Raw genomic sequence first — 144179 nt, 5'->3', positions numbered from 1 at the left:
GACCTGCTACTAAACAAAAGAGTGGCGTAACTTCAGACTGAACCACGGGTCAAACACAGAGCACACTAGGGCTGAACAATATATGGTTTGAGCATGGATATCGCAGTGTGTGCATCCGCAATAGTCACATCACAGGATTAGATGATTTCATTCATTCATTTTCTTTTCGGCTTAGTCCCTTTATTAATCAGGGGTCGCCACAGTGGAATGAACCGCCAACTTATCTAGCATATGTTTTCACAGCGAATGCCCTTCCAGCTGCAACCCAGCACACACTCATTCACACACACACCCATACACTATGGTCAGTTTAGGTCATCAATTCGCGCATGTGTTTGGACTTTGGGGGAAACCCACACCAACACGGGGGAGAACATGCAAACTCCACACAGAAATGCCAACTGATCCAGCCGGGACTCAAACCAGCAGCCTCCTTGCTGTGAGGGGACAGTGCCAACCACTAAGCCACCGTGACGCCCCTAATATAGCTTGATAGATGATTTTAAAAGCGTGTTCTTGTGTGTGTTGCAGGTGTTTGAGCAGTGCAGTTGTATAGGAGTGGGGAATCAGACAGCCACCGCAGGCCAATGCAACAACAGAGAAAGCTGCCATCGCATTTTCCCGTACTTCCTGGCTCTGTCCGTCATCACTTCCTTCATTATATCACTAGGAGGAACGCCAGGATACATGCTGCTCATCAGGTCAGTGTCTGATAGGGCTGCACAATATATGGTTTCAGCATCGATATGGCAATGTGCACATCCAGCAATAGTGCAATGAGGATTATAGTTTACCAGGAGAAACAGAGCTTATTGCACAGCTTAATGATCATGGAGTAAAGGTTTAGAATTTGAATATGTGTTTAATGCCCAAATGATTGAAGCACAAGATATTTGCAAACCACAAAACATTCCTTATTTCACTCTTATTTTTGCTTTCTTTGTATCTGCTTGTAATTTATTACATTTTATTCATGATTCACTTCCCTACAGAATCATCCCAATCACTCTGCATTAATGAGTTCTTTCCAAATAGCGTCTGGTGAAATTGTGTATATATACAGTGCTCAGCATATATAAGTGCACCCCTCACAAGTCTCTCTTTTAAACTCGTATTGTTTATAGGAAGCTCTACGATATTATAGTTGTGCATATACATTACATTAGTCAGTACTGAAGCCAAAACTGGAGCTTATCTAACAATATAACGTTTTAAAAACTAGCACAGCCACATTTATATGTTATAGAAAAATATTAAATACATTTAAAAAAGAGGAAAATCAAGAGAAGCAAAACATGGAAAACTTTAGTTGATATTGTGTAGATTTTAAGATACTTTTGCAATATTTTGCTAGAATTTAATTGTTGTATCTTTCAATTTATAAAGATGTTCTGTGACTAAAACAGTATTTTAATAAATATATCTGTTTAATGAATCTGCTTTGTTTAAATGCACCAACATACACTGCCTATATTCACTGAGAAATGCAGAAGTCAATAACGCCAAGCACTGTATATCACAATAATTATATAAAAAAAATCGCAAGGTCCCATTTTTCCAATAATCCAATGCATATTACACTCAATGCATAATCCATACACTCAATTATAAGTTTATAAGTAGATTTTTTAGCTGAGACTGGGTTTTTCTGATTCATTTAATCCTTTGCAATGTCTACAAGCACTTTGAGAGTCAACAAAGGCATTTACAGATGTAAATAAACAGACATTTTTAAAATCACAGTATTAGATGTCTTAGTTATTGTAGTTCTAGTCGTGTTTTTAGTGTCTTAAAGCAATTGTTGACCTGAAAATCAAAATATGCAGGTAATTTACTCATGCTCAGGTGTCACTTTTGTGAATTAAAACACATTCAGGACACACAAAATTAATACTCTGATTTCGAATGATACATATGAAGTGAAATGATCAGTCCAGCTAGAAAATAACGATTGTTTATAGTGCTGGGCACAGATTAAACACAATGGCATCCAAAATAAAAGTTTGTGTTGGCGTAATATATGCGTGTACTGTGTATATTCATTGTGTATATATAAATACACACGTGCATGCATATATTTGAGAAAAACTTTATATTTTGGTAAGAATTATATATACAGTAATTATCTATGCAACAAAATATTAAGTTTTAATATTAAATAATAAATTTTGTGTAGTTTTGTTCCTATCTATGTGTTTGTGCATCACTTATACATAAGAAATACATATAATACACAAAGCATTGTTTACTAATTCATTCATTTTCCGGCATATTTATCAGGTGTCGCCACAGCTGAATGAACCACCAACTATTCTGGCACATGTTTTACACAGCGGATGCCCTTCCAGCTGCAACCCAGAACTGACAAACATCCAGACACACTCATTCACACAGACACTAGAGCTAATTTAGTTCATCCAATTCCCCTATAGCGCATTTGTTTGGACTGTGGGGGAAACCGGAGCACCCGGAGGAATAATATACACACATATATTATATATAATACACACATATATATTATAGTATGCAGTTAATCATGCATATATATTATCCATAATATAAATATGCTTGAACAGTGTTTATTACAGACTGATCATTTGGCATCATTAGACATAAGTGTATCATCAGGAGTCACAGGTGTTAGTTTTGTGTATTGTTTAATGTATGCTTTGAATGCTGAAAACCTGTAACCATTGACTTCTATAGTATTTTGTTTCTATGGTATATGTTACTACTGTTACTATACTTTTTGCTACTATGGCAGTCAATAGTTACAGGCTTTCAGCATTTGTCTAAACATCTCCTTTGGTGTTCAACAGAAGAAAGAAACTCATAAACATTTATTCCCACCTGAGGACTTTTATTTTGTTTTTGGTGTGAGCTGTCCATTTAAACATTATCCTGGTCTAATAAGTGTGTCCATTTGCTGAATGATTATTAATATACTGTATTTCCGCCATATAAACACTGCAGATTGTGGTCCAGTCATGAGTTGGACCGTGCTGAGGCAGATGTAAAGCGGGTGTGATGTGATTTTCTCCCTGTTACTCTTTGTCTTACAGTCATCAGAGTCAGTGGCTTGAATGTGAAATGAGTTGAGACAGGTTTCCGCTCAGTGCTGTAATAAATAAAGCGCTTTAGCAGTGCTCCTCAAAGCTCAGTCAGCTGACGCCGCTGGAATGCTCAGCTCCTCCGGCTAAATTAGGTTAGCAGAAACACAGCAAAGAACAAATCCTGTCCAGTCTGAAAACACCGGGTTACTGTGGGTAAAACACTCTCAGTAATGCTGGACTGATCTGATGGAAACTCCTGCTGGTGTTAGTGGTGGTTAGGTTAGGTGAATCCTCAGTGCATTCACAATCTGTATACAATTTATTTACAATAAAAAAATTAGCCATTGCATTGCTGTCTTCATATATGGAAAATAAATAAATATATATCTTCTTTCACTAGCTGATGTTGTCGTGCTCTTCTCCACAGATGCATCAAACCTCAGCTGAAGTCTCTAGCGTTGGGTTTTCACACTCTGACCACACGTACTCTGGGTGAGAGACGCTGCTCAAACACACCGACTGTCATTTATCATCAAGACACACTGGGTTACGGTGGGCTTTTGTTTGTTTGTTGGTCTTCCACAGCAGGGATTCCAGCTCCGATATATTTCGGGGCCATCATCGACACCACCTGTCTGAAATGGGGACACAAGAAGTGTGGTGGAAGAGGAGCCTGTCGAATCTACAACACCGCGGCCTACAGGTGTATATTCTACCCATTTATACATGCACACACATAAGGTTGTATTAATTAATGCATTTACTAAAGTGAACAAACAATCATCAAGACATTTATTACAGTATTTGCTTATGCACTTTAAAAATGCAGGGTTATTCCAACACAATTCTTAATTGGGTTAATTTCTTTTTATTAAATGAACATGACTAAATTTAACCCAGTGTTTGGGTTAGTCCATATTTTATCCAAATTTGGGTTTAAATAAGCCAGCATTTCTTAGTGTGTGTGTGTGTTCATGTTAGTTAATAAATATATATGTTCATTATGCATTTACTCAAATGAACAAGCATAAATTTTGATTTGATTAATGCATTAAAATGTTGAACGTTGATCATTAATAAATGCTTTAGAGGGACTCCTTATTAGTTCATGATAGTAAATACACTTAACTTATGAAAGCTTATTGTAAAGTGTGACACTGAAGGCATTATTCAAATACATTTCTACATTTGGAATCAAACATTTGCCGTGAAGATGAATGTGTATTAACAAGTATACGCAATTGTAGTGTGTAAGTATACTAAATAAATATAATCACATATGAATAAGCAGATTTATGAGTTTATACTTCAGTTTTTTTATTGTGCATCTCTAGTGTCTTGCACCCACTACACCAGAGATGCCCAAATTAGGGCTCGGGGGCCAAAGCTGGCCCATGCTAACGTTTGATTTGGCCAACATCCAATCTGAGAAGACAAAGAGAAGGATGGGGATGGTTTCGAGATTGTCAATGCAAATTTAATGTAACCCTTTGTTTGTTTGTTTTATTGGTAAAAGCTAACTGAAATGAAATGTTTCAATAAAATTGTGCACATTTTCACTAAATCTGATCAATTTACACCCTGTCACCTGACAACACAGAGACTTTGGTGAGCAAATCAGGTCAAAGGCAGATTCTGCTTGTCTTTAGTATTGAGCTCCAGTGTGTTTTAAATGTTATTGCTTATGTTTTTAATTATAACACGTTATAATTTAAAGAGTTATACTGCATTAGTTAATGCAATTTAAAGAAATGTTTTCTGTTTATTTTGAAATATTCTGAAATAAATGACTCATGGCAACTTTAATGTAATATAGTTTGGTATATTTACCTTCGGCCTATAGCTCTCAATGATATTTGGTTTTTGGCCCTTCATACGAAAAAGTTTGGCACCCCTTCACTAGACAATAAACAATATATTGAAAAATCATTGCGATATATAGTTATTATCAGCTTATGAAATGACTTGTACCATGATGAGATTTTTGTCATATAAACTATTAATTGATTGAAATTACACAATATATTCTGCACCTCTATAAAGGGTCAAAAACCAAACTTGATTGAGAGTGGTGGGCCGAAGGAAAATATACAGCACCATTAAAGCTGAAAGGGTAAATTCCTAATGTATTAATGTTTACAAATAAATAGAAAAAACACTTTAATTGTATTAAAAATTATACTTTATTACATTTTATAATGGACGTCTTACAATAAAAACATTAACAAGCACATTTATCACACAATAATGTTCAATCCTGAATGTACGAGTCAAGCTGCACCGCCTTGTGTATTGTCCTCTATCTTCAATTGACAGTATTTACATTTTTTAACATCTGGTTCATGCACAACATTTAATTGAAACATTTCATTTCAGTTGGCTTTTTTGTAGCTCAACAGTTAAATAAACAAACAAAAGGTAATTATAAATTATAAATGACAATCTCCCCCACCTTCCCATCATACTAAATCTCTTCTGTTTAGATGGTGAGGCCAAATCAAAGGTTACCATGAGCCAACTTCGGTGTGCAGGCCCTAGTTTAGGCATCTCTGCACTAGACACAATATGATACACGATTTATCAAAACATTATCCTGATAAAGGAAACTAGGCTGTTCGAGGAAATTCTGACATGGAAATAAGTTGCCAGATGAGGCATAGTTGGTGCGAGGGATCGTACTCAATATTTGGACTCCACGAGCCACTTAATCTAATGACTACTTGACACTTTTACTAAAACGTTGGTAAGTTGTTGAAAACGCCTCTAGGCTGCGAACTTCGGGGGTGCCAAAGCTCTTTGTGGGTCACTCCCGGACCCCCCGTCTGATCCCCCTGATTGCCTATTCTTCACCTTCCTCTTCCTCATTCCGCCTTTAATGACCCTAAACACCTATTTTTCATCATCGTGCACAAAGTGACCATCGTGCCCCGGGATGCGCCTGGACATGCCCGCCAGGTCACAGGAAGTGTTTCCAAGATGCCATAGAAAGGCCGGAGGAGTGTTCTCGGTCCCCACAGAGTAGCGAAACCTCAAGTCAGGGCTCGAACGGTCCCTTAGGGGCCAAACGGCTGGAAGTCCCACGGCCTCCTGACCCCTCTACTCCCCCTAATGAACCCCAAAATCATTCCTACTGGGAATGGTGACCCTTTACAGGCATGTCCACGGACAGCCTACCTCGGCCTGTTCAAATAAGCTACAGGTGGGATGTTTTTTCTTAATCCATCTGCTAGAGCTGGAAAACCTCAAAAAAGGTGCCGAAAAACCTATTGAGGTGGATATGCAAGCCCCTTCTGGGCCATTTCCAGGTGTCAAAACGTTGAAATTCCACTGCATACGAACAGCCTATTTCATACATTGGGATAGATTGTCTTTGGGATGTCCAAATCTCAGCTTCTGGACACAGTAGAGAGCCCAAATCTGCGTTTCTGTGCTAGTCTGGACATGCTCTGTCTAGGGTGCGAATTTGAAGAAGATTGGAAAAACTTGAAAATTTGACCAAAAAAAACCCCAAGGGGTACCCCTTATAGATTTTTTGGGTCAAATTTTCGACTTTCTACAATCTTCTTCAAATTCACAGCATGGACAGGGCATGCCCAGACTAGAACAGGAACGCAGGTTTCAGCTTGCTAGGCCTTGTAGAAGCTGAGATATGGACATCCCACCGGCTATCTAGCAATCTATTCCATTCATTAAAATAGGTGGTTGCTGGACAGTGGAGTTTTGAGGTGTTAACACCAGGGGGCAACTCAGGGGGAGGTGGGGATCTACATCCAATGGTTTGTTTGGGGATCTGTTGAGGTTTGACCACTTGGGTGGAAGAATTAAGTAAAACATCCTACATGTAACTTATTTGACTGGGCCCAGATAGGCTGTTCGTGGACAGTGCTTTTTTAGGAGACAGAAGCCATTTGGTGAGCCCTGACATGCAAAACACTGTTGGGTGGGGCCTCCTGACCCCTCTGCTCCTTCTTATGAACCCCCAAAATCGTTCCTGCTGTGAATGGTGATCTTTTCCAGGGGTCTCCACAGCCAGCCTACCTAGGCCTGTTCAAATAAGCTACAGGTGGTATGCTTTTTCTTGATCCATCTGCTAGAGCCACAAAACCTCAAAAAAGTGCCAAAGAAACCTATTGAGGTGGATATGCAAGCCCCTCTGGGCCATTTCCAGGTGTCGAAACGTTGAAATTCCATTGCCTACGAACAGCCTATTTCATACATTGGGATAGATTGTCTGTGGGATGTCCATATCTCAGCTTCTGAACACAGTAGAGAGCCCAAACCTGCGTTTCTGTGCTCGTCTGGACACGCTCTGTCTAGGGTGCGAATTTGAAGAAGATTGGAAAAACTTGAAAATTTGACCCAAAAAAACTCCAAGGGGTACCCCTTATAGATTTTTTGGGTCAAATTTTTGACTTTCTCCAATCTTCTTCAAATTCACAGCATGGACAGGGCATGCCCAGACTAGAACAGGAACGCAGGTTTCAGCTTGCTAGGCCTTGTAGAAGCTGAGATCTGGACATCCCACCGGCAATCTAGCAATCTATTCCATTCATTAAAATAGGTGGTTGCTGGACAGTGGAGTTTTGAGGTTTTACCAGCAGGGGGCAACCCAGGGGAAGGTGGGAACCCACCTCCAAAGGTTTGTTTGGGGATCTGTTGAGGTTTGACCACTTGGGTGGAAGAATTAAGTAAAACTTCCCATCTGTAACTTATTTGACTGGGCCCAGGTAGGCTCTCTGTGGACAGTGCCTTTTTAGGCCACAGAAGTTGTTTGGTGAGATCTGATGGGGAAAAAATGCTGGGCAAGGATTCCTGATCCCTCTGCTCCCCTTTATGTACTCCAAAATTGTTCCTGCTGTGAATGGTGATCATTTACAGGAGTGTCCACAGCCAGCCTACCTAGGCCTGTTCAAATAAGCTACAGGTGGGATGTTTTTTCCTGATCCATCTGCTAGAGTTGGAAAACCTCAAAAAAGTGCCGAAAAACCTATTGAGGTGGATATGCAAGCCCCTCTGGGCCATTTCCAGGTGTCAAAACGTTGAAATTCCATTGCCCATGAACAGCCTATTTCATACATTGGGATAGATTGTCTTTGGGATGTCCAGATCTCAGCTTCTGGACACAGTAGAGAGCCCAAACCTGCATTTCTGTGCTCGTCTGGACACGCTCTGTCTAGGGTGCGAATTTGAAGAAGATTGGAAAAACTTGAAAATTTGACCAAAAAAAACCCCAAGGGGTACCCCTTATAGATTTTTTGGGTCAAATTTTCGACTTTCTCCAATCTTCTTCAAATTCACAGCATGGACAGGGCATGCCCAGACTAGAACAGGAACGCAGGTTTCAGCTTGCTAGGCCTTGCAGAAGCTGAGATCTGGACATCCCACCGGCTATCTAGCAATCTATTCCATTCATTAAAATAGGTGGTTGCTGGACAGTGGAGTTTTGAGGTTTTACCAGCAGGGGGCAACCCAGGGGGAGGTGGGGACCCACTTCCAAAGGTTTGTTTGGGGATCTGTTGAGGTTTGACCACTTGGCTGGAAGAATTAAGTAAAACATCCTACATGTAACTTATTTGACTGGGCCCAGGTAGGCTGTTCGTGGACAGTGCTTTTTTAGGCCACAGAATTCTTTTGGTGAGGGTTCTAATGAACCCCAAAATTGTTCCTACTGGGAATGGTGATCCTTTACAGGGGTGTCCGCGGACAGCCTACCTAACCCCTTCCGAGGACGCACTGAGGCGCTGTTTTTTTCACATGTCAATGTTTATGAATAGATTACACCAAAAAGGACAAGAGTAATCTTGAAAAACTCTACATCAGTTTAAAGCTACATCCCCTAAGCATCTGTTGCAGCTAGTTGTTTTTCAATGGAAAGCTTATAAAGAATGTATTTGCAAAATTTGTGTAAGTTTAGAGAAAACGCTTATTAGATATGGCGTGCATATCATGTAATAACAACACACACGCATTCATTGCTGTTCAACACAGTTTATTTTGAAAGTTAATATGTCCCATCAAACACATTTCCTCCACCAACACAATAGTGTTGTATTATGGATGGTTATTCATTTGTTTATGTCACCGTTTCTGCCGGAGACCTATTTTTTACACCATTTTACCATGGTACTTACATGCGAAAACAGAGTCTTCGGAGAAAAAGACCAGTCGATGTCATAGCTTACAGTGTTACAGATAAAATGAGACCACAAACTAAATTAAAAAGTCCAAGTTATAGTTACTAAAACCTAAACAAAGCTGAGTGTTTTGACCGTCTGCATATCTCTGTCATTGCTATCGATCAGGCACTTCCTTTGTCCCCGAAGTTTGACTAACAGAGAATTTAGCCAATGGCTGCGTGATTTTCATCTTACTGCACACTTTTTGCTGTTACTGGCTGTTACTGGCTCCTAAAACTGTCAATCATCACTCAATGCACCTGCCCCTTGCATTGAGTGCAGGCAGAGCGGCTCGTTTGCAAAAAGTAAACAAAGGAGAATATTTCTGAGGAGAGCTAATACTTACATGACATGGATGAAGCCTTACTTTCAGTTTTTCTAACGGTGAGTAACTTATTGTAGTCATTGCTTGTTGTTTACGTCTCAGGTCTTCTGTGTTTAGCCTGCTTGTGCCTAAAAGTGTAAACTTCTAACCACTAGCCATAATCTTTCAGTAATGTTTGTCATCATCATGCAGTATGTTTGCCATTTATCTGAATGGCTGCTGTTACATCTGTAAGCTAAGCTATGTGTATAAATTAGCATATGTATAAATGGGCATCAGAGTAATTCATGTTTGCTACTTAAGGGGGGGAAACACAATCGTTTACAATAGAATCCTAATTCTGTTTTTCTGTCATGTAGATGAACCTCTGCGCTGGAGTGAAGAATCCTCTGCCAGTGACTGAGAGCAGAACAACAACTCGTACAAGACTTTCTTGTTGCATATGTACTAGACTTATTTTATACAATGTATTACTTGTGCTCAAATAAATCATTCATGCTGTACGTTTCTGCTTATTATTTTACAATTAAAAAATAGTGGAGTGTAAATCCGTCAGTGTGTGTGTGTGTGTGTGTGTGTGGTCATCAGACTGCTTCTCCACAAACAAGGAGAGAGAAAAAAATCACAAGACATTGTCTTAGAAAAAATAATTCCAGAAATTTTATTCTGCATGATATTGGCATCAAATTCAACACATATAATCAGAAGATGTGGGCTTTTGACCTATTACATTTCTGTGTTGATCCAGGACTGATTTCACATATTTATGAAATAATAAAATGTTTAGTCCGGTGCACTTTTTTAATTAATTACTTAAGCAGCCATAACATTTTATTTTCATTTAGAGCATTATAAACACTGGATGATGGATAATAAAGCCCAGAGTGTCTTCTTTCCAATGATACATAAACTGTGAATGTAGACCAAATCATTCAGCAACTGTAAATGTTTTAGCTTTGGGAAGATCATTTTTGAGAAAGTGCCTCTGACGGGGAGGGAGAGAAGGACATCGACATAGCCTCAGAAAACTTTACAGAAATCACATTTTGCATGCTATCGTCATCAAATTTAAAATATAAACTCATGGAATACTTGGCTTTCAAGTCATATTTTGTCTGGGATATTACATTAATGTTTTCCTGTGTTTCTACATAAAAAACACAATTAAACACAATACTTTTTTTTCCTCATGACTTCATAATGTATAACTTTTTCTATTTTTCAACATGCAACTTCTCCTTTGACCACAGTAACGCTCAAAGTGTCTTCTTCTAATGATACATAATTTGTGTTTGTAGCTTACTGGAGTCAATAACTGTTACTATTTAAATTTAGGTAGGTGTAAATCCCCAAAATTGAGTGCTGGCTAACAGGTTTAAATAAGCTACAGGTGGGATGTTTTTCTTGATCCATGTGCTAAAGCCACAAAACCTCAAAAAAGTGCCAAAGAAACCTATTGAGGTGGATATGCAAGCCCCCCTGGGCCATTTCCAGGTGTCGAAACAATAAAATTCCACTGTCCACGAACAGCCTATTTCATACATTGGGATAGATTGTCTGTGGGATGTCCATATCTCAGCTTCTGGACACAGTAGAGAGCCCAAACCTGCATTTCTGTGCTCGTCTGGACACGCTCTGTCTAGGGTGCAAATTTGAAGAAGATTGGAAAAACTTGAAAATTTGACCCAAAAAAACTCCAAGGGGTACCCCTTATAGATTTTTTGGGTCAAATTTTCGACTTTCTCCAATCTTCTTCAAATTCACAGCATGGACAGGGCATGCCCAGACTAGAACAGAAACGCAGGTTTCAGCTTGCTAGGCCTTGTAGAAGCTGAGATCTGGACATCCCACCGGCAATCTAGCAATCTATTCCATTCATTAAAATAGGTGGTTGCTGGACAGTGGAGTTTTGAGGTTTTACCAGCAGGGGGCAACCCAAGGGAAGGTGGGAACCCACCTCCAAAGGTTTGTTTGGGGATCTGTTGAGGTTTGACCACTTGGGTGGAAGAATTAAGTAAAACTTCCCACTTGTCACTTATTTGACTGGGCCCAGGTAGGCTCTCTGTGGACAGTGCTTTTTTAGGCCACAGAAGTTGTTTGGTGAGATCTAATGGAGGAAAAAATGCTGGGCAAGGATTCCTGACCCCTCTGCTCCCCTTTATGTACTCCAAAATTGTTCCTGCTGTGAATGGTGATCATTTACAGGAGTGTCCACGGACAGCCTACCAAGGCCTGTTCAAATAAGCTGCAGGTGGGATGTTTTTTCCTGATCCATCTGCTAGAGTTGGAAAACCTCAAAAAAGTGCCGAAAAACCTATTGAGGTGGATATGCAAGCCCCTCTGGGCCATTTCCAGGTGTCAAAACGTTGAAATTCCACTGCATACGAACAGCCTATTTCATACATTGGGATAGATTGTCTTTGGGATGTCCATATCTTAGCTTCAGGACACAGTAGAGAGCCCAAACCTGCGTTTCTGTGCTCGTCTGGACACGCTCTGTCTAGGGTGCGAATTTGAAGAAGATTGGAAAAACTTGAAAATTTGACCCAAAAAAACTCCAAGGGGTACCCCTTATAGATTTTTTGGGTCAAATTTTTGACTTTCTCCAATCTTCTTCAAATTCACAGCATGGACAGGGCATGCCCAGACTAGAACAGGAACGCAGGTTTCAGCTTGCTAGGCCTTGTAGAAGCTGAGATCTGGACATCCCACCGGCAATCTAGCAATCTATTCCATTCATTAAAATAGGTGGTTGCTGGACAGTGGAATTTCGAGGTGTTAACACCAGGGGGCAACTCAGAGGGAGGTGGGCATCTACATCCAATGGTTTGTTTGGGGATCTGTTGAGGTTTGACCACTTGGGTGGAAGAATTAAGTAAAACTTCCCATGTGTAACTTATTTGACTGGGCCCAGGTAGGCTCTCTGTGGACAGTGATTTTTTAGGCCACAGAAGCCATTTGGTGAGCCCTGACATGCAAAACACTGTTGGGTGGGGCCTCCTGACCCCTCTGCTCCTTCTAATGAACCCCCAAAATCGTTCCTGCTGTGAACAGTGACCTTTTCCAGGGGTCTCCACAGCCAGCCTACCTCGGCCTGTTCAAATAAGCTGCAGGTGGGATGCTTTTTCTTGATCCATCTGCTAGAGCCACAAAACCTCAAAAAAGTGCCAAAGAAACCTATTGAGGTGGATATGCAAGCCCCCTGGGCCATTTCCAGGTGTCGAAACGTTGAAATTCCATTGCCCACGAACAGCCTATTTCATACAATCGTATAGATTGTACGTACGATGTCCATATCTCAGCTTCTGGGCACAGTAGAGAGCCCAAACCTGCGTTTCTGTGCTAGTCTGGACACGCTCTGTCTAGGGTGCGAATTTGAAGAAGATTGGAAAAACTTGAAAATTTGACCCAAAAAAACCCCAAGGGGTACTATAGATTTTTTGGGTCAAATTTTCGACTTTCTCCAATCTTCTTCAAATTCACAGCATGGACAGGGCATGCCCAGACTAGAACAGAAACGCAGGTTTCAGCTTGCTAGGCCTTGTAGAAGCTGAGATCTGGACATCCCACCTGCAATCTAGCAATCTATTCCATTCATTAAAATAGGTGGTTGCTGGACAGTGGAATTTTGAGGTTTTACCAGCAGGGGGCAACCCAGGGGGAGGTGGGGATCTACATCCACAGGTTTGTTTGGGGATCTGTTGAGGTTTGACCACTTGGGTGGAAGAATTAAGTAAAACATCCCACTTTTAACTTATTTGACTTTGCCCGGGTAGGCTCTCTGTGGACAGTGCTTTTTTAGGCCGCAGAAGTCTTTTCCCGCGTTCTAACGAGGACAAAACTACTGGACAGATAAGCCCCAGGTGGCAGGGTAAAATATCATGTTCAGAAATATGAATGTCAGTGCTTAAGTTAACAAAAAAGGCTGCATACCACTATTGATGCATTTTAACCAAAATCCAACATGATCAGAAGTGGAACAATTGGCTAAATAGCAAAGTTGTGGCCTCTTGGGACCTCACTGACGACTATCGCATCTTCGGAAAATGCACATGCCACTTGTAGCTTATTCAGTGGACCTTTAATAGGCTGTCTGCAGATGGGTTGTCCACAGGCAGCTTTAGTTACAGGTGGGATGTCCACAGACAGCTTAATAAGTTACAGGTGGGAACTAGGGGGAGCCAGGGGGACAGTGTTGCCTCAGAGCGGGTCAGGGGGTCCTCCCCCTGGGGCCTGCGCGATCGTCGGGGCCGGGAAAAATCATCTAGGGGGCCCCTATTAAGCGCCCCGTGGGACCCAGTCCTCGGGCAGCGCCCTTAGGCAGATAACTGTAAATAGGGCTGTGCAGTGCACTATGACAAAAATCTCATATCATGATACAAGTTGTATTTGTGGTCATTTGTCTGTCTTGTGTTTCTCCTCAGGATAGCGTATCTGGGCCTGACGTTGGGTTTGCGCACCGTTTCCTTCTTCCTGTGTATCCTGGGGTTGTTGGTTTTGCGACGGCACGTTCAGAAGCAGGAGCGCAGCACAATGGTGAACGGAGGATCAGCGGCAGCCGGAGAACTGCAGGCGCTCAGAAAAGAAGAAAACAACAGCTGTAACTCAGAGCAGTGTCCACAAAACACAGATTATGACCCGGAGCGGGAGACGCGACTGTGACACTCGCATTGAGAGAAAAAAAAAACGGCCGCGACGCCTGATTTTATGAGTTCCACTTTCTATCGAACCCATGTAAATGATGTGAAATACTGAAAAAAATCTGTTGTTTTGATATAGTAGAACTATTTCTTGAATGTACATGATGTTTGGGTTAAAAAAAGATGAAGAATGTCTTAAAAACTACCTAATCTGTTTGAAGATGCTTTAATAAGTGTCTTAACGTCAAGACAAACATTGGATTTCCGCTCATTCAAGCCATCGTCGTGCACAGGCCCGTACCGATAACAAGATTATTATATCTTGCATCTCTTGAATCGCGAAATTGCGTATTTATAACAAGGTTGAATTAAAAAAATTCAAGTTATAGATTCGCAGTTGATATCACAGACTTTTCAGATGAATATATTTGAGCGATTCTGCAAGAATTACTGCATATTAACTCGCAATTGTTAGCAATGCTAGACTCGAAATTGCATTTGTCCGAAATATTTGCATTTCTGAGGAAAGAAAAGTGTGAATTAGTGGTGTTTACACAACACAGTTCTCAACTAAAAATGTAACATTTCAGCGTGCTCATTTACATGCCAATGGTATTGTTAAGCGGCGGTCACACTGCACTTTTCGCTCCATAGACTTCCATTCATATGCAAGCGAATGCAACAGAGCTCTTACGACAAGCTTCGCAGTTTGCTGCAATGGAAAGTTCAAGCTTAGTAAACTCTGACCTCCATAATCGCAGCAAAAGACTGCATTAGACCAATTAAAGATTAAAACATGACCTCTCTGTATAGAACGGTGAAATATGGACTAATGTTCGCTTGTTTTAATGTCTAATGATCTTGTTCAATCCAGTCCCTTTTTGCAGCACCGTACGACAGAATTTTGCATGCTCAAACTCTAATGTGACAGCAGCTTTAGGGGTTAAAATGTTTAGACTTTTAAAAGTTGGTTTTAAACATCGCCATCTACTGGCCTGATGTGCACAATACAACACCATGTCCACTTATGTGTGTGAACAGGGATCGTTTTGGCTATTGCTGTCTGTTCACAAACCTTTTTCAATATAGTGTGGCTCTCAATTCTGTACTTTAAAGCCAACAATGCTTTAAAGAAAACTTAAAAAGAAAGCCTAGACCAACAGTTTAAATTATTACAAAAGAATTATTCACCCTCCTGTGAAATGAATTATTTTTCACATATTTCCCAAGTGATTTTTAACAAAGCAAGGACATTTTCACAGTATTTCCAATTTTTTTTTTCTTCTGGAGTCTAAAAGTCTTCATTTTTTTACATTTGGTTGGAATATAAGAAAGTAAATATTTTTTTAATATCAATATAAATAGCCCCTTTAAGACACTTAAAGACAATTTAAGGCTGTGGTTACACTGGACTTTTCGCCCCATAGACATCTATTCATACTCAAGCAAACACAACAGACCGGAAACGCAAGCTCGTGCAACAAGTTTCACATGTTGCTGCATTGCAAAATTTAAGCTTGGTGAACTCTGACCTGTGAAATATAGTGTGGCTCTCAATTCTGTACTTTAAAGGCAACATTAAAAAGGATTCACCCTCCTGTAAAATTGTAATTACGTTTCACATATTTCCCAAGTGATTTTTAAGAGCAAGAACATTTTCATAGTATTTCTAATACTATTTTTTCTTCTGAAGGTTAAACGTCTTAATTTTGGTTGGATGAAATGTAAGTAGAGTACTTCAAGGTCAATATAAAAAGCCCCTTTAAGACACCTAAAGACACTTTAAGACTTTTAATTGGCTACAGAAGAAAGCACTGTTATCCACTGACTTGCCTAATTAACCTAACCTGCCTAATTAACCTAATTAAGCCTTTAAATTGCACTTTAAGCTAAATACTAGTATCTTTCTAAATAATATGCAGTGTCATCACGGCAATGACAAAGGAAATTAGTTAGAAAAACTATTAGTTTAAAAATATGTTGAAAAACATTCTGCTAAACTATAACGTGATGCAGAGTACAGCATTTCTAATCATGTTCACACTATTATTTTCCATTGTTAGTACACTGTTGTTGTGTAAACACACCCTCAGATTGCTAAGAAAACCATCAGAATTGCGAGATATAAGCTAGAAGTCACAGAACATTGAATATCCGCTCATTATAAGCCATAATGGAGCACAGGCCCACAGGAATAAGCATATAATGCCTGGCGGGCTCATCTTCTCTTCTGCCATAAACACACAGACTGATGCCTGAAGCAGTTGACCACGACACTGTGTGCTAAATGTAGGTAGCATTAGCCTATAGACGGACTATCATTTGTTTTTAGCGTATCGTCAGGAAAGGAAGCGCATCAGAGATGCTCACCGCTGTGCTTTTCCAGCAGTTTCTCCATTAAAGAAACAGGAGGAAAGCGTGCAAACAGGTGTGTATGTCGGAAATCATCTTCAAGATCGATGTTGTGCAATGTCACTGTGAGAAATGTCGTGCGTGTGTGTGTGTTGTTTTACGTGTGAACGGGTGCATTCCTGTGCCAAAAAAAAGAAAGAAACAAAAGAAAAATGTTTTACAAAAAATGTGTGAGAAAGGAAACATGGTCTATTCTCAGGTTCAATCAATTGTTCCTCAAATTTGCAAATAATTATTCTTTTATACACCTGTATAAATGTTTCCTTTTCGTCCTTGGATTAATTTGTTCATTTACCAGTAACAACAACAACAACCACCAAGGAAAGGGTTTTTATTTGTGACGAGTGGCATTTATGACTTGCTTTTATGTTAGGCAGTACATCAGTTAATTTGCTATGTTTTTGTATACTTTAAAAAGTGAATATCCTGATGTGTAAAAAGAAAACTAATGCATTTATTTGAAAGATTAGATGCATTCTTTTAAAAATAAAATCATTTGCTACAAAAGAAAACCGTACTATTTTACGAAGGATCTACTAGCCTTTTCACTTTAATGGTGAAAATACAATCACAGCAAAATGTAAACAACTCACTGAGGCACTTGCGCAGATCCTTTCTGCATCTATTATTTTTATAACTACAATATGATTGTTAAAATATAAGCTATTTTTGACCACATTTGACAGGTAGATGTCGATACAATAAAGGCATAACATTCCCTCTTTTAAGACATTTCATATCATTTCCCAGCATACAATCAGTAAAGCACATGTCTGATCTTTGCATAGCACATGTCTATGGATAATTCAGATCTTCTGCTAATGTTTCTGTCTTTTCTCTCCTCAGTTTTTCCACTACTGTATCTGATTTGTTTGGAAACTTGTTTCTGCCACGGAATAAACAATAAAGAAGGTAATCATTTCATAATTTTAACTTTTTCCTCAAATTTGGGAGCATCTCCTACAAAACTCAGTAACAATTTTATATCCCGGAGTTCTGAGAAAAGGTCAGAATTGTAAACTCGGATAATGCATGAAATGTTTCGACATTGTGATACAAACTCAATTTGCAAGAAATAAAGTTGATAACATCAATTACTAGATATCAAAACAATAGTCCAAATTGCAAAACATTAAACTTAAATGTGTAATATAATTATTAATATGAAGTTTACACATGAAGACTTGGAACTGCAAGATAATAAATTCATATGTAGCAATGCAAGACATTAAATTCAAACAGCAATCAATTAGATTACAATTAAATTAGAACAGCAAGATACTACATTCATAATTATAATTGCGAGACATTAAATTAATAATTACAACTGCGAGATATTAAATTCAGAATTACAATTGCGAGATATTAAATTCAGAATTAGAATTGCGAGATATTAAATTCAGAATTAGAACTGCGAGATATTAAATTCAGAATTAGAACTGCGAGATGTTAAATTCAGAATTACAACTGCGAGATATTAAATTCAGAATTACAATTGCGAGATATTAAATTCAGAATTACAATTGCGAGATATTAAATTCAGAATTACAATTGCGAGATATTAAATTCAGAATTAGAACTGCGAGATATTAAATTCAGAATTAGAACTGCGAGATATTAAATTCAGAATTAGAATTGCGAGATATTAAATTCAGAATTAGAATTGCGAGATATTAAATTCAGAATTAGAACTGCGAGATATTAAATTCAGAATTAGAACTGCGAGATATTAAATTCAGAATTAGAATTGCGAGATATTAAATTCAGAATTACAACTGCGAGATGTTAAATTCAGAATTACAACTGCGAGATATTAAATTCAGAATTAGAACTGCGAGATATTAAATTCAGAATTAGAACTGCGAGATATTAAATTCAGAATTAGAATTGCGAGATGTTAAATTCAGAATTACAACTGCGAGATGTTAAATTCAGAATTACAATTGCGAGATATTAAATTCAGAATTACAACTGCGAGATGTTAAATTCAGAATTACAACTGCGAGATGTTAAATTTTAGAATTACAATTGCGAGATATTAAATTCAGAATTACAATTGCGAGATATTAAATTCCGAATTACAATTGCGAGATATTAAATTCAGAATTACAATTGCGAGATATTAAATTCCGAATTACAATTGCGAGATATTAAATTCAGAATTACAATTGCGAGATGTTAAATTCAGAATTACAACTGCGAGATGTTAAATTTTAGAATTACAATTGCGAGATATTAAATTCAGAATTACAACTGCGAGATATTAAATTCAGAATTAGAACTGCGAGATATTAAATTCAGAATTAGAACTGCGAGATATTAAATTCAGAATTAGAATTGCGAGATGTTAAATTCAGAATTACAACTGCGAGATGTTAAATTCAGAATTACAACTGCGAGATGTTAAATTTTAGAATTACAATTGCGAGATATTAAATTCAGAATTACAATTGCGAGATATTAAATTCCGAATTACAATTGCGAGATATTAAATTCAGAATTACAATTGCGAGATATTAAATTCCGAATTACAATTGCGAGATATTAAATTCAGAATTACAATTGCGAGATGTTAAATTCAGAATTATAATTGCGAGATATTAAATTCAGAATTAGAATTGCGAGATATTAAAATTCCTAATCAGAAATGCGAGATTAAATTCAGAATCAGAATTGCGAGATATTAAATTCAGAATTAGAATTGCGAGATATTAAATTCAGAATTACAACTGCAAGATATTAAATTCAGAATTAGAACTGCGAGATATTAAAATTCCGAATCAGAAATGCGAGATTAAATTCAGAATCAGAATTGCGAGATATTAAAATCAGAATTAGAGTAGCAAAACAATAATTCATAATTAGAATTGCGAGACATTAAATGCATAATTGCTAGTGTAACTATATCCACTAAACTCATAACTGCAATATAAACTGTTATTATTCATTCAAAATCGTGAATTTAACACTAAAGTTGAGAAATGTTGAAATATATTCTCATGAAAAACAGAAATTGACATTAAACTGTGATAAATTTGTAATTGACAGATATAAACAAAGGATATAAGATTTTCAAAATAATCATCAAAATTGCAAAATAGACTTTGATAAAGGGATAGAAACTGCAAGTTTGCATCTTTCACTTTGCATTTTTGCAGCTTGTATTACTGTAAATGCTTTCAAGTTGCAAACAACTATAAATGTATCTTATAAACTGTTTATTGCACTTTTGAGTTTGTATCTCGCCAATCTGAGTTATAAAAAAGTTGCAAGTTTATATTGAGTTTATAAGTTCACGATTGTGAGAAACAGAAATGATTTATACATATATTTGTTTTCACATAGCAAGAAAAGATCACAACTACCCTTTATTTTATTCCATGGCAGTAACAGGTTCTGACTTATTCATAATAATAAATAACAACAATATTAATAAATGAAAGTAAGAATAGGATTTAGCAGACAGATATTTGTCTCACAGCACATGATGACTTTCACAGTCTTTTAATCTACCTTGAAGTTTAATCATAAATGAATATAGTAGCACATAACTACTAAAAGTGCACATGAGTAAATAAGATTTACAATTTTGGTTTTGTTTCTGAGACCACAATAGGTGAACGATAAAAAATATATATCCAGGCCTCTTTTAATTACTGAACAAATCTCAACAAAACATGTCCAGGTCAGATTTAAACCCCCAAAAATAAATCAAAATTGCATGAAGATGGAAGCTCTTTTTAATTAAATGCATTGGTTTATGTCAATTATTCTGCATAGTCATTAAATAATTCAATACTAATATTTACAGCATGTATTTATATTTTGTTTGCATTACAGTAACAATCGTTTGCCATTAGAACTGGAGGGAAAACGTTATGTGGCCTGTTTCTGCCAAGGAATAAACAACTAAATAAAGCAAATCGAGATTAATTATGTGCTAATAATTCTGACCGGAGAGAAATAAGCAAAGAATTAAAAATCAAAGTAAATTAAAGTAACCAAAATTGTGATTTAATATAATATAAACTTTGAATTATAATAAGTGTCAGAACTGCATGTTTGTATCTTTCAGTTCTGCTTTTCTGCCGTTTGTATGGTGTAATTGTAAATGACTTTTAAGTAATTTAATAGTAGTTACTTTATATAATAATAATAATAATGGTCATTTAGTCCTTTAATTTATGCAATTTTAAGTTTGCATCTCTCAGTTCAGAATGTATAAAAGCATGTCATGATAAACTGAACATTTATATCTCACATTTAATGTATTTCTGCAATCGTATTCAGCATTTATATCCCACATTTCGAACATTTTCCACCACAGAAATGTCTTATATTCATCACACTTGTATCATCCTGTGGCAGAAACAAGCTTCCATTTTTAAAAATGTGCTTAATCTTGATTAGACATATTAAAATAACAGTAAAACTCCTAAATAATAGTATAAATGCTCAAAAAAATATATAATTATTAATTGCTGTGGAATATGGCCCAGACATGTTTTGTTTTAATTTAGATTATTGTATCTGTATTGTTGTGTCCTCTTAAGCAGCATCAGCAGCACAAAGAAATCTACCTCAAATGAGCTGAACCGCATTTGTCTAACAGTATTTGATCTCAGGTGTAAATGTATTTCTACCTCTCCAGAAAGAAGACGCTACTCGCTAACCGCTCTCTGTCATGTGTTCACTTGCTGTTCATCTGTACACGCTTTTATTCTTCAGAATTAAAGCTGATCAAATGACCACCGTAGCCTGTAATGTATGTCAACTCAGATATGCCTCCATTGTTTTAAGCATAATTATATTGTAGGCTTTTTTTTACCTTTATTAGATAGGAGACAGGAATGCATGGGAGCAGATAGACATTTGCAAAATTGCTTGAGCCGGGACGGGATCTCAGTGCTAAATGTTAACACATTTAACCACTAGGCTATTAGTTGAACTACAAACCTGCTTTCAAACGCAATCCATAATGTAGTGAGGAAGAAAATTGAGCAGAAAAAAGAAGGAAAACAACAAGGTTTATCAGTGCAGCATGCAACAAACACAAATCAAAATTGGCTTTTTTTTCCTTGTAAACACATTGGTAAGACATAAATGTGCAAAATGTGTTCCTTTAGCTTAGCATTAGCAATAAAACCCATGAAGGAAAACTCCATTTGTTTGTAATAAGGCTCATTTTACAGCTCCACTACTGTTAAACTGTTCCATTCAGCCGATCTCTGGGTTTGCACTTTTAGCGTAGCTTAGCATACATCATTGAATCGGATTGGACCATTAGCATCTCAAACAATTTTGATTGTTTGCCTAGTTAAAGCTTGACTCTTCTGTAGTCTTGCGTACTTAGGCTGGAAAAAACAGACCAAGATGGAAAATGAAAGTTGCTATTTAATATGGGCTGATATGTATACTCTCATTCTGGCGTAATAATCAAGGCACTTTACTGCAGTGCCATGGCTGTAGCAGCTATTACACAGATAATACACAGTGCCTGTAAATCAGCCAACTTCTGTCTATACAACCAACATGACCACCGGCTTGCACAGGGAGCATGCTGGGAACTATTTTCAGGCACTGTGTAATATCAATGCACTACTACAGCCATGGCACTGCAGTGAAGTACCTTGATTACTACGCCAGAATGAGAGAATAGTTCCTAGAAATATAATAGCAACTTTCCATTTTCTGTCAGTCTAAGTACATGGTCTAACTACAGATGAGTCAAGCTTTAAATAGGGAAATTATCAAAATGTGTCGGTCATTTTTGGGTGAGATGCTAATGGTCTAATCCGATTCAATGATGTATGCTAAGCTAAGCTAAAAGTAGTTCCTAGCTATATTAGCCTAGAAAATAACTTTACATTTTCCATCAGTCTTAGTGCATACTGTAAATACAGAAGTCAAACTTTAAATAGAAAAATAAACTAAATTCTTTGGCAATATTTAAGCAAGATGCTAATGGTCTAATCCGATTCAATGATGTATGCTAAGCTAAAAGTAGTTCCCCGCTAAATCAGCCTAGAAAATAACTTTACGTTTTGCTTTAGTCTTAGTATACAATGTAACCATAGAAGAGTCGTGCTTTAAATAGGAAAATTATCAAAATTTGTTGGTCATTTTTGAGTGTGATGGTCTAATCCGATTTAATGATGTATGCTAAGCTAAACTAAAAGTAGTTCCCAGCTATTTCAGCCTAAAAAATAACAACTTTACATTGTTACCAAAGAAGTCAAGCTTTAAATAGAAAAAATAACTGAGCTCTTTGGCAATTTTTAAGCGAGATGCTAATGGTCTAATCCGATTCAATGATATATGCTAAGCTAAAAGTACTTCCCAGCTATATCAGCCTGAAAAATAACAACTTCTATCAGTCATAGTGCACCATGTAAAAACAGAGGAGTCAAGCTTTAAATTGAAAAATTTTGTTGGTCATTTTTGATCGAGATGCTAATGGTCTAGTCCGATTCAATGATGTATGCTAAGCTAAGTTTTTACTAGCTATATCAGCCTAAAAAATAACTTTACATTTTCCACCAGTCTTGGTACACAATGTAAATAAAAGAGAGTCAAGCTTTAAACAGAAAAATTATCTAAATTATTGGGCTTTTACTTGAGCGAGACGCTAATGGTCTAATCCAATTCAATCATTTATGCTAAGCTAAGCTAAAAGTGCCCCTGCGAATCCCAGAGATCAGCTGAATAGATTACAAAAAAATAGTAAAATTCACCTGATTAACTCTAGAAGAGCTGTAAAATGAGCCTAATTACACAAAAAGGTGAAGAGTTTCTTTAAAATAACAACTCTATACCCATTACTGTCCATATTAGGGGAAACATTACTATTAAAAAAGACTTAAATAAGGTATACAGTTGTCATTTTAACAGGTTCGCTCCAGTGACGAGCTAAATGACGAAGTTTTGCACATTTTATTAAACAACGATGCTAGAAAACTGTGAAACCGCTCTGATCATGTGACCTGACAGGAAGTCATCATCAGGAGTGTCAGGTGAGTGTGTTGAGGATGAACTGAGCGTAATGATGATTATCGTGCAGATTTACATTGTGTGGTGTGTCCGTTCCTCTAGTTTTCTTTTTTATCTCCGCTGTCCATCTGATTCTGGAAATTAGAAGAAAACAGTAAGCAAGGGTCTTCTATTGTTCTTGGTCACGTCATATTCTTTGATATTTGTCACTAATGGGGTATATGCACACAGACTTTTAGTTTTCAGCCAGCCAGCCCCGGGGCTTACGGTGAACTGTCTTTCCATTATAACATTGACAAGTTTCAGGTCTGATTTCTTAATAATTAATCAGTGATCTTCACTGTAAGGTTCACTCATACACATATTTACTTCTATAATTCCATGTCTTTTCCATGATTTTTCCAAGACTTTCAAGTTTATTTTCACGACCTAAGGTTTTAGGCAATGTTTACTCATACATGGTGAAAGAAAAGTGATGCATGTTCAAATTTATTGCAGCATATCGTAAAACACGCAGCAATCTATTTAGCTTCAATTTATATTTAAATCGATGTAAAATTGATTTAAATAATGCTTTCACTTTTCCAAAACTTTGTGGGTTTTTCCTAAACTTTTCCAGGCCTGGAAAATGCCATGTCCAACTTCCATGACTTTTCCAGGTTTTCCATGACCGTATTAACCTTGCTGTCAGATATATGATCATGATATATGTTATAAAGTGGGTCTCAGACCGGACAAGAAGCACTGCTTCTTTGGTAATTATTATTGGTGAAAATGTGTAGCTTAAATTGAAAAATGTGATTTAAATTAATATTCTTCTGATTTATATATTGTTGATCTTTACTTTTTCCTGTTTTATTATAATATGTTGATGGTATCCTGTGAAACATGGAAGCATTTGTACATCATTTTGTTGTCTAAAACATTACAGATTTAAAATATACGACAACTTTGCAGTGCTATTTTAATATCATTGAGATAGTTTCTGTTAACATTTTTATTATTTTTTTGTCTTGTTTGTTTTCCTCCAAGTTTTAAGTTTTATTATTGTTACTTTAATTGCCATTTTTATAACTCTGTTGTGTTTTATTGTTTAAAATTTACTATATTCTGTAGTTACTACATTTATTTGAATTTGACATTTATTTTTGATACAAAATTATATTTTATTTAGAAAACATGTTGCATTTTTTAATTATTTTTATTATTCTTTAATTATTTTTAAGTACCTTTTCCTTTCTTTTTTGTCGTTTTGATGTTTTTATAAGACGTCTTACTAGAATTACTCTTATTATTGAATGTTTTTGTTGTCTCTGTATCTAAAGGTACTAAATGTATTTGTTTTGGCACATTTTATCTATTCGTGTCATCATTTATTATTTGTATCTAAAATTAATAAATCACTACTTTGTAAATTTCCTGTTATTTCAAGTTATTGTTATCTAATTTTACAACATGTTTAATTGTTTTTTGTTTGGATTAGTGTTATATTAATCCTTAATGTTTATTATTTTGAACCTAAAATTACCAAATATTTGTATTTATTTATTTATTTTTTAAATAATAAAAAAAATCATGCATTCATTTTTGTGTAATTTTGATATTGTTTTATTAGATGTTTTACTAAGAACATCACTCTAATCTCCAGGTGTTTTTGTTCCTACCTAAAAGTACAACATTTGTTGATTTTTATTAGTTTGTTTTTTAATCTAAAATTACAAATTGGGTTGTTTTTACTTGCATTTAAATCATTACTTATTATTGTTCTTTAACTTTCAAATCTATGTTAAGCTGCTTTAACACAATTTACATTGTAAAACAGCTATAGAAATACACATTAATTAAATTGAATTGTTTTAAGAGTTCACACTTCGATATTGCTTTATAATAATAGCAGGATTGGCATGCTTTCCCAGGAGAGAACCCTGAGCTCGGAGATAATTTAGCTCAGGGCTCCCGCCTGGTGAATGAGCATGTAAGATGGTCCAAGATCAGGTAGTTCTAGACAGCTTCTCCTAGTAAAGGAGGAAAGGGGGAGATGGTGTGGACGGGGGAAAAACACAAAGGTAGTAATGCTAGACAAGCTATTTATAGTGAGTTTGGAATAATCTGATTGGCTTACTAATGATTACAGATGAGAGACCAGCCGCGATCCATCATATCATGTGCTCCTATCAAATTAGTTTGTGAGACTTCAGCAGCACTGTCTACATGCATAGCAACTTTGGTAATAAGTACTCCATTCTCTGTTCATTTCTTATTTAAATGTCTTCTTATTTCTAACTTATTTAATCTAGCTTGTTGTTATTTATATGACAGAACTGAATTACTGTTCAATAATGTTAATTTGATGTGAAGTACTGTAAAAGGTGTGTGTTGTTAGTGTTTGACCTGCAGCTGCTGGTGCTCCTGAAGCAGCCGCTCGTACTCTTTGGTCAGTCCGTCACTTTGTTTCTTCATGGTGTCTAAATCAGACTTTGACTTTTTCAGAGCTGCAGGAAAGCAGTTTAAAATGAACATATCTTTAAAATAAAATGACAAAACATACTATTAAATAATATGGAAATGGAAAATAAACACAGATTTTCAGGCCTCCTGAAAAAAAAAATTGCATTAAGAAAACACTTTATTGAAGCTCTTTATTAAGGAATTGTGAGCTGTGATTGACTTAGACTGTTTCAGAGCTGCAGGAAAGCAGTGCGTTGGTTATAGATGTGTTAACTGCTGTAGGGGAGTGTGTGTGTGTGTGTGTGTGTGTGTGTGTAAGTTTTTGTGTATTTGAGTGTGCATGCAAGAGTTTGTATGTGAAAGTATGTGTATGTGTGTATATATGTATGTGTGAGTGAGTTTGTGTGTCTGTATTTTTGTGTTTGTGCCTGCCTTTGTATGTTTGCATGTGTTTGTGTGTGTGAATTTGTGAATATTTGTGAGCTTGTGTGAGTGCATGTGTATGTTTGTGTGTGTGTGTCACCATCTGCGCTGGTCTTCAGCTCCTCCTTCAGTCTCTGCAGCTCCTCCTTCAGCCGTTTGCTCTCCTCTGGATCTGCTTTTTGTCCTCCTTCTTTGGCATCTGCAAGAGCCTGAATATGATGATGATGATGATGAAGGTGAAGGTTAGTCTTTGTGTTACTGAACATGATTATTCAGACACACGTTTGTTTTATCTATCCTCATGCATGCTTATCTGAAGCAGATATAAAATGCTGATTCAACTCCAAGAAAAGAAATTTAAATGTTTTTTTTCATGTAAATGAAATTATTTATTGATAATTACTGAGCTGTGATTAAAACCAAAAAATTTGTAACTTTTAAACCTGTTTTTGTTTCAGAGAGTTTTAAACCAGTGTTTTTTCATAGCATTTAATTTCAGCTTAAAATTAAAACTGCAAAAAATATAAAACCTATAAAAGTTACTCTGTCACAATGAAATTAAACACAGTGAGTGACTAATAAAAGGCAGATGTTCAGGTCATATTTTACCCCAAAATGTTTTCAAAAAAAATCATGCAAATTTCATTTAAATTCAGTTCTTTATTTTATATTAGACAGCTTTAAATAAATATATTATTTAAATATTCAAAAAAATCATGCCAAATATCATGCAAATAGAGTTCTTTATTTTATTTTAGATAGTTTTAAATATTTTTTATATTAATTTAGTTTAACCAAGAGCTACAAAATTAGATTTAAAATAAATAAAAATCAAACTATATTTAACTAAATAAATTAATAAATGCAAAACATAGTATTAATAAATAGATCCCAAAACATACTATTACATTAAAAGTGTAATCAGATGATAAGGACATTTTTACCCCAAAATAATCAAAAATAGTTTTTGTGCATTAATAATTTTCATGCAAATTCTTCATTGATAATCACTGACCTGTGACTGACCTTAATTAAAACTGAAATCAAAACATTACAATCATTTTTGTTACTTAGGACACTTAAACTTATTTTATTTCAGATACTTGTAAAAGGAATGTTTTTCATACTTATTTAGTTTAACTTATAATTAAAATATTCTTTAAAAAAATGATATTTTTATGCAAAAACATTCTATAAATTAATTATATATTGTGTTATTGTAAAATAATAATCAAATCAAATTTAAACTATTGTTAAAAGCTAGGTTTCTCAGTGTCTTGAAAATAAATTTGAACACAGAGAGAAGCTGCAAGTAAAATGCAAACGGTCAGGTCATAATTTAGGTCAATAATTTATTTTTGTATTTTAACAAATTCATTACTAAAATATCTTCATCCTTATTTATTTATTTATGGTAGTAACTTCTATACAGTTATATTTATTCATATAAACAACTCTTGCATGAAAAACAACTTTTATTCCCATGCAAACAAAAAAAAAGTAAAATATTGATTAAAAACATTTAGACTAAAATTTGCATTGGTATATGTCCACCCCGAGATTTATTTTATTTTATTTTTTTAACCTGTTTGAGGATCTGGTTGTCCTCCATGTACTTCTTGGCAGCTTTATTGGTAGTTTCGACCTGGTTCTGTAGATCTACGCAAGAATCTGCAGCTGTGGCCAGCTGACTGATCAGAGTGACCACCCTCCTCATCACCCTGAAACACAAACACAGCTCAAAACCTCAGCAGCATGTCTACTAACTCCAGTAGTGAGATCTTCACATTTACTTGTTGCCATTAATTGTGGAATTATGTAGTATTATATACTACCACAATATATTGACTTTATCACAGTAAATAGTATCATCACAGTTTATGGTATCAAAGTATGTAGATTTTAATTGCATTTTATACATTCATTCATTTTCTTTTCGACTTAGTCCCTTTATTAATCTGGGGTCGCCACAGCAGAATGAACCGCCAATTCATCCAGCATCTGTTTTTACGCAGCGGATGCCCTTCCAGCTGCAACCCATCACTGTAAAACATCCATACACGCTCATTCACACACACATTTATACACTACGGTCAATTTTAGCATATCCAATTCACCTGTACCACTTTGGACTTGTGGGGGAAGCCAGAACTAATTGCATTTTAAATCATTTAAAAAAGTCTCTTGCATAAAAGCAACCTTTCCGCCCCATGCATGCTGCATTTCTAATACAACAATCTGAATATTCTTAAAAAGCATGCTAAAAGTTTAAATAATAAATAACTAATCACTGTATTTTGAAGTGCACATGATATAAACACTGTCCATGTTCTTTATCATGATATACTGAATCTCTTCATGTCAAATATCAACATACAGCCAGAGGAAGAGCGAGAAGCCGGAGATGTAGAGGTTCCTCTGAGCCCGGAAGAGCTTCATGTGCATGTGGTCGAACATGTTGGGGTGCAGCTTGGCATCTTTGGACTGATCCGAGTTCGAGTATTTTCTGACCTCACGGAGAGCATCTGCACACATCAGATCAGCTCAGAACATCACAACACTCAAACAGGACAATCTTCAGGTAAAACCATGGTTATTATTCTATCTTATGTCAAAGTACTTGTATAGCCTGTCTAAAGTTTACATGTGTTAATTTAATTAAAGTCAATGTAATGACAAGTACAAAAGCATCTATTAATTCTTATTAACATGTATAGTATATGTATACTGTAACAAATATCTGTTAATTAACAGTGTCCGTATTTTGTGATTCACAAATGCTTTGTTTATGGTTGTGAATTGCATTAAGGGATGTTGACTTTCGACTTTTGATGATGAAAATTCAACTTAACAGTTTAACAAAGTGACTTTTAGTGACATTTAAGAGGTTTAAAATAATATTAATGTATAAGAAAATAATAAAATCTAGAGAAATAAGTCAGAAATAACAGAACATGCACTAGCAGCTTAGTACAAGGTTTTTATAGCATAATATACAACACCAACCCAGACAATACATCACTGCAGACTATTGATATTGTTCATAAAAGTCACTTTTCAAAGTTAAAAGTTGTTGACAGATCAAGCTTAATAATTAAGAAAAGCATAAATAAATTGCAAAAAATAAAAAACATGAATCAAAATACAGAAATCTGCAAATTTATGGATATGTAATCAAATCAACGCTCTGGTATGTTAGTTATGTGTAGGTTTAAAATAGCTCCTTCATCCAGTGTTGTATTTAAATGTATGTTTATGTTCATTTATGTAGCACCGCAGTCCTGCGAGACATGACATTTTGTTCCACTTTGTCCACACTTAGTGTAATGACAATAAAGCTCAACTTAACCTGATTATAGTTGAGCAATTTTAGAATTATGTAACATAGGGCTGCACTATATATCATTTCAGAATGGATATCGCAATATGCGCATCTGCAATAGTTACATCACAGGATCTGCAATGTTGAACTTGTAAGACTTGAGATGCCACAAATATTTTGATGTTTTTGACAATTCAAACATGAGCTGAAAACACAGAGACAATCGGCTCCACAACACACCAGGTGGGAATGCGGAAAAACCAGCTCCCCTCCTTTCCTCCATTTTTGTTTGAAGCATCTCCCAAAACACCCTTTGGTCACTTCATCTATCATGTTTAATATCATTTGAAATGTCTCAGTGCAACTGGAACAATGGTCTCATTCCCTCAGAAACAGACATAATCAAAACAATAAATATATAACTAATATATATATATATATATATATATATATATATATATATATATATATATATATATATATAAGGTTACCCAAGGGGATAAACATTCATCTTTAAACTTATAATACTATTTGGATGGTATAGTGATTACTCAAAGTTATTAATAGTTTAAGTTTGACTGGTCTCCTTAATTCTATAGTAATGATCATAAGAGAATGTTCAATCATAATCTAAAGTAATATTAAAAGAAACAAAATAATCTTATCAATGTTTTATAATTGGAGTCAGATAAAACGAGGATAAATATATTAACATTCTAAACCACCTCATACTAAAGTTGGACTCAGATATGAGTTAAGTTTAAAGTAAATCAACATTGTGCACTGGAAAGAGCGAACATGCTGTGAACCTTCGTCCACCAGTAGACACCGTCATTGGACTAACTGGCTGGACCTTACAAACTGGTGCTATAAATGACTAGGAGCTATATTTGAAAATGCTTATGATTGGTCATTGCAATATTTAAACAAAGTTACCAAAACCTTTATTATTTATGTGGGTTTTTAAGGCCTGCAACTGTGAGCATTTTTTAAAGCCAGTTTAAAGTATCCAGGCATAAGAAGGACATTTCTAACTTTAAGAAAGATTAATTATATTTCTGTAAATATACGATGAAAACTATACAGTGTTATTTTACCTGTGATTATTAAATTTGTTTATCTGAATATTGCTAATCATAAAGCACTGTGCATTCTATTTGTACAGTCTCATCAGCAACCTTTGAATGCATCCTTCTGAGAATGCAGCCTCTGAAATGAGACACAGCTCATATATTTATTAGTTTCCATTTAAGCAATTTACTGAATGAACTGAGAGTGCACTAAGATGTTGTTCATAAATATTTTTAATTTGAAAGCAGAAAAATACCCACCAAGAAAGAGAACGATGAGGATTATTATCATGGCGAGGAAGCCCTTGTTCCAGAACTGGGAAAGCCGGCTCCAGATGCTCCACTTGAAAATCTTCTGCCATCTGCAAACATGGAAGTTAGTAAGAGCAAATGCACAACAGAGAAAATACATTTCAAAGTGCATTACAGCAACCACATCCCACCTTTTAGCAGAAATGAACGGCAGACAAAAGAAGATAAGAACGGCAATCTCTACATACAGGAAAGTTGCAACCGCCGTCCACTGCAGCGTCATTTTATTTCAGCTGTACGACAAAAGAAGAAACAGTATATGTAAGTATATGTGCTAACATTTTCACAGACATGCTTCTGAAAACAAGCTTCTGTTTGATACTAGCAGTTATGGGTTGCACGGTTTACCGGATCTATGGTAGTATCACGATACTATGGCTCTAAAATACTGCCGGTGTCACTGTAGTTTGTAAACGGTAGTCTCATCATTATTGGTTTATCTACAATAGATAATGTTGCATGTGAAAAGGTCACTAAAATGCTCACACGTTTGTGCAACAATTACCCATTTTAATAGTGGAGCCCGTTAAGGTTGCAAAACGGTGTATAATTTGCACCTTTTATGGTAGCCTTCTGCATGTTTTCTAATGCGTCAGTTAATCTGTTCATTTCTGTTCCCGTTAATATGATTTATTAGTGACAGAGACCATCACTTAAATAGAAAAAATGAACAAATTAACAATTCTAACTTCTACTGTAGATTGATTTTGCTGAACTGGAAATGAAAAGATCCTCCCCGTTGCTCCTCATTAATAAAAAAAAATTAATATCTTGCCTGCAGAGTGAGAAGCTTATTTTCTCTTAAAAATAACATAAATAATACAAAAATAATATAACAAAAATAATATTGTCTATGTAATATGGAATCCATTTATTGAGTACTTTAAAAAGAGAGCAGTGATTGAACCCTAGTAGAAACGCCTCAAATCCCCTCCTTATTTAGTTGTTTTTCTCCCCTCTTTCTCTGTATATGTATATGATTTATAGACATATATTATGTATAATTTGTACTGATGTAAAAAAAATTAATAAAGAGAATATTATATATATATATATATATATATATATATATATATATATATATATATATATATATATATATATATATATATATATATACTGTTTCTTTAATAGAAAATATTATTGTCTATTAAACAATTTTATCAATAATTTTAATGTTTAAGTAATATTTTTTATTAAATTGTCTGATTTTTAATAGAATGCATACATTTTCACAGTATTTACTATTATATTTTTCAATTAGGCGAAGCAGTGGCGCAGTAGGTAGTGCTGTCGCCTCACAGCTAGAAGGTCGCTGGGTCGCTGGTTCGAGCCTTGGCTCAGTTGCCGTTTTTGTGTGGAGTTTGCATGTTCTCCCTGCGTTCGCGTGGGTTTCCCCCACAGTCCAAAGACATGTGGTACAGGTGAATTGGGTAGGCTAAATTGTCCGTAGTGTGTGTGTGTGTGTGTGTGAGTGAATATGTGTGTGGAATGTTTCCCAGAGATGGGTTGCGGCTGTTAGGGCATCTGCTGCGTAAAAAAACTTGCTGGATAAGTTGGCGGTTCATTCCGCTGTGGCGACCCTGGATTAATAAAAGGACTAAGCCGACAAGAAATTGAATTAATTATTTAGTTATAAATGTCACAAATAATTAATTAGGAAAAAATTGCAACACATTAAACCTAATTTTACTAACTTACTGTATTTTTGAGCACTAAAAAAGCTTTTTCCATTTAAAAAAATTTTATTATTATCATCATCATTATCGCTGCATCTGTTATTTTATGCACAGACAAACATTGAGGTAAAGTTTGATTTATATGGATTTATACTCATTCTTTCAGACTTTCTCCTTAATAATAAATTTTCAGAAAAGCAATCTTTGCTATTTCTAAATAGCAAAATTATATTAGCAGCCAATGACTATCAAAGTAAATCATTGCTCAGTATAAATAGTGGTGTTTTGAAGTCACCCTCACATCTGATTTCAGACTGAATATTCAAAGTATCATGGTAAACAGTATAGGGAGCATGTCACAAATTGCCATTAAATGAATATGCAAACATAAAACCAACTTTAACGTGCCACAATCAGATAAACTCCTTCAAGACCATTCTAGGATGATTACATCATCCCAAATAAAGCTATTTAAGCCATCTGGAAAAAAAACTATATATATATTTTTTAATGTATGACATGCATATATTTAATAACAAACAATAACAAACCCTACATATGTTACAATTTATTTACACGACTGTGCCAGTGTGTCAACAAATAAAAGCTAAAGCACAATTCTTACTTATCAAGGCTGTTATTAATCTCTTCCGAAATCTACTTATGGCATTATGCTGTGGTCAAAGGTCATTAATTTCACCTGTTATACACTTTGACTGTATTCAATACCAGGAAGAACGTAATGTTTACAAACTATCGTTTTAACATGCACAAACAAAGCATACAACCGCATTTTAGGCGTAAAATGATTAACAGTCGATGTGCAGAAGTGATATAATCAAGTTTAAGCAGTTAGAAGTGTGCAGCTGTTATGAATATTAATATCTATGAATATAACAGCATCTGCTCGAACAGGAAACAAACAAACGGCATGCCAATACAAACACGCGAATAAAAGGAAGACGCAACAACACAGACAGACAGAAAAGCGACACTTTTGCGTCTCACTTACATTTAAACAAAATCTCCTGACAAATTTCAGACGAAAGACACAATTCTGGAAAACTACACTAAAGTCTGACAAACGCGCAACTGCCGTCCCGTCTCACTCCAGTGACGTCACTTACACGCGCGCTCTGCATCACCATGCACGCGCTCCCCAGAAAAGCTTAATAATAATAGTAATAATAATGATTTAATAATAAATAATATTAATAATTATAAAAAATATATACATAAATATTTTGCTTTCTCACGTTAAAATGCTATGATTGTATTTATTTTATTGTTAATTTTAATAAAACAGACGAAACCAGACAAAGTCAATAGTTTCAAGCAGAAGTCCAATAATATTTTGTATAATTTATTTTGTAAATAATTGTGTATGTGTTTATTTTATATTTAAGTTACTATATGCTATTTTACTTGTTTTTGTTGTTGTGCACTGCATCACCATGTGCGCACTCTCGTGACAAAAGCTAAATAATAATAATAATCAATAATTATAAAATATATACATATATCTTTTGTTTTTTCACAAGAGAACATAAAAATGCTATGGTTATATTTAATTTAGCCTATTACTAATTACTATTACATAAAGGGGCAAATTAATAGTTTCAAGCAGCAGCCCAATGATATTTTGTTTAATTTACATGCATTTTTTATGAATGATTATATGTATTTATTTTATATTGAAGTAACTATTTTTTTAATTTGTTATTTATATTGTTGTGTCTATACACTTGCATACATTTTGTTTAAAGCTTTTGCAAAAATGCATGTAAAAACACTCGAGAATACAGTATTTAAATGATTTTGCTGTGCTTAAATGTGCCAGAATATGTTCAATTTAAACACCATATGTTTAATATTTTTATTAAGTTTAAAATGTTATTTATAATGCATTCTAATGTATGTTTTTTGTCATTATATGTGTATATATTTTCCTGTAATCGCCTATTTTGCGTGTAATTCTTTGCCATAATAATTACAATGACTGAAATTATCGTGAAATGGTTTTGCTGTAATTCATAAATATCACCTCTGGAGGGCGAAACACTTCACAAAATCACCACCTTTGCTCTTGTATTGACTTTTTTGGCAAATAAATAATTTAGTTTGTTGTTTTTGCTCTGGTTTTGTTTTATTTTGCATGGCTGTTCATGTTTTTCAAAAGTATGCTTGCCTTGTAATTGTTTTTGTTCATTTATTTGACCGTTTTTTTGTTACAATCGAGAACTAATTCAACATTAACCTGTTAATAATTTGCAATTTGAGATAGTTTTTTTATGGTAAAGGTATATAAGTTTACATATAAACTACACAGATATAGTTTTAACATTTCAAAACCGAAGTTTTTGTTCTTTAAGCGCAATTTTAGACTTGAATAAATAAATAAATAAATAATACTAGTTTAATCAAATGATTATGCATTCACTGTTATTTTTGTTTAGCTGTGAAACATTACATGCTGTCATTGGGTCCTTTCTATACTAAGGGTGAAAATAAACATTATCAACACAACAATACATTAATTTGGGCTCTGAAATGTTTCAAATTCAAGCGTTAAAGGCTTCTTCTATTATTGAAAAATAATGAAAACATTTATTTATGTCCTGGCTGATTATTAATATTGTGGTTAAATACATTTTTTATCGCTATTATTATAATTTTCCCCTGCAAGAGGACAGCGTCTTCCTAAGCGGTAAGTCGTGGGTTCGAACCCCACAAACACCCGTCATTAGCTAGAGTGTATCGTGTCTGACTGAGTTATGCACAGCGTGACATCCAGATACTACTGAAAATCTACATTACAATAAACTAAATATTCATATTCAAGTGTTAACAGAAATTAAGAGCAGAAAAACGTCTCAAAATCTCAACAAATAAAACATCTATTAATATAAGTACCAATTACATTTATTAAATCATATATTAAATAATTGTGTATATCGAGCCCCCTGATAAATAAATGGACTAAGCCGGAAAAAAATGAAGGAATTAATGTATATGGAAGGGGAGGCGTCTTTCTATTCAGTGAATCATGGGTTCGAATCCCACAAACGTACACCCGTCACTAGCTTCATTGAGTGATCATGTCTGACTAGATACTACTAAAAATCTACATTACAATAAACTACATATTCATATTCAAGTGTTAACAGAAATTATGAGCAGAAAAACGTCTCAAAATCTCAACAAATAAAACATCTAATAATATAAGTACAAATTACATTTATTAAATAATATATTAAATAATTGTATATATCGAGCCCCCAGATGAATAAATGGACTAAGCCGAAAAAAATGAAGGAATTAATGAATAAATGTATATGGAAGGGGAGGCGTCTTTTTCAGTGAATCATGGGTTCGAATCCCATAAACGTGCACCCATCACTAGCTTCATTGAGTGATCGTGTCTGACTGAGTTATGCAATCACAGCTTGGCATCCAGATTCTACTGAAAATCTACATGACAATAAACTACATATTCATATTCAGGTGTTAACAGAAATTAAGAGCAGAAAAACATCTCAAAATCTCAACAAATAAAACATCTCTTAATATAAGTACCAATTACATTTATTAAATCATACATTAAATAATTGTATATATCGAGCCCCCTGATGAATAAATGGACTAAGCCGGAAAAAATGAAGGAATTAATGAATGAATGTATATGGAAGGGGAGGCGCCTTTCTATTCAGTGAATCATGGGTTCGAATCCCACAAACATACACCCGTCACTAGCTTCATTGAGTGATCGTGTCTGACTGAGTTATGCAATCACAGCTTGACATCCAGATTCTACTGAAAATCTACATTACAATAAACTACATATTCATATTCAAGTGTTGACAGAAATTAGGAGCAGAAAAACGTCTCAAAATCTCAACAAAGAAAAACATCTACAAATATAAGTACCAATAACATGTTTTAAATAATATATTAAATAATTGTATATGTCGAGACTCGAGCCCCTTGATGAATAAAGTGACTAAGCCGAAAAGAAAATGAAGGAATTAATGAATGAATGTATATGGAAGGGGAGGCGTCTTCCTATTCAGTGAATCAGGGGTTCGAATCCCACAAACGCAATCAAGACCAAAATCTACATTACAATGAACATTATATTCAACTGTCAACGGAAAATATAAGCAGAAAAACATCTCAAAATCTCAACAATAACAAACTAATCTCAAAATAATAGTAGTAAAAAATCTGTGATTAATTCGGGTCTAAAACATAAGTGTTCGTGCATAAATTAAATGATTTGAAAACGAGTAACATAAAAAACGTGCTTGTAAATTAAACATAAGTTTATATATAAATTTAATTAAAATGAATTAGATGTTTAATGTGTTTTTGACTGAAAAGGAACTAATTTAAAGAATTTGAGAGTAAAGACGGAAGACATATAACACCAGCAGAGGGCAGTGCAACACAATAAATGGCCGAAAAGGAAGGAGAAGAAGATCTCAAACATCTTTTTGCGAACATTTAAAATACTTCTAGCACGCGGATAGCTTTAAAATCGCTTATAGTGTATTGAGAACCAAACAAAAGAACCAAACAAGAACACCAGCTCCTCATCTCAGGTAAGTATTGCTAAAGCTAATGAAAAAGCACAAAGGGTTTTCTGATAGCTGTTAAATCTATATTATTTTTGCAAGTGTTTTCATCGTTAGAACTAAGAATTTAGATTATTTCCCTTTACTAAAACAGCAGTATGGAGATATTGAAAGTATATATGTCATAATATTCAGAAGATTGTGTAAGAAAAGCATAAGAATGGGGATGATTTTAAAGGAAATTAAGGTATTTCTACAATTACGGGCTTGCAAACTTTGGAAACTTTTTTTTAAAATGGAATTTATTATATACTACACTAAAAATTCCTAGGATCTACTAAATGTAAGTGGTTTTAAACTATTAATTTTGGCTGAATGTAAACAAACATATTAAGTTGAACATTACTAAATTAATAGATTAATTACATTTAACACATGGATTGTTTGCAACCCTTTTGAAGGCTTTTTCTTAAGTGTACATTTAACAAGAAAAGCATAAGAGTGTGGATTTTAAAGGAAATTGAGATTTCTACAAGTAGAGACTTGCAAACATTTTTGAGCAGAATTGGGGAAAGATATACATTCAACATTTCAAAATCTGCTTTTTAAGGTGTTTCACATGGGTTTTTAAACCACAAGTTGCTCATGAAGCCAACAGAAACCATTGTTCAGAGGTTATTTATATCAGAATACATTAATTCAGAAATATTTTCAGAATATAAACTGGTCTGAAGTGCTGTACAATGTACAACACGTTTATTTAAGATCTACAAAAGCCAAAGAGTATACAATGATAGGAAAGTCTAGATGTATGATTATTGGGTAAAAATAGCATCATGGTACAGGTAAAAGAAGGTATCCCAAATATCTGTGTGCCCAAATGGACAATATGGCACAACAGATTGGGAGGTATAACTTGGTGCTCGACCAAAAAATGCCTTAAACTAAACAAAATCTAAAAAACAAAAACAAAAAAAACCTTAAAAAAAATCAACCTAAAACTTAAATGGATCCAGAGAGTGTTTGCAGCAGTTTTCTGAACTGCTTGCAATGAAGACGGAAGAAGAGCAATACTCCAATCAAGATGGAAGAAGACCTCCATATCCATAAATCTAAAAAAAAAAAAAAAAACTCTTAAAAACAGCGCTGCAAAAACTAAACAAGAGTTACAAAAAAAAAGGTTTTGATTGCTGGATTTAACAGAGCTTCTAAATCACAAAAAGCACAACCTAATCATTTAATCTTGAATTAAATGTTTCAAAGATGCTGTATTCAAAAAAATCCAGGGTAAACATATAAAGGGAAACCCTCCCAATATGGATCCCTGGGGCACTCCGCACAAGACGGGTGCAATTTTTTGAATTTTTTTTTTTTTCTTTCCTTAAAAAGTCCTGTCCTCAACATGCTTTAATGCAATGCCTTAACATTCTAATACTGATGAAGAAGAATGCAATGGTCCAACAATGCCAATACAAAGATCTCATATTTGACTCTCAATACAGCCGACTTAGTCGTATGTAATGATCTAAAACCAGATTGAAACTCATTTAAAACACTAAAGAAAGGGGTAAAAGGAACCTGTTCTTCTAAAAGAAAATGACTGATGGTTATTGCTGGGTCAAGTTGCTTGTTTGTTTGTTTTGTTTGTTTGTTTGTTTGTTTTCAGTAGAGGTTGCACATCCCAACATCCTTTAGTATTAAAGGACAATAAAAAAACTAAGTAAATAAAAATGTTCAATGCTTTTGAATTCCAGGCATGCACTTTAGAGGAAAAGCACTAGAAGTGATTGTACACATTGGTATGTAAATCTAAATATTTTACTGCTATGTTTGTGTAAATATAATGATGCTGCAATCGATTTAAAGTCATTTTAGTGAAAATGTAATGTGGACTTCTCAGTTTAATGTACATCCATGACATTTGATGTATTGTCTCTCTGTATTATTTATAAATGGTTGATGTGAATTAATTGTAGTAAATGAATAAGGTTTGCATGTGTTTTTATAGTAGTTTGTCATGCTAAATAAGATGGAAGCAATGTGTATTTATGCATGCATGAATGTATTTGTCTTAAGTATGTACTAAAAGTGTATGTATGTATTTCAAGTGCTGTGTGTTCACTGATTATGTTTGTCTTAAGTTCAGATTGAGAGTCGGTAAGATGTTTGTATTTCAGTGACTTTTCTGAAGGATTCTGCTGTAAAATATGCACAAGCGTTCAACTGGGAGCCAAACTTTGGAAGATCAACTCGACTTTTACTCGTAAACCACTTTTTTTTCCTCAAGCGCTTTAACTTTTTTTTCCTCGTTAAAAGGAACTGTTTTTCTTCAGCGTTTCAGAGAATCAGTCAAGAACTTTTTTTTAATCAATTAGCTGACTTTTCATCATATTTGCGTTCATTTACATGGGTGGATGATGTTTATACTGTCCTAATGTGAGATTATGTTGTGTTTAATGCATAAAGTTTTTCATATTTCACTGTGTAAATGCCACCGTGTCTGATGCTTTGTGATTGTAATGATTAAATGCATTTGTTTTGAGAGTTTACATCTGAATTGTTTGCATTGCTTCATCTGTTGCATTGTCTTCATGATGACCAGATTGTTATGCAGCTAATAAACTATGATTTTCTGTTGCATCTGATTGGATGATTATAAATGAGTCTTTCAGAATCTGCACCTGTTTTACTAATTGCTTTAACAAGTTAACGACGTCAAATTGCACGCCATGTGCATGCTGGCTTTGTTGGTCAAATAAAACTTTTAACTTACAATGAATTGTTTCTGTCGTTTTTAGTTGTTACATACACTATTACACTGAATAAATGTGTTTACGAACACATGTCATGCGCTGATTTAAACAAGTAAATGCTCCATATGGTTTTAAAATATAAATATATTTATTGAACTCACCCAATCATAATTTTTAAAAGAAAGAAAAAGAGAGAGAAGCGATGGCTTAATTGCTGTGCATTTCTAGGTGGAGGATCTGGATTTAAATTCCTTGCCAAATTTGCCTTCCTTAATTCATTGGTGGAAAGAGAAATAAAAACCCAAATAACAAGACAGCAAACTCCGTCTCCAGTGGTTCAGTGGTCAGTGAGCAAACCTTTCGTGTGGAAGATCCGGGTTTGAGGCTCTCCTAAAATTTAGTGGCATGTACATCGATAAAAGCAGAAAAGCCCACGAAATAAAAGTTTATATATCAAACTCAATGGCTCAGCGGTCGGTACATTCGGCTTTTGTACCGAAGGTCCAGGCTGAGAAAAATCTAAGTTCTAGGCTCACCTTCATCTGTTTTCCTTTGTTTGTACATCAATAAAAAGCACAAAACCCACACATCATGCTCAGTGGCTCAGCGGACTGTACGTTTGACTTTTGTGCGAAGGTCTAGATTCGAGAAAAATTTGGGTTCTAGGCTCGCCTGCGTCAGTTTTCATTACTTTCACCATCAATAAAAAGCACAAAAACCCACAAAAAATTGAGTATACTGCAGACTCAATGGTTTAGCGGTCTGTGAGTTCGCCTTTTGTACAGGAGATCCAGCTTCGAGAAAAATCTGGGTTCTAGGCTCAGCTTGATCTGTTTTCGTTTGTGTGACCATCGATAAAAAGCACAAAAACCCTAATAAAATTCCCCAGAGCGCAGACTCAATAGCTCAGCGGTCTGTGTGTTCGCCTTTTGTACAGAAGATCCAGGTTCAAGGAAGACATGGGTTCTAGGCTCACCTTTGCTAGTATTGCTTGATTTGACTATTAATAAAAAGCACAAAAGCCCAGAAAAACAGCTGTACATCTCAGACTCAATGGCTTAGCGGTCTGTGAGTTCGCCTTTTGTATAGAAGATCCAGATTCGAGAAAGATGTGGGTTCAAGGCCCGCCAATACTGAACGCTAAACTGTACTGTTTTTTCGTTAGAAATAAAGAGTCAAATATACCTAAAGACAAAACTCAGTGTAGAGACCATCTGGCTCAGTGGTCAGAACAGCAAGCTGTGAACTAGAAGTCCTGGGTTTGATTCCCTCATTAGATGTAATTTAAGCAATTCTTCTGGCTTCAACTGCAAGAATAAAAATAAAACAACCAAAAATCCCTTGTAAGTTTGAGTTGAGCAGTGGCTCAGGGCTCTGTGGACACCGGGCAATGATCGGGAAGTTGCTGGTTTGAATCAAGCTTTTGCTGAATATTCAGCACTTCTTCTGGCTTTGCGGCAAGAAAATAGATAAAGAGAGCAAAAATCATTACTTACTATTAGGGGAGCAGTGGCTCAGTGGTCTGTGCACATCAAGCCATAGTCATGAAATCGTAGAATCAAGGCAGTCCTGATTTTGAGCAATTTTAATGGCTTTACCTGCAAGAAAAAAAGATTTAAAAAAAACAAAAATCACCTACTTGTATGAGCAGAGCAGTGGATCAGTGGTCAGTGCATGTTGTGCCATAATTGGGAAGTTGCAGGTTTGAGGCCCTCTTTAGCTGATTTTCAGCAATTCAACAGGTTTAACCTGCAGGAAAAAAAATTAAAAAATAAAATAAAATCACTACTAAGTGTAAGTGGAGTACTGGCCTGGTGGTCAGTGCATGTTCTGCCATGATTGGTAAGTTGCAGGTTCGAGGCCCTCTTTAACTGATTTTGAGCAGTTCTTCAGGCTTAACCCTCAAGAAAAAATATAAAAGAACCAAAAATCACTACTAAGAATGAGCAGAGTACTGGCCTGGTGGTCGGTGCATGTTGGGCCATGATGATGTAGTTGCAGGTTCGAGGCTCCCTTTAGCTGATTTTGAGCGGTTCAGAATGCAAGAAAAAATATAAAAGAACCAAAAATCACTGCTTAATACGAGAGGAGTACTGGCCTGGTGGTCAGTGCATGTAGGGCCATAATGATGTAGTTGAAGGATCGAGGCCCCCTTTAGTTGATTTTGAGCTGTTCAACAGGTTTAAAATGCAAGAAAAAATATAAAAGAACCAAAAATCACTACTAAATAGGAGAGGAGCACTGGCCTGGTGGTCAGTGCGTGTTAGGCCATGATTGGAAAATGGCAGGTTCGAGGCCCTCTTTAGCTGAATTTGTGCAGTTCTACTGGCCTACCTGCAAGAAAAAAGATTTAAAAAAAAACAAAAATCATTAATAAATGTGAGCGAAGCAGTGGCTTGGTGGTCAGTGGACGTCAGGCCTTGATTAGGATATTGCAGGTTCGAGGCCCCCTTTAGCTGAATGTGAGCAATTGTTCAGGCTTTACCTGCATGAAAAAAGATTACAAATAACTATAACCATTATAACCTATGAGTGGAGCAGTGGGACAGTGGTATGTGCATGTTAGGTCATCATTGGGAAGTTGCAGGTGCGAGGCCCTCTTTAGCCGAATTTGTGCAGTTCTACAGGCTTTACCCAAAGAAAACAGATAAAAGAATCAAAAATCATTACTAAATATGAGTGGAGTACTGGCCTGGTGGTCAGTGCATGTGTACCCATGACTGTGAAGTGGCAGGTTCAAGCCCCTCTTTAGTCGAATAAGATCAGTTCTTCTGGCTTCACCTGCAAGAAAAAAGATAAAATAACCGGAAATCAATAGCATATATGAGTGGAGCAGTGGCTAGGTGGTCAGTGCATGGCATTCCATGAGTGGGATGCTGCAGGTTCAAGCCACTCTTTTGGCGAATTCGAGCAGCTCAACCGGCTTTACCTGCAGGAAAAAAGATAAAATAACCAGAAAGACTATAGTTCATATGAGTGGGAAAGTGGCTCAGTGGTCTGTTCATCACAGGCAATGATTGGGAAGTTCATGGTTCGAGACCCACTTTAGCTGAATCAGAGCAGTTCTTCTGGCTTCACCTATAAGAAAAAAGATAAAAAAAACCAAAAAGCTTTACTAAGTATGAGTGGAGCAGTGGTCCAGCGGTTAGTGTGTGGCATACCGTCATTGGGAAGTTGCAGGTTCGAGCCCCTCATTAGCTGATTTTGATCAGTTCAACCAGCTTTACCTGCAAGAAAAAAGATAAAATAACCGGAAATCACTACTAAGTATGAGTAGAGCTGTGGCTCAGTGGGCAGTACGAATCAGTCCATGAGTGGGAAGTGGCAGGCTCGAGGCCCACTTTAGTCGAATTTGAGTAGTTAACTGGATTTACCTGCAAGAAAAAAATATAAAATATTCAAAAACCCTTACTAAGTATGAGCGGAGCACTGGCCTGGTGGTCAGTGCATGTGTACCCATGACTGTGAAGTGGCAGGTTCAAGCCCCTCTTTAGTCGAATTTGAGCTCTTCAACTGGCTTAACCTGCAGGAAAAAAGATAAATTAACCGGAAAGACTATAATAAGTAAGAAAGTGCCGGTAGCACAGTGGTAGTGCACCAGCTCCCTGAACGGGACATCGTGGGCTCAATCCCCACCCCGGCACTGAAAGCATGGTTGCGTGACGGTCAGGTCGCCGTGGGCTGTGACAGGCTCTGCCTCGGCAAGCGGATCAGAACATGGCGACAGAGACATGAAGGCAGGACACGAAGGGGCGGAGTAAAGATCCAGAACGCTCCCCCTGGGGACTTTCGTGACAATAATCAGCAGCGGTTATGCAGAAGGAGACAAAATTTTGCAAAATTACTTATAAAATTTTCCAGAACAAGTACCCATGGGAGGGGCCTATTCAAATCAACCAATCAGAGAAGAGTATAAGTAAGAGAAGGAGTGGCTAAGTCAAAAGAGCCTATTACAAGGCACTATTTAACTACCTGAGCCAACCAGCTAAAGAGGAGGAGGGACTAATTTTATGAAATATTTTAGAACTGGACCAGAATGGCAGGCTGGAGGGAAAAAAAAACAAATCCTGCTAAAAATCTGTAAAAAAAATTTTTTTTGGCCAGGATATACCAGGCTGGCAAAAAAAGAAAAACCTAGAAAAAAAAAAATCCAGCTAAAATAAAAAAATAAAAATAAAAAAAAAATTTAAAAAAATTTAAAAAAATTCTAGGCATCCCCCTAAAAAAAAAAAAAAGAAAAAAATTTGCCCTAAAAAAAAAAAATAAAAAAAATAAAAATAAAATAAAAAAATCTAGCCCAGCCAGTTCAGCCCCCATCAGTGGTCCAGCAGGATCCCATTCCACGCTTTTCAGCCTCAAACGTAGCTTCAGCTCAGGACCTTCAGGATGCTTTGATTCAGATGGACACTGCTGAAATAAGCTTTAACAGATTAGGTTGTTTGGTTTTAGATCAGCATTTATGACACACTAATCATCTTATTTGATGACAAAGTAAAATTAATTCATCCACAAACATTGTAAATGTGTGGAGAACCAAAACCCATAATCAAAAATACTTTAAAAGAGAAGAGTAATACTTCAAAATCATGAAGAGTACAAAAAGATCACATTTAACCTTTTATTTTGCACAAACAAAATACACACTTGGCACATTTATACTACACAAACTATTTCAACCACTCCAGGAGCCCTCAAACACTACATATTTTGCATGTCTTAATTACAACTGAAGCTCATAACCTCATTTACAGGCTATAAGACCTTGACACATGCAAAATGTGAAGTGCTAGTAAAGGCTCTGTGAAGATGGTTGAAAAGCACAGATTAACCAAAGAATCAGTCCAAGCTGATTCTGTCATCAGATGGATACAAGAGCAACAGAAAACACCTGCTGAGGATTAAAGAACAAAGGTGAATAAAGGGCAACTGTTGAAGGACTCCACACCATTGCGTTAATCTGGTTTCTCCCAGAGCTCCGATCCAGAGACCTAAAAAAAAAGAAACATAACTGTGGTTAAAATGTCATTGCTATAGTTAACATACAAGAAAATGCACTTAAATAATCTCAAATAACACGTCAGTAACATTAAACATTATGAAGTACACTACATGTTAAACAAGTTAAGTGATGCCAAACAGCTAAGACTTGGTATAGTAATGGTTAGTTATGACTGCATTTGAACAGGTTAAAACTAATAACATATAAAAACCCTGATATTTAAGAGTACTGGTGATAGTTTGTAAGGTTTTTCATGGTGTTGTACTACTAAAAACCATGAAAATCACCAACTTATCTTCGTGGATAATGAAAAAAAAGCACTACAAAACTATTAACTTGTTTGTTTTAATCTTACACTTAAAATATACTTAAAATACGACAGCATCTTACCTCTTGTCCACGTATACACGGACGCCGCTTGCATGCGTGTGGTATTTAAGCCCTGCAGGTGAGCCATCAATCAGATCGTCAGCCAATAGCATCGCAGCTCGCAAATTAGTCCCGCCCACTCAGTCTCGGAAGTTTCCACTGGCGTGCACGTGCTTGTCGCGTTGTTGACGGAACATATTGGTCCACAACCATAAACATTAACCTGCATTTTCAATCATATGAGTGCTTTTTTTCGCTATTATTATACACTAAATATGCCTCAAATAAATGTTCATTTATGCACATATGATTTAATGAGAAAATAACCTATTTGTTTAATGATTTAATGTTAAATTTAATAGGGATAAAACTATTTGTGAATGAAAAACGTTTATTAATATTCATACAAATGTATTAATTTATATTTGCAGCTGCAAGAAAGTCGTGAGCTGCAATTATTTACTCATAACTCTGCCTTGTTTTCAATAATGCAAATTTATTCTGCATCAGCTGAATATAAGCTGTGTAAAAACACACACCATTGCATGTTAAACATTAAATTTTAGCAGTACATAATCAAATCTGTTTATTATATTATTGTGCATACAGTATATATAAAAAAATACAGAATAGTAATATTATTTGATGTAAAAAATATAGTACTATTAAATCAAACTAAGGTAAAACTAAAGTTTCTTCTATAAGAATTAAAATTACAACATAAACCACAAATCATTTAGAATAATCATTACGCACAGAACATTTTATGCAATTCAGACAACTAAAAAATTCAGAAATGCATAATATAAATGTCTATTTCTATTAAAATATTACTATTTCATAATGTCACATATTATTTAGTCAGAATTTCACCTCTGTATCTTGGACTTTACAGTTTAAAAAGTCCAAATAATGACATGTCAACAGATAGAAATATTAAACAATCCTTCAGCATCTCATTAAATAGTAACCTTTAGATGAACCAAAACATTTAAAGAATGATCCCTTTTCTGTTTAATTTAATAGATTTCATTGTAATAATGCTATTTTAATACTGTATAATAATATAAATGTAATATATTTTTCTCTTGGATGTGTATATTTTACAATATTGACCATATTTATTCAGTATAGGATGAAAAAAATCAACATTTAAAACTACAATCCCTTCGAAATGTTTAATTCGGATTCACTTCTGAATGAATTACAGCACATCCTCGCCCTAATACCAACAAATCACTTCAAAAACACATTAGGATGTTTGTCATGTGTGCCTTTATTATATAAAACAGTACATTGCTTAAAAGCATCTACATGGAGCCATATGTGTTGTGTAGGAAGTCGATGACGGCAGACGTGCTGGATAAGTTATTAAACACCCTCCTCTCAGGCTGGGATGTGATTCGCTCCAGCATGTGAATCAGGTGATGGTGGAAACAGGTAAACGGAGTGCCGTGTTCAGCAGCGATGTCCACCCAATCCCACACACACTGCAGCGGCGTCTCCTCGAAGCCAGAAAACATGGCCGGATTGGACAGCAGACCCCGAGCGGACATCACTCCTGCGGGAGCTCACAAATATCACACACAAATACGCCACAAAAGCAGATAAAACTATAATCAATACTATGCAAAAGTCTTAGGATATTTGTATTTTCGCACGAAGAAGGTTTACTATTACTAGAAGGTTGGCTATTTCTATATTTTTATAAAGCATGGCAGTTTAAAATATCATTATTTGTGTCATTAATTGTAATCATACAGTGAGATTATTGACTGACAACAGCTAGTGCTACACACACACACAAATCTGATCTGATCGTCATCCAGTCTGTCTGGAATGACATGAAAACCTGAGACAAACTAAATCCATTTGGCAACATCTCTGAGTTGCTTCAAAAAAATAACCTGCAAACTGTATAAAGTTTATGTACAAATGCTGTAAAATGAAGATGCTTTAAAAAATAATGCATGAATACATTTTATTTATCAAATAACGTATATTACCCACATCAAATTAACATTTGGTATGAGCACACCTCGCTTTTAAAACACTTGCCCATAGTTTTTCATGTAGGTTTGCTGGTGGGATTTAGTTGGTCTTAGTTTGTCCCGTTTCTTTATGTCATACCAGATATAATCAGAAGATCTAGCATCTCTGATTTCATTACTCTTATTAATAAAACAAAAATACCCCAAAATAATCCTTAGATGCAGTACTTTTTTAATGCAATTCTGAGAAAAAATGACAGAATTGCATAATATTAATCATAAATGCAACAGTCATTTAGTCAGATTTAGCAATTCTGACATTTTTCATAATTGTAATTTACCTGTAATTTAATGATTAATTTCATTTACAAGTTTAAAGGTTCTAGCAATTCTGATGTGATCTCCCATATTTGGTCTGTAATTCAGTTTTATCCATATTCTGACTGAAAATGCACAATGGTTGCATCTAGATGCATCTGTCTGTTTCTGCATGCATCTAATAATAATAATTACATTTATAATGCATTAAAATCCCTATTAAAGTAAAAAAGGTATTCAATGCAGTAAGGAATTGCATAAAAAAGTACTGTGCCTACTGTAATTAATGATTATTTTGGGGGATTTGTGCTTTGTAAAGTCAGCATTGACAGAACCTATGAACTTGCAAAATAAATAAATAAAATTGCAGAATAAAAATGTTTTAATATTTTCACTATTATTATACACAATAATCATATTTTTATTGCAATTATGATTAAGATTTTGCAATTCTGACTTTATAAAGCACAAATCCCCCAACATAATCCTTATTCACAGTAAACACAGTACTTTTTTAATCCAATTCCGAGTATAAAAAGCCAGAATTGCTAAATATTCATCATAACTGCAATAAAAAATCCTGCAAATCCGACATGCATTTGAATTTAATTTAATAATACGTCCAAATCATCCCAAAATAATCCTTAAGTACAGTATGTAAAGGTCAGTATTTTATATGCAATTGTAAATAAACATCAGAATTGCTAACTATTAATCGTAACTGAATAAAGTACGCAATAAAGTAATTAATCCTATCTAGCAAATCTGACATGCACTTAAATTGAATTTAAGTCTAAATGCATTCCAAAATAATCTTTAAATGCAGTATTTTTATGCTATTCTAAATATTACAATGAATTTTGCTGAATTGCAAGCGATTAATCATAACTGCAATACAGTAAATAATCATATCTACAAATTTGACTAGCATTATATTTAAATTTCATTGAATAAAGTCCAAGTATAATCCCCTTAAAATAATCCTCAAGTCCAGTAATGAAGTTAAATGTAGTGTTTTAACATTCTGCACACAAATGAAATAACGAGAAGCAGAAGATCTGATACGCACCGTCCACTCCAGTGAGTTCACAGACAGCCTCTACGTCCTGCATGCTCTTGATGTCTCCATTAGCGATGACTGGGATGGAAAGACTGTCTTTGATGGTTTTAATGGTGTCGTAGTGAACAGGCTGGTGTCTCTCAATGGCTGTGCGTCCATGAACAGTGATATAAGACACTCCTGCGGCCTCCACCTTCTGACAGAGATCCACCGTCTGACGAACGTCTTTGTGGATTCTGAAACAAAACAACAGGAAACATGGAGGCAAATTTACTCATATAGTGCTTTCCGCAATGCACAGTTTCAGAGAAGACCATAATGGTTCATTCCAAAAGAGATACACTAGAAGATATACATAAAGAGATATACTGGAGGAGATACCTTTGGAAGAGAAACATTTAAAGGAGATACAGTGTTATTTGTCTTTCTTATGAGCGTATTTTAATATCAAGAAATTATATTACCTTATTTTAATGGACACAGCATAGTTGGGATTGTCTATTTGGTTTCTGACGTGTCGAACCATGTCTTTCACAAGCTCAGGTTTGTTTATCAGACATGCACCGTAGCCTTCAGACATTGCCCACCTGCAAAAAGCCAAGTCATCTTTACATCTATTTACAATGTGTGTCAAAACAGCCTTACATAAATAAAGAAAATAGAATAAAACATCTCATACTCTCATCTCAGTTCAGTACAGTTAATCTGCATTCAACTGAGATTGATAAAAGCACAGCTGGTGCATCTAAATCCATGTATAAGATAATGTATGTACATATTTTGCATGTATTTATGTATGTATTATTATTATTATTATTATCATAAATGTTTCATTGATAATGTGCTTTTCTTAAAATCCAAGTGCTACAATGTATACAAACAAAATGAGCATGCAACCAAAGCCAAAATGACAAACTTCCATTATAAATTATAACTAAAACTATTATAAACTGTTACTAATCCATATCTGAATTGTATTTTCAATGTGATTTTGGTTATGTTTGATTTGGTTATGTACTGTAAATGTTAGCATTACCTTTGTGGACAGCCACAATTTAAATCTACCCCATCTGAAAAAGGAGAAACCACACATGCGGCATCTGCCAGCGTCTGTGCATCCTTCGCAGCAAACTGAACAATCAAAGGTCGGTCGTCTGAAGACAAAACAAATGTTAAAATAAATTTAAGGGAAATGGTCAAATGTTGTTTTATGTTAATAAAATGTTTGGAAATGCTCCTGTCTGACGTGACCTTTTCTGAATACTTTTGGTTAATTTTTAAAGGGGTAAACATTACATTTACATTAATACATTAAATGACATTAACACAAATCTATTAATGTTTTATAACATTACAAATATATAAATCTAAACATATAAACATACATATATATGTATGTTTAAAAACATATGAAGAGTTTAGATGCAAAAACTTTCCCTCTAAAATGAGCATTTTTATCAGGCTCATGTGTGTATGTTCAGTAACATCACTTTTATGCCAAAGAATAAGTTATTTTCCTGCTCTTTAAAGTTAAATATGTCAACATAAACAAAGAAGGCTGAGAAAAATTTTCATTTTTGATGTAAATTTCAGACGGCACTTTGAGGTTTTTGCTTCTGAACTCTTCATATGTACACATACATACATATACATAAATGCATCATATATACTACATAAACATACACATTAAATAATTTCCCCCCTTTATTTAAACAAAACAATAATAGTCATTATAAATATTAATTTAGCTATGCTAACATGTTTTAATAAAGAGGGGTGAAATAAAAGTGTGCTGTTTCATGTTTGCATAAATAAATATGTTATGCTAATGGCACATTTCTTTAATATTTTGACATTTCATGTTTTCACAAGTTATTGGAAACATAAACAAACACACTTGTCACTCAATATGTGTTGTATTCATAGGAAATCACTCCAATTTAATGTAAAATTCAACATGAACTCACTCTTATTGGTGGTGAATTCACTGTCTCTAGCTTTTGCAGATCGCATGAAATCAGCTGCAATGATCATTGGTGTGAAGCAAACATCACAGTCATATTTCCTCACCAAAGTCCTAAAAGCCAACCTGACAGAAAGAAAATAAAGTATTAAATCATATAATAGCCAAGCAGAACACCGGTCTATGTCACAGGAATCAATAAAATAGATTTTTCTTACTTTGAATAGCGGACCATTGGTGCACAGACTCTGACTGGCTTTTCCCTGCTAAACAAATCCATAACATTCCCTCTGTCCATCATTTGGTGTTTATTGTGGATTAAAATCCGCTACTCACATCCATACATTCACTGACAGGTCGGATTACTCAATGTTAGAGTCCTTATTAAAATGTACTGCATTTCCATTATAAGCAGGATACGCGTATTCACTTTAAAATCGCTTTCTGTGTTGTAAACATTGGACTCAAACGCGCGTGTTTACACCCGGCTTCACATGCGTAGTAGTTTCTCACTTCCGCGTTCGGTGGGCGTGTCTAACCTTTGACTGTTTGTTTTTTCGCAAGGAAACTAAATATATTTACTCAAAATAAAAGCATGATGAGTTTATATAACTACTAAAAATTAGAATTAAAATAAAATATAATATTTTTTACGAAATTATAACGCTAGTTGAGCTGTATAGCTGATTAATATTCATAACAATTGACCAATCGCTGCTGCTCTCCATTCATGCGGAGACGCTGGAATTACACGTCATCGATGAAGTGGCAGTGATGGAGGCTAATACGGAATCAACAGCGAACTCCCTGCTGAAAGATGGTAATATATTGATTTTATCACACTCTGTTTGATTTAATTTTTTGGTTTACATCTTTATATACCACCGTGTTTTAATATAGGCGGATTGATCACGTCGATCGACACTTATAGCTGCAGAAAATAGCCCATCTGTCAAGTCCAGCTAATGCGATCTGCTGCTATGTGGATTTAAACCCCCCATCTTTTCCTTTCCAGAGTGTTATTCTGATTTCCTCCAGGAGGATTTCGATGTGAAAACGTACACAGCTCAAGCCATTCATCATGCTGTGATTGCTGAGCAGCTGGCGAGGCTGGCAGAGGGCATCAGTCAGCTGGACAAAGAGCTGCACTGCCAGGTTAGAAACATGCAGATCAGCTGTCTGGATCATAGATGTTCATCAGACAAATACATTCATAGTTCATGGATGTGTCGCTAAATAAACACCAGACTAGTGTTAGTTAAGATACATTAAAACAACAACTGTAAAAACAAACAAACAAACACACAGCAAGGGGCGTTTCAGACCTGTCTGGTATACATATGTATACAGTGTATGTATATAGTTTCAGTCATGTGTGTATATATACAGTGCTCAGCATTAACCTCCTAGGGCTTTAGTGGGCAGCACATTTTAGCTCTTAAGTGGCTGTTTAAAATACTTTAAATGTTTTATATTTTGTTACAGACATACAGTGTCATCCTGCAACTGTTTTGCAGCAAATGAAATTGCCCAAACACTATTCACTGTCCAAAATTGAAAAAAAAAAAAAAATAAATAAATAAAAAATGTTGTTTTTACTCTCTGATAGTCGAAACATGTTCAAAATTTTTTAATGTTATTTATGCATTATTAAACGGTCAGGAAAAAGTGTTTTATGTCAATTCGGACCACAAGTCCACATATATGGACATATTGTTTTTTAAAAGTACATCATATCAAAAGATGATACCTAGGTAATTATTTAATTAGGTTCCAATAAGCCCAGATAGCAAAGAGAAATTTAAAAATGCATGTAAAAAAACACATTGGCCCTTAAGAGGTTAAAAAATATGAATATTTTAAAATGATAATCAGTGAAAATCCAATTATTTTTGCAGAATTTAAACAAAACGGTTTTATTAAACAATATTCATTTAATTATATCCATTAAAAAAGTAAATATTTGTATGAATAGAAAGAAAATACATTTAAATTCAAACTGAATATTAAAAAAAAGTATAAACTACAAAATTTCATTTTTTTTACGTTGTTCTTTATTTTTCCCGTTTATTAACATTTTATTTAATGTTTTTTTTCCAACATATTAATTTGAGTGGACTTATTTTTGGACTGTGATCTTAATTTCTTTGTTAGATTAGTTTTTAGCTTTGTCTTTGGTACTGACTAATCTCAATGTATATGCAGAAATACATTATTGCATTATTATAATAAGAAAATATTAATTTAAAAACAGAGTGCTGTACTCATTTATCCTGAGCACTGAATACTATAATCAACATGTAGACCACAATTTATCAAGAGTGGGTATTGTTGAATAGTTTTAGGACAACTTTTATGAAAGGTGACCATCCACTTCAAATATTGACTATAGTATAGTTATTATTTTGCCTGCTGCCATGTTCTGTTTTTATCAGTGTTTTGTTTTTGATCACAGGTAGTGGCCAGACATGAGGATCTACTGGCTCAGGCTACAGGGATCGAGTCTCTAGAAGGTAATGTTTTACTTCCTCATTGATATTTATTTATTTACATATTTAACATTATTATTCTTATACCTTAAAACTAAACCCTAAACCTTATTTTTTTTAATTTCTAAGATAAGGTTATATTTATTTATTTATTTTATTTAAAAGTTACTAAAAGTATAAAAATAAAGTGTTTATTTTAATATCATCATCATTTTAATATGATGCTGTATGCATTTATTAGTACAAAAATAATTTTATTGTCAGATTTATTTATTTTTTAATGTTTTTTTTTTTGGTATGTCTTTTTAACAATAAAAAAACAGTATTAACGGTTATATAATTTGTTATATATTATATAAAATAATAACAAGCCTTACCTTACTACAGTATATAACCAGAACATACTTTATAGACCACACCCTCCAGGATTACAGTGGTTCTTGAGATCAACACACACACACACACACACACACACACACACACACACACACACAAACACACATTATATATATATATATATATAAATGTAAAAGTACATGCAGTTTGTCTTCAGTCCACCAGATGGAACCATCGTAACATCTCAAACTCAGAAGTGTGAACTGTATATTTTCTCTCTCTGAGAATCATGATTGTCTTTGCATCTACGCAGGTGTATTACAAATGATGCAGACCAGAATCTCAGCTCTCCAGAGCGCTGTGGACAGGTGAATGATTCTAGTATAAGCATTAATATTATCCATTGTTGCATAACATTATAAATAACATTATGCATCTGCAGTTTATGCACATTCAAAGTACATTTTTATATTACATACAGAAGAAAATGCCTTAATTTATTTATTCAATTTTCCTTGAAGCAAAAAACAAATTACTTTTTTTATTACTTTAAACCAAATATAAGTTATTATTATAGTTTAGTCTAAAGTACAACTTTACTTGCATGTAGATTTTAAGTTGAACCAAAGTAATCAGTTTAATTCCTGGTCTATAATGGCAATATTTGGCTTCTAAATAAATTTATTTTTGTTCTTAGGCAGAATTTTAATAAATATTAAATTACATTTTACAGTTTCATCCAAGTCAAAATTATAATTTAAGGGGAAATTAATACATTTAGCTGTAACAAATTACTATATATTTTAAGACTATACTTATTTTATAAGACTATACTTTGTTGTACGAGTAAAAAATAGTTCTTCCATAATAAAATAATTATTATTATAAATATTAATTTAGGAAATATAAAAAATTATTAGTATCTATGTAGTAAACAATATTTTTACTTTGAGTGACTGCATTTTTTTTCTTGACCACAACAGATATTTTTGATTTAGATTCAATCATGTTTTAAAGTCTGAACAAAAAGTATTTTATTATAGTAAAAAAAAATATTTATTTGGAAAAATTTAATTAATTTATTAATATTTAAAAATATATATTTCAAGTTAGTTCAAAGTATCATTGTCATACATTCAACTGAATTTAATTTCTCTTTCTTTTCTCAGGATAAGGACCAAAATTGTTGACCCTTACAATAAGATAGTAGCACGGACAGCTCAGCTCGCCCGCTTACAGGTGTTTGTGTTTTATTATTCTCGCATTTGCTTCTGTCTTCTCATATCTCTTTTATCCCGAGGGACTGGCTTTCTGCTGAAATATTATTATTTCTTTATTGTCCTGCTTTACAAACACTGTGCTTTTGCTCAGAGGCTTGATTTCCATGTTTATTGGTTCAGTGTCTGAGATGCAGCCCTGCCTTCAGTCAAGACAGATTCTGAAATACAGCCGAGCTGAACAAATATATATATATATATATATATATATATATATATATATATATATATATATATATATATATATATATATATAAATTAATATATACATATTATTATATATAAATTAATATATATATTGGGTGGCACGGTGGTTAGCACTGTCACCTTATAGCAAAAAGGTCACTGGTTCAGGGCCAGTTGGCATTTCTGTGTGGAGTTTGCGTGTTATCCAGGTGTTGGTGTGGGTTTCCTCCGGGTGCTCCGGTTTCCCCCACAGTCCAAACACATGCGCTATAGGTGAATTAGATGAACTAAATTGACTATAATGTATGAGTGTTTGAAAATGAGGTTGTATGGGTGTTTCTCAGTACTGGGTTGCAGCTGGAAGGGCATCCGCTGCGTAAAACATATGCTGGAATAAGTTGTCTATTCAGTTTTTTTAAGCTTGCATATCTGAACGTGATGCACTAAACAAACAAAATTAACCAGTAAGAATGACTAATGATGAAGGGGGTGGAGCATGAGAGCCACACCTACTTATGCAAATGAATTAATGAGAGTAAATAGTTTTTCTAGGAAAGTTTCTTCCTTGTAAACTTTATCATACCAGTTATTTCATTTTACATGACGTATATAGCACACAGCAGAATGAACGTCCAACTTATCCAGCATATGTTTCACAAATTGGATGCCCTTCCAGCTGCAACCCAACACTAGGAAACACCCATACACTCTCACATTCACACGCATACACTCAACCAATTTAGCTCATTCAATTCCCCTATAGCGCATGTGTTTGGACTGTGGGGGCAACCAGAGCACTCAGAGGAAACCTACTCCAACATGAGGAGAACATGCAAACTCCACACAGAAATGCCAACTGACCCAGCAGGGGCTCGAACCAGTGATCTTCTTGCTGTGAGGCCACAGTGCTACCCACTGAGCCACCATGCCGCACATGACTATCATTATTTCTTTTACTTTTGCAAAACTAATTTATTTTCTCACAGTGAAATGAAACGACGTCACACTGAAGCCTGATGAAAGTGCTTATATAATTGACTCCCTGTGAAGGCACGTCAGTGTGGGTTTATTGTTCTCACTCAATATCTTTCCACTATAAATACAATATGGATCTAGCTCTTTTGGCAACTTGCCTTACTGACTGTAGTATTATTGTATTTCACAGATGGGGTGGGACTTTGCTCATGTTGTCTTTTTCTGTCTGGGTCTGTCCTGTCCTTGCCTTTAGCCACAATTTATTTTTATTCCTCGTAAGAATAAGAGCAGACCTGACGACGGGGACACAGCTGACGTTTGCTCCTGTTTTCCTTTTGGTAATTTTTCTGTCACAATATCTGACGCTCTGTCACCCCGGGACAAAGCTATCAGTTTCAGACACACACAAAATCAGATGCACGTACCTTTGGGACAGTTCGGCTGCACCTATTTACTGAAAAACTCCAAAAAGGCTGACCTCTCCGAGTCCTTGGTCCTGCTGCTGTTTGTCTGCCCACAGGCGTGATCTCATACTACACTCAACGCGTGGCTTAGTTGTGTGTTATTACCACAGATACATTGACTTATAAGAGTTGCTTAAATCATTCTTCTTTAATATAATGGATGCTTTTTTTTACATTTGGGGTTTTCTCAGTAGCAGAAGTCGTCACAGTTGGGTAAACTTAGAGCACAGTGAATGGGAGAGTACAACAAATAATGCTTTTACAATCCTATTTGTTGTAATAATAAAAGAAAAACTTCATGATGGTGTTATCAAGACTTTCAGAAATAGTGTGAGACTGATAACGGCAGCCAGAAGAGAGAATTATGCCAGATTTACTGTCCTGCACCCACACACACTGCATCAGAAACACCTCGAATAAGCGGTCATTAGTTTTGGTGCAAAGATGATCTAATACATGCATAAATGCACACAAATGTTCACAAGTTTAAAAACAATTGAAATATTAAAAACCTTTAAAGATTTAAGATGCTGATCCACATCTGCTTGCTTTTAGGGAGTGAACTGAATGTTTATTCATGCCAGTTTATAATATTTGTTAAAGGATAATTTTTAAAGCATTTTAAGCCTAATAGTTTTATTAACTAATTTATTTTGTCTTGATAACAGATATTCACTAGATATTTTTCCAAGATACTAGTACTTACCCTAAAGTGACATTTAAAGTCTTAAGTATGTTAATTAGGCAAGGTATTGGATAATAATGTTTTGTTTTTAATAGCCAATCTGATAAAGAGGGGCTAATAATGTTTTCCCTTAATATTTTCCTTCTTTTTTTATTTTAAAAAAATTCAACTGCTTTTTAAAAATTATATATATATATATATATATATATATATATATATATATATATATATATATATATATATATATATATTAAACTTCAAAATATATAAACCTTCACCGACATTTCAAGTCATTAGTTCCAGCCCTGCTTCAACATACCCGTCTGTAGGTATCAAACAAGCCTAAAGCACTAAATTAGTTTGATTAGGTGTAATGCCTTTAATTAGGGTTGAAACTAAACTGCGCAGAGCTATGGCCCTTCAAGAACTGAGTTTGATGCCTGTGCCCTACATTGTATCCATTTATGTGCAAAAGATTTGTTTATCATAGTAAACATTAGTATAATCACTGACTTTTATATATTATTCAATAATTAATGTTCAGAATAAGTCTATTTTTTAACATATATATTACTGTTATACAGGATCACGTAACTATTACATTTAAAAAAATAAGTCACTTTTTAATACAAAAGTTATTATACTGTCACTTCTGAAAATGTATTAAATATAGTTCCATTTTGGATGAAATATACGCCAATATTCTTCTCATCTTTGACCATTTAATATAATGATTTTACACTAACATTATTATAGTCAGAGTTTTTAGTCGCTAATACCAAGTTTTACAGTTTTATTGTGGACACAGTCTATGTAAACTATGGTTACCACCACAGTGCATGTCGGATAGAGTATTTCACTTTATTATGATGTGGTGTCTATTATCATCACCTTATTATTAATAGTTCTTTATGGACCTGTAGTAACCAGCATCAGAATAAGCCTAATAAATATTTAACATAAATATTTATGTTAAACATGACAATTTAACATTATTTATTCCATTTAATTTAAAAAAAGGTGATTTTATCAAAACAAAAGTTATTATTCTGTCTCTTGTGAAAATTTATCTAATTTCTTTTAATTTTGAATTTAGGACACCAATATATTTCCCATGTTTGACCATTATCATAGTTTTTGGTCGCTAATACCACATATTATTGTGTGCACAGTCTATGTAAACTGTAATGCATGTTAGATCGAGTATTTCACTTTATCATAACGTGGCCTCTATTATCATTACCTTATCATTAACATTTCCTTATGGGCCTGTAGTAACCAGCACAAGTCATTTACGTTATTTGATGAACACAGGAATGAAGGCTAATGTTTATTCTGTCTGACAGGTGGCGTGTGACCTGTTGAGAAGGATTATTCGCATCCTATACCTGAGCAAAAGACTGCAGGGGCAGCTGCAAGGGGGCAGCAGGGAAATCACTAAAGCTGCCCAGAGCCTCAATGAACTGGGTGAGTGACCCATCATGATGTGCATCTACACAACCCTTATGTCCTCCAAAACATTCGCTCATAATGGAGTGGTCTAGATGAGTACTTCTGTTGTCTTTATTACAACATTAGTACTTTATTCTTGACATAAGACCTGCTTAAACTGTTTGTTCTTGGCTATGTTGTCCTCTCCTGCTGCCATCATTTTAGTGGGGTTATTTTCCGCTTGTTTCGTACTAGTGTTTAGCCTAAAGTGTCATTTAAAAGCTTCATTAGGGTAATTAGGTAAGTGTTTGTATGATGGTTTGATCTGTAGACAATCAAAAAAATATTGCTTAAGGGGGCTAATAATATTGACCTTAATTTTAATAGTGAACTGCTTTTATTTTAGTCGAAATAAAACAAATAAGTTATATAAAAATATTAATAAAAAATTGCTTTTATTTTGCATTTTCACGTACAATTTAGACATGTGCTTTTGTCATAATTTATTACCTTTCTGTTCTTTATATCATAAATATTGTACAAATATTATACTTTGTTTGCAAAGGCAACATTATTATTTTTATATGGTATTGCACGTGCTTTCAGGTGTAACATTAGCAGCATTTGCCAATGAGCAATAAGAAGCTATGCAAACAGCTGTCAATATTGCTGATAGTGTTATCACAATACTAGATGATTTTAAAAACGTCTATTTCCTGCTAACATATCAGCACGTTCTTACACATCTCTGATTTGCCATTGTGTTCACATGCTCAACAGAAATGACTGCCATTGGTTGTGGAGGTCATTTTTAAATAAATAAAAACATTTTTAAAACTATAGTACAGATTGTTATTAAATTCCAGTATCGTAACCACACTAATTGCTGAATAATAATCTGAAATTTGACAATTGCATGTTGATTTTTCGGTTACACTTTATTTTGATGGTCCATTTGATTATTAGTAGACTTTCTGGTTAATATCTGTTAATACTGCTCCTTTAACAGATAAATTAACTGACTATAAAGGCTCGCACACACCAGGACGCTTTTTGTTTGCGTTTATCGTCAGCGTTTTTCTAAATGTTTTTCTAGATTAAAACCCAAGCTTTTTTACTGGCAAAAAGCAGAAAAATATGCAAAATTACTCCTTCACATTAGATAGCGCTACACAACTTTACGCTTCTGACCCGCTTGTAAAACAACCCTTTTTGTTAAAGTTACTGGCGATTCGAGCAAGCATAGTGGGTTCAAGTAACAGCTCCAGCTCTACCGATGAAGAAATGATTATTGTTCACCAGTGCAATAACCACTCCACGTTTATATCGCCTCTGGGCATCTCTTTAATAACAGTTTTGTGCTTGAGTGCCTCCAAGTGGTGTTTACTGTTACTTCAGCAGCTTCATGCATATGAACAAAAGTGCTAATCTCATTGCCGTTAAAAAACGAGCATGAGGCGGTTCTTTAAAAATGACGCTTTCACGCCTGGCATTTTGTGTGTTGGTGTGCACATTTGCACCAATGTGATCATGCACACCAACGTGCAAAATTTAGACTTCATTTAGTCATGAGGCGTGAAACGTAGACAGAAAATGCGAGCAAAAAGCATCCCAGTGTGCACAGGCTTTAAGAAAGTGTACAAGTACATCCCAACTTACACTAATCTAATGAGAATTAGTCGGCATGTAGATGCAATGTCACTTAAATTCAACAAACCAACCATCAAAATAAAGTGACAGATTTTTCTGTATAATAAATGCTGCTCCAGCTGAACACAATGCTTTACTGTCAAATGCGCATGACTATCGCATACAATTTATCATGCAGAATTAGCTGAAAGCGATAAAATGAGCAATGAGCTGCAAATAATTCCAGAAGAACCTTTGCAACTTATTATCCACATGTTTTAAAGTCTTGTCAGTTTAAACTCTTGATATTTGGTTTTCTGAGAGCAGAGACATGAATAGAGTAACTTTCACGTGTCAAATGAAACCAGGTTATGTCAAAAACATCTAAGGAGACGTTTTCAACGCTAAATAACTCTTTAAAAATGTTTTGCTGAGTGTGCAAACGCAGGTGCGAGGACTGTCTGGAACTGGTTCTGGGATTGTCTGACCCACTTTGGAGATATTTTAGGTTGCACTTCATCAAAACCGTCTTAATAATCAGCTGACCTGAATAGCATTTACAAGTCACTTTAGTGCCAGTAGTGACCAGAGTGCATTATAATAATCTCACGAAGCTTTAAAGTTGACATGAAATGAAAATTGACCCCATTTACTTTCTTAATGTCGTCTTGTCACCCCTCAACCTCTGTTCTGTCATTTGAATCCAATAATGAATCAGTTCCTCTTGCTTTCCATTTTAAATCCTGTTTCCATTTTGTTCCATGTGGCATTTCTAGTAAAACAGGATTTTCTTTCTCCCCGAATACTGTTTCATGTTGACTTTTAAGATTGTTCAGCTGATCTTCTCTGTAATTTCAGAGCGCTCTCATAGCGTTACCTGGAATTCATGTAATTGTGGACTATATCTGAAGTGTAAAACTTGTTTAAGCTCCTGTGTTTAATGGCTGTAATATATTTATAATGACTCCTATGCTATTGACCTTCTGTTTGTACATTTGCCTAGATGTCATATGGACAGATAACGTACGATGCAAATTCAGTGTGTTCTTATTGCAAGTTTGATATGGTACAGTAAACACGTCTTCATTATTGAGTCCCAGACCCTGTGGAAACGTTTCCAGGGAAGATCAGCAGGTACTTTTTTTTCCCGAATTATATTTGCATTTTTGTTTTCAAGTAAAGCTAAATCAATGTAGAGAAACAGTAGTTTTCCATTGTGCATTCAGAACGCATGCAAATTTTTAGCATTTCATGCTGTGGACAGAAACGCAAAGTATTTCCATCTCTCTTTTTTCTCTCTCTCTTACACACATTAGTGTTTCCAAAACAGTGAACAGCTCATCTAGACTGCATTTTAAGTCATAGTACGTTCACTTCTGATGTGAAAGTATCCAAATTTAGAGTAATTTCTGCATGCATTTTCACAGAAATCACAGAATGTAAGCTCTGTGAAGAAATTAGCTACCATTTGATGAACAAATGTGTTTCAGCTCTTTTGTGTGCATTACATGAGGTGCTTTTTTGCCAGTTAAATATCTCAGCCAATGTTGGCAGTGTACCTTTTGGAAGAATGGTAGTCTTATATTGTATGTGACACAATATGTTTCAGTAATGTTTTCTCTATTCATTGAATTATTTATCATGTCACAGTGTGGGTCATATTTGGATTCGTCTCACCCAGCTAATGGATTACAGAGACATCTTTGCATTAGCATCACCATCCAAGATGAGACAATTAGACTGCCCTAACAGTACCTGTCCTTTTTTTTTCACCGGGATGCTCGGCTTTTATGCCATCCCTCCTCCCCCTCAAGGTATAACATGAACAGCCAGAGTCTGATTTTATATCATTATCTGTATGTGCAGCTCTCTGGCATCCAGCATAAGAAGCCGTCTAACAAATCTCCCATTAGGCAGCTTGTTTAAAAACATACTGTCTTACACGATAGAAAAGCTTTTTGCCTGTAGGTTTTGACAATGTTTTATGGCACATGTTAGATCACAGTCTCTCTTTTTTTCCCCCTCAAATACAGCAGGATGCAGCCCTGAAACCGCAGAAGCAATTAAACTGCTTGCTTTTTTTGAAGTCTGTCGCTGTCTGGTGTCTTTTAAATGCTGTTACAAGATACCCAATGAGATGCAGTTGGACAGTGATTGGGTCGAGCTTGAGAGTTCGTAAAACTGCTGATGGCATCATGTTATTGGATTGTAAACAAGACAATCAGTAAATTATAATGGAGCCTTGAAGGTTTAATTGACAAATCGCTTTCCTGTTTACCATGTGGCACAACTGGTGGAGATGTTAGCTGAGACATCAATGTGTATCAGTGTAGGGATGGGCAGATTAAACACTACCATGCACAAATAAATATACAGTTGAAGATGAAGTAATCAGGCCCTCATGCAAAATTTTAATTATTTAAAAAATACTTCCATGATGGCTCAGTGGTTAGCACCGTCGCCTCACAGCAAGAAAGTCGATGGTTCTAGTTCCGGCAGGGCCAGTAGGCAGTTCTGTGTGGAGTTTGCATGCAGTGTTGGCGTGGGTTTCCTCCGGGTGCTCCAGTTTTCCCCACAGTCCAAACACATGCGATATAGGTGAATTGAATTAACTAATTTGGCTGTTGTGTATGAGTGTGTATGGGTGTTTCCCAGTCCTGGGTTGCTGCTGGAAGGGCATTCGCTGCATAAAACATATGCTGGAATAGTTGGCTGTTCATGCCACTGTGACAACCTCTGAAATGGAGACTAAGCTAAAGGAAAATGGGGGTATGTGTTAAGGGTAGAGGATTATACTTCCATGTATATCAATTTCTTTGCTAAACTGTCCATTATAGCGCAATATTCAAACACTCATTTTTTCTCATATTATTTTATCATTGCTTCCCATTGGATATTTCTTTGGTTGATCTCATTGTGTACTCAAAAGCCTGAATTATGGCTGTCCTAACACAATAATGGCAGCACACCATTTTACTAACAAGATTTATGGGTCTATTGTCTGCTTTGTACTGTACGGATGGCTACCAGATGGATTGATGAACAGTTGAAGGAGAACTGTAAAAGGCTTAAGGGGAGATTGACTAGGGCAATGAAAGGAGGTGAAGGTGTTTTTATTGGCGGAGGACACGTATGTGACCGCTGTCAGCAGTAATGGCATGATTGAAGTGGGATCAAACTGAAGGAATGATGCTGTCATTGAAGAGAGGAAATCAAAGGCAGATAAAAACTGATGGGAAGTAAGATGAACCACGTGCTCTTTTATATTAGTATGTGGGGGAAATGTAACCGCGTGAGCCACAGTGTTATCTTACATATTGATGTACATTGGTTTTGCTATTTTGGACCAAAGTAATATGACAGCTTAAACACTTTGATGTTTGCTGATAATTTATTTTAAACCATTGTCAATTGAAGAATCTTCAAGTATTATCTTTAAAAGGTGGTTTCACTAGAGAGTGCTCTTAAATCGTTGCAATGCCCACTTATTATAAGCAATGCTTGTCCAGTTTATGGTGTTCATGAAGTAGGCAGGTACGGGTTGCAGTATTTTGGTATGTGGCTTATTTATTAAGGTAAAGAATTTAGGTTCAATGACACAATACTTTTCATGTGTTGTTTTTAAGTATGATCTGGCAACACTAATAAGTCCTTACATAGCCTAACTGCTTTTTCTTGCACCACATGTAACCACATTAAAAACAGAATCACATCCAAAGTATGTTGCATATTTAAATATCACGTTTTATTTCAGTATGATGGCATATTTTCAAGTGAAACAGGGTTGAAGTTATTTCTGTGCTTCCTTTTATCTTTCACTTGCAGCAAACTAACAGTTGGAGGGGTGTGGCTAAGCATATTTTGTCAAACTGACATGATCAGGATCATTTTATTTCAGATCTCTTATTTTAAACTCCCAGAATATTTTAATGGAGTTGTCTATTTATAAAGTTATTTGCTTTCAGAAAAGTGGGCAGATTTACATCTAATATGGGGTGCTTTACACAGGGGATTTGATGGTTTTTGTTTTGTACATCACCTGAACTGCACCTGTCAGTCAAATGAAGATGAAATGTCAATCACGGGACTTTGGACTCAGTGACTCACGCCTTAGGGAATAAATGACTGACATAGATGTCATGATCAGTGTAGCAAGGTAAGGGGAATAGATTGGGTGAATGAAATCAGACGGTGGACAGAAATGAATGTTCCTACACAGAGATGATGCAATCCACCTTTTGGTTTGGTTACAGGCTCTAGAAGAGACCGGAAGGGAGAATATTTGATTCTTGGGAGCTTCTAATAGATCTGATGCTATTTTATCATTTTGTTTTAGTAGGTTTAGTTAGGTTTTTTGTGCTTTTAAACAGGACTGAACAATATATTGTTCGGTGGGTATCGATATCGCATTTTGTGTATCTGCAATAATAATAGTCACATTGCAGGATAAATTATTTTTTAAAGATTAAAAGTTGTTAATATATTTTTATTATTCATACAATGGTGACCATGTTATTTTACATTTGAATGTACATTTGAATTTGAACTGCCTGGAAAACAATAATGCACTGTTTATTTGCTTATTTACTGTTTATTTTATTTTTTTTACTTGTAAGTTAAGCAAATGCACTCTATAGAAAAAGACTTGATCAGCCCAGTTGATTAAAATTGATGAAATCTTTTCAAATAGAGCTATTCAAATCATATCAAATCATCTAATTTTAATCATACGGCAAAAATTGCAGCAAAACAAAATGTTGCAAAGTCCGATTTTTCCAATATGTGCAGCCCTAAGCCTTTGAAGTTAAGATACAGGCAATAGTGGTAACACTAAAATATTGAGGATTGGCATTAACAAGGGAAATAGTAAATTTTATTAGTGCTAATGTGACTTCGAATTTTTCAGAACACAACTTAAAAGCATATTTATCCCAGTTTTGGCATCCATTTTGACTGGCAGGAGCCCCATTTGCTCACTTGCAATCATATTTTTGTCACTGCATGCCTATTACAATTGCTTATACAGCTTGTTTACCTTCATTTATGAGCAACCCCAAACTCATCAGAGAGCATTTTCTCCAAATGCCTTTGTATAATCTGTTGGATATTGTGATACAATTGGTTTAAAGGGTTCTAATAAATTGCCATGCGAGTTATTTCTCCACAGTATCGAACATAAAATTATGCCTGTTAATTATGTATGAATAATGCGAGCTATTGTCTAACACCATTTGCATCCGTTCCAGATTTTTAGCACATCAAGCCAACTCTCGGCTTAATTTTCAGCATGCATTGGTATGACATTGTCCCAAAGCAACTAGGTGTGTGACCTTTCATTGATGAAGTGCAATGTGTGATTATTTTTCCCAGCCTGCCAAAAGATACAGTTATCACCCTCTAATCCAGTCTAACCCATAATTAAACACCAACAGCTCAATGGGTATCATAAGGTCAAGTATTTGGAGTCAACACCTTTTCATTGACACTCCCCAACCACTTCATAACCCCAGCAGCTTTATTGGACGATATGCTGTACACCACCTCGTTTATACCTATAAAAAGAAGTAATTTTATGCCAACTGGTCATGCAAGTGATTTTAAATGGAAGCAGACCTTGCTTTGAAAGTCTTGTGACTTGTTGACCTGAGTAGTAGTAACGTTATCTCGCTTTTTTATTGCAGGGTAGAGGGCAAATAATAGATATCCACTTAATAAAGCTCATGCTTTAAATTTTTTAGTATTTATCGCTTATTTGTCACCAGTGAAATTTAAGGTAAAACAGAAGACATATAACCTCTTTTTTCATAGATTCAAAAATCTTTACTCCTAAAATTATGACCCAGTGTTATTGCACAAATCCGAAAAGAAAATCTGCAAATTTCGGGGGAATTTAATGCAAATGCACAAACCCAGGAGCATAATTTTCTACTTTACATTTGAGGTTTATACTTTGATATGTATGTACAATATCTAGGACCAGTTCAATAAAGCACATGCAGTATTTACACTTCAACGTCTATGACATCTACAGTAGTCACCATCACAATAAATAATAATAAATTACTCCTCTTCAGGTACTGTACAATTAATACACTTAAGTTCATTACTGCTTTGGATTAGTGGTTTCCCTTTTTAACGACTCTGTACCTGATGAGGATTTTTGCCAAAAATCGGCCCAGTAGCTCATTCCACATCCTCTGATGAGAGGCATTTTTGCCTGACCTCTGTCTCCTCGAAAGTCACCTTTTTGTTCCTTTTTGGGTCAATCCATGAGTTGTGAATGACCACATTGTTGGGCATAGGGTCAGCCTCAACAACTGACACAACACGCTTCTTCATTTTACTCTTTAAAACCTTCTGAAATTTCTGCCTAGTAAAGGCATAGAGCAGCGGATGAAAAATGGTGGTTCCGTAAGCCATGACCAGGAAGCCCAGTCTGAGACGCACAGTGAAATTGCTGGGCCCCACACTTAGGATAACCGTGTTGAGCACAGTTATGGGTGTCCAGCAAAGCAAAAAGGTGGAGATGATAAGAAGCGACATGCGAAAAACCCTCTTTTGCCTTTCACGGCGTTCCCTGTGCCGTTTGACTGCCCTGCGGAGGGCTATGATCACAGATACAGAGGTACGCATACCCAAAGGTGCATTTCTGCCTGCACTGCTTTGTGAGGCATCAGTAGATTCTGGTTGAGTGGACGTCATAGAGATGGTCTTTTTCTTTCTTGGTTTTTTCTTGGGCACCGAATGGAAGCGTGTGCCAATGCGGATATTCAGAGCCTGCAGAATCTTGTAGTAAGTAACCAGCATGACCACAGCAGTGAAGAAGAAGATTGGGATCTGTGCCAGCAGGTGATAGTACAGTCCCAATTCTGTGTAGTATTCGTTTGAAGGCTCTTCAGCCTCTGTCTGATTCCTTTCATTACCAGCCTGGCTGAAAAAACCCTCTTCTATGAAAGGTACCAGAAAGCTGAAGAATGATAATGCCCAAATGGAACCTAATAGGGCCACTGCACGTCCCATTGTCAGAACTCTATTTGCAGGCCGAACTGAGATGTCGTATCGGTCTAGTGTGATAGCCAGCACATTGGCAGCAGTGGCCACACTAGCAAATGACACACAAGCCTCATGAAAGCAGCAAATAAGTGCATTGTTGCCTTCCAGTGGCAAAAGCACCACCACTATCGTAAGTGGGATGCATCCCACACAAACCAGCACATCCAGAACATGAAGGTTCATGGTTACAATGTTGCTGACAGAGCTCACCAGGTTTGACTTCATACAGTAAAGAGCCAGCACCGTCAGGTTGCTACTGAGACCCAACACAATCTCCAACATGAGGAAACCCGTAAGAGACACCTGGAAGCTGACAGGGTAAGGAGTTTTCAGGTCCATTTCGAAATCAAGGGGTTCAATGTTATCGAGGACAGTGACGTTGCTCATGATGGCCTGGAATCCCAGCACAGGAGGGGTATGCATTCTCCTACAGATTAAAAAAAATTAATGAAAAAAATTGATATATTTACAGTTCTGTAGCAAGTCTTTGAAATGTTTGATGTTTTTCTAATGATTCTATGTCTATGGCATGCTACCGAATACATGCTTGCATCACTTAAACTTATAAAATTCTACATATAAGGGACCACAATTATTGGAAAATTTAACAAGCACAAAACATTTGTCTTTACAACACATTCACTTAAAAAATGTGCTCAGACTAACGAAACTCACCCCTCCCTTGTGTTCCCTGTCCTCGTTAGGTGCTTGTTTAGCAAACCGAAGCGCTGATGTGTTAGACTAGATGGCATAGACTCCATCCATACTCCAATGCCTCTTTATCTTACCAGTGTCCTTTGCTCCTTCAGTGCCATTCTGCTATGTACCTGCTCCGTTGTGCTCTTGTTCCTTAGTTTTCTGATGTCAAACGAGCTAAAATTTAACAAATGCATCAGCTGTCCCTATCCCCAGCATGGCACAGACTGAAGTGGGGACACCCCGGTTTCCTCAAACACCTCTCTGTAGGGTTGATGAAACACCGTCCAAACAGCTCATACCTCATTCCCTTGCATCCTCAGATTTCTGTGGGAGGATGTGGGAGATGGAAACACTCTCTGCTCTTCCTTTTCAGAGCGTGGGAAGGGTTTGTGCATTGTAATATCCACGTGGTCCTGACATGAAAGCTGTGTTGTATTCAGGCTTGTTTTTAGCCTTTTGTCCTTTGTCTTGGCCAAACAGATCTTGCAGAAATGATCACGGACAACACCATGTCCCATCTTCAATGTTTATTCCAAGGTTTGTGAACCACAGGCAGAAATGTGCAACAGGTCAGAAGTGACATTCTCCCCTCAACATATAACAAATGTTCCACTGTCCTTTTGCAGAGTACATGGCTCTTTGTATTCCACCTGAGTAAGTCACATTCCCACCTGCTGTGCCACAATACAGCTCCAGGAGAACAGGCAGGTAGACAGCGGTAGACAGTAATCACAACAAGGTCACAGGTTTCCAGGGGGAAGGAGGTAGTCAGGCCGGTGCACTGTGTGGCATATATTTACCCTTTCTTTTTCACAGAGTTCATGTGGGACACCAGAAACGGAGGTCCATTCTCAGTAGTTTCACACTTATGCAGCTGGTAAATGCAAGAAAATGTTTGTTAGAATTGGTTAGTCTGAGTCATAAATGACCTTGAAATTGTCTACAGGAATGTGGCAGCCTCTTAGCATTTGTAGAAGCCTAAATATATTGTGGATTTTGAAAAATAAATGCATGCCATTTGTCCACAGATGTAATGCCGTTATTTTATGCTGTTCAAAGATTTGTGGACCCTTCCAGTTGTCTTTTGAAAATTTAATTCAAGTCATAGCTAACTTTTGGTCTTTGAAAGTGTCTTTGATGTAATTAGTTCAGGAATTAGTTCAAAAGCTTAAGCTCAATAGCAACTCATTAAACTAATGTTCCTTTGGAATAATGGACTCCCACAGTGACTGTGTGTGAGTGGTTGTTTGGAGAGCAGTTTGCAGTACACCCACACCATCCTTGCATGGGCTTTACTCCATGTAGAGCAGAATACTCTAAGCATATATCTCACTCTTTATGTCTGTCTGTTTTAGTGCTAGAAGGCAGCTTTCAGCACTAGCCAGAAGCAGTAACAGTGACAAGAGTGCTCGCATCATCTTCCCCTTAAGAGGATAATGGGTTGAATGGGTTTCGATTACTCAGTTTTGCTCTTTCCACATACATTAACAGAGTTAAATGTGTCAGTTACTGTGTTGGAACCACTGGAGGAATCACATAAAATACAGCTTGCATCTTTTGTTTTCCTTCTCAAATCAAGACAGTGCACAATTTTTCTTTAAAATAGATCATCATTTAATATTGCTGTCCACTGTACACAAAAACGAACTGCACTGAGTTAAAAGCATAATGTAAATCTGCTCATGCTAAACAGCAATTTTTGCATTTTACCCTGTGTTTAAAAAGTAAAAGTCAACTTCATATAGATGTCTAAAGTAATGGTTTGTATAATAAGCCATGCATTCCCCTTTATTGGATGCTCCAGGACAGAAAACTGAAGCTTTTACCTCTTGTTGCTGCCATAAGAGCGAGTGACCTGGTAGCCCATATATTTCCCAGTTTGAGTACAGCCATGCCAGGACGAGTGATCCAGGACATGCTTATCTGAAGGGATGAGTCTGTCTGTGCCTTTCTCTGAGTGCTCCCTCGACTGTCACAGGGGGGCAGGGAAGTCAGATGTTGTAGGATGTAGTGCCATGCATCTCGCTTAGAGATCTTCTCCTCTCCTCCCTTGTTCCTTCCCTCTCAGTCTTTCTCTCACCATCCCTACGTTCAGCGCTTTCAAAATGCCCTACCTACTCATCTCTCTCCTCCTCTGCTCTCTCTCTCTCTCTCTCTCTCTTCCCTCCCACCTCCTCTCATCACTCTCGCTTTCCCTCCCCCTTCCTCCTTTTTTTCTGCTGTGGTTTATAACACTCTGGTTCCCGATTGGTCTCCTGTAATAGTTGTAACCCTTTCTTGCCCTGTTGCTCAAATAGGGTATTCACCAACAAGTGAGACAATGAAAGCATGAAATTGTTCTGTATTGTCTCCTTTTCTTAACTTTTAATTTCTATTGTAAATGCCGTTTTGGCATGACTAAAGTTAAAGGTGGAGTAAATGCAAAACTATTTATAAAAGCCCTAAGCAAGAATATGCTCATTTACAAGGCTCCATCAATGCCTTCATGATGCAAACATGACAAAAAGCGTCACTTTCTGTCAAGTTTTTTTTTTCTTTTTTTTTACCATACGTGTGTAGGCGTGTTGGTGCACACTGGTATGGAGAGAAGCAATGGGCTAATTATGAAACATTGCTTTCTAAACAAATTCAAATCCATTGTTGTACATAACAAAGAAGTATATATCAAAAGGCTTTAAATCACCAAGCTGAACGTACCTGTAAATATTTCAAGGTGGGCATTAATATTTAAACTCTTTATTCAGACACTGTCCAAAGACAGTTGTCGGGAGATGCGAGGGAGAATGTGTGCACACATTTTCAATATGCTTAGACAGAGCTAGTGGCTCTAAAAACTCTATTTACTTCAATTTTAAAAGCCTGTCTTATTCAGCATTTCTTGTATCTATCAGTAATAAGCACTCTCTTTATGCTGTTATCATTCTCTCTTTGTATAAACTGCCGTATTGAGTGTGTTTGTGTGATTCTAGCTTGATAATATCACTGTGACTGATGCTCACTGAGTGGAAGCAGAACTCCAGAAGCCCTGGGTGAATTAACCCGTGCTTAGCAACCGCAGGTTTCAGGAGCGGAAGGTAAGATGCCAGCTGCCAGCTCACTGGGAGAGGCGTGAGGGATGAAAAGTCGTGGAAAATGCTCCCTGGAGCAACCTCCTAGAATAAAGCATTGCCCACTGAGTCTCTGGCTTGACCCTCTGGGATGCCACATAGCAGTTTTCCCTCATACATGTGCCTGAATCCCATCGGTTTGCTCATAGCTTTGTCAGTTTTATAAAGGTATTACATTTCTATCCACATTTTTAAAAATACAGTATGTACAGTAGGGGTGGGAATCTTTAGGGACTTTACAATTTCGATTCAGGGAGTCACGAAACTATTCCAAAGCAAGTCTTGACCTACATTTTATCCTATATCTTTGGCTCTGCAAATTTATCTTTCCAACTTTCCAGTGAGTTTCCATGCTTGTTTATGATTGGAATCTATGTCAACTGCCATTTTATAAATTATTTATTTTATGAAAAAAGTTATATTCAGCATGAACAAGCACTGAATGTAACATTAAAACACCAGTATGCCAAAAGCAAATATAAAGAACAAACAGTACTCATTCAAAAGGAGAATATTACATTTTTTGTTTATTTGTTTGTTTATAAACTTTCAAATGTCTTCAAAGCAAAAATGTTTATATAAAAATATTTGGAAAATATTTGAGGTCAGAGCCACAGAGAACTAGCTTTAAAACATGGTAGTACACAACTTGGAAAACTTTCACTTCTTAGTCCATGTTTGCAGAATGAGTGTTATTCACCTTGAGATAAGTTTGACTTAACACTGGAACCCACTGACTTTCAATATATGCAAAAAAAAAAAGTTTCATTAAACATTGAGCATATTCTGTCATTCTGATTTGGAATGAATTGAGAATAAGTAAATATCGTCAAAGGATTGTCTTTTTATTTGGGTGAACTTTCAATTTAATAAAATTTATTGTGCAGAAACAGGTATGCCACTTATTTGAACAGCAGAGAAAATCTAGGTCATCCAACCAGATTTTAGAGCTATCTTGGGGTCGTTGTGAGCTGTTGGTCATACCTCTTTTTTTCTGGCTCTGTTTTAAACCCTATTCCTCTGTGTCCTCCCTGGCAGTGTTGCATCTCATCCGTAGCCATGTGTCAGGTAGGACAGGCCAGAGAGCTCAGGCGAATGTGATTTGCTATCCCTAGGCAGTTCTCCAGTATCTGCTGTAAGATTTTAAAGACACTTTTCCTATTCATTGGTACACTCTGTTAACTTTAAAGAGGACCTAATATGCCCCTTTTTACAAGGTATCAAATAGGTCTCTGATGTCCCTTAAGTGTGTAGTAAAGATTCAGCTCAAAATACCACACAAATATAACCGTTTTTATAACCGTTAGAAACTAACCCTTTTAGGCTTTGATCTAAATTAAGCCATTTTGGTGACTACTGCTTTAAATGCAAATGCTCTTTTCAAAAAGGATGGAGCTACAAACGCCTGTGCATCAGCATAGTGGCAGATTCAAAAGAGGACTAATGCTACCTCTGTGAAAAATTGGAAATCTCAAAAGAAGAGGCTCAGAAAAGGGTAGTCAATGGAGATTACAGTGTGCATTTGTGCATCCTAAAACTGCACATTTACAATTTCTCTTAGTCGTTGGTTTTTATTTTCAGCAGGTACAGTGTAAAAACTCTAAAAGCAGATTGCTGCTTCTTACTTAGGGCTGTTTGTGCTAATGAGGGAGATCTCAAATTGTGTTTAGACCCCTTTAAAGTGATTTTTGCATAATAGGTCCCCTTTAACAAACACATTTGACCAACAACTTAAATAAAACAACCACCAAAACCCAAAGCCAAACAGGAAGTTCTGGTTGGCCTGTAGTGTTATATTTTGTTAGCTAACTACTCCCTCGGAGACTCGAGAGCTGTTCTTGGTCACGTTCCCAATGTCTCCAAGGGCTATCTGGCATGTGGGCTTGAGACATACCAAATGCAGATGACAGACCTAGTGGTCAAACTCGCCTCTGGCAGTCCAAAGTCCCCAAAGACCTACAGCTGTTTCATCACAACCCAGTGTAAGAACTGCACATCTGTTTAACTGGGTCTAAGTCAAACTAGTCCACTTCAGAAAGAAGACATTTGGGCACGTGACTGAACTGACTTTGGAGCATGTTATCATGTCAAACCTTATTTGTGTTTGACATTCAAATGCCTGGAATATGATGTAAGAAGATGCAAGGATCTTTTGGGTGCTCGTACAACAAATGAATGTAATACAGATGGTAATGCTAAATATAGTGCATTCTCCGATTCTGAGGTGCAAGGTTGTATTTTTTCCAGTAATTATGAATGACTCAAGTGAGAGCTAGATGATTATTTTCTACAGACAGCTTCAAACCCAATGGAAGAGACTATAGGAAATAGTATTGTCTTGTGTTTAATATATTTCAGAGAAGAAGATGCAAGGATCTTTTGGGTGCTCATATAACAAATGAATGTAATACAGATGGTAATGCTAAATATAGTGCATTCTCTGATTCTGAGGTGCAAGGTTATATTTTTTTTCCAGTAATTATGAATGATTCTAGTGAGATCTAGATGATGATTATTTTCTACTGATGGCTTCAAATGCAGTGGAAGAGACTGTGGGAAATGGGATTGTCCCGTGTTTAGCAGATTTCAGAGGCTTTAGTTGTATAAACAGTGTCAAGTCCCCTTAGCCTCTGCGGGGCCAACACGTCATTCTGTGACGCAAGGTTACAGTGTTAATGCGAGTCTGGATCCCCCACATCGTGTTTTCACAGAGACAGATTAGTGGGGACACCCTGACTGTGAACTTCTGCTTGCTGCGTATGTTGGTTCAGCTTTGCTTAGCCATCCCATAGGGATTCTGTCCAATCACAACAAAGCATTCCAAGTTCATCCACTTCCTGCCACAGTCCAGAGGGCTGTGTTTTTACGTGTTATGTTGGATCGGGGGAGGAGAAGGCATGGGAAAACGCTATCCCTTCGCGAGGGATGACCTTCATAAAAAACTCTGTCACCTCTCTGAGCCAATCTGGTCTGGACAGAATCTCTTTTTGACCTATTACTACTGCAGTCTCATGCTAATAAAAAAAGTGTTCATTCATTTTCTTTTCAGCTTCATTCACAGTGGAATGAACGGCCAACTTATCCAGCATATGTTTTACACAGCGGATGCCCTTCCAGCCACAACCCATCACACCCATAAACTCCCATTAACACACATACACTACGGGCAATTTAGCTCACCTAATTCTCCTAAAGCGCATGTGTTTTGACTTGTGGGGGAAACCAGAGTAGCCAAAGGAAACCTACACGAACATGGTGAGAACAAACTCCACACAGAAATGCCAACTGACCCTTTCGAGGCTTGAACCAGCGACCTTCTTGCTATGAAGCGACAGCGCTACCAACTGCACCACCTGAAACGAGCATTGTTAAGCTTAATTTTGTGTAACCTATGAAGGACAACTTTTAGTCTAAGCGCAGCACAGAAAAACACGAGATAAAATTAATGAAAAGGAAAAACATAATGCACATTACTTACTAAAAGGCTTTATTCTAATACTTACCAACTACCTCTTCAGTAAGTGTCATTTTTCAGTATATCATAGTCTAATCTTAAGACAATGACAATTGACCATCTTTACAAGGATGGTGTTTAATGGTCATCCGGATCTTAATTACTTGAAGGAAATAGTTAATATGTCTGTACATTTATAAAGCTATGCTTTGTATTATATCATCTTTGCATCAATTTACAAAACAAATAAATAAACAAAGTACCACTTATACAAAGGATTTCTAATGCATCGTCTATGCATCGACATTAAATTTGATGATGTTTTCTCCTCTGGCTGCCATTATCAGGCTCACACAATTTTTTTTCACCTTTTTTGGAAAGTCTTAAAATCACTATCATGGACTTTATCTTTTTTTTATCAGAACAAATAGAAATACAAATAGGTATCTGTGATACTCTCCTGTTTACAGCTCTCTAAGTTTACCCAACTATGATGACTTTTGTCTCATTAATATATTACCCTGTCATTAAATATTATATATATATATATATATATATATATATATATATATATATATATATATATATATATATATATATATATATATAAAGATCTAAATTACATTTTGCAATGCACCATCATCAATGTGAGTAGCACAATGATTGCTAGCCGCAATGGTTTACCACTCTAGGTGGGTGACAAGGCAACTCGATGTGTTATTGAAGTACACAGATGGCAGCTTGAACGCCTGTCTGAAAGAGCCAGCTTATTCTTCCAGTTGGTCAAATTGATGTGGGAGGACAATGTCTGACCTTTGGATGTGATTTCGGTGCGCAAGTAATGATTCTCTCAAGAAGCCGCTAGAGTGATCTTCACGGTCTTGTCACTTCTGACCAGCTGAATTGTGTGCGTTCTTCCTTTGGCCATCATGTATCATTGCAATTAAACATCTAAGGCAGACATTGGGTAGAATAGGAAGTAATTTGACAGAAAAAATAATCTACGCTTCTTTTAAGGCCAAGTACTGGTACTTGTTTTCAAGTACTGTGTCATGCATCATCTGTTTTTCCAGAAATATCTGTAGTCTATGCTTATCACCATTGTGATTTGTGCAGGTTATATTTTTGGGGGCTTTTTATTGAAGAAAATGGTGTATATAAGGGAATTATTTTTGATAAGGTCTAAATTGCTGTAATTTTCTTTGAAAGAAAAACCCTCAGTCAACATTACTGTCCCTTTAGTTAGATTACTCTGGCATTTTCCCATTGCAGACATTTTTTATTTATATTTTACACTGAAAACAAAGTACCGTTTTAGTGGGTTTGAGCATGTCTTTTGACTCAGTGCTCTGCTTTGTATTGAGTTCTTGAATATAAATGATTTTGAACCAAGTATTGCACGTTCAATTGACACTTTCTCTTTCTTGTAATTTCAGAGATGACTCTATCTACGCCAACAGCAATTACCTTTTTTTCACTTTCGTTTTAATCTCAAACAAATTGAGTGCCCCGCTTTGCGGGAATCACCTCCGCAAACCGACCCCATATTGAATTTGCACTAATGTTTCTTATCGGTCTCCTCTTTTTTTTCCCTCCGTAATGGGGAAAAAATTGCATTTCCAAGGTCACAGTTAGAATCGTTTTACACCATATTGCACACCGCACCTTCTCTCTGTGGAGTGGCTGTTTTGCTCCATTCCAGATAAATTCAGGTAATAACTGTGATTGATGCTGAGCCAACGGTCCTCTAGTGCTTCTACAAAAAAGAAGGACCTGCGAAGAGCAAACAGACTGTCATACGAGCGTCTTTTTCTGCATTCCATGGAAGCAACGGAGTCAAAAATCCTGATTGAACAAGCTCCTATGGCCCTCCCCCTGGTGTGCCCTCTGACCTCTTTGACCCCTGTATGATTTGATTTTGCTGAAAGATGAGGCCGCATTCAAAATGAAATACTAGTTAATTTATTACTGCTCACCACCCAGTATTAACTGCACACCTTGTGTTTTTAAAGAGATACTACATGCAGTTACTTACGATCGCATATTAATGCCTTTCAGATGGACCGACATGGACATATAGGGCCTGTTTACATCATGTGCACTTCATTTCTCTTATTGAATAGCTTTCCAATTTGTGAAAACATTTAGATTTATATTTAGCCACTTAAATGCATCTCTGCTATATAAATTTGACCTTCAAATCCTGCGCTATATGTAAAATTAACCAGGTTAAGTCAACTAAAGCATCAAATAAACTGCATTTTATTCAATTATTATTTTTGTTAACAGTGATGTAAGCTATATATCTTATTTGGCAAACTAATTATTTTATTATTGTACTTCATTCGTGATGCAGTTACAGATTATCACTAATGCACAATGTGATTACTCTTATTATAGGCCAAATTAAATATACATATTTGTCACACAGAGAAGTGCAAGAAAACACTTAAAATTGTAAAGGTTTTACATTAATTTGTGCATAACATTCTATTCATAATGCTTTTAGGTCATGATGACATTTAAACAGGTGTGTTAAATAGCACACAACAAAACAAAACGTGTGAGTCTGATGCCCCCAGGAACAGGGTTGAACCCCAACCCTGTATCTGACCATTCAAAAGCAACAGTAATCCTTTCAACTAATCAATGTCTATTGTTTGTGTTTCTATACTTCTGGAACTGTAGGGAGAGTGTTGTTTTTTGTCTAGAGTATCTGCTTGTATTATATTTCATAAATTTTATTATTTTGATCTGATTGAATTAATACAAGTAAAGCAATTTGGTGAACACCTGTTGTTCCTAAAAACAGTGCCTTATAAATAATCTTTGACTTAATTTAGCTGTTTTATAATAATTAAATGGGGTAATTTTGCAGTTTGACCTCAAAAAATCTATTACAAGCACCATCCCTTATTTAAAGAAAATGCAGTGAGCAGTCTATATTAAATTAAATCACAGCCTTTTGCAGTTTTTAATCACAAAGACCCCATTGTAATTCTAATTTCATTTAATTCTTCAGCCCTAATAGCAGTCGTTCCAAACATATCTGAAGCTAGCGAGTTAATGAATTATAGAGTCATGATGTTGCATTTAAATCCTAGCATTCATTTGTCCTGTTATAACCAGCATGAAACTGTGCCCGCTCTTGTTATCAAACTGGTAATGATAGAACAGTAATGGGGATATATGCACACAGACTTTTAATTTTCAGTCACGCCGTTACAAAATCGCCACGTTTAAGATCTGATATCAGTCATCTTCAGTGCTGAATGATGTAACATTTAAAGTAGGCCTCACACTGGACAAGAAGCACTGCAATAAATTCCATTTTTCTGCACCATGTCTTTGAAATATGAAAAAATATTTTACCCCAGTATTTCCAATGGAGTTGAAACCAGCAGCCCAAAATCGGCTACTCACTGAAGCTACTGTAAGCCAGACTAAGCCTGGTGAGTGCCAGGATGGGAGACCACATTGGAAAACTAGGTTGCAAATTGGTTTTAGTGAGGCCTGCTCAACCTACAGTCTCTGTGAGCCCCAGTATAGTGAAGTGGATGCTATAGAGCCAGTGAGTGCCATCTTTCAGATGAGACGTTAAACCGGCTTAGTCCCTTTATTAATCTGGTGTCGCCACAGCGGAATGAACCACCATCTTATCCAGCATATGTTTTACGCAGTGCATGCCCTTCCAGCAGTAACCCATCTCTGGGAAATATACCCGATAAATGCGCTATATATATACACATTACCTGACCCTGCTTGCATTTAAAAGGCTTTTAATCTCAATTTACCCTTAAACAACTAAATGAATGCTTAAGTCCATTTAACTAATTATATTTTGATTACATTACAAAATCAATTCTATAAAAGGAACCTTGTGAATTTGAAAATAGTCACAAAAACCTTTCACCGGAAGTTTACTGTTAGCTCAAAAACACTGTACCCCATTCCCTTTACAGTGAAGTGCTTTTCTTCTTGGACAATGTAATCATTATTGCACTCTGGCAGGGTGAAAATGAGGTGAAATTAAATAGTGCTGCAACACAAGAGACTTCTGGCAGCGATGGTTGATTTTATTCTGGCTTTGGGCCTACCTGTACGGACAGGAGCCAAAAACTCCCCCTGATATCCCGTGTAGGAGCCACCTGTTTCACATAGCTCTCAATCTCTCCCGATTTTGAACCACAAACCCAAGGTCGCTTCCAAGCATCTGTGTGCTACAGTATGGAGTCATTTCCTCAGCAAGATATCTGACCTCTCCTAATGAGATAGCTCTGGGTTTCTTTATGGTCTCTTTGTTAGCAGCCGGCAAATCGAGTCACGGAGTCGTCAGCTGGTGGTGTGTGCCCTAGGAAGGCGCTAATGAGTGGATCTATGTAGTGACATTGTTCTGCTTGGTGCCACTGTATCTGTATCAGTCAGCATCTCTGACTCATGGGCTGTCTGTTCAGACGCCTGTTCGGCATGGCACCCTGTGTTTAGAGATGCTGTTTCTTTCCCTCTCATTTACTTGCAACCGTCCTCGACTCTTTAAAGTTCACAGTGTGCATTTTCTTGCACATATCCTGCTTGCATTTAAAAATTGTTCAGATGTGTGCATGTCCTTGTGCATAGATTAACTTGTCTGAATGGCTATAGTTTGTCTTAATATGATGGTTCCAGGAAAATTAAAAAGTGGCCTAATTTAATCATCCTCTTTTCATGCCAACCTTAAATATATATATATATATATATATATATATATATATATATATATATATATATATATATATATATATATATATATATATATTTCTGTGCGGCACAATACACTCAAAATTATTTTTGCTGCATGTTCAAACTACTTATTTAAAATGGGATTGAAACGGCACAATAGATGGTGTTTTGGAAAACCTAATTGTTTAATGTTTAATCCACTTGTAAATTAATCAATTTGTGTTTGTCTATTCAGTGTTGAAAGTAAACTAAAGCTTTAACAAATCTGATCGAGATTTATTGCTAGGTATGTTTACATGCAAGAGGGATTTGTTTTCATGACACAAGTTTCCACAGTGCAAGAGAATAACCATGACAGAATCAAAACACAGATAATAAAGAATTTAAAAAAGGAGAAGTAAATAGAGATTAAAAATATATAATTTGACAAATGCATGGACACGTCTTTCGGATGAGACGTTAAACTGAGGTCCTGACTATTTGTGGTCATTAAAATCCCATGGCACTTCTTCTTGTAAAAGAGTAGGGATGCCCTTAACCATCATGGCCTCCCAATCATCCCCATCCACGGAATTAGCTCTATCACTCTCTTTCCGCTCCACCTATAGCTAATGTGTGATAAGTGCACTGGCACCGTTGTCCTGTGGCTGCCGTCGCATCATCGAGATGGATGCTAGACACTGGTGGTAATGTGGAGAGCCTACTAACTACTGGAATAGCCACAACGGTTATTCTGACCGTTCTCATAGGACATCATATTTAAATTCAAAGCTTCTATTTGGATTTTAGAGTTAAGCTTTAATGTATGTCATTGTATATTATGTTGTCATTATTTTAAATTTCCGATTTAATTTTTGTAATACAGCTTATAAGTGTGTAAAACCACCTGTGAATGTGCACACCTGCATATGTCTGGCAAATTGCCATTGTTTTGAAAAACATGTCTAAGTTGTCTTTGCTATCAGAAATGTATGTTTTTGTTAGAAGGAAGTTGCTAGGCAACAGAGGCTTGCATATTCGAGGCAAAAGTAGCGGACACTGAAATGCATGCGGTCAATTCGACTGCTATGGTAATTCGAGGTATAACTACTATGAACTCTTTTGTGTTTTGTACTATAAAATAATGTTAGAAAGAAATGATACACACTTTTTAGGCCTAACGTATAAGTATTGCAGTTATTAGTTATTAAATATCATTTTAAAATGGTAATTCGAGCGTCAATACTTCAATTAACTTCAGTAGTAGCATTCACATTTGTAATAATGCTGTTTAACCATTTGACTCTAATCTGCTCAAACTGACAATTTAATACAAGACCGCTTACACCACTCATGCAGCACAGCTGAGAGGACAGGTGTTGCAAAATCCATGCCTATGTGAATCGACACACCTGCTGCTGGTCTCCCGTGTGGAGTATTTTCATGTCTAACTGGGACATTAAGCCTCCTCCACCTGTATCAAACACCCTCCTAGAAGCTGCTGCCCTACTTGAAGTATTCATTCCAGGGCATGTTGCCATCTAAATAAAGTGTTGCTCTTTTCCATGAGTTTAATCAGCTCTAAGTAGGAAGATGCCTACTTTAGCATTGCTTTCTGAAGCCTTTCTTGTTTTTGTTTTTTTGCATAACTATATTGAGCGGTTTCCACAGTTTACTGCAATGATGGGTCGAGTAGTTTTTCAGACCCCCTGCTTTGTGCACACAATTGCGAAGAAGACATGCTAACGGCTCGAACAGGATCCTAGGGGTGTGCAAACACTCATCCTCCATATAACACATTGCTGTTATCTATCACATACACATATGACTGCCCATATTTCTGAAAAATGCTCATGGAATGAAATATGTATTTATTTAATTGTTTTGTTTATTGCTAATAAACAAAAATCTTAGAAAAACAAACAGAAATTGACAATTTTGTTCTATTTCTTTCAGATTACCTGTCCCAGGGTGTGGATCTGTCGGGTATTGATGTCATAGAAAATGACCTGCTTTTTATAAGTCGAGCTCGTCTGGAGGTGGAAAACCAAGCCAAACGTTTACTGGAACAAGGCATGGAAATTCAGGTAAAGATGCATGTTGTTGAAGAACTAAAACACAAAGTGTGGCAACATGATCAGTGGCCAGTATACAGCTATTTGTTGTATGAAAGTCCTTTTACAGCATGTAGATTGCTTGTTGAATAAAGATATTCATTTATTCATTCATTTTATTTTCGGCTTAGTCTCTTTATTAATCCGAGGTCGCCACAGCGGAATGAACCGCCAACTTATCCAGCATATGTTTTATGCAGCGGACGCCCTTCCAGCTGCAACCCATCACTGGGAAACATCCATACACACTAATTCACACACGTATACTACTGACAATTTTTAGTTTACCTAATTCACCGATACCACATGTCTTTGGACTGTGGGGGAAACCGGAGCACCCGGAGAAAACCCACGTGATGATGGCGAGAACATGCAAACTCCACACAGAAATACCAACTGACCCAGCCGAGGCTTGAACCAGCGACCTTCTTGCCCATGAGGCTGATAAAGATATTCTAACTACTTTATTTAATGAGTAGTTATCACATGGCAGGCTGTGATTTCAGAATTTCCACAAAAACCAGACACAATTTAAAAGCATTAGCAATGCTGAAAATTCACTTTTCAAACTCGTGTTATTGATTTTACCACAAAACTTTTCAAAATACAGCAACGAATGGGGTCGAGGTTACACGGTCAGATCCATTTGCTTCCATGTAGTAAGCTGTTTCTGACCTAAAACTCCAACAGGATGAAACCAGTGCCAGTATTCTTTCCATCTCTCTCTCTCTCTTTTCCATCACTCCCTCAGCATGTTTCTCTGTCACACACGGCACACTCACACACAGCAGATGGGCCACACTGGCCCTTTCTCCCCTGTCTACAGACACACAGGCATTACACTCAACTGTCCAGTCACATTTCAGAAGTTCAGCTGCCACATGAAGCCCTCTCAGGGGCTGAAAGATGCAGAATATGTTCGTTTTTTTTCAATAAACTGCTGTTTTCAAATGCTTCCACATAATCAAAAACCACAAGATATATTACAAATGACCATTCAGATGTAACTGTCATGGTTCAATTTAAGGTCATTGCACACTTAATCCAAAATTCAAAGTGTGCCGAGTGTGAAATGTATAGATCGAATGTGGCAGATGATTGAGAACCACTTAGGCCGTACTCGCACTATGTACAGTTTCCTCGAACCGGGCCAAAGCACGCTTGTCCCCCCTCCCATCTCCCCCGACGGCCCGCACTCACATTACAATCGGGCATGGGCTCGCTTACGTCATCAATGCTGCGCTGTTCAGTAAGCGCTCTCGCTCAGCACAGTGGGGATTTCTCTAGTTACATTGTTTGGGATGCGGTGACATGCAATCAAATATTTCGCCAAACAGATCCGGCACTTTTGGTGCTCATAAACAACCATAAAGTCCTCATGCTGCAAGTATTAGGAGGTTGCTGAAAGTACGCAGCTCTCCTGCCGTGAGGGGTTTGCGTCTTTAATAATCTATGTTTACATTCACTGTACAGTAAGAATGATTAATAAATCCATATCAAACAGTCCCTAAAAGTCACGTCTTGCTTTCAGTTTCGGGCTTTGGCGCATTTTGCACTCATACACAAAGCCCAAGTGAACCTTGCTTAGGCCCACCTCTTCCAACCGGGCCAGAGCCGGCCGAGTGAACCATGCCTGAGCCCGATTCAGCGCACTCACACTTCTCAAACGATCCGGGAAACGGGCCTGGGCTTGGTTCCGATAGCATAGTGTGAGTACACCCTTATATAGTCTACTGTATACTGGTTTCAATGCCTGCCACTGATTGGCGAATGTGTGTGTTCATCCATACCTTTGACATATTGACAGTCTCTGTTCAAGATTAGTTAACAGAAATTTGTGTTATGTGGCTGCATTATTACAAGCAAAGTCTTATAATACTACGGATTTCCTGAAATAAACGTTGAATTTAGGTATAATCACTTTCAGCTTTTTAATATGATGAGGATGGTGAACTCTATTTTCTCTCCATGAAGTGGATTGAATGAACATGATATGTCCTTTTCTTTTTTTGAAGAAGAAGAGAGAAAAAAAAACTGTCACTGCTTAATTTGACTCAGAATTGTTTTGCTTTTTTTCCTCCACAACTAATTATATAAAATGCATCAGACTCGGTGTGCAAGATTTTGTGCTTGACTAATTTCTTCGGACACCAATACAAAAAACTAAAGTGAAAATAGACCTTTAGTTTTACTGATTCCATTTCTACGTCCAACAGCTTACATTTTTCTGCATGAGTTACAGAGCAAATCATTGCACAGCTCCAGTTGCAGATGACAGGACTGTTGAAACGGTCAATAATTGATTGCTTTCTGCATCTCTCATGGGCCATCAGGTGTCTTTGAAAGCATGAGTGTTCAGGGAATAAGGGTGTATTTGTGGAGATGAGCAGCCCATATCTGACCAGGTCCTGTTTAGCAGAGTGTCATCTAGGTTCTGTTTGTTCCTGCATCTTTAATGGTTTCCTTTGCTGGCCGCATGCTATAATAAGCCTGCCAGCTGTATTGTTTTCTTTTTTAGCTCCAGGAGTTGATTGTGTGATGGTCAGTCGCCCTCATCTTTCACATGATGTCTCAGGTTATTGGCTGAAGACAAAGTAAAGGCGTTGTGCACTGTGTGATGTCTTTAAATTGAGGTATTTTGTTATGGAAACTTCTTATAGCTTATAGTGGCTCTTTTTCAAAACCTGTTGTGTTGCCTAGCTAGACAAGGTGTATGCGATTACTGAAAAACAAATTATAAACAATGTGGGAATGTTATATAATGATAATTAAACCATACATTGAGTGTGTTTTTGTACTGATGTCTTGGCTATTTTGGATCTTTCATGGATACATGAATATGACAGAACCACCAGTAGATGCTTTGTTAAATTGCAATATTTGTTTAAAATGTAGAAATGAAGGCTGGCACGGTGCCTCAGTGGTGAGCACTGTCTCCTCACAGCAAGAAAATCACTGGTTCGAGCCATGGCTGGGCCAGTTTACATTTCTGAATGGAGTTTGCATGTTCTCCCCGTGTTGGTGTGGGTTTCCTCCGGGTGCTCCGGATTACCCCACAGTCCAAACACATGCATTATAAGTGATTTGGGTAAACTAAATTGGGCGTAGTGTATGAGTGTTTGAGAGTAAATGTGAGAGGTTGCAGCTGGAACGGAATCCGCTATGTAAAACATATACCAGAATAGTTGGCGGCTCATTCCACTGTGGCAACCCCTGATAAATAAAGGACTAAGCTGAAGGACTGTCTTTATTAATAGATTATTAATTGTTGGCACAAATAATTATTTCAGTTGCAGATTTTAGTATATTATTTGTTGAACTGTTGCATAAATCACATTTCCGATTAGACTGATGCGCTGATATTCTGGTAAAGAGTGGCTATGCAGTTGCATTATGCATGTAATATTTTCCTTTTATTGTATCTAATAAATAAACAATTGAACCAAATTAATTTAAGCTTAGATTTCGCTTAACCAAATAAAAACTAGTTTCTTGTTGTGTAAAAAAAAATGCAAAAGCATGTTTGTGCCATCTGAAATTTTCTTTTAAAATTACTGAACCTACACACAGGAGTCTGAGAAAATGCCAATTTTAGAAGAAAACTTCATACGGCATTTGAACAATTCACATATGTATGTAGTCAGGCTTCCAATTTTCACCTGACTGCCAATGGATCTTAGTATTGAAGCAAGAAACAGAGCCATATCTGGAAACCAGAAAATTGTTTAGAACTGAGCCAGTGCGCAAACTCAAGAGCCACCCAAGCAATCACACAGCAACATGCTAAAAATCACTCTGAATCCATCAATATTGCCATGACAATCATGCAAACATTGTGATGTCGAGATTTCCATATGCTAACACGCCTTTTATTTTCTTATAAAAATGTTAAAATCTAATTAGTTTGTTTTTTCCAAGAAACAAAATCATATTTAGCTTGTTCATATCAATTAAATGTGAACAGCTGTTTCAATCTCAGTTCTCAATCCTATCAAATATCCCTCTCTGCTGTCTCTCTGCAACACATTCTTGGCCTATTAGCATCTCATTATAAAACCAAGCAATGCAAAAGCCCCCTGACCTCTATTCGTGTATTTGTTGTTCTGGATCCTATCATGTAGTTCACTCCACACTCCTCCACGGCCAGTCCTGCGTCAGTATATTTAGAATTGTGTGGGTTACATAAGCCGCCATTCCTGAGCTCATATGGAGAAATGGTTCTCTTCATCTCACTGTTTATGCTTAACCTAAAAAACTGATCAACTTTAATTTGGATTCTTAATTTTAACCAAGACGACTCCGATCCTTTGGGTCTTTAGCCTCTTAGCATACCAGCCAAGGTTACAGGAATAGTAATGTAGTAATGCAGCATAAGCTTTACTGACAGCATCTCAGCCCTTGTTATCAGTTTGTAATCATAACAATTATGTGAGGACTTCTAAGAGATCCTTCAAGGACTTAATCAATTTGTTTCTTAGGTTTTTTTGTAGTTGCTTACTTAACACTACTTTAAATGTTGCATAACAGCACTTATTGTATGGAAGTGAATGCTAAAATACACAAAATACCTAGTCTTGGCTTCTGCTCATTTTTAAGTGTATCTTCTTTTAATTACAGAACATTCATTTAAACAAAAGACAATTAAATTAGCACTGCAAGAAATGTTTCAGACTACATGAAACAATGAATTTGATTTGTGCAATATGACATTTCCAAACAGAACTCATTTGAAAATAATGCACTTTTTTTAATTGAGATTCAATGTCAAGAAAGTTGGGTATGATGTTATTGGTTAATCATATCAGAAGAGGTTTTATGTTGTCAAGTTATGATAATAAGAAAACATCTCACGAATCATGCATGAAGAAAACATGCACACTTTATCAACAAAGGGGTTTCTTTTAAATTGATGTTTCTTTTAAAAAAAAAAAAAAAACTTGGCAGGGTTTCATTGATATGTAACTACTGCATTGCGTGTTTTTCTCTTCTAAATATCATTAAAACCGTACCTAAAAATGGCCGTTTATATCAGTGCATTTCTGTTTTGAAAGCATCAGCTGTCTGATTTGCTGCCATATTGTCAGAAGGGCACTTGAAAGGAGAGTGCATTTGAAGGTCATTGTTAGACATTGACATGCAGGGAGGCAGAACAAAAGTATAGCCTGTAACTGCACATTAATTTCAGATGGGGTGAGAGAAGAGAAGCAGTGTTAAATTTTTTATCCACCTTGTTTCAAGTCTGTTTTTATTTCTCTGCTCATACATTTATATCAGCTGCTTAAGAGGGGTGTTTCACACAGAAGGTCACAAGAGGTGACTCTCTCGAGGGTTGAAGGAGAAATCGTGTTTTTCTTCTTTTTTTGTGTGGATAATGTTTTGGAAGTGGGTTGTGATAACCGCAGTGAAGGTTTTTGCTTACTCAGCAAATATTGGTTGAAGGTCATTGAGGTGTGTGTGTGTGTGGTCTGAGCTACAGATGCACACTAGAGCCTCAAAGTGCTCAGAATTCACTGCATGGAGATGACAAAGTGTGTATGCAGACACGTATATACAAATGACTACTCTCGCCTTGGCTCCTGTCTTCCTGACCCAGAAAAGTAGAGTACTCATGGGGCCAGTGTCCTGTTTCACGTGCTCGTAGGGGAATGGACATTAATGCAGCCTTCTCGCTTACGGAAAAGACAAAATTACAATCTCTTCATCCAAGAAAAATAGCGACTCCAAAAACGTATGAATTTCACTGATTTAGTGAGCCAAATATAAAACAAACTGTCACTGATTTTAAAGACAACATAAGTAGACTTTTCAAGCAAAGCATTACAAGAATGAGTTTGCTTGATTTGACTCAAGAGTAGGGTAATAATAATTAAAAAATGTCTTTTTAACACATGATTTAGCTTGTCAAAGCAAATGCAAAGTTTGCTTGATTTGAAATTATTGTAAAACTGCATCTGACCAATAGAAAATGCATATGAAGATAAAGTATTGATACGCTAAGATTATGACACCTTTGCCATCATTGTGGGCATCGAATTGGGGTCTTCATACTTCCATAAATAAACAGTAATATTAAAAAACGTAATGTTCATACCTGATGCAATGACATACTGTAGGTAAAGATGCCATGTTGATACTAGAGATGAATTGCCAGACTGATTTCAGATGATAACAACATTAACTCAAATGTCACAACTAAAATATGAAGAGGAGTATTGTTTTTCTGGACACACAACACATCCAACCTTGAAGCAGATGAGTGCCAATCTTGTCAGCTAAGAAGAGCTAACTGTGTCTACAGTTGGCACACGATCACCAAAATTTAATAGATTATGGAATACATTAGACTGGTTTTTCTCCAAATTTCAGAATCAGAATTTGACATAAATTACATTAAAGCATGGAATCATCCTGCCTTGCATCAACATATCAGGGTGGTGGTGGGACACTTTGGCTCTCTTAGTATCAGTTGAGTATTGTTTCAAGTATTGATGTAGACCGTCTGCATCCCCACAATGACAACAGTGGACTCATATTGTAATGGCTATTTTCCAGCAGAAGAATGAAGCATGTCACGTTCAAATCATCTAAACTGGTGTCTTGAATGTGACATTAAGCTCACTATACTTAAAATAGCCTTCACAGTCTACAAACCTCCATCCAATAGAGAATGTCTGGGATGTTGTGGAATGGGAGATTTCCATAGTGGAAATTCCCATTTAAACTGCAGCAACTACACCATCCTGTAATGCCAGTATGGACCACTTTGAGCAACAAATATGGTTCAACACAAACAGAAACTTGACAGTTCTACTAAGCCAGTAACATGACTGAATGCACACACTTAGAGCCGCTCATTAAATGACTGAACATGTTAGTTTTATCTTTTTAAACAACATTTTAATTCAGTATTTTTTGTCACTTGATCAGTGAATAATGTTTGATGAATGAGTCGTGTAACTAGTGCAGAAGAGCTGTCAAGTTTCTGTTTGTGTTAGACTATAGGCAACCAACATGTTTTACACCCTTATTTTTGTTAATAAAAATTAAAACTGCAACTTTTTTGCAATATTCAACGTATTATCAAGGTATACCCAATTAAATATCACAATAATAATTATTATGTGACCATTATTTCCAAATAACATGACAGAAATTTCAATATGAGCATTCACAAGTCCTTTTTGTATGGATGATACCAGGGGTGTTCAAAGTTGGTCCTGGAGGGCCGGTGTCCTGCTGATCTTAGCTCCAACTTGCTTTAACACACCTACCTGGAAGTTTCTAGTATACCTAGTAAGAGCTTAATTAGCTGGTTAAGGTGTGTTTGATTAGGGTTGGAGCTACACCGACCCTCCAGGACCGAGTGTGGACACCCCTGGACTATACAATAGAACTAAATATATGATGCTTTTAAGGGCATTATTAAAAATTTCTTGTTTCACTACAGGGTAAACTAAATGGTCAGGTGCATGCATGTTCAAAACTGAGTCATAAACCTAGGAAAACAACTAGTGAAATCACAGTTGGAGTGTGGCTCCTCCATTTAATAGATTAGGTGCTGCCTCCCTAGAAACGGTGTTGATTGTAGAATCAATGACTGGAGGGAACGAATGAGTCTGGGTTTTAACTGAGTCACCACATTTGACAGACAGATGCGCCTCTTGCCCCACCATGAGTAACTGTGTATTACATAAGCTGGCCCAGCACAACATTGATCATGCAGCCTTACGTCCCAAACAATACGTCACCTTTGTCCATTCCCAGAGGTCACCCAGACGAGGAGTGCTTGCAGTTGTTGTCATGCATAGACGGTAGAGCTGCACGATATTGGAAAAATCTGACTTTGCAATGTTTTGTTTTTCTGCAATATTAATATAATTTTACCAGTCAAATTGAATAGCACTATTTGGAAAAATTTCATTAATTTAGATTGATTGTGATCAAGTTATTTTCAATTCAGTGCATTAGCAAAATCATGTCTGTTTTAAATTATTAAATCCTTGTAACACTAAAAAACAATATTTCACTGTTCACTTGAATGTTTCTTTAGGGAACCAAGAATTTATCGTTTTTATTTTTGAGAGCGTACCTATGGTTGAAGTCACTTGAATTTAAGTGTTGTTCAGTCCTCTGCATTTGTCTGTTCTACCAAATCTTTTTCATTTTGTCCAGTGGCATATTGGGATGTAATTTTTGCCATCCACAGCCTAACAGACCCATGTACCTGCAGCATGTAATGGAATTTTCTCTTGCTCCCTGCTGAAAAGGCCAAATAAAAATATGTTATTCGCCTAGGGCCAAACAAATACTGACAAGAATATTAGGTGAAAAAGATTCAATGTTGCTTTTATTTCTGTGCAATACCATGCAACAATTGTACTTCATTCTATGTAAAATAAAGGCCTTTCACTCTTGCATGATTTTTTATATATATACAATCTTCTGCAATTGCTAATTTGCAATCCCTGTCACTAACAATTTGACAACAGCATTTTTTATATTGTTCCTTCAGGGCTGAACAAAATGCATGACTCAAACTGTGCTCAAAAGGGTAGTAATAATTTAAAAATGTCTTATTAGCACATGGTTTAGCTTGTCAATGCAAATGGCAGGACTCGTAGTGCATTTCGGTGTTTGCAAATGTCAGAGTGGAGAAAATGGGAATTATTTGTGCACTTGGCTTCATTTCGTACACTGTCTTTGTAAAGCCACATGAAATCGTGTTTAAACTAACCCAGTCAGAAACTAAACAGGGTTCAAAGATTTGTTCATAATTGATCTGATCTGCTTAATAATGCTAATAATGCATTGTTACGTGACAGATGGGCCTTTTTCCTAAGAACATGGCAGTCTGTCAGCTGCGTGTTTGGGTGTGCAAGAACAGGGTGTCTGATATAGATGTGATGGATAGGTTTTCTTGTTCCAAGCAAGAGGAAAAAGGGTAAAGTGATTTGGATTTGCTCTGAACCAAGATACCCACTTAAGATGTCTACAAAGAAAAAAAAGAAAAAAAACACTCGCCCCATGAATTACTGTATAAATAAGTGCAACAACTTGCTTCAAATAAACAACGTTTAGTGTCAGAGATTTGGTTCACGTTTTTTTCCTTTATGCCTTTTTAATATGCCTATTGAGGAAATGCCAAGGTCACTAAAAAGTGGATTTCATTGTTGTGATCTATTCAAATCTCCACTCATTTCCTCACGTGTTCCAACCGTGCCGGTCACTGAAAAGGTTATACAGTCACCCCCCTGATATTCATGGCTCATCCATTTTTTGAGTCATGTGTTTGAGTAACCTTTACATCAAAAGCAATGTCTCTCAGGAGCTGAAGCTGCTAAGGAGTGAAATCATTGCCTTTGTGCACTCCTTAAGTCTTTTTTCTGTCTTTTCTTTTGCTGCCCTTTTTTCCCCGTTTACGCTTTGTTCCTGCTTTTCCTTTGCCTTCTCGCTCACTTCAAACATTACATATCTGTCACTCTCACTTTTTTTTCTGTCTGCTCTCTAAAGACCATGAAGATGGAAAATAGATGTGCTGGATTGCTCATAAAGCTGACAAAGACCTCACCAGGTGTGGCCTGTTATGCCAATATGCCTACCTATTTCCTATTCTGTATCCACAATATTCTCATTCACTATTCCCTACGTTAGTACAGTATTATAGTCCACTTAAAGGAGAAAACAGATGAGTGAATTCAAGAAGAGATGATGTTTTGTTTGTGCTTTACTGGTTAATATATCCTTCAGATGGTTTAGATTTTAAACTACTTGGTCATACCATGTGATGGTTATTTACCACTCAGTCAGCTGTCTATCCTTTATGAAACAAAGCATTTAGATTTTCTTCATATACAGTATACAAACGTTACTTTAATGAAAAATAATTATTTGGAAAATTACACCAATTAGATTCAATCTTGTGGAAAAATGCAGAAATCAAGTTTGCAGTGATTTTATTTGCTTAAAAAGTTGGAATTTCTATAGTCTAAATAGCCGGGTCCATCTAGTTTTTGTTTGCATTGTGAGATATTGCAGCATGTTCTTTTAATTTGTTTTTTTTATTGTGAGGATTTGCAACAAAATCTGCTGGTAAACTGATGAAGATCTTTCTTTGATCTGCTGGTGTTTTTAGTAATTGCATGTGTTTTTTTTATTTCAGTTTGTTAAGTTCTCTCGGTTACTGTATAGATGTCACAATACAGAAGAGAAGGTTTAAGACAGTTGTTTCATCAAGACTGGTGCTAGAAAGATAGATATTGTGGTATAAATAGTTTCACAGGATAGTTTGAATAGCTCTGTTTGACAGTTTTCTGATGAGGCTAACAGTATTCAGGTATGGAAATAAAATGATCACACTGCAAAAATGCTTATCTTACTTTGCTTTGTCTTGTTTCTAGTCCAAATATCTAAAAATTCTTAATTCTTAAATATCTAAAAATACTGCTTTGTTTTTGAGAAATTAAGCGATTTTTCTTAAAACAAGCCAGTGGGGTTAGTAAAATAATCTTGTTTCACTTTGAAATTTAGATATTTGGACTGGAAACAAGAGAAACATTCAGTATACAGTAAATAAATAAAATTCTGTAGCTCATGGTCAACTATAATTCAGGGTCACACTTTATTTTAATGGTTCATTTATTAAATATAAGTTACATTGCATCTACATGCCAACTAATTCTCATTAGATTATAAGTAGACAGCTGAGGTTAGGGTAAGTTGACATGTACTTGCAAAGTTTCTTATAGTCAGTTAAATGTCTGTTGAAATAGCAATATCAACAGATATTAAGCAGGCAGTCTACTAGTACTCAAATGGACCATCAAAATAAAGTGTCACCTAATTCAGACTCAACATTGCAGATCTTTCGATGTGACTATTGTTGACGCGCACATTGTGATATTGATTCTGAAATGATACTGTGTGCAGCCCTACTGCAGACTTGATTATGCTTTGCTATTTTGCCGTGCTGTGCATGATACGTGTTAAAAGAGTACTGGTACACTGTTACAGATCAGAGACCTGTTAGCTACTGGCTCCCATGTGTGCTGATTAGCACTCCTCGTTCTTGCACGTCATCTCCTCTCGCCCATTACCCATCAGTAACACATTACTGCCAAGCACCCACCTGACAAATTACTGTTACCATGGAGACCATATGCACATGCTTTTTTAACATGTCTTCTGCCTGTTGTCCATTCTTCTCAATTAAGAAAGTTACACACATGGTAAAAAATTTTATATGCAGCAGTTTTATTTATAGGTGAGATTGCCATTATTATTTTTTGTTAGCAGTAGTTATATTTTGATGCATTCCATGTCACTGATTTATATACATATATCATAAGACATTGAATAGTATGCATAATAGTATAACATCATATTTGCATGTTTATTTAATGCTAATATTACTATTTAAAGAAGTATTAGATTAAGATCACTACCTGGTTAAGGATAAATTCATATATTTGATACGCCTGTAGAGAAGGATGTCTTGTTTTCTACTTTTACAAGACAAAAAATACATTTTTTAATGGTTATGTGTTTTTTTTAAAAGATAAACCTGCACTCTCGGTTTTATAAATATAAAATCAGACAATGATTTAAGCATGCATGCATGCATTCCCTCCATAAAAATGCATTAAATGATCACTAAAAGATATCTGTCCAATTTGGCTTACATACTGCCATAAAAGAAATGACACAAGATACGAGGTGCATTTGACCTTTTAATGCCAGAGCAAATCAAAGTTTCTCTTTCTCTGAATACATTCCCTCTCATTAGTTATGCTGAGCACACCTTGTCTTTCACCTTTCTCCTTTCTATAATCATCAGTTCTCTTCTAAATTGAGTTCATTTCTTCCTTGTCTGACATTTACCAAGTGCGTCTTAAAAGGCTTTAATCGGTCTTCGTCTTGTTTGTTTTTGAGTTGCTGTGGAAACACGGCTCGTAAATGAGTGTCTAAGTGATCCATCATCTTTTCACTTTTTCCTCACACTCTCACTTCTCTGTTCTTAGGCAGTGCTCTCACATGACCATAACACTTGGCTAAGTGTGAGCAAGTGAACTCTGGATTTTCTCTGGACTTGCATCAGCCATGTTTGCTGTTGTTTTTGTATTATAATTTAAGAATATGTTTCTATGAAACAGAGATGTCCATGCTAGGGCCTGTGGGCCATAGGTGGCTCATAGTAATCTTTGATTTGGCACACCATCCCATCAGAGAAGACAGTGATTGGGAGGGTTGGGGCAAATGCTGTAACTAGAGATTGTCAGTGAAATTAATTTAATTATTTTTACAAATGTGGGTAGATTGAGCTGGGGAAAAATAGTTTCAATTAATTTAAAATACGTAGTTAAAACAAGCAGCAAAAACATTTTTGCGTGCAATGTCAAGGGTAATGATACTACAGTTAAAACGAATGCATAAACCTCAGCATTTTAGACTTGCTGAACAATTCACCCTATACTCTTTACATACACTGTGTTTTACTTTGTGGAAACCTGTGATTACAATTAGAGAGCAGCAGTGATTACATAATAAAGATTAAAACAAAAATTTCTCAAGGTTACTGCAGTCACACATTAGTGTGATCGTTAGGCTGTCAGATAAATAAGGTTCATTAGTGACCCCACCATGTGCCAGATTAACTGGTAGATATCAGATTTTTTAAAATAGTGTTTATCATTTTTTTGTAATACTGTGCTTAAGTTGTATGTTAATCATGAAATATTCTTAAACTGCCCTTAACTTTGGTTACTATTGGTTGGTTTGACAAATATCCGGATTGAGTCTCCATATGGGGACAAAACAAACACGACCAGAAGCTAATGACACTGGCACAGTGACCAGGTGTTTTTATGAAAGGAAGCAATTGGCTGGAAATGACAGTGTTGTTGTTCTCATGAGACACTGTGTCCCTGCATGATGGGCAAACTTTTAAAGGGTGGGAATCTTCAGGGACTTCACGATCTGATTCAGATTATTGGGGTCAAGATACAATTCCAAAATGTTTCCTAGCTTATATTTTTACTATATGTTCTGCTTTATATTTGCATGCTTACAACTTTATATTTATACCAGAATTAGAGTTTCTATGCTTTTGAAAGTACAATTGAAATTGAAGAATTGGAAGAAATCATGTTACAAAGAGCAATTATGAAGGACAAACACATTTCCTAAAGAAGTCATCTTCATTTTTTGATAAAAGAGAGCCCTAAGGTTTGTTTATTACATTACGGAAATGTTAAGTCAAAATTATTATCTTTCTAATATTTCCCAAATGCTGTTTAACATGGGGATAGTAGTAAAGATAATAGTTTTAATAACTCTTTTAGTTAAAGCAGTGTGTCATAATAATGGCATATTATCATGTTAGCCTCCTTGAGTGATTCTAAAACCACTGGTGCATTTGAGTAGCGAAACATAGCACCGTGTTTATAATGACTTGATGTTTCTCTTTTGTTTTCGGATATGAAAGAAATGTAAACATAAGCATATTGAACCTTGCCGAAAATTGGACCAGAAGCATCACAGCTGTAATTATTGACCTGTCCAAATGAGCCTAGTTCCACAGCATGCATTTGTGCACCATCACAATCTAATTTGAATACAGAATTGATTCTTTCAATACAGATCAAATGTTTGAGAATCAATCTAATATCATTAGAATCTCGATGCTAATTTGAATACGGAATAGATTCTTTTTTTTTATTTGAATACATCATTGATTATTTTGATCTTTTGAGTTATGATGCATCAATGAACCAACACTAGTTCCTATTAAAGTTGCAATAATGACAGTGTAGCCAATTTCTACTGTGGGGTTTTTTCACCAAAAATAGGACATCTACTTGAAGCAGTCATGGAGAACGGAGGTTAACCGAACTGAATTCTCTACCAAGAGAATTCAATCAAGCCCACACACAGCGTCTATAATGGAAGTGATACCATCAGGGTGGCATAGTTATTACAGGCCCAGGTAGGATACATGATGAAAGTAGGTAGAACTGTGATAGTGACCCACAGATGATCTGCCATCATGTTTTACCTTACTCTACCCATTTACTACCAGTGTAAAGGGAATTTATAGATAGTGGATTTATCAGTTAGATGGTAATCTTGAACCATCTCTGAAAAAAAGCTAGCAGTCACCCAAGATTTAATACAAGTATGCATGTAGGAAAAACGAGCCCAAGTATGAATATGATTACAATAACATTGGCACATCTCAAACCTTGTACATATGATCTGTATTATTATTAGTAGGTTTATTTAACAGGAACAATGCAGTGTAACATTGCTTCAGTTTAAAGCAACCAGTGATCCACATATAGGCTTATAGCCAAAGCCTAGTTTACAACCTTAGTCCCTGGTAAGGCTTTTTTTACACTAAAACAATACAAATATCTAATAATAATATATGATGTAAAAATGCATTGCCAATGCACAAAAAATAAATAAAAAACATAAGAGGAAACTGCATGACAATCAGTGTTCACAAACCTGATTTAGCTTAAACCACTTTTTCAGGATACACATACAGAGTTGTGCATACCTGCCTTTTCCAAGTATCCAAGAATCTTTTGGATCTGCATTGTAGTACAGATGAACATGCAATTCCTTTCCATGAAGATGGCAAGACCTTTTTCTGACCTTCACTTTTTTATGAGGGATTATCTGACATAAACATATTCATTCCAGTGTGAAATGATATTCTCCCAAGAGGCATCAAGAAAGTACACCACATAAGTTTATGTGATCCCTTGGACAGAATAAATTCTCCATCTGCTGAATGGGAGGTCCAGTGGACTCGCTCTGTATAAGATTTCCCACTCATTCCAACAATAGCCCACAACATGCAAGCCAATCTAATCAACATGGAACCGGGGTGTATTTTTAGTCACATTTCACCTTCCTAGTGCTTTCCCCCATTCAAAACTGCTCCTAGAGTTTGAGCTTAAAAGCATTAGTCTAAATATGTTTTCTCCCTCTTGCCCGTAAAGAAAGCGATCGTTGGCCACCTGTTCCAGCTAAGTGCTAATTCTGGGAACAAAAGCGTAGTGCTTGTCTGGATGTGAGTAATGTGAAAACACCTCATTCACAGCAGTTGGCGGTTCGCCATCCCGGGTCACCAGCTTGCACTGAGCTGATCAAATCCATCTCCACGGTGACTGTGCATGTCCCTGCTAAACCATTATCCCTCCGCGGTTCAGGGCTAAATGAGGGCTAGCGCATTACATGCTGCGAGTGAACCTGCCGCAAACAATTAGGTCTCTCGCAATCCTCTGTTTTCCTTTTGCCTCTGATTCACATCTGTTCTTTGACAACTACACTCTGCTGTTGCATAAGTGACAGCACGTCATTTACACTTCTGGACAACGGCCAGTTTTGGCTCAGTTTTGTGAATGTGAACTAGAGTAAAGGAGTATAGATGAACAATTAAACCTGTGTCAAATATAACATGAATAAATGCATATAATTAGTGAAATGATTTAAATCAGACCACCAAGTTTTCCTGATTTTTTTTTTTTTGCAATAAAAATGATTGACTTTGTGGTGGTAATTCCAGAAATTTGTGGACAAAAAAAAAAAATCTTACTAGGTAGCTTACTATGTTAGGTTTGCAATCTGACACAATGACACAAATCATAAAAATAAAGCTTCTTTATTTTGGTCAGGGGATTAAGCCAAAGGATGGTTGTCTTATTCCACGATCTTATTTTCTCTTTCTCAGATTTCACTCCTCTGAGCATCTGACATCATGCATCTCACTCTTACGCTAGGCTTCCCCTAGCGTAATACATCTAAAACTGATTGTTGTAAAACTCATCAATGGCAGGGAAACATTTTCTCTTGTTAACGACAGGGAATGAGTTAAGCGAAATCTTTTACCGATTTGATCGATCATAATACCAGCCATACATGTAAAGCACAAGTAATGTCATTCAATTTGGTCACGTCCATCGGCCGCCATTCTTGAACCAATCTCCATTAAGCTGCTTGTTTTTCTGTCTGTTCCACTGTTCTTTTTTTTTTAGATGTTTGCTCACACTTTCTTTTGCAGTTTGAAGCACATCAAACGCACAAATTCACTCAATTTGCACCACAGGATGTCTAATCGCATCTTTGCATTGACTTCTCAGGTAAATCACTCACGCTTCATCCGCGTCTGCTTACTGCACAGGCTGCAAAACAATTCCTCACCCCTTCCATGTAATGTTAGGATTGGGAGAGCACATGTGAGACATCATTTTTTGGGAGCCACTCAAATACATCACGTGCAATTAATTCCAAACTGATATACATCTAATTTGATTATATGGTTTGGAAATTGGATGATGTATAAGATTATTAACATTTTTTGCAATTATTTTGCATTTCAATTAATAATTTTGCAGGATAGCAAAAATTTGCGACTTTTTGTTGATTTTTGCGTTGGATTCAGCAATCACTGACTACAAAGTCGTTCATAAGTGACTTTTTTAAATTGAGATTTATACATCATCTAAAAGCTGTATAATTATGCTTTCCATTTATCAATGGTTTGTTAAAATAGGACAATGTTTAGCTGAGATGCGACTATTTGAATTTGTGGAATATGAGGAAAAAGTCACATTTAAAGTTGTCTAAGTGAAGTGCTTAGCAATGACTATTAAAAAAAGTGAGTTTACAGGTAGAAATTTACTACATTTCTTCATGGAAATACTTAATATTCTAATAATTTTTGGTGTTCACAAAAATGAATAATTTTGATACACACCAAGCGTTTTTGGCTATTAGCTATAGAACATAAGACTTTTGAGTTTGTTATCCAGAGTCACATATGAAAAAACACTGAAGTATAGACTCTAAAAAAAACAGGCTTTATATAAATGTATAAATGTATACAGTTGATGTCAGAATTATTAGCCCCCCTTTGAATTTTTTTTTTCTTTTTTGAATATTTTCTAAACGATGTTAAACAGAGCAAGGAAATATTTACAGTATGTCTGATAATATTTTTTCTTCTGGAGAAAGCATTTTTTGTTTTGTTTCGGCTAGAATAAAAGCAGTTTTTAATTTTTTTAAAAAAACATTTTAGGGACAAAATTATTAGCACCTTTAAGCTTTTTTTTTTTTCGATAGTCTACAGAACAAACCATCGTTATACAATAATTTTCCTAATTACCCTGACTTGCCTAGTTAACCTTATTAACCAAGTTAAGCCTTTAAATGTAACTTTAAGCTGTATAGAAGTGTCTTAAAAAAGATCTAGTAAAATATTATTTACTGTCATCATGTCAAAGATAAAATAAATCAATTATTAGAAATAAGTTATTAAAACTCTTATGTTTAGAAATGTGTTGAAATAATCTTCTCTCCATTAAACAGAAATTGGGGAAAAAATTAAACAGGGGCGCTAATAATTTAGGGGGGCTAATAATTCTGAATTCAACTGTATGTATAAATCTCAATTTAAAAAAAAACACTCTAAAACAGTCTCATGCATTGCACATACTTGTGTCATATTGTCAAAATGTGTGTTAACACCTTGTGAACCTCCCTGAGGAAAGCTGAGATTGGCACTAAAGCTTTGCTATTGTTTCTGACAACAGGAGCAGTGTTTCCCCTTCAGTCTTACTTCCTAAGATCTTAAGCTACAAAAACAATCCAGCCACCCGTGTATCAGAAATCAGAACGGACCCTCACCAACACCTGTAATGAGGTCACAGGGGATTGCTGTTTCTTCTTATACTTACCATAGTCGACAGTCCCTTGGGGTTTTCACTAGTGTTGCAGTGTGCAGTATGCATGTTTCAATCTAGTTAGTCTACTTTTATCTCTAAACATTCACTTTGCCCTGAAATTCATACTTCTGTTTGCAGCATTAAAATCAAGGCTCTTTCTGAATTGGGGACATTTCTTTTGCACAATGCTGGAAGGGGAGGAAGCAAATCAGAGCAGGGGTTGCAGTCCTGGCCTCATTTTAGCCTTCAAGTGGTTTTGAAGAGCGGGTGAAGGAAGTCATGTGTGTCCGTCATTTGCGTGATTAGAGCTTGAATATGCTGCTTGCCGGCAAGTACTTATCCAGCACTGATGGCTTTATCCCACCACCCCTTCCTATTACACTCAATCTGTGCACCATTAGTCAAGTGCATACAGAAAAGGGGTAGATTTACTGGATTAACGCTTCCTCTCGTCTGCTTTTTTGTTTTCGTTATGAGCACATCTGTGGCATTCATATCCATTCACCTGCAGTTTTCCAAGCAGAGGGACTGGACCTGATCGTCTTTGATCCACTGGGAATTAGATTGAAGTTGGACGTGGTTTTAAGAGAGATTAAATTAAAGGCAGGATCAGAGATCAGGACCGTCTGCTAGAGCTGCTTTAAATGCAGCAATGGTGAACTTCCCATGTTGCATTTATTAAAGGCAATGTCCTGTCGTCACAGCTAAGCTGAGACAGTCGAATTTTAAGAAATTGAATTTGACCTACTTTTCTAGCGGTGTTGAGCACTGTGACGTCAATCGGTGCTGCACACGGTGCCCTCATGCAGAGAGTACTAGTCTCAGGTGTAGATAGGACTTAGAACCAGAGATGCGAATGCAAAGCAGGCCGGGCATATTTTTATGCATTTTGATTTCTGTGTATTTTGCCTCCCACATCAGTTCTACTCATATCTTTCTCAAAACCATTAAAATCCTTAATAATTTCTACTCCAATATAAGCCCCTGCTCAAAACCACTAAAATCCCACATCATTTGTACTCCACAATGAAACCTTTCTCAAAAACTTTTTTTTATAATCACATTGGAAGCTTGCAGCCTTGCTTCTGTTTACCCCACAGTATTGCATGAGATTAAGGGTTAGTTCACTCAAAAAAAGACAATTATATCATTATTTACCCACTCTTTACTTGTTTCTGACCTTTATCATTCTCGTCTGTTGAATACAAAAGGAGATATTTTTAAAAAATCGTTAACAACTGACTTCCATAGTAGGAAAAATAAATACTATTGACGCTTTGCAATCACTTGAGGATCAGTAAATAATGGGTACCTTTTCATTTTTGGATGAACTTTCCCTTGTAGCATATTGCAATTCACACTGTGTACGTTTTCTTCTTCATTAATTAAATTTATTTTCTGCTTAGTCCCTTTGTTAATCAGAAGTTGCCACAGCGGAATGAACCACCAACTCATCCAGCCTATGTTTTACATAGCGGATGCCCTTCCAGCTGCAACCCATCACTGGGAAACACTCATACACTCTCATTCACACACATACACTACAGACAATTTTAGCTTACCCAATTCACCTGTACTGCATGTGTCTGGACTGTGGGGGAAACCAGAGCACCAGGAGGAAACCCACATCAACACTGTAAGAACATGCAAACTCCACACAGAAATGTCAACTGGGCCAGCTGAGGCTTGACACAGCAACCTTCTTGCTGTGAAGTGATCGTGCTAGCCCCTGCGCTACCGTGACCCCACGTTTTCTTCTTGTTAAAACCAATTTTGATTGATGGATGTTTATTATTATTTACCCCACAGAATCCATCTCAGGTGGGGACAGCCCTACAAGTGTTTTACAACCTTGGAAATCTGAGAGAGACCATAAGAAGTGTGGTCGACGGATACAGGACATCTGTTCAAGAGAACGTCGTTAATGCCTTAGACATTAAGGTCCTTACTCAGCCTTCCAACACCAGAGGTTTGTAGTGTAGTGCATTCATGCTGGAGTATGTTATTTGTGTGTGTTTGTGGTTTATTTCGTTGCTTTTTGTGTGCGCTGTGTTTAGGTGCCCCTGGCAGAGCAGTCATGCCCACTCCTGGAAACACAGCTGCATTTCGAGCTGCTCTTTGGACGAATTTGGAGAAACTAATGGACCAGATCTGTGCCGCGTGTGGTCAGGTATGCAGACATTCATTACGTAGATGCTGCATGTTATGAAACACTATTAACGTGATTAGGCAAAACACCAGTAGTTCACAGATGGCTGTGGTATTACCATGTGCCCATCCATTTTCTGGTGTTCACTTGTAAAGCCCTGACATGTTAAGCTTGATTTAAGCTTTAAAATTAACTTTGTGCCTCTAGTGCAGATGGTACGGCGAACAGAGGATGCTTGATATATTTGTGTATATACAGTTGACGGCAAAATTATTAGCTTTCCTGTGAAATTATAATTATTTTTCAAATATTTCCGCAAGTTATGTTTAACAGAGCAAGGAAAATTTCACAGTATTTCCTGTAATATTGTTTCTTCTAGAGAAAATCTTATTTCATTTGGTTGGGCTGGAATTAAAGCAGTTTTTAAATTCTGTAAATTAATTTACAGGTCAATATTATTCATATTTAATCATTATTAAATATATATACAAAACAAACCACTGTTGTTTAATGAGTCGCCTAGTTACTCTTATTAAACTGCAATTTAAGCTAAATACTAGCATCTTGTAAAATAACTTGTAAAATATTATTTACTGTCATCATGACAAAGATAAAAGAAATTAGATATTAGTCATTAAAATACAAAAATATATGGTTAAAAATGTGTAAAATGTGGAATATTTTAAAATTAATAAGAATTATCCTTTAAATAATGGTAGACAAAATAGTAAAATAAATACAAAATCAAGTTTCGCTTATTAACATATCAAAAGCTCTTCATCAAAGACTTCTCTAGAAATTACACTCATTTCTGTGCTTATATTCAGTGTTACTCTGAAGGGTCATTAAACATTACTATATTCCTCAACAGGTTCAGCACCTGCAGAAGGTTCTAACAAAAAAGAGGGATCCAGTGACTCACGTGTGCTTCATCGATGAGATCATCAAGGTGAGATATGGATATTATGTTTTTTTCTTTTCTTTGCTTTAAATTTCCATTTTTCATTGGTGTAGATGTGCAGTTACATAACATGATTAAGTTGCAATGGGTCACACTTTATTTTAATGCACAATTCACACTATTAACTAAGTCAATTAGCTTCTTATTAATTGTTAGTAAGTTGGGTTTAAGTGGTATTAGGGATGTAAAATGAGATACTTTTTACTTTAGACTCTTAAACTTTAGACTCTAATACTTATAACAGTTAACATCTTATTAGTAATAAGCCAGTTTTATCTAAAGTGCTACACTTGTATAAGGGGAATTTCAGTATAGCAATATTGTGCATAGCCAAATTTACATTTTTCATTTGAGTGTATTTGCAGTTACATGTCATGATTAAGTTGCATAGCTTTACAATTCAAGCTATTAACAAACCATTTTTAACATAACAAGACATTTAGCTCAATAAACTAACAATTAGTTGCTTATTAATTGTTAGTAAGGCAAAATTTGTTAAGTTAACGTAATGGATTTGTGTTGGGATAACGTGAATGAATTGTGTGGAACCTTGCATTTTATTATTAAAATGATTCAAAATGAATCAAATAATTAACCAAGACTATTAACTCAACGGATTCCTAATTAGCTGTTTTTTTAATGTTAGTAAGGTGGTAGTTGGGTTTAGGTATTGGGTAGGATTAGGGATGTAAAATAAGATCATACTTAAAACAAAAAAGGTTTATATTATAAACTTGCATTAGGAATTTATGTTTAGCAATATTGTGCATAGCAAATGCTATATCTCATGGCAATTTGTAACTTTTTGATTTAGTGGTGGCTAAATTGTATGAATTTGTATGATCTTATTTGTACAGTTTAGTAGGATTTGCTCATCCCCCAATGACGGTTTATTTAGGGGCCTCCTTACAAAGACTCCTTTTGAAAATCATACATTTTTATATGACTGAATTTAGCCACTAAACTGATGAAACTTAAAATGGTTATGTTTCCTCGTGAGATCGTTCTGGCATATCATCCCATGTGAGAAAAGTCTTGTCCTTGATATGGAGTGATTTATTACAAAGGATTTTTGTATATGCTGCCCTTGCCTGTTGCTGACCTGTCCGCATAGCCCCTGCTGGTTCAGTGGCTGCTGGCACATTAGCTGTAAATGACATCCTAATTGGTGTCTGCAGGTGGCTGGCCCCTCTGTGACAAGGTTATCTAGCCCACACGCATACACACATGCATACACGCATTTATCCAACACACACTTTTTTTCAGCCAGACAGCATTGGGACCGTTTTTATCTACATTCCCCGCTTGGCTCTGGGTGACTTTGTGAACTAGTAGGAGTTGATCTGCACAATATATCAATATATCACATCAATAGTCACATCACAGGATATGCATGTGATGCTAAATGCAAGTATACTGTTTGTAAGTTTAATAACAATTAATTTTATTGAATTTATACAGCAAAGCACTATGCACTATTATTTTACATGAGGTAATTCAATTACTGTTAAAACCATAAAACAATTTTTTTCTTTAATGTATTTATCCATGCTTGTAGATTGTATTTTATGTATACTGAGTGACAAGAGTGATGTAAAGGCATATGCAGTGCATTTCCCCCCTTTTGGTTTGGTCTGACATCCGTGGTTCTCAAATCCTTCAGTGGCGAATTTGGCTAATTGCAGCCGGTAATTAAGGTGCTATTTTCTGCTAACTGAAGGGCTAAACTGTGAGATCAGAACAGTTATAGGGGCATTTAGGGAACGAGTGGCATGATTTCACACGATAGATTTCAAAGAGAGCATGTAATGTTGGAAATTAGAAATGGCCTTTGAGCAATGCATTTTCTCAAACCATAACCAGCAAAGCTAATATTGTGCATAGACTAGTAATCTGAATAGGAATCGGGACCTATTTTAAACATTTTTTTTGACATGGAAGGGATTGACCTTAAGAGATATGGCCATTGCTTCACACGACAGACAAATTAGATTACAATAATGCAGTTTCACAATAACTGCATGGCATTTGCTCATTTAAACCTGATATAATGCAACAACAACATTGCATACTGTACTACTGCATACTAATGTTTTCTGTGCATATATTAAAACGTGCAATAATGTGCTAAAATTGCCATAATTTGTGTTTTGTGCGAAAGAGAAAAGATTTATTTATCTTTTACATTTTATTTGGGGATTATTTATATATTACAATAACGCAGTTTTACAAAACTGCCTAGCATTTGCTCATTTAAGCCTGATGCAACAGCAGCATACTATACTACTATACACTAATGCATTTTGCTGCATATCGAAAAACCACAGCGCACTAAAATTAGGTTATGAACATAGCCATAGTATGTGTTTTGTGCAAAAGAGAAAGGGTCTGTTTTCAAATATACTGCCAATTTCGGCAGTCTCTGTATTTCTGCTGTTTTTACTCAGTAAACAGTTTTGGGGGAGATGAGTTGAGCGGCTTCTAATCACCTCTTGGAAATCGAGATTTTCGGTCAGAAGATTGAGGTCTGCAGGAATGGGGGGCAGGTGGGGGCGTTTCCATGGAAACACATTCTACTGTCTCCCATGGACCTTTTCTTTTCACAAAAGTTTGATTTGAGTTGGGGATGCTAGTGCAAAATTTGGCCACTTTTCTGTTCTCTGATTTTTGTTTAAAGAAAATTACAGCAAGATGAAAGCATGAAGATAAAACATGCTTTATTGCAAGCTTTAGAGCTTCTTTGTTTGGTTTCTAGTCGAAATATCTACAAATTCTTAATTCAAGAGGCACTTTCTTTTCAGAACTAGTTTAAATGACGTGACTTTTTTCTATTAATAGTAATCTGCTAGTAGGGTAAGCAAAATAATCTCATGTTGAGCATGAAATTAGATTATTTGCCTTATAGTGGCAGATTATTTAACTTGTTTTAGGGGAAAAACTCCATTCATTTCAATTTCTTATTTCTGAAAACAAAACAGTATTTAAGGGTGTCACAGTGGCGCAGTGGGTATCATGATCGCCTCACAGCAAGAAGATCACTGGTTCGAGCCCCGGCTGGGTCAGTTTGTATGTTCTCCCTGTGATTGCGTGGGTTTCATTTGGGTGCTCCGGTTTCCCCCACAGTCCAAACACATGCGCTATTTGTAAATTGAATAAGCTAATTTGGCCGTAGTGTATATGTGTGAATGTAAGAGTGTATGGGAGTTTCCCAGTGATGGGTTGCAGCTAGAGGGGCATCCGCTGTGTAAAAAATATGCTGGATAAGTTGGCGGTTTATTCCGCTGTACCGACCCCTGAAACTATACCGAAAAGAAAATGAATGACCTATTTTTACTTCTAACTAAATTGCTTCTTGATCAAGGAATATTTAGATATTTGGACTAGAAGCAAGCGTTTATTTTAACAGTGTACAACCTGCATTTATGTTAATTCATTGCTTTAGCTGCTGTTTGCATCTTAAGCACACAAACGCTGAAAAAAAAATTGTCTTTATCAAAAGTTCAACTTGAAATTTAAACTAGCCAGAATGACTGACAGAGTGTCATCGGGTGCTCAGAGAGCTGTCAGCTGGAGATGAAAGAGACACCCGGCATTTAAAAGGCCCTCTGAAAGGTTTTTGAGGGTGAGCACCTCTCTTGCTGCCTCAAAAACCTGTAAATATTCCTAGTGCGCCTTTGATTCTTGAGTTTAACCGGGTGCATGCAAGAAATTGCCTGCATATGCAGTATAGGAAAACATACAGGAACCTTCTGCAGGAGTCAGTGTACTGCACAACAAAACTGCTGTCAGATTCCCTGGAGATTGGAAAAGGTGGGTGAATGTCTTGTTTTTTTGTTTTCTATCTCTGCCTCCGCTTTGAAAGCTGTTTTCAAACTCCCACAATCTCACACCTTTATTTGTGGCAAAAACACCCCCCCACAAACACACACACACACGCACCCATCGGAAAACTAAACCTGCAAACCGCTACATTTAACAGTTACACAAGTAAAACAGACCTTCCCGTTGGATTCCCAGCTGCTTTTATGTAGCAAACAAGCCTTCTGGCATCTCTGGCACGAGTTCATCTCCATGGATGGCACTCTTGTTCACTTCAGGTGTCAGAAATGTGAAATACGAATCGACAACAAGAAAAGCAATCGCTTGAAGTAGTGGAGCATGCATGAAACTGACTTGTGTTTTACTGAAGCAAAAATAAACAGTTGATTTCATCAATAAAGCGCTGAATACACGCCACTCTATTTGGAAGTGTACAAAATAAGCAATGATTGAATGAAACATGCATTAAATGATATAAAAATGTAAGTATTTGTTTAAGAAAGTGCTTTTTTTGGGCTTTCTTTTATTCTTTTTAGTGATACAGCAGTCAATTTGGCATGGATGCTACAAAACCTGATGATCCATGTTATCCGGGATTGTTTCGTGATGCACAAAAGGTTATCTGGTGGTGAACTTTAATAGACCTTTTGTGGCCTTTTCCTTAGAGCTCAATGTCACAAATGTCCTTACTTATATATATTTTATGCACTTGTATAAAATCTCCAATGTTTTGGAGATCAAAATTAAAGAACAACCTACAACATCTTAAATTCTGAGGTCACTGCTTAGTCCTAGTTTAAGTTATCCTATTCTATAAGGAGTAAAAGAGCAGTTTTTCTAACATATTTCATGAGTTGCATGGATTTAAGGCACATTATAAGACATTGGCACCAGTGCGCTCACCACACATCAGAAATTGGTGGAGTGGAGAAATAGTGTTGGAGCCAATTCGGTGGATGGGGGTGATTGGGAGGCCATGATGAGTAAGGGCCAATGGAGGGAATTGGGACACCAGGGTTACACCCCTGCTCTTTACAAGAAGTGCCATGGGATTTTTAATGAGAGTGTAACGTCTAATCCGAAAGACATCACCCACTAAAAGTTTAGTGTCCCCTTCACTGTACTGGGGTGTTAGGACTCACACAGACTGCAGGTTGAGCGCCCCCTGCTGGCCTCACCAACACCACTAGTTTTCCCATGTGGTCTCCCATTCAGGTAGTGACCAGGCTCAGCCCTGCTTAGTTTCAGTGAGTAACCGGTCTTGGGCTGCAGGATGATATGGCCATGTTCTCCCCTAAATAATAACCCTACCACTAAATAATCAACCTAATAATCCTTATATCACAGTCATAATCTGACATGACTTCTAGCATGAACTAAAATGTGAAACAATTATTAAGTTGGTGTGTGACAATATGGGGCATTAACAACAGTAAAAACATAAGCTGATAATGCATCTAAAATAATAAAAACATCTATTCTGATTTGCCAATGCAGAGTTTTACCTGCTGTGTCCTTTACTTTGATAACTGAAGAATTTATTCTGCTTGTTTCTTGTGTATCCAGCCATGCAATTAATGTAGGACAGGACAGAGCAGGTGATTAGAGTAGTGGGCAGGCTGATATCTAATGGCTTGGTGGTCTTTACTAAAAGATATAATTTCTGACTAACACCATTTAAATTAATTTTAGATATACAATCACTGTACATCTTGTTCTGATGTAAGTTACACACTGTATCAGGCACACAAAGTCCATTGTTCAGTAAAGCGGACTGAATTCAGCTAGTCTATAATGTAATTGACTAAATTAGATTTCAAGACGATCAATTTTGCACTCATTGTCAATAGCAATAGGATGTAATGAACTATTATAGCCTTGTTAAATGTCTGAACCTGAGACACTTCAGGCTCTTTACACACACTCACACACAGCGAGCATCAAGTAGACTGGCACCTTCAGCACATGTCCATCAGCATTAGACCATATTTGTTTTGTTATGATTCCTAAATGATTATTTGCCATAGACTTCTCTATTTACACACAAATGCTCACACGGCTCAGACAGTCTTTATTCTGCCAATGACGTCTAATGCCAGCGTTGTCTGAGTTTTGAGATTCTGAGAGTTGTCTGAGGGCTGCTATTCTAACCCTTTGTGATATATGTTATGTATTGTTTACCTCAAAGTCCACTATAAACGTCAGTCAAATTTTCTCATGGTTATCATTTATTTCAGGTGACCATTTTTAAATGAACTTTTAAAACAGCAACTCTTTAGTTTAAGAAACAATTCACAATAATAACTACTGTTTATTTACCTGCCTATTATTAAGATATTAACTGTTTATAAGCACGTCATGTTCTACATCCCTAATCCTACTCAATACCTAAACTAACTACCACTTTACTAACTTTTAATAAGCAGATAACTAGGACTTTATTAAGGTAATAGCCTTAGTTAATGGTTTGTTAATAGTGTAAATTGTACATTTAATAAAGTTTCCCCTTTAAAACTACTATATGTAAATAATCATAAGTAGCCTAACCAGATTGAAGTCACATTTAATTAAATTCAAGTTTATTTGTATAGCGCTTTTTACAATGATTATTGTTTCAAAGCAGATTTACAAAAGGTGCACATTATTGCATTACTATCAAATTGGGAAAAGGTTATTAGATACCATAATTTTATTAGTTAATAATTGATAAACTTTATTAACTAGTAACTAATAGCTTTTAACAGTTAAAGTTGTTATATTTAAGCATAGTTAACCTGCAGTTATATAAACAATATCTATGTGTGCATGTTCAATGTGTAATAAATAGAATTAAAAACGCCCCAGCAAAAATCAAGATGTGCCTAGTTTGCAGTCAAACAGCATGAGACGCTGGCGTACACCGCTGTCCACGAGTCTGCAAGAGCCTACAGGAGTCTCTTACAAGTCTGCAGTCTCCAAGATTTATCACAAGTCTGTAATCAAGTCTGAAATGAGTAAAAGATGTCCTGTCTATTATGTGTTTAAGGAGGGGGCAGAGTTTGTCGGTGGGGACATAGAAAACAGGCATGACTAGTTTTAGTTAAAGATCTTGTTTAAGGGTTTTGAATAGATCCTAAGGTTTCATTTACCCTGACCACCTTGAAACTATCACCCAAAGACAATGGCACAGTTGTTGTGACCCTGCCTTTAGCATTTGCGTCACTTTCGTACAGCCAGTGCTCAGGAAGCAAGAGGTTTTGATGTCTGTCACATCCTAGCTAGAGTTTAGAATGACATGAGATAATTAAAAACCAAAGAATATAACTTTTCAGATAAAGATTATTGTTAATTTGGAACTAGATTAAATAAATTAATATTACCACACCGTGTTGGTGTGGGTTTCCTCGGTTGCTCCGGTTTTCCCAATAAGTCCAAAGACATGCGCTTTAGGTGAATTGGGCAAGCTAAAATGTCTGTGGTGTATGTCCTGGTTCTCCAGGTTGGGGGTTGAGCATTGGGCTAATGACCTCGTAAAAGTAAGATGTTACGAAACACCAACATGGTGCATCTAAATATCAACTTTGATATAAAAGTAACTGGGAGTAAAAGTAGGTAATCCTACCCTATACCTAAATCCAACTACTGCCTTACTATTAATATGAAGATAACTAGGAGTTTTTAAAGGCATTAGTCTCTTTAATAGTTTGTTAATAGCATGCATTGTATATTAAACTAAATACTACTATATGCAAGTAGTCTGAAGTAGCCTAATCAGTTTGCAAGTAAATGGAGTAAAAATTAAAATGAGTCTAATTGCCATGATTCTAATATTTAACCAAGGATGAAATGCAAACTGGGAATATACAGTAAAACATAACAGGTTTTACACAATTCCTTTATGTTGTCCCAATACAAATCAATTAAATTTACTTAATTGTTTTATAAATTTAAGTGTATTGAATGTAAAACATTTAAGTTATCCAAAAAACAACTCAAGAATTGCGTTGATTTCGTTTTAACAAGCAGCGAAAATCTTGTTTGAGTGTTGTCTGAGAGATTTTGTTGGTTGGTGCCTCTAAAGACAGGCTTTGTTTGAACAGCATGTTAATGCATTTTTTGTTATGATGTGTGTCAAAGGCTATTATGCTAAAGTTCATCTCTGGCTGATGCGTGCCGTGTGTTTCTCTCTTTCTCTTATCAGGATGGGCAGCCTGACATCTTGCACACCTTCTGGAGTTCAGTCACTCAGACGCTCTCCGAGGAGCTACAGAAAGCCACAGCTGGTGAGTCTCAGTCTGAGGTTTTTGTTTAAGACGATGCCCCGCCATGCATCTCAAAAGCTCATTCTGTGTGCGAGTGTGTTACACAAGCTCCCCTCCTGCGCCTCGTCTCTCTCTTCTCCTCCGCTCTTGCTTTCTTTTCATCACATTGCAGTCGGATTCAAACTCTATTACCCACGTACACTCTTCTGGCATTGCTTTTGAGAAGACTCTGTTAACCTGTTCCTTCTCTAACTAACATGGACTACGTTTGTATGATTTTAATGCTCCGATTTTAATACGGTTAAGACAATAATCTGATTATCTAAGAGTCTACCTAGTAAACAGAGATTTTTGATGACATTAATCCGAAATATTTATTGAATAGATTTGACTTCGACTCAATATAGTCATATCTGCTTACTTAACAGATAACATCTGCATCATTTGGTGGCCATATTGCAAAATTAAACCAACTTTATACTACAATATCATCTAATTAATAGAGAAAATTGGTTTATTATGATGGTGCCCATCTTGATTAAAGTGCTTAAGACCTTAGCCCGCACGTCCTCCTTGTAGGGCCACTGTAATTTAGACCTTGGCTCTATTGATCCTTGCTTTTGTTATCATGAGCTAATGATGCTTTGTGCTTCACTCGCATGATCAATAGAAAGCAAATAGAAGCCTCTGCATCACTTTCATTATCCAAATGCTTCCCTCTTCAAAGCCTTTATCAATCCTGATTTGAAACCTCTCAATCAAACTTGCTTTTATATCCTCCTGACCCCAGGGGGCCTACTCTGTCTCTCTCTGCACATCACAAAATGAGAACGTTTGAGGCGAAGATGCAAACTGTTACGTTTCCAAGATGCCTTCAGAAGACATTTTAGTTCTCAGGTCGATTGTTATGGACTCTGTCTTGAGACCTCACTGTTCCGCAAGCCTTCAAAAAAGATCTGCTTATAAATGATTTATCACTCCCTCTTTGTCCTAAAATACGTTTTGTGACCACTAACAGCTTCCTCCCTCTTCCCAGAATTCTCTCTTGAACTGTGTGCCTTTGAAAGAGCAGGTCAAAGGATGAAGACTGTGTTGCTCAGCACTCAAAAAAATGGCTTTTGCTGCTTGTTCAAACTATATTATTCAGAATAAGTTGAAACAACACAATTCTTGAGTTTTTTGGGGGAGGACGACGTAATTGTTTTATGTTTAATCCACTTAAAATTGTAAAAAAATAAATAAATAATTAAGTTAATTTAAACGATATGTATTTTTTTAACAGTAGGTGTCTTTTTTCAGTGAATTCTTTTGTGAATTGCTCTAACCCAGTGGTTCTCAAACTGTGGTACGCGAGCTTGACGAGAATAAGAGATGAGCCTCCTCATTCTTTACTTTCACTTTCGCTCTCGTGGATAGAGAAAAGTGTTGTAGGCACAGATATTCATTAACCTACATAATTAATTTTGTTTATTAAGCGCAAAGATTTGTTTCAAAACTATTTCTAAATTTTAATTTCCAGCAAACGAATAAATGAACAATAATAACGACGTGTGTTCAAAAACGTTATATCCAAATACATATGCTGTGCCCCATATGGTCTAAAACCTGCAGGTGGGCAAATCTAGGCTTGTTTTTAATAAAACAAATGTAAATATGCAAATAGTAAATAATACTGCTAATGATAAAACATTATACAAAAGCAAATTGTCATGAATAAACTAAAAAAGCGCCCCGAGATGAAGAAGGCATGAAGGCGTGGTTTTTATACTTATATAGGCTGGAAAATAATGTTTTGTAAAATTTTAATCCTTTAACTATTTTTCATTTGTAAAGATATTTGGGTATTGCTGTACATCCTGTGTGTATTAAGCAATGTGCAAGTGAAGCGCACAACTAACGCGGTCTACGCTGGTCTTTAGACCTGCTTTGATCTGGTCTATTGTGCAGCCTATTATAGTTCCTAAAAATAGCAACCCGCCTTAACACGCCTCCTTTTTTAGACCAGAACGCCTATGGGTGCACATGAGGGCAAATGCATTTGCTATTTAAACAGCGTGCTGCAACACATCAAAACAATAGGGCCTGTAATCTCATTCCCACAAAAATACAGCACATATGAATTGGTCAAGCACTATATATGCAATTAATCACTCGCTTTTGTACATGATGAGCAGCAGATCTAATTTCTAATTTAAGTAGTTCCAAATCATATATTTAAAATACAAGTAAATGTTTATTTTCCAAAGATATACAAATATGTCATATACGTGTAACTTAAATTTCAAAATGCATAAAAAATGTGTATACTGAATATATATATATATATATATATATATATATATATATATATATATATATATATATTCAGTATACACATTTTTAAGTAAATGTTTATTTTCCAAAGATATACAAATATGTCATATACGTGTAACTTAAATTTCAAAATGCATAAAAAATGTGTATACTGAATATATATATATATATATATATATATATATATATATATATATATATATATATATATATATATATATATATATATATATATATATAAACTGTGAAGTTTTTTGTCTGCACGCACAGTTAATGTTCAAACTATTTATAATGTTTAAAATGGCTGACAATAATACATATTCTTATCAATAGGGATTATTCTGCCTCGTTTTTGAACTGTGCAGTGCTGTAGCTGCTTAATTAGGCCTACTACACTACTGTATTTCAATACCGGTCATTATATTATGGTGGTGCTGTAATGAAGAGACCATTTTTGTCTGAGGTGGTAATTGGTGAAAAAAGTTTGAGAACCACTGCGCTAACCCTTTTGGAACTATTTATTGTTTTACTAACAGTAATAGGTGTTTTAATGTCAGTTTTGTTGTTTATAGTGTCTTTTCTCCATTTATTATTCTATTACAACATGAAAGGCAATCCCAGGCCCTTGACTAACACTACAAGTCAATGCATTTTCCACCATTTTGACATTGACGTTTGTTTGTTGGTTTTGTATGCACCTCATCACCTACCCTGAGGAAAGATTTTCCTGACAGTCAAGGGTTTTGTTTGAACACTGCTGCATCGCAGATTTATGAAGTGAGAAAATTTAAGCTTCACCACCGGCAATAATTCAGAAATAAAGTGTCAGCAGAGCATGGCTACAGCTTACTGACACCACTCAGTAGAGTAGAACTACTACGGCTCGTCTTTGTTCAGATTCTGGCAAAACATTGACGACTGAAACCATTTAAGGTGCCTACGCCTTTGAACTACTCAATTATGCATTCATCAAATCAATCTGCATAGGAAACAATCTGCATAATATTCCAGCATTTAATCACCTGTAAAGTTGGGTTATTACCATATTAATGAAGAGGTATTTTTATGCAATTCCATCTGACTCTCTCATTCTGCAACTCTCTTATTGTTATTTTATTTTTGACATTGTTTTTTGGGGTTTGTGGTTTTTCATCGCACTGAAAAACAATGATTATTTGTAGGTTCCTGTCACTGCTTGTCATAATAACAAACACTTTTAAAATCAAATGGTATTCAAAACAATTTAGCCTACAGATGAATCTAAATTTGCTTAGTTTTTCTAAACAGGCATTTTTAATACAAGTTGCTTGATCCAAGTATTGTTTTATTTGGGCTGTTAGTATTGATATATAAGCTTAAATGTTCTGTAAAATTGCAATAAAGTAGTATTGGTATGTTTGTTTTAAGGATATTTATAAGCTAGTGTGCTCCAAAACATGAAATTTGCATTTAGAAGATATAAACCTGATCTACAAGGACAAAGACAATAGGAGACTTGTTTCAAAAATGTATTCTGCAGTCTAATCCACCAAGGAACGCTCAACAAATGACATCAGACTAAAATGGGAGAGAGAATCCAACCTAGTTATCTCAAAGGAAGACTGGTTGATTATCTGCACAGTACAGGCCACCTCTTCCAGCTCTGGTATGTGGCGAGATTTTTGCTGAAGGAATCTTACCAGATACTTTTTAACCCCTAAGTTAACATGCATGCAAACACGGGAGAAGGACAGGGGGCAGTGCTGGAGGGAATGTGGAGAAGACTTAGCAAACCCCTTTCACATTTTTTGGAGTTATCCAGCCATTCAGTCATACTGGCAGGACGCAATGCAAGTAATCCGAAATATTTTTGGTGATGGTGTTGACTTTACTTTTACAATTTATCTGGGAAATATTGCAGCCAACTTATCGGTAAAAGACAAGTATTTATTAAAAATACTTCTAGCAACCAGTAAGAAAACTGTAACTCAAAAGTGTCAACAACTGGAACCCCCTACAAAATCTAATGTTCAAAATATGGAGAGGATGACTTTTTCTTTAAAACTACAAATGAACAAATACCTGCAGTATTGGTTGAAATGGTTTGTACTTAGGACTTTACACAGTGTAAACGGATTTCTATAATGTATTTGTTAATGTGACCTGTAAGGATATATGTGACCAGTCAACTGTGTGTTATTGTATTTTTTATGTATTTTTTAATTCATTATTTATTATTTGTATTTTTTTTCTTTACCCTTTTCTTCCTTTTTAAAAAAAGAGAAATAAAAATAAAGTATAAAAAAAGTCATGAATCTGATATAAACATCCAAAGCTTGCAATTTGTCACTTTTACCAAAATGGATCAACGATTTCTCTCACGTCATCTCATACTTCAGTTTCTCATCAGATCTTCTGACCAATCAAATGCTCTCTAGTATCTAACATGCCCCACCTCCTTCAAGATGCTTCCCATTAGCATTTCATTTAATGCACTTGAGCTCAATCTGTTCTAAAACAAAATGCTATTGGCTGTTTTTAAAAGGGTAAAAGCTACTTTATGTCCCGCCCTCTCTTCATGTTTCAGTTGAGATCACGTCAAACATCGAATAAAAATGCACATTTCAAACCACTTGACAGGACACAATGAAAAATATTTATTTAAAATATAAAAGCATTCAAAGCTCACATCAGGTTTTCTTGATGACTACATGCACTTTAGAGTTTGATGCATCCCTTTGAAGTATACAACAATAGATGCTAAAGCAACATCAGAAATCAGGTTGCTTGCACATGAATACATGTTTTAGATGATATAAATCTTGCTTCATGTTGGAGTAAATTACACAATTACATTGCAATTATAATGAAGGCCAGCTAGTAAAGAGCTGTGTTTGTAAACCTCACTTCCCTGACCTCAAGAAGCATACTAATGGCTGTGGTCTTTGGCGTGCTTGTTAGTGAAACTGCCTCCAATGCAGGAAATCTCATTTACAGTGTGGCTAGTAAAACCAGAGGGTTACATTATTATCATACCAAACATGTAAAACGTGAATTTATCTGTGTGTCTACCTTCCCTATTTAAATGCATTCTCTATTATATGTACTCCTTTGTTTTCAGCATCAACCTTCCTAAAGCAGGCTCTGGAAGGAGAGTATCCCAAGCTCTTGAGGCTTTATAATGAGCTGTGGAAGCGGCTGCAGCAATACAGTGCGAGCATACAGGGGGCGCTAGTGAGCAGTGGTGCAGGGCTTGATGTGGAACTGCCAGCAACAGAGAATGATACTGAAGATCTGTTCACACACGCCAAACCAGATTATGAGTGAGTACTGCTATGATACACACTAGTGCTGTCACAATACTGGAATATCAGTACCAATCGTCTTAGTAGAATATGAGGATTGTATTATCTTATCTTCATAACTAAATTGCATCTGTCAATCACTGACGTCCGCTGGATTTAACATGCTGAATGCAAGTAAACGGAAATGCTATGATTTCCCATCATAAAAGCCAAAGCTTCCTTATTTAGAAAAACTATTATCTTTTGCATCGTTTCTGTTGGCCAACAAAGATTCCTCCTACCCGCAAAGTGCTCTCAAAACTGCTCTCTTCAATCAGACAGCATTTCTGCTTTGCACCTGAATGGAGAGATGCATTAGGAAGCAGAGAAGGCTTTCTAAGCTCAGACACATTGTCAAACAATCTCTCAGAGTGCAACAACGTTTCTGCCTCTACTCTGATCAAACAGCCAGATGCCATAATCACGATTGTCCCCTAAACAGCCCATGTTTTATGCACAGTTGCTCATAGCACATAATACAGCACCAAAAAAGCTTGTCAGAATGCATGACAACCAGCAATTAATGCCAAGATTATTAAAGCCTCTTATGGAAAACTGGCAAATGCATTCAGTGTGTCAGGGTAATGTAAGGGTAAATGGATTTCTAAATATTTTATTTAGCAGAGATTCAGATCTATGTTTAGCTCTTATGAGCTACTTTCTTTCTGATAAAAGCTCACATGTATTTACATGCACTTCATAAATAATGCACTAAACATTAAGTTTAGGGATGCTTTTGTTAAGGATATATCTGTCTTTTGTTATTTTGGAGGCCCTTTTTTGCCCTCACTTACAAAGTCAGATTGATTTGGTTTTAAATTCTGACAATAATGATGTTTCTGCTGACCTCTTTGACCTGGTTTTGACAAACACATATTTTGTCTGTCATTTTTATGAAGTGTGCATATTTTATAAATGACTTTTTAACCCTCTAAATTAAAATGAGCATTATAATAATTATTTTGCAAATCATTTTTATGTAATTCAGGTAAGACATGCATTTAAAAAACTCACTTTTGTGTTTTATTTATTTATTGTTGGGCAATACAACTAATCCTATCATTATGTATCATTACTACTGAAATGACAATGATCTGCATTATGTGTAATACACTGATTTGTTTAAATTCTTTGTCTAATTTAGTCAAATCTAAGTTTGACTATCAGCAATTGGTGCACACAAGTCAAATAGAATGATTATTGGAAAATTAAAGGGCTGTCGGCTAGAAAAACTATTTGTTACAGTGGCAAAATTAAATCTTTGGGTTTTTGATATGTATTTAAAATAAGAAGTTATGAAGGTTGGAGCTTCATTGAGTATCATTCACTCTATTGTGCTTTTTATTTTGTCTCTGTTGTTAATAATATCTACAGGCTCTTATTAAAATGAACAGACTTAAGTCAGTGAAATTGTAAATATACAAATGGAGCATGAGATATACAGTCAAGCCCGAAATTTATTTACCAGAAAATGACACAAGCTTCTCCCAAAAGATAGCAAGATGATGAACAATAGGCATTATTGTGGAAAAATACATACATTTCTCTGCTTTTTTTACATTAAAGTCAGAATTTGCCAGGGGTATGAATAGTTTTGGGCTTGACTATACATGCTACATGTTTATCACAAATAACTATGTACTCTGATTACATAGAAATGATGATGGAAACATTGGCGATTAGACAATACAGAATGACCTGAACACGTTTTTGTTTTCATTTATTTGTTGTATTCACCAAAAATCAAATGAATAACTGCTTTGACATTATTGTTCTGTTCTAGTCCAGAGAAGGATCTAAAGGACTCTCTTCAGCCATATGAAGCAGCTTACCTATCCAAGTCTTTATCCCGCCTCTTTGACCCCATCAACCTTGTGTTCCCTCAAGGGGGTCGAAACCCACCCTCTAATGATGAACTGGACAGCATTATAAAAACAATAGCCAGGTACTTGTCTGATATTTAGGGTACTACATCTGTGGTGAGAAATCGCTTCAGAGAATTTAAAAATATTTATTCTTTCTTGAAAAAATTCTGAGCATAACAGCAGATGTAAGCACTGTATGCTTTATAAACCGCTTGCATCCAATTCCTTACAAATACCACATGAACCTAAAACAATCTTGAATAAACTTAGTAATGGTTTAAGGCAGGGGTGGATAATCTGGAAAACATATGGTGATTTAATTGCATAGAGTGCAATACAGATTGTTCTGAGTGGGCAAAAATACATTATAAATGTATTATGCTGCCTTCTAAGAAACCTTACTTTGGTTAAATGAACGATTTGGTTAAAAGCTCATCTTGCAAATGCAGAATAACCCCTTTAAGGATACACTCCTTATTTCCTCCACAGAGAAGACAAACCAACAATGCACACTGCATGCAAGTGAAATGTCAATTATCAATATACTGATAAACACTGATAAAATATAATTTTGGTCCCACTTTATATTAAGTGTCCTTAACTACTATGTACTTGCATCAAAAAATAAATACAATGTACTTACTGTGTTCATAATGTATTTGAGAACACTTGTGGTGCTCTTGAGTGGGGATAGGGGTTGGGTTAGGGACAGGTTTGGTGGAATGGGTAGGTTTAAGGGTGGGTTAAGGTGTAAGGGATGGTCAACAGTGTATTTACAAATGTAATTACAGAAGTTAATTGCAGATGTAATTACATACAGGTATTAAATTAAGCATAGGTGCACAATAACTACATGTATTTCCACAATAAGTACATTGTAACAAACTATTAACTCCTGTATAAGTACATGTTGGTTAAGGCCACTTAATATAAAGTGGGACCATAATTTTATATTATTATTTGCAAATTATCCAATGATAATCTGGTAAATGTATGGTGATTAAAGTAACCAGACTGCATACAGAGCAGTTTTTTTATGCAAGTGAGCTGAATGTTGCATCAGTGGATTCTGGCCTCATGATTGCAGTGGCCAAGAAAACATTATAACTTTGCCATTATGCTGCCTTCTAAGAAACCTTTCTTTTGCTAATTGCACAATAGACTAAATTACACTTTTAAGGATAAACTGCATATATCCTTGACAGAGAATACAAACCAACAATATGTAAAAATTGCATGCAAGAGAAATATCAACTATCAAAAAAAAAATCTATTTTATATAGCAAATCACCTAATCTGGATAATCTGGTAAATGTATGGTGATTAAAGTAACCAGACTGCATACAGACTCTTCTGATTGAAAGTATTGTGTTGACTGACTGTAATGCATGTTGTTTTTGTATGCTAGTGAGCTGAATGTTGCATCAGTGGATTCCGGCCTCACGATTGCAGTGGCCAAGAACGCCGCCAAGACGGTGCAGCTCTTCTGCGTCAAGTCGGAGCAGTTGGTAAGAGACACACAGGGATAATGAGCTCGGCTGAGCGGGAGGCTGTCTGCTCTCATGCCCCTCAACCCTGCCAGGGAGGTGACACACATGGTTGGCGACTGAGCTCATTATGAGAGCCGGGGAAGGGTGGGACGCGTCTCAACAAGCGCTGAAGAATCAGAGCACCTGCTGAGAGCCATGACCTGGACAAGAGGCAGGGAAGATCCCACCCTACCTAGTTAGAGGTGCATGTTGATTCGGTCTATAAATAGCAGCCCTATGAACCAGCCAATGGTGACGGTAGAGAGTGAAATCGCAACAAAATGCAGTAATTGCTTAGTGTAGTTAATAATTGTGAATAGAATAGAATAAAATACAATCTTGACTCTCATTGTACAAGTACAATGAAATCTGTCAGGGTTACCACACTTCTTGAAAGGGCTTAAAAGTACTTGAACTTCAGACATATGAATTCAAGGGCTGTAAAGTACTAAAAAAAAACAAATATAGTTCCTTGAAGATCCTTTAATGAAATGTAATGTAATGTGTATTTATATAGCGCATTTATTATGTGTGGCCATACACTCAAAGCGGTTTACAATCATGAGACGGGTCTCTCCACACCCCCACCAGTGTGCAGCATCCACTTGGATGATGCGACGGCAGCCACAGGACAACAGCGCCAGTGCGCTCACCACACACCAGCTATTGGTGGAGTGGAGAGACAGTGAAAGAGCCAATTCAGTGGATGGGGATGATTGGGAGGCCATGATGGGTAAGAGCCGATAGAGGGAATTTGGCCAGGACAACGGAGTTACATCCCTCCTCTTTACAAGAAAAGCAATGGGATTTTTAATGACCACAGAGAGTCAGGATCTCTGTTTAACGTCTCATCCAAAAGGAAATGAAAACATTAGCATGGACGGGGGAGCTTATAGTGGACATTTTGAGGGGGATGTAGCGGACGTTCAGGGGGAGGCGGGCGGTGGGCGGACATGCAGTGGAGGGGGGGAGTAGGTGGTGGGGTGGTACATGGCAAATGTTCGGGGGGGGATTCTAATAACTCTGGGGGGCCCTAAACAACATGGGCCCTTGGAATTGTTTCTCCTCAAGCTGACTGTTCCCTTCACTTTACTGGGGCATTAGGACCCACAGAAGTTGAGTGCCTCCTGCTGACCTCAGCCCTGCATAGCTTTGCTGAGTAACTTGGGCTGCAGGATGATATGGCTTTGGCCAATAAATATGGCATTCAATTTGTTAATAGGTTTTATTTTAGCAATTGTACTTAATTGTTAAAAACTGAAGGAAAAAACAGAACTTTTTCAATTGAAAATCTTAATTCAAATCAAATATTGCATGTTTTTATCAGTGTTTCAGAAAGAACATTTAAATATCACTAATACTGAATTGTATAGAAATTAAAAAGTTAAAATTGTCAAAATTGTTAAAACTTTACTCAACATTTCACTTGCACCTAAAATGGTAAAAATGTCTAAGTACAGTAAGGACTTTCATGGTGCTAGATATGATGGGAATTAGAAATTACAAGGTGCTTGATTTAAAATGAATGATATTTTTAAAAAGTCATTGAATCTGCTTGTGTATATACCACATTGCCTGTCAGCTTTAGCAGAATGGCTTGTTCATGTAGGTCTATCTCCATTCACTGTAAGCTGGAGGTGTGATTGACCGTGCCTGGCAATGGAGGTGGTGTGATTGGATTAGTCTGGTGTCTGTCCTCAAATCACTGGCCCATTGACTCAATCTGTCTTATGTCAGCAAAAAGATGAATAACGAGGATTTGGTTCTGTTCTTTCCTGCAGTACAGATGTGTCCGATGAGACATCAGAACCCTGTGAACTCAATTCAGGATCTTTTTTTAGTGCCAAGCCTTGACCTGTCCTCGGACTTCGAAGTAGTGATATCATACTGGTATATTGCATGATTCTTCAAAGCGATCAGAAATATTGTTTTGACAATTCGAGGAAGCGAGAATCTCTCCAAGTCGACACAGATGGCTTCTTTTTTAATCAAATCCAGCTTAACAGCTTGCGGACTTCATCAGTTAATGGTTGGATATAAATGAAGACAAAGCGAAAGACTGTGTCTCTATTGACCTCTGATATCCTTCATGCTGTGATAATGGAACGGGACTTGAAACAGCTCTGATCCAAAAATTTCCGCAGGACTGCACTTGTAGAATTATTTACAAAAGCTTTGGGAGTGCTTCTTGCATTGCAGAAGTTTGCTTTATGGTTCATATAAAACTCAAGCCAATGTCCTGATGAAGCCTATATTTCCCGTCTAATCAGAAGATGCAATTAATGCCAATTTTCTCCAATGGCTATAGATCAGAAAATCTGATTTTCTCATGCCAGGAATTCACAAAAACAATTGCTTTTTGAAACAATACAGTTTATTACTACAAATGCAATTATTTTTTTTCCTTTTCAAGTATTTCCCAAATGATGTCTACCGGAGCAAGGAATTTTTCACAGTATTTCCTATAATATTTTAACTTCTGGAGAAGGTCTTATTTGTTGTATTTAGGCTAGAATAAAAGCAGTTTTTAAAACAACAATGCCAGTGACTCAAGACCCCCAATATCCTCTTAGGTGGTTATAAACATACAGGCTTTGCACACAAGGACCATGCATGCCAATAGGCAGCGTTGAGCAGTAACGTCGCAACAAGTAGTGACACTACAAGCTTAACTACATTTCTCAGTAGCGTGGCGGTAGCATCGCTACTTTATAAATCAAATAGCTTTTCAAAAGCGAAGCTTGAATTTAAAGCAAGTAGCGCAGTAGCATCCACACAAGCTACATTTAGCAATCGCGGATCAATAAGTGACAGCACCGACATTTACAGAGCAGTGAGGCTGGTGTCTAGCCGATGAAAGTAAATCCATGTGATGGCGAGAATGACAATTTCTTCTTCCTGTTTTACGGTGGTTGACAACAAACTTTTTGGTGCGTTAATGTCACCTCTCGCTCTGGTTGGGAACGTCACCAACCAATTAGGCTAACACGAGAAATTTGCTTGATGGAAAGATGACTAAAGGAGAGGAGGTCTATATATAGTTTACTGTAGTAAAGACTAAAGTATTTTTTAAGTAGCTTGCCCAACACTGTCCAGAGTCTATTTAGCATTTAATTTTGAAGAACACCACTCAGAGACCATCCTCCATCTTTAGTTGTGGCCTGAATTAATTTTTAAAGTACGTGAGTGCCATAATAGTGTCAGAAAGTTTAACCTAGTGCCATAAAATCAATGTGCTGTGTCTTTAATATAACATAATCACCCCAGGGGTCGCAAAAAAAGCGAAAGGCATGTTTTTTTTTTTTTATGTATCTATTTCTACTATTTTTTTTCTGTAGGTTATGGATAAAATATATTACTTCTAATAGTTATGATTTTTGGAAATCACTAAGCAACCCTCCCTTATTGCCTTATTGACCCCCACTTTGGGAACCACTGGTCTACAGAACAAACCACTGTTATACAATGACTTGTCTAATTAACCTTGTTAAGTCTTTAAATGTCACTTTAAACTGAATACTAGTATCCTGAAAAATATCTAGTGGAATATTATGTGCTGTCATCATGGCAAAGATAAAAGAAATCAGTTATTAGAAATGAGTTATTAAAACTATTATGTTTAGAAATGTGTTGATCGTCTTTCCATGAAACAGAAATTGGGGGATAATATATGGGGGGAGGAAGGGGGATTAATAATTCTGACTTCAATTATATATCAGAGTTTGTTACTAGTATTAACATACTTTATTATCTTAAAATGTTGTGTATGTATCTTACTATTGACTCAAAAGTGTTACTTGACAGTAGTTTACTTTAACACGGCTGAAAATAACTTTCAAAGTATCTTCCTCTAATCTGGTTTAGCTGTAGGCGGAAATATCTGACAACAGTGTACTTCTCTGAGGATTACTGAAGAAGGGGAATGTTTTGGGTCTTCGGGCAGGTTTACTGCAAAGCCGGGGTTGCACAGCAGTTAATCTCGGAATAGTTCATTACTGTATTGGACTGCAGATATGTGCTGGAGGCTGTGCTTTATTTAACATCAGGTGTGAAGGAGCAACCACTAGCGTTACTGCACCACACTTGGCATCTCCACACCTGCCACGGGAAACGTTAATTAACCGTTGCTTTTCCATTTTTAGACCGTTGCCATGGCACTCCGCTGCCACTATCCTATGTGGCTTTCCTTGCAGACTATGTGTGAACTTTTTTTTTATTTCCCAATTTTATTCCCCCAACCTTTGATGCAAGGTGTGATCTCTTGCACTGTAAAAATATCCATAAATTAGCAGGCTTTTTTTTTGTATTGCATATTTTACTGTTTTATTTTTCCTAGTTTATTAATGCTTTTGAACTGCATTATGAGATCTTAAAACCACAAGTTTTTTTTAAACTATTAACATTTTTAATGCTTTTTTTATTAGAACGTAAAATAAAATTAGAGATGCATCAGAGAAGTCAATAGGGATGGCTACTGAAAAGATTAGCGGAAAATTTGCACAGTGTTCTATATATATAATATTATACAATATATATATATATATATATATATATATATATATATATATATATATATTGTGTTGGAGTAAAAAGAGGTGGGGGAAATGTTTCATATACTAGTTATGTATATATTGTGTTTACTATATCTACGTTGTACATTTACAGTTAGTTATTAGATCTGCACGATATTGAAAAAATATGATATTGCAATATTTTGTTTTTTTGCAATATATATTGTGATAGGCGTCACGGTGGCACAGTGGGTAGCACAATCACCTCGCATCAAGAAGGTCACTGGTTCGAGCCCCGGCTGGGTCCGTTGGTATTTCTGTGTGGAGTTTGCATGTTCTCCCCTCTCACTCCTCCGGGAGCTCCGGTTTCCCCCACAGTCCAAAGACATGCACTATAGGTGAATTGAATAAGCTAAATTGGCTGTAGTGTATGAGTGTGAATGAGTGTGTATGGGTGCTTCCCAGTGTTGGGTTGCAGCTGGAATGGCATCCGCTGCGTAAAACATATGATGGATAAGTTAGTGGTTCATTTCACTGTGGCGACCGCTCACAGTCAATAAAGAAAATTAATTAAGGAATATATTGCGATATGAATATAATTTCACCAGACAGCTTGAATAGAATTTAGAAAGAATTCATTCATTTAGGCTGATTTTGGATTATTAGGGGTGTAAATCATGCATAAAATATAATTTAAAGAATTGAAAAGCATGTATGAAATACAATAAAGCACAGAAGAAGAAATATTTACAGTGCCTAATGGTTTTCTGAGGAGCCAAACAGTATTCAGGTACAGAAATTGAATATCTATATTTAAAAGCACTGCATAATCTTTATTGTAAATAGTTGTAAACTTACAAAAGGTAAGATTCCTTGTGCCTATCCTGAATGCAAAGTCACAGCTTTTAAAAACGTATGCAGATCATCAACTTTTCTTAAACTCCACAAATCTCATGTTTCCGAAATTGTGGCTCTTGCTCAAATATAATCCCAACATATTAACTCAAAATTGCATATCCTGCAACATGGCTATTGCACACATGCACATGCTGAAATAATATACAGTGCAGCCCTATAAGTTTTGTGTTATTCTTAGGATTGGGTTACATTTTGCTTCAAATAAAATAATCTGGAGTCTAACGCAATAATTTATTCTTTCCATTTCGTAAATTTCTCAAATTTTTTGATCCATTGCTTATATGTAAGTGGGTTTGATCTGAGCCGGTTAAAACTATAGTTTGCAGTGCTATATTGTCTGGGGTAATGTTGTATATTACACAACAAAAAACCTTGTAATAAGCTGCCAGTGCATTTTCTGTCGTTTTACAGGCCTATTTCCCTATATATTATTATTTTCTTATACATTACATTATTTCAAACTCCTAAAATGTGAATGAAAGTCACTTTTATTCAACTGTAGAGTTGAATTTTCAGCCTCAAAAGTCGACACAGCAAGATCAAGAGTGTGTGCTGCTTCTTTTTCTGCATTTTGGACTTTGAGCTGTTTGGTCTGTAGTAGCTGTTTGTTTATGTCAGGAGGCAGCAGTGCAGCACGAATATGTGTTTGTGTGCGGTGGTCCGCTCGTGACTGAGACAACCCTCTGCTTGTTAGTTTCTATGGTGTGGCACTGAGCAGTGCAAATCTGTCTTCTTTTTCCTCTCTGTGTTGCTTGCCCTCCTACCCACAATGCCAGCTGCTTCTGCTGTTTGAGCTTCATATGTGACGCCCGTGTCTCAGCATGCTGACCGCTGTGCCACCACCGAGCAAATCGCTTCTGACCTCAAACGAACACTAGGACATCTGGGGAAATTAGCGGCAGCCTGCGGTCTCCTTGTTTTTGATGTTGACTTCTTGATTATTTACTTTGATTGTGATGCTTAATAGGGTATAAGCTGAAGGATTTAGAATTTTTAGTAACCCAGTTGAACTGTATGGTGTTACAAAATCGCCGCGTTTCTTTAATAATCAATGATCTTCACTGCATGATTGATTCACTGGAGCATTTATATACGATATAAAGTGGGTCTCAGAATGTACACAAAGCACTGCATTAAATTCCCTTGTTCTGCACCATGTGTAAATATATTTTACCACAGTATTTTGAAACCCCTTTTATCTTTGCCATGATAACAGCACATAATATTTGTCTAGATATTCTTCAAGATACTAGTACTCAGTTTAAAGTGACATGTAAAGGCTTAATTAGGTTAAAGTAATTAGGTCATTGTAAAACAGTGGTTTGTTCTGTAGACAATCTTATGCCAAATCAAGCTTTTATTTTGCATGAGATTAATCATGATTAGTCTTTGCCCAGCACTACTAATATGTTTAATCTCTTATTCTTTTATTCTCCCTTCCTGGTTTCTTCTGTCATGTGTTTCAGCTGTGTACTCAGGGGGATGCAAGTCAGGTGATCGGACCCCTAACGGAGGGCCAGAGGAGAAACATTGCCGTTGTGAACTCTCTTTTCCGCTTGCAGCAAGCTGTGGCTAAGGTAAGATTGACACCTCTTATTCAGTAGGTAATTTATTTTTAACCCTAGTGTAGTTTAGTTAGTTCCAATACAGCATGTTCGATTAAAATTCGGAAAAAAAATATCTGAAGTTTCTTCTTTTAATACAATTTAAGAAATCTAAGCAGAGTTCTGGTTTGGCATCCCATTGACATTTTTCCAATAGATGTCTTTCCAACACCATTTTATTAACAGAACTCATTCAGCTGGATAAATGAAATCACTCCTCCCTGCCGAGTAAGTGTTAAAACATAAGCATTTGAAGTTATTAAAGAGACCTGCAGTGTTTTAAAACAGCCTCTATGTGCAGGACATAGTCCATCTTTCTGTAAAGCGCATATCAATGCAGTGTCTTTCCTCTTGGGAAAACCGCAGACTCTTCACCAATCATATCTGTACTATTTGAGTGGTGATATTTCACAGGTGGCTTTTTTAGCACCAGCTGATGTAGTTCCCCGTCTGCCCCATTAAAAAAACATGACAGCAGAAGCCAAAGCTTTTTCCTGGCCTGTTTGATTAATAAGGTAATAAAAAGAGATTACTCTGTGATTAAATATTTAAGCTGGCGGTGATCAAAGTTGAAAAGTGAAGGCGCTTGTTTTAGTAGGATTATTTTTTTAGAGCTTGAACTGTGAGTGAGGACAGGGAATCACTGTTCAAGGGCTCGAATTGTTGGATGATTGCTAACTTTGAGTTGTCTTCTTTTTAGGTTATATCCGGACTGGGCAGTTTTCCTCTAGCAGCAGAACAATCGCTCACAGCATCTTTAGAGGTAAAACTAAAAGAAATCAATCTAATGAGAATTAGACAGAAAGCACATGTCACTGTCACTGTTTTTAAGATTGCTCTCGTCCTTTAAATATGAAATGTCAGCTTTTGCCATCAAAAATATGTTTTAGGCAACCTCAAATAGGAAAAATGTGTATAAAATGTCATTAGGATTTTAAATACTGGGTTTCAGGTATGAAAAGGGTAATTGATGGTGATATTGAATGTGTTTGTGTTGCTAGTTATTTGTGATATATGTGATGTGAATCCTGATGTGATTATGTGGTGAAACCAAAGATCAGTGAACAACAGGAACCGGTGTGCACGAGGTGCATGCTGGTAGTTGCAATTCTTTAGTGTGGGGTGTGTGTAGTTCTCCAGCAATTTGCTGGAGATTGTGACAGCTCCCAAGCAGATTTGAGCTACCAGTCCTATTGTTATGACAACATCCGGATGAGTTTTGAAGTATGAAAGTATCCTGGATTGTGTCAAATCTTCAATAAACAAATCCAGCTAATCGAGTAATGCATGTAAGACAGATCTCAACATTACAAGTGCACTACTCAACATGACAACAAGATAACATGAACCACACTCTTGGTTCAGAATTTAAAATAACACTATGCAATCTCCACACAACATCACATTTGTGATTAATTTCTAATTAAATTATATTTACGAGCAATATTGTGCACAGACAGAGCGTGAGAGAGAGTCAGACAGTCAAAGACTCCAACTAAAAGCATGCTAAAAACCATCAGTATCGTCTCTTTTTGTATATTTTTTGGTTTGAATATCAGCTCACAGCAGACATCCTTGACATTTATGTGGAAGTGCTTTTTAGCAACAAGTGCATAGCCCAATTTATGCAGACGGCGGTGCGTGATACACCATCAGGCTGTGATTATGTGCGCATCTGTGATAGATTGAAATTAAAAGGTGAGCATGAGGGACAATGAACAAAGGGTCAGGATTTTGATAGAGGTGCTGCATCTGTACACTAACACACACCGAGTCTGAAGGTGGTTTTGGAAAGTAATTGGGTAAACATTGAGCCGCTCTGAATTCAGCACTCTCTCCCTTGAGGTAAATTGGCTATCAGATGGGTAAACTGGTCATTCTCTTTCCCTTCATCTCTTTTAACAAAACCTGCCAGCTGGACAGAAGCGCGCACACACTAACCCCTGATCTTTAAGCGTAAACACAACAATCCAAGGTGAAAACACGATACAACACTTGAGCACCCGCTTTTCTTTTGCTCTTCTTCCATGTAAGACATGTCATATTGGTGATCATGTCCTAAATAACTAAATAGCCAGACAGAATCTGCACTTATTTTGTGCTATTTCTGAGCGAAATTAAAAAAATAATAATAAAAAAGTCCAACTCTATATTAAGTGGCCTTAATTAATCTTAATAATAGGCAAGTAATAGACCAGTAGTAAATGGTGTGAATTGCTACTTAAACTAAAGATCTTTAAGTGCAAACACAACAATCCAAGGTGAAAACACTACAGCACACTTGAGCACACGCTTGTCTTTTGCTTTCCTCCCATGTAGGACATGTCACATTGATACCCATGTCCCAAATAACTCATGCAATGGGGATGCATGTTCTTATGGCCTTTGTTTAAATAGGGGCCAAACAGAATCTGCACTTATTTTGTGCTATTTCTGTTCAAAATTTATCAAATAAAATTTAAAAAAGGTCCAACTTTATATTAAGTGGCCTTAATTACATGCACTTACATCAGAAAATAAGCATCTTAATAATAGGCAGGTAGTGCCCCAGTAGTAAATGGTGAGAATTATTACATAAACTAAAGCCTTACTTTGCCATTCTTTATTTTTTTAGCCTCTGGGTGGTCCGAATAATAGGATAGCTAGATCTGCAAAGTATTTGAGGACCAACTTTGTCGTGAAGGAGTCTAAAAAGAAGAGATGTCCAGCAGAGATTTGCTCTTTATCTCCCGCTTGCAGGAGATTTTGCCAATGACCGGACCTATTTGGTCAGAGAGACCTATTGGGTTTGCATTGATGTCACTCAGAGATGGAGAGCCGGATAAGAGGCTGGGATGAGGAGTCCAGCTGCTGTGACACGCGATGGTCAGACTGATGTCCCATCAGCAAATGTCAGGCAATCACATGGGAGAGCAGTTGTTGGCATAAGTCGCCATGTGACTTTGAGGAAATACTACAAAAATCAATGACCTTCGAAAGAACACATTGGTCAAACTTTATTTTAAGACGCAATTCCTGCTATAAACAAACCATTAAAGGTTAGTTTTAAGGATATCTATTAGCTAGTGTGGTCCAAAACGGTGACGGAATTTGCGTTTAGAAAATATGAAACTGGTATTAACATCTAAAGCTTTGTCAACGATTTTTTTCTTGTCACCTCAAATTTCGATTTCACATCAAATCGTGACCAATCAACTGCCCCCTGGTATCTGACATGCCCTGCCCCCTTTAATACGCTTCTCATTTGCTTTTCATGTGAAAGCACCATGCAAACAAAATATAATTGGCATTTTTTTTAAAAGGGGAGGAGCTACTCAGTCCCACCCTCTTTTCAATCTATACAAGAGCATAGATACAAGCCAGGTACTATCTATGGTAACAAATGGTACTGTAACTAAAGTGTCACCAAAAACTCTTTCACACATCTTCAGTAACTGTTGTCATGGATATTTGTAGTTTAATTCACATTCTTTAGTTAACTTGTATTGTGTTTTATGTGTTTCTTGCAGGCGGTTCAAGCACTGATGAGCAGTGCCGTTCAGCCTCTACTGAATTCTGTTACAGACTCTGTCGAAGCGATACTTATTACTATGCATCAGGAGGATTTCTCTAGGTAAGCTAGCAAAGCTCTTATTATAATAACACTATGTATGTGTTTTTTATTTATTATAATTATTATATTTTTTTATTTGTGTTTCTGTCTTAAATATTGTTTTTGATGCTAGAATTTACAGTTTGTTTCAGAAAGCAAGAAATTGTGAAGATTGTCAGATTGCTAGACTGGAACAATTGATATCTTACTGATTCTTGATATTTGATACTGTAACTCTCTTACTAATAAGCATCAATGAAACCAAGTTAAGTTAAAAAGAAAGATGTGGTTGCACCGCCAGTATTTTTAAGTTTGGATATCACACAATGCTACAATGATAGCAGTACAATGTATTTGTTGTTTTTCATTTCAATTTTATTAGCATTTTCTTATGTGTATATTAGCTTTACAAATCTCATTTCAAGTACATGTGAATATGCATTTAACATGTAATTAATAAGCATTTCTTTTCATGCATCTATTTTTTTGTCTTGTTTCCAGTCCAAATATTTAAACACTCTTAAATCAAGAAGATTTTTATAGACGAGCAAAACATATCGTCTTATTTTAAAAAATAATATGTCAAAATTCTTGTCTTGTCAAAAGTCTTGTTTTAAAAAATAATATGTCAAAATTAAGTGAGCATTTCCTTAAAACAAGTAAAATAATCTTGAATCAAAAGGAAAACAAGATTATTTTGCTTACCCCATTGGCAGATAATTAAACATATTTTTTTTGTTTGTTTCTTAAATCTAAACAAATTATTTCTTTAAACAAGATTTTTTATATATTTGGACTAGAAAAAAGACAAAAAAAAATGTAAAAAGTTTTTTTTTTAAGTGCAGCAATAAAAAAATATATACCATGTTTATTTCTTTGCCCACAAAAACTTTTCATTAAACTTGTACACCGAGACATCACCTATATGGTATAAAACTGCAGGCTTTGTTTAAGTGCATCATTAAAAATTACACCATGTTTATATCATGTTTCATATTCCCTCAGGAGTGTCTTAATAACAGTGTGGACATACAAAATACTCTTGCTTTTCCTTTTGGCATAAGATTGTTTGGTTACCCAAGTGGCAGGTTATTTTGCTTGTTTTAAGGAAAAAACTCACTTAATTTTGACACATTATTTCTTAAAACAAGACAAGTTGTTATGCTTGTCTAGAAAATGCTTCTTGATTTAAGATTTTTCAGATATTTGGACTAGAAACAAGACAAATCCAAAGAAATAAAACCATTTTATTGCAGTAAAAAACTCCTTTCTGTCATGTCATAATATATCTGTCATGTCATGAGTCTACAAATGCCAACATAGGTGCAGAAAAACCAACACACTAACTATAAATGAATATTTCTTGGCTGTTACACAGGACACATTCTCTGTAGTCTCTCTTCTGCATTTATCTCTCGTTTTCTTTTGCTCGTTCTCTCATTCCGGTTGATACGCTGAATACAACAGAGAGTGATGTGCCAGCGTTTGATAACATTTAAAGCGTCACCCCTGTGATTCAGCGCAGCTTTCTTTTGTCCACATCTCACGTCTCCTCGGGGCCACTGGAGTCAGGCTTGGTGGGCTTGTTTTATTTCTGTCCCCACTGTTATTAAGACACTCCTGAGGGAAGATGGCAAAGAAATAAACATGGTATAGAAGGTTGTGTTAATGCGTTTTAACAAGTGACAATCAGTATGTCCTGACATTTACTTTTCTTAAATGCACAAGAAGGCATTTTGGCGTGAATCTCATGATAAGGTTTAATTATTATACTATTATGCCTAATTATTATACATTATATTATCTGTACTCTTGTAGTAAATACTAAATCACAGTAGTGACAGTCATAAAACTAAAACTGCCAAAAATTGACGAAAATTACTCGTAAAACAACAATAAAACTAATTGCCACAGAATACATCAAAAGATTAACAAAAAAAGGTAAATCAAGATGAATCTCAAGGTCATAATTAAGGTGATCTTTTTACACCCAAATCAAATGAAATAAATATGAGATATAACTTATATAACTGATATAACTTTATAAAATGTAGAGCCAGTTGAGTCCCACTTCTTTCTGTTTTTAAATATCTATATATTGTGGCTCTATTTGTTGTACTGTCTTAAACATATGCTGATTTTACCTAATTATTATACATTATATTATCTGTACTTTTGTAGTAAATACTGCATCATAGTAGTAGCAGACATAACACTAATTACCAAAAATATACAAAAAATAATCATGACACAAAATAAAACTAATTGCCACAGAATACCTCCCAAATTGGCTAAATCAAGATGAATTCCAATGTCAAACTTAAGGTTATCTTTTTACACTAAAATCTAAATAAATACATATGAAATGTACATTGTTTTCAAAAACGCAGGGCCAGATTAGTCCCAATTTTTCATGTTATTAAGTTACCTATATTTGTTGTACTTCCTTTAAATGTACATGATTTTAATTAACACTCATTCTATTATTGAATTTGTACTCAAAATACAGTCACCAAAGCAGCGAGATTTCGAGTATCATCAAAAATAAAAGCTAGTTGCAACAGAAGACCTTAAAAGATGCGCAAACGCAATGCATGTTTAATTCCAGCATTAAAAAATGCATTCAGATTTTAGTCATTTTTTGTGTGTGAATTCAACCTTATCATGAGATGCCTTGTGCATTCAAGAAAAGAAAAAGTCAAGAAACTGATTGTCACTTGTTGAAATGCATTAACACGACCTTCTTTTTCCTGACATTGTGTGCGCGCGTGCTTGCGTGTGTTTCAGCAGTTCCAGTAGCTACACATTTATAATATTGATTATGTGACAAAGGAAATCAATGGTGTTGCTTGTAGCTCGGGTCTATGCTCACATTACAAGATTGCATTACACTACTCTTTTGTGCTTTTCTCCAGTCCTTTACCTGCGGGTGGCCGTCCGGATGTGCCATGCTCTCTGTACATGCGTGAGCTGCAGGGCTTTATTGCACGCGTGATGAATGACTACTTCCGCCCGCTGCAGTGTCTGGACTTCTTGTATGATAGTACGGAGAAAATCGCCCAGCGTGCCATAACTCTGTTTATCCGGCATGCCAGCCTCCTGCGTCCACTCGGAGAGGGTGGGAAGATGAGGTTGGCTGCGGACTTTGCTCAGGTGAGGGAAAAAATGATGGTCATCCTTTATTGACCCTTTTTCAAATTTCTGAGTTTCTTAGTTGCGAAAGTCATCATAGTTGGGTAAACTTGAGCAATCCTCCACCTTTGTGCAAGGAAGAACAAGAGGAGCACTGCCAGAGCCCTGCAAAATGACCTCCAGCAGGTCACAAATGTGCATGTGTCTGCACAAACGGTTACAAACAGACTCTATGAAGCTGGTATGAGGGCCCAATGCCCACAGATGGGGTTGTACTTACAGCCCAACATCATCCAGGACATTTAGCATTTGCCAGGGAACACCAAGATTAGCAAATCTGCCACTGGTGCCCTGTACTCTTCACAAACGAAAGCAGGTTCACACTGAGCACATATGGCGGATGTGACGGAGTCTGGAGACTCCATGTTGAACATTCTGCTGCCTGCGACATCCTTCAGTGTGACCAGTTTGGCAGTGGGTCAGTAATGGTGTGGGGTGGCATTTCTTTGGAGGGTTGCACAAGCCTTCATGTGCTTACTAGAGGTAGTCTGACTGCCATTAGGTACCAAGATGAGATCCTCAGACGCCTTGAGACCATATGCTGGTGTGGTTGGTCCTGGGTAATTGCAAGACAATGCTTTGGTTCATTGTGTAGTTGGTCCATTGCATGACAATGCTAGACCGTATGTGGCTGAAGTGTGTCAGCAGGTCCTGCAAGATAAAGGCATTGATTCTATGGACTGACCCACCCATTCTCCAGATCTGAATCCAATTGAACACATCTGGGACATCATGTCTCGTTCCATCTTCCAACAGCATGTTGCACCACAGACTGTCCAGAAGTTGGCGGATGCTTTAGTCCAGGTCTGGGAGGAGATCCCTCAGGAGACCATCCACCACCTCATCTGGAGCATGCTCAGTCGTTGTAGGGAGGTCATACAGTCACATGGAGGCCACACACTCTACTGAGCCTCATTTTGACTTGTTTTAAGGACATTACATCAAAGTTGGATCAACCTGTAGTGTGTTTGTCCACTTCAATTTTAAGTGTGACTCCAAATTCAGACCTTGACGTTCTCCCTTCCAGCTGTTGTCATCAGTCTCACAATTATTTGTCCTTTTTCTGGAAGTCCTGATAACACCATTGTGGAGTTTTTCTTTTATTATTTCAGCAAATAGGATTGTAAAAACCTTATTTGTTGCACTCTCCCATTCACTGCGCTCTAAGTTTATCCAAATATGACGTCTTTCCACTGAGAAACTCAGAAATGTGAAAAGTGTCCATCACACAGCCCTAGTTTAAACCCTATAGATTGCTTGCTGTTATTGTTTGCGAATAAACTCTAGTCCATGTGTTATAGATGGAGTTAGCCGTGGCTCCTCTCTGCAGACGAGTGTCAGACTTGGGCAAAGCGTACCGTCTGCTGCGCTCTTTCAGGTGAGGTTTTTTTATTATTATTATTTACAGTCTGGATGATGTCAGATGAATTAATCTTCCTGTCCTCGACTGACCGCACGCAGCTCCTCATGTCACAGTGATTCTGTGTCGATTTTTCACACAAACACTCTCATTTTGTGCCATCTTCTGTTCTCATCCTCCCCCCGCTGAGACGAAGAGGTCGCCTGGAGTCTTCCCTCTGAAAATTGCTGTTAATTAACGATGAGAGAGAGAGAAAGGAAGGTTATTAATGGAGATGCTTGTCTGATTAGCTGAGGAGAAGTCAGTGTCAAATTTTATGCCTGGATGATACTCCAGTCCTCACCTTTTATTGCTCCTGTTGTTTCAGGTTGAGATCTGGCTGCTCCAAATTTCTTGGTCTTGTTTTATCGATGATTAGTTTCCAAATTGAAGTTTTCTGTCAGTCTTTTATAAGAAAATTAACATCTTCCAAGATAAGATGTGTGCTAATTTGATAGTCGTTTAAAATGAGGTTTTGTAATTCGATAAACTGGCTACTCTAAAAGCTCAAAACCCACCAAATATATGTAGAAAAAACTAACTTGTGTATGCAATATCTAATACTTAAAATGCTTTATAGATTTAAAAAGCTGTCACCACCTCCCAAAGAATTCTGCTAAAATAGTTCACGCATATGTCATGCACTCGCATTATTATCATTAGCGATTTTAGGTGGATGTTAAAAAAAAAGAAGAGCGTTTAATCAACATCAAGCAATGCATATCTTATTTATTCAAAACACCAATGCAAAACACTTCCATTAATCAATAACAAAATAATCCGCCAATGGGGCAAGCAAAATAATCCTATTATAAAGACAAACTCACTTGTCATTTAAGTGAAAAACTCACTTAATTTGACTTACTATTTCTGAAGGCAATATTTATCTGCACTATTTATGTGCAATTCCTTGCAAATCTCTAAATTGTGATTCAAAGTGAACAAGCGGTATTTAAGCACAAAAATAAATCCTGGATTTCAGAAAAACTGGGACTTTTTTTTTTAATTCAGCAATATAATTCTCATCTTGTCAGCAGTGCGTTGATATCTGCACTGATCCTACTGGAAAATCCACTTTAACATGCACAGACATTTGGGGAATTTTAATGAGTTGCATTGAGTTAATAGAGCGGTTTATTATTTTGCGACTCGTTGCAAAGCACCAATGCACGTTCTTGCAGTATAGTATCAGCTAATTTTTTTTAGGAACATTTCGTAGATGTGTTTTTATAGCATACTGAACTAATGTATCATATTATGTACACCTTAACATTCGGGTTCACTGATGGATTTGCTTCAAGTGGCATGTATTCTCTGTACTTCCTCCAGGCAGCTTAATAAACATCAATGAGGTCTCACAGGACAGCTAATCAAATTAAAGCGCTGCCATCTTTGCCAGCTCTGGGAGCAGCTGCTGTGCCTGGATCCCTCATGTACTAGGCCTGAATCCCCACTAGCAACTTTATTTTACTCAATGAATGTGTGTGCAAGCATGCAAAATGATGTCTGGCATCCACAGGGGATGGATGTTATTACAAAGGAGCCCAAATTAGAGATATAATTATTAAAATGAAGATCACATTGTTGAGAGTTAACTAAAGGGCGTAATGAAAATCTCACCCTGAAATGAGGGCGCTTAGAAATAGTGCCGCTTTTAAATGATGTTGTTTTCTTTCTCCTATTCATAAGCTTGTTTGATTAGATGATAATAATACAATTCAGGGACAAACCCTCAAGATGTGTATGCATTTTAATTTGAAGTTGATTCATGAAGTTGTTTTGTGACCTTTCATCTTTTGACTTCGGTTGTGCATGAATAACTATATATAGCTCTCCTTAGTGTAAAGGCTTGAGTGTTTTGCATACTTGTTAGTGTACTTACCACACGTTTACTTACCCAAGAGATGTACGATTTTCCCATGCTGAAAAAAAGAATGTCTTAAAACAATGCGTAGATCTGCATTGTTCTCTTTGAATGAAAATAATGATGCAAATAAAATGAAGGTAAGACTCAAAAACAAAATAAGCTTTCATTTCCACCTCATTATGTTGCATAATTAGTACCTGACTTATTGAAAAGTGCTGTGCTTTTACTTACCCAAGCGATTCAGTGTATGATTTCCAGTAAATCAATGATAAATGTATTTTTAAAACATAATTAGTTTTCTGTTCATGAATATTAGTGCAATTTGGATTGTTTTGATTAAAACTTAATATAACCTTTACTTCATAATCTAATATTTGTATTCAAGCACAAGAATGAAGCAAAACTGGGACCTTTTTAATTCATCTTGTCAGCAGTGAGTTGATATCTGCAGTGGACACACTGGAAAATCCACTTTCACATGCACAGATATTTGGGGAATTTTTATGTGCACCTACCTTGCAAATGTGCAAAAATAAATTGAATATTTGAGTGAAACTCAGATTTTTTAAATGTATTTTAAGTTGATATCTGCAGTAAACCTACTGTAAAATCCACATGCACAGACATCTGTGCAATCTTAATTGACATTTTAATTTTCATGTGTGCACCTACCTTGCAAATCTTCATTTCAGACTCTAAAGTGTGATTGAAAGTAAACAAATCATCCAATATTGTGTTTAAGCACAAAATGAATTGAAGATCTCAGTGAAATTTGGATTTTGTAAAGGTATTTTGAGTTGATATCTGCAGAAAACCCACAGGTAAATGATGTTTGAGCTCCACTTTAACATGCATAGATATTTTGGGAATTTTAATGGCCTTTTTTATGTGCACCTACCTTGCATATCTTCAGAAGTAATTTCAGTATCTAAATTGTGATTCAAGGGGAACAAATGTAGTATTGCTTTTAGTGAAAGGGGGACTTTTTGTGATATATTTCTCTGAGCAGTGAGTTGATACCTGCAGTGCACACACTGGAAAATCCACTTTAACATGCACAGATATTTTGGGTATTTTGATGGTCTTTTTATGTGCATCTACCTAGCAAATCTTCATTTCAGACTCTAAATTGTGTTTCAAAGTGACCAAATAATGTAGTATTGTTTTCAGTGAAAATGGGACTTCTTTGGAAAGTATTTCTTTAGGCAGTGAGTTGATATCTGTAGTGAACCCACTGGAAAATCCACTTTGTCATGCACAGATATTGGTGTAATTTTAATGGACATGTTATTTTTTTAACTACCTTGCAGATGTTCAGCATTCCTTTCAGACTCTAAATTGTGTTTCAAAGTGAACAAATAATTTAATATTGTATTCTAGCACAAAATTGAATTGATGATTTGGGTGAAACTCTGATTTTTTAAATGTATTTTAAGTTGATATCTGCAATGAACCTACTCTAAAATCCACATGCACAGACATTTGTGCAATTTTAATGGCCATGTTATTTTTTTCATGTGTGCATCTACCTTGCAAATTTTCAGCATTCATTTCAGACACTATATTGTGATTCAAAGTGAACAAATAATCTAATATAACATTTAAGCACAAAATGAGCACAAGATTTTAGTGAAACTTGGATTTTGTAAAGGTATTTTGAGTTGATATCTGCAGTGATCCCACAGACAATGATGTTTGAGCTCCACTTTAACATGCACAGATATTTTGGGAATTTTAATGGCCTTTTTTCATGTGCACCTACCTTGCATATCTTCAGAATTAATTTCAGACTTTAAATTGTGATTTAAAATGAACAAATATAACATTCAAGCACAAAAATTAGTCCTCAAATTTCAGCAAAATTGGGACTTTTTTTTCAGCAATATATTTCTCATCTTGTCAGTAGTGAGTTGACATCTGAAGTGAACACACACTGAAAAAATAGACTTTGCATGCACAGACATTTGTGTAATTTTAATAGACATTTTCCTTTTCATGTGTGCACCTACCTTGTAAATCTTCAGCATTCATTACAGACTCTAAATTGTGATTCCCAGTGAATATGAATACATTTGTCTGTCTCTGTTTTAGGCCGCTGCTGTTTCAAACGAATGAGCACATCGCTAGCAGTCAAGCACTAGGAGATTTGATTCCCTACAGCACCATATTGCATTTCATGTTCACTCGTGCCCCGGCTGAACTCAAATCCCCACATCAGGTAAGCCACATCTATAACACTGGAACTGCTCAGCGATGGAAACCTCTCCTTATTTATAGATCCTCAAGGATTGAGGTTTTAGGTTTGGGTGTTAGCAAGCAGAGGTCAAATGTTGTTTATTATGCCCTTGAGTGGGGCAATTGAATAATCACCTATGTCCATGTGATTGACCTCCCGTAAGCTCCTTAAATGACAGATTACATTTTGAGCGCTCGGGGGGGAAAAGATGAACATATTTTAGGCTATTTTCTATAAGAGTTCAGATTGTGGACCACTAAAAACAGCTTTTCCTTATAAACAGAGAGCGGAGTGGTCAATCTCTCGCTATTCTCAGTGGTTGGATGACCATTCATCAGAGAAGGACCGTCTCACTCTTATTAGGTAAGTTCTGAGACTCAGAACTACAGTTTTATTTTGGCTGATTTCACAATAAACTTTCCCAATGACACTCTGGTGGAAAACTTGTTTAACAACTTAGCTATGCAATAAATCAATATTAAAATTAACTACAAAATATAAGATTCTCTTCTCATGCATGGAAAAGTCAGGAAATAATAATAATAATAATAATATTAAAACAGCAAATAATTTTATGCATTCTATAAATATGGATAGATCAAGTAGCTTTTGTTTAATTAGTAATTATCTTTATGAAAAAATGCATCAAAAGCAATTTAATTCATTTGCCAATTTAATTGTTGCGGATATTATATTACATTACATTTTATTATACATTTGTTACAGAATTTTATGAATCATATATTTATTTAATCAAAAATTTTCCATCATATTTCCATGGCTGTAACATTTTATTTTGCTAGTATTTTTAATTAAATTTTATTAGCTTCTGTTTATTAATTATGTATATAACATATTGCATTTAATGCAACTGCTTACCAATTTAATTGTTGTGAATATTATTATATTTATGTTTCAGTATTTTATGAATCGTATATTTAGGATACTACAAATATTTATATTACCTACTAATTTTTCCATATTTCCTTGGCTTTAAAATTATATTTTGTAATTATTTTATTTTATATTTTAATAAATATATATTTTTCTAATTATGCTCTACTCTAAAATATTATATTACTTTAATTTGCTTTCTGTGGGTGAATGCTGTTGTTTTTATGTAATTTATTGTTGTTATTTTTTTTCATAATCAAAGAAAACTAAGTTTTTCAGAACATTGATATTTAACAACCAGCAGTCCGGCAGTGAATTTCTGTTTAACATCAACATCATGTGCAACATCAGCGCCCTCTAAGGGTGCTCTAGAGAAAGTACCTCAGCTTTGGTGTTTTCAGCACAAGCATAATTAAATAAAATATGACTTTCCTTTGTTGCAGAGGCGCGCTGGAGGCATATGTGCAGTCTGTCCGAGCCAGGCAGGGAAAGGAGTTTGCTCCGGTGTATCCCATCATGCTCCAGATGCTGCAGAAAGCCACAAGCGCATCATAAAACCTGCAAATAGAGTCGTCATATTAAAATATTGTTCATTATAGTTGATGATAATACTACACTCAGTCTTTATATACATTAGTTTTTGATTTGTTTATACTGGGTTTAAAGGGATAGTTCACCCAAAAATAAAGATTCTGTCATTTACTCATGCTTGTTTCTTTCTTTGAATATTTACTGTTTACTCTCCTTTAAGTTTTTATAAACCTTTATGACTTCTGTTAAAGACATTCTGAAAAATGCTGGAAACCTGTAACCATTGGCTTTCCTACTATGGAAGTCAATGGTTACTGGTTTTCAGCATTCTTCAAAATATCTTCTTTTGTGTTCAACAGACTAAATGAAACTCAGGTTAATAGGGTTAAGGTTCAGGTTAATAGGCTAAAGGTTAATAACAACTTAAGGGAGAGTGAATAGTAAGTAAATTTTAATTTTAGGGTGCACTATCTCTTTAATAAGACTAACAAATCTACATATATTCATATTTTTGGGTTTGCTGGGTGCATCAGAGTGATTTGGTAAGCACATGATGTCAATGTGTAAATTCTGATTAAATAATCTCATCTCAATCACAAATAGCTGATTCAGGTTGATTTAATTGCTAACTTTTTATCTCTTGACTTCAGTTTGAATGTTTTATACTAACTTTGCTTGTAGACATTCAATACAGAAATGACTTACTACTTTGGAGGACCATAAAGAAAAAGAAAGGATGCATTTAAAGTAATAGTTCACCTCAAAAATTGAGATTTACTCTCTATTTACTCACATTCAAGTGTTTTTTTTTTCTGTTGAACACAAAAGAAGATACTTTGAGGAATGTTAGAAACTTGTAACCATTGACTTCCATAGCCAGAAAAGCAAATATTATGGAAGTCAATGGTTACAGGTTTCCAACATTTTTCTAAATATCTTCATTTGTGTTCGACAGAAGAAAAACTCAAATATTTAGTGTGTAAATGATGACAGAATTTTTTAGCTTTGGGTGAATTATCCCTTTAAAGAAAGAAATGTTTTGCAAGGTGAAATAAAAACTATACTATAATAGACGACAGGATCTTTTTCAGTATTTGTTCCTTTCTGGATGTATTTATTTAACACATTCATAGAGTTAGGATTCATTAGCACAAGTTTAAAAGCAGACTAAGATAGGGATTTCACTGGTTAATATTATGTTTTATATATGTAAAATGTTTAATTCATACATTGAAAATCAGGGAATTATTATTATTTTATTTGTTAGTAAGGTCATGGAATTTGTTTTGACGTTTATAATTGTCCTTTACATTTATATATATATATACACACACACACACACTGCAAAAAAAGCTTTTCTTACTTAGGTTTTTTTTAGCAAAATAAAATAATCTTGTTTTTCGATTTGTGATAAGATTATTTTGCTTGCCCCTTTGGCAGATTATTATTAAGAAAAGCATTTTTGCAGTGTACATACACACACACACACACACACACATATATATATATATTAGTGCTTCACATGCTTTGCCATGGTTAGTCTTTTTTAAAGTTGCTTTGTTTTGAATGCAAGACAATAGCGACACAATCCTAAGTGAAAATTAAGATGGATATGTGAAGGCTTTTTAGACTGTGAAAATCAGGAAAAAGTCAGGGACTTTTCAACCCTGCATTACATTAAAATTCAGCTGTGGTTCTTCCGTCTGTCTTTGAAACCTCAAAACTATTTTCCTCTGCCACCAGGGGCCACTTCAACCCATCTTGCAATTTCATTTCTGCCTCCATCTTGCACTCTTCTCACACTGTTTTATTTGACCTACATGGCACAGTCCCATATTCCGCTGTTTAATATGTACAGTCTGTGGGTTGCCATCAGTGTGGCGCATCCTCCGAAAACTCATTCAGCTTCTCTTTCGGTCCAATTTTGCATAATCATGCAAATGTGATTCGCCCACTTGACTAAGCGCTCCTTGAGAAATTAAATTAATTTTCTGCGTGTGCCTCTCAGACAGACTGAAACATTTCACAGTCATAACACAGCAGCGTGTATTTTGGACTTATGCATATCCATTCTTGGCATAGAGATGACAGCAAAGATTATGTAATGTGATGAACACCCAAACAATAGCAAAACTTCATTAAGCCAGATTTCTTTAAGATGTAAATTAAGTCTTACTCTGTATTTTAGGGTACCTCAGACCTCACAAAAGCAGTCAGATAATCATTACCCTGAATATCTACACTCACCGGTCACTTTATTAGTAGCGTGTTGGACCTCTTTTGGCTTTAGAACTGCCTTTTGAGTACAGAGAACTCACTGTCATGTTCACTAGTCTGAGATGATTCACGCTTTATGACATGGTGCGTTATCCTGCTGGAAGTAGCCATCAGAAGATGACTGTGGTCATAAAGGGATGGACATGGTCAGTAACAATACTCAGGTAGGCTGTGGCGTTGATGCTCAATTGGTACTAACGGGCCCAAAGTGTGCCAAGAACATATCCCCCACACTGTTGCACCACCAGCAGCCTGAACCGCTGATACAAGGCAGGATGGATCTATGCTTTCATGTTGTTGATGCCAAATTCTGACCCGACCATCCAAATGTGGCAGCAGAAATGGAGACTCATCAGAGCAGGCAACGTTTCTCCAATCTTCTATTGTTCAGTTTTGGTGAGCCTGTGCCAATTATAACCTCAGTTTCCTGTTTTTAGCTGACAGGAGTGGCAACCGGTGTGGTCTTCTGCTGCTGTAGCCCATCCGCCTCAAGGTTGGATGTGTCGTGTGTTCAGAGATGCTCTTCTGCAGACCTCGGTTGTAACGAGTGCTTATTTGAGTTACTGTTTCCTTTCTATTAGCTCGAACCAGTCTGGCCATTCTCCTCTGACCTCAACAAGGCATTTGCCAGGTGTACCTAATAAAGTGGCCGGTGAGTGTTTATAGAGAACTTCAAAATCAATACTTTTTCTTGCTTTTAAACAATCTAAGATTTAACAAATAGATAAATTTCCGTTTAAAAATTATAAAAAAGGCTGCTAATTTGAGCACTTGTGTTATGTAATAACAACACTTGCTGTAATACACTTGTTGTAATGTAGTTCTCTGACATATTTGTTTTATAGTAAAGAATTATATCATCGACGATTATTATCTGATATATTTGTTTTACCTTTATAATAACAAATTATATCTTGAAATTGAAAAGCACTGGAAGAAACTACACTGGAAAAAGGTATTCATTGGATTTACTTAAACTATTTAAGGTAACTGCTTGCAAACAATTGATATGGGCTGAATTTAAAGAAAGTTGAACGTTACTAAATATAATTTCTTTGATTAATTTCAGCCCATATAAATAGTTTGCAAGTTAAAAAAAACATTAAATCCCATGAATCTTTTTTTAACGTTGTTTCTTTTAGTTCTGTTCAATTACAAGATATAATTTGTTATTATAGAGGTAAAACTAATATATCAGATAATAATCATTAATAATAATCGTTTCATTGAATATATTGAGCAATTCCAGATGTTTTATGGCTATTATTAGATATTATATTTTATTTCTATGCTATGACGCGTGTAAAACGTCCTTATGTGGGGGTAGTTTGTGGGTGTGGGGTTTCTTCTCGTATTTCTTTCCCGCGAGAAAACCCGTCAGCCGCGCCAAAACCCCACCTGTGTCAAACATCACCTTTGTTCCTGCCTGAGCTTGTCATTTCAAGCTGTCAGGAGACCATCTGCTTTTGAAATCGTGTCGATTAATCATATGTGCTGATTAATTATGTCCCCGCTGAGTTACAGATACGCCTTAAGAAACTTCAGGCGCGCCTTTAATATTAATCGATGCGAGAGCGCGCCTACAGCCCCGCCAACAAACCCCCACAGGCTTGGTCAGAGCGCGTCTCTGATTGGCTACAGTTGTTTCCCGCAGGCGTTTCCTTCTCATTCGTCCAATCAGCGTTGATAAATTTGCATAGCGGCTTCGTGATTGGACGGGAGATGTTGTGGCTCTTTAGAGCGCCAGAAAACAAG

The 144179-nt window shown here is 36.1% G+C and overlaps 5 protein-coding genes and 1 long non-coding RNA gene across 15 annotated transcripts in view; 2 read left to right on the top strand and 4 right to left on the bottom strand.

Annotated features, from left to right (window-relative positions):
- slco1c1 (solute carrier organic anion transporter family, member 1C1) overlaps positions 1-15448 on the top strand; it is a 72473-nt gene extending 57025 nt beyond the window's left edge. For 3 of the 7 annotated variants that reach the window (XM_009299973.5, XM_005164471.6, XM_009299972.5), the window contains exons 12-15: positions 532-701; positions 3481-3545; positions 3639-3756; positions 13979-15448. In XM_009299973.5, coding sequence (XP_009298248.1) covers positions 532-701; positions 3481-3545; positions 3639-3756; positions 13979-14216 — 591 coding nt within the window. In that variant the 3' untranslated portion in view covers positions 14217-15448. Of the gene's footprint in view, positions 1-531; positions 702-3480; positions 3546-3638; positions 3757-9913; positions 10058-13978 lie in introns of those variants that run through there. The other 4 variants (XM_068219668.1, XM_073946306.1, XM_009299975.5 and 1 more) reach the window with 2 other exon arrangements.
- LOC141381554 (uncharacterized) lies at positions 10196-15965 on the bottom strand. The gene is made up of 2 exons (XR_012401710.1): positions 12884-15965; positions 10196-12021 (listed from the first exon to the last, which is right to left on the bottom strand). It is a non-coding gene; the product is annotated as an uncharacterized lncRNA (long non-coding RNA).
- A 7086-nt stretch (positions 15966-23051) lies between these two features.
- On the bottom strand, positions 23052-33901 carry bcap29 (B cell receptor associated protein 29). Its single transcript, NM_001024220.1, is given in 8 exon segments — positions 23052-23730; positions 25988-26088; positions 26568-26676; positions 28053-28188; positions 28845-28992; positions 31121-31221; positions 31303-31404; positions 33863-33901. Coding segments are annotated over 7 exon segments (723 nt in total). The 5' UTR covers positions 31395-31404; positions 33863-33901; the 3' UTR covers positions 23052-23694.
- A 12902-nt stretch (positions 33902-46803) lies between these two features.
- On the bottom strand, positions 46804-51394 carry dus4l (dihydrouridine synthase 4-like (S. cerevisiae)). Its single transcript, NM_001003490.2, has 6 exons — positions 51096-51394; positions 50882-51003; positions 49951-50068; positions 49379-49501; positions 48924-49150; positions 46804-47106 (listed from the first exon to the last, which is right to left on the bottom strand). Exons 1-6 carry the CDS (start codon positions 51176-51178, stop codon positions 46856-46858), a joined length of 924 nt encoding a protein of 307 aa, NP_001003490.2. The 5' UTR covers positions 51179-51394; the 3' UTR covers positions 46804-46855.
- A 213-nt stretch (positions 51395-51607) lies between these two features.
- Positions 51608-140747, top strand: cog5 (component of oligomeric golgi complex 5). 3 transcript variants are annotated; one of them, XM_005164473.5, is made up of 22 exons: positions 51608-51697; positions 51893-52032; positions 53333-53390; positions 54016-54070; positions 54872-54941; positions 58636-58756; positions 81317-81447; positions 101013-101172; positions 101261-101373; positions 102224-102301; positions 110313-110394; positions 115787-115988; positions 117793-117954; positions 119283-119382; positions 126299-126409; positions 127137-127199; positions 129946-130049; positions 132944-133181; positions 134522-134598; positions 138578-138704; positions 139006-139085; positions 140060-140747. In XM_005164473.5, exons 1-22 carry the CDS (start codon positions 51652-51654, stop codon positions 140169-140171), a joined length of 2430 nt encoding a protein of 809 aa, XP_005164530.1. In that variant the 5' UTR covers positions 51608-51651; the 3' UTR covers positions 140172-140747. The 3 variants fall into 3 exon arrangements, with proteins under 3 accessions (XP_005164530.1, XP_073802720.1, NP_001038609.1); NM_001045144.1 differs by having other exon boundaries at positions 51652-51697; positions 139003-139085; XM_073946619.1 differs by lacking the exons at positions 119283-119382; positions 126299-126409; positions 127137-127199; ... (4 more) ...; positions 139006-139085; positions 140060-140747 and adding an exon at positions 118918-118996.
- On the bottom strand, positions 65851-70208 carry gpr22a (G protein-coupled receptor 22a). Of its 2 annotated transcripts, XM_073945995.1 has the most exons (3): positions 69928-70208; positions 68078-68975; positions 66222-67829 (listed from the first exon to the last, which is right to left on the bottom strand). In XM_073945995.1, exons 2-3 carry the CDS (start codon positions 68161-68163, stop codon positions 66533-66535), a joined length of 1383 nt encoding a protein of 460 aa, XP_073802096.1. In that variant the 5' UTR covers positions 68164-68975; positions 69928-70208; the 3' UTR covers positions 66222-66532.
- Positions 140748-144179: the final 3432 nt, after the last annotated feature.

Source organism: Danio rerio, chromosome 4 (assembly GCF_049306965.1).
Source record: "Danio rerio strain Tuebingen ecotype United States chromosome 4, GRCz12tu, whole genome shotgun sequence".
Lineage (NCBI taxonomy): Eukaryota > Metazoa > Chordata > Actinopteri > Cypriniformes > Danionidae > Danio > Danio rerio.
The sequence above is the reverse complement of the archived record's forward strand: the minus strand, read 5'-3'. Positions and strand labels throughout refer to the sequence as shown.

Bases quoted from the DNA above. Each gene is read 5' to 3' on its own strand.
- dus4l (NM_001003490.2), bottom strand. From the start codon at position 51,178: ATGATGGACAGAGGGAATGTTATGGATTTGTTTAGCAGGGAAAAGCCA. The intron at 50,069-50,881 runs GTGAGTTCATGT...TTTTGTCTTCAG, and splicing joins TGAATTCACCACCAATAAGA to ACGACCGACCTTTGATTGTT. The intron at 47,107-48,923 runs GTGCGTATCAGA...GAGCTCCCGCAG, and splicing joins TGAACTCACTGGAGTGGACG to GAGTGATGTCCGCTCGGGGT.
- cog5 (NM_001045144.1), top strand. From the start codon at position 51,652: ATGGAGGCTAATACGGAATCAACAGCGAACTCCCTGCTGAAAGATG. The intron at 51,698-51,892 runs GTAATATATTGA...TTTCCTTTCCAG, and splicing joins GAACTCCCTGCTGAAAGATG to AGTGTTATTCTGATTTCCTC. The intron at 110,395-115,786 runs GTGAGTCTCAGT...CTTTGTTTTCAG, and splicing joins GCTACAGAAAGCCACAGCTG to CATCAACCTTCCTAAAGCAG.
- gpr22a (XM_073945995.1), bottom strand. From the start codon at position 68,163: ATGGAGTCTATGCCATCTAGTCTAACACATCAGCGCTTCGGTTTGCTA. The intron at 67,830-68,077 runs GTGAGTTTCGTT...TTTAATCTGTAG, and splicing joins ACAGGGAACACAAGGGAGGG to GAGAATGCATACCCCTCCTG.